At 44.2% G+C, this 144,179-nt stretch overlaps 2 protein-coding genes across 2 annotated transcripts; both read left to right on the top strand.

Annotated features, from left to right (window-relative positions):
* Positions 1-57,291: 57,291 nt before the first annotated feature.
* Positions 57,292-60,923, top strand: LOC143808297 (uncharacterized). The gene is made up of 7 exons (XM_077290807.1): positions 57,292-58,157; positions 58,229-58,315; positions 58,405-58,479; positions 58,587-58,673; positions 58,774-58,987; positions 59,081-59,240; positions 59,352-60,923. Exons 2-7 carry the CDS (start codon positions 58,271-58,273, stop codon positions 60,367-60,369), a joined length of 1,599 nt encoding a protein of 532 aa, XP_077146922.1. The 5' UTR covers positions 57,292-58,157; positions 58,229-58,270; the 3' UTR covers positions 60,370-60,923.
* A 2,610-nt stretch (positions 60,924-63,533) lies between these two features.
* Positions 63,534-119,448, top strand: DIPK2A (divergent protein kinase domain 2A). The gene is made up of 3 exons (XM_077290808.1): positions 63,534-64,333; positions 114,559-114,862; positions 118,452-119,448. The coding sequence occupies exons 1-3, from the start codon at positions 63,680-63,682 to the stop codon at positions 118,781-118,783; spliced, it is 1,290 nt and encodes a 429-aa protein (XP_077146923.1). The 5' UTR covers positions 63,534-63,679; the 3' UTR covers positions 118,784-119,448.
* The last annotated feature ends 24,731 nt before the right edge of the window (positions 119,449-144,179 follow it).

Consider the following 144,179-nt stretch of genomic DNA (forward strand, 5'->3'; position numbering starts at 1 on the left):
TTTATCTCTTTCAGAGCTGATTTTTCCGCTGTTGTTAAATTAGAAGGCATTTTTTTGTAAACTATTGCTTCTATGTCTTTTATGACTTGTTTTTCAAAAATCTCTATAGGTCCCCCTGATGTAATGGGAGGCATAAAAGTGGATGGTACATTGCCTACAAAAGGAACATCCTGATTTAGTCTATTAATTGTGGGGATATCAGAGTTAGTAAGACTAAGCAACAAATTCACATCCTCCAAAATACTATTGTCATCACTGGAATTCACCATAAAGCCCAAAGGGCCCACAGTACATCTGGTCTCACCTGGATAAGAATCCTTCGCCATGCCTGGAGAGGAAGAAAAAAACTTAAACAAATGCATTTTTCTTATGGATTTAAACAGATCTATTCTAAATTGTACCACATCAAAGTCATCTGGTAAACAGAAACTAAGTCCTTTAGATAAAACAGAAAGATGCGTCTCATTTAGTTTATGGGGGGACAGATTGACAACTGAACTTAACGATGTGCTGGCGGAAGAGTCTGTTTCCAAGAAACTTGTTTTCTCTTGCGCCAATTGTCGGAATCTGTTTCTCCTCCTCCCGCCCCTCCGTGTCTTTCTTCTAAAGGGATAATATCAGTTCCTGATGCGGCACCCTGTGCCTTGCTTGTAGACGGGCATGGATCTTCGTTCATACTGGAGTCCGAGTCCGTGGTCAAATAATCTCTTTTAAATTGTTTAGAAAATTGACGATTTTTACCTCCTCTAGGTCTGGAAAATCTACAAAAATTTTGTGTCTGTCTGGATTTATTCCAAGAAAAGACAATCCCATTATCAAAGTCCATTTTATCCCTGATGAATTTATCTCGTTTCCTCTGCTTGATTTCCGATTGAAGAATGATCAATTTGTTATCTAATTTGTTGTCCATGGTGGACCACTGCGATTCAGTTAGATGTGTTTGTATCTCTTCTTTTGTTTTTATTAAATCAGTTTTCACTTTGTCATAATTGGATACATTTTGGCGTAAGACTAATTGGAGAAGATCTTGGGAGCATTTTAATAATATGGCTTCCCATTCAGTCACGAAATGGGCGTCTTCTTTAAATTGAGACATTTCTTTATATACTCTTAGTCCCCTGGGGACTCTCCCATTTTCATTATAGGACGCTAATGATTTGTTGGTCCAAAATAAATTGATCTCTCTTTCAGCCAAGTTAAATAATTTTTGCTCCAATGATTTAGTGCTTAAAGATGTTATTTCATCTTGATTTTCCACTTCCAAAAAATAGGAATCTACATTGTCTCTGCCTGCTTGCAAGCCATGTGACAGTGGTAACGCTTGTGGATTAACGGTGGTTTTGTCTGCACACATTATCCTCGTGAGCTCCGTGTAACAACAGGAATTTAAGAAACGGTTACGCTGAGTGCAGTCTTATAACAACTCATGTAATGGACAATGGAAGGAAAAAAGTCAAACGCACAATCAGCACCGCTCACCTGTGTTCCCACCTCCACATAGCGGCTGAAATCCTGGTACCACAACCTTAGGGGTGCTCGTGAAAAAAGAAAACAGTCTTTCTGAAATGTAAAAATAGGAGAAACGAGCACTCACCATAGGTACGTGCAATGTCTTACTTTATTGTGGCTTCATTTGCAAGAACAGCAAGGCAGTACAGAGAGAACCTTCGGTTCCTTTTTAACCCCTTCCCGACATGTGACGGTATAGTACGTCACATGTCGGGACCCCCGCTTTGATGTGCGCTCCGGCGGTGAGCGCACATCAAAGTCGCGACATGTCAGCTGTTTTTTACAGCTGACATGTGCGCGCAATAGCGGCGGGTGAAATCGCGATCACCCGCCGCTATTAACTAGTTAAATGCCGCTGTCAAACTCAGACAGCGGCATTTAACTACCGCATCCGGCCGTGCGGCCGGATATGAGCGCATCGCCGACCCCCGTCACATGATCGGGGGTCGGCGATGTGTCAGGAAGGTAACCATAGAGGTCCTTGAGACCTCTATGGTTACTGATTGCCGGTGGCTGTGAGCGCCCCCCTGTGGTCGGCGCTCACAGCACACCTGCAAATCTGCTGTGTAGCAGCGATCTTATGATCACTGCTGCATAGCAGAGCCGATCGGGCTGTGCCTGCTTCTAGCCTCCCATGGAGGCTATAGAAGCATGGCAAAAGTAAAAAAAAAAAGTTTTTAAAAATGTGAAAAAAATAAAAAAAATATAAAAGTTTAAATCACCCCCCTTTCGCCCCAATCAAAATAAATCAATAAAAAAAAAACCCAACCTACACATATTTGGTATCGCCGCGTTCAGAATCGCCCGATCTATCAATTAAAAAAAAGCATTAACCTGATCGCTAAATGGCGTAATGAGAAAAAAATTCGAAACGCCAGATTTACGTTTTTTTGGTCGCCACGACATTGCATTAAAATGCAATAACGGGCGATCAAAAGAACGTATCTACACCAAAATGCTATCATTAAAAACGCCAGCTCGGCACGCAAAAAATAAGCCCTCACCTGACCCCAGATCACGAAAAATGGAGACGCTACGAGTATCGGAAAATGGCGCAATTTTGTTTTGTTTTGTTTTTTGCAAAGTTTGGAATTTTTTTTCACCACTTAGGTGAAAAATAACCTAGTCATGTTAGGTGTCTATAAACTCGTAGTGACCTGGAGAATCATAATGGCAGGTCAGTTTTAGCATTTAGTGAACCTAGCAAAATAGGCAAGCAAAAAACAAGTGTGGGATTGCACTTTTTTTGCAATTTCACTGCACTTGGAATTTTTTTCCCGTTTTCTAGTACACGACATGCTAAAACCAATGATGTCGTTCAAAAGTACAACTCGTCCCGCAAAAAATAAGCCCTCACATGGCCAAATTGACGGAAAAATAAAAAAGTTATGGCTCTGGGAAGGAGGGTAGCGAAAAACGAAAATGGAAAAACGGAAAAAGCTCCGGGGGTGAAGGGGTTAAAGACGACGATCGTTTCGCTCTACTGAGCTTCAACGGGTCTACAGATGACGCCTAGAGGGTAGGTATAAGTAGTGTTTCCGTTTTCACGGTCCACCTGCCTCTATAGTCGTCACCTGATTAAAGAAACCTGTTACTATTAAAACATACTTTAAAACCAATGAAACAAACAAAGTGGAACAAAATGGAAAAAAATACAATACATTAAGCCCCGAAAAAATACGTCTATATGACAAATACGAATATAATTACAGAAACAGTTATGGTTACAAAAACACTGACAAGTCTAAGCGATCGTTCAGTCCAAGCGGACCTGTTGCGTTTAATCTCAAAATCCACCTCTCCTCTTTCCTTAATAATAATTTGTGTAAGTTACCCCCCCGTTCTGGTAACTTAACCTGTTCCAGACCTGCAAACCGTAAACATGTAGCATCACCTTCATGCTGGGTACGTATGTGGTTTATTAGTTTAGGAACCCCCTTTCCTGTATCAATAGATTTAAAGTGTTCTCTAAATCTAATAAATAATGGACGTATAGTTTTACCTATATAAAAGAAGCCACAGGGGCATAATAAGACGTATACAACAAACTTAGTTCTGCACGATATTAAATCCTTCACTATGTGTTGAACTGGACCTATTTGGATTAATTTGCCTGTCAAATGAAAGGGGCAGAAGTTACAATGTCCACATTTCACATTGCCTTGCGGTCTACCAGTCATTAACCAATTAGTTGATTTTGGCGAACTTACACTATTGTGGACTAGTATGTCTTTTAAATTTCTACTGCGGCGGCATGCAAACAGTGGTCCCCGGCTTACCGGTCCGGCTAAACTGGAATCTTTTTCCAATATATGCCAGTTGCGTCTTATTGCTGTCCTGATGTTATGGTCCATTGGGCCAAACATGAAACTAAAGACAAATCTTTTATCAGTTGATGCATTTCCGATCGATTTGTCATTATTCACTGTGCTGGCTTTTTTTTAATGCTGTGTCCAATAATTTTGGGGGGTATCCTCTATTCCTAAATCTGGTATATAGTTCCTGTGACTGTCGGGAAAAACCTTTTACAGTACTATTTAGTCTCAAAACTCTGAGAAATTGGCTATATGGCAAAGATCTTTTTGTATAATCTGGATGGGCACTTTGGTAATGTAAAATGGAATTTGTTGCTGTAGGTTTGCGAAACACCTCAGTTTGTATTGAACCTCCCTCTATCCAAATCCTGACATCTAAAAATTCAAGCTGTAACCCCCCAAAAACCGAGGTGAATTTCATATTCATGTCATTCATAGTGTCAAGATAATTGACAAAGGACTGGAAGTCTGATCCTGTGCCATCCCACACTACAAATACACCATCAACGTATCTCAAATAAAGTTTTAAATGTTTTAAATAGGGATTACCGGTATTATAGACGAATCTTTCCTCAAAAACCGCTAGGTACAGATTGGCGAGGGTACAAGCTACGGGCGTACCCATCGCTGTACCCTCTATCTGCACAAACCAGCTGGTATCAAATTTAAAAGCATTATGTGATAGAATAAACTGTAGACCCTCACTTATAAATGTTATGGCTCTATGATCCGTAGGTGTATGTGACAATATATCACTAATTGCCTCTACTGCCTTATCCTGAGGAATGCGGGTATACAAGCTTTCCACATCAATGGATGCTAGAAAGAAATTATCCTGCCAAGTAAATCCCCTAATTATTTCCAAAAATTGTTTTGTATCATGCACATAAGAGGGTACGTCTAGTAGAAGGGGGTGCAAGAGCCAGTCCAAATAGCGCAACAATGGTTCCGTTACCGCTCCCACCCCCGACACTATTGGACGGCCCGGTGGAGCACATAGCGACTTGTGTATTTTTGGTATATGGTACCACAAAGGTTTTAGAGGAAATTCCGTAAACAACTTTTCTGCTTGACGTCTGGACATAGTGCCTTTTTCTACGTGAGATCTCAAAAAAGCCCTCAATTCAATTCATGTCCATATCTGCAGCTGAGTTCAGAACCACCCAGAGATTAAGGCTAAACACAGTGCAGAGAAGAAAAAAAAAATGACTTCAGGATTTCTCTTCTCCCTCTTCTGCTGCATTAACACTTTTTGGCCTGCTGTACTGTTATGATCCGGTGGTAGGATCTCAAAACTGACCTGATACATGTAACCAGAATGTTAGGACAAGTTCTGGGGATGTGGAAGCTATGCTGACTGCGATCCTGATCCTATCCAACACACTAAAGGCAGCCGTGGAGCGTTACCTAAAAACCTAGATGCCTCTTCACAGCCTGAGAAACTGACTGCCCCTAGAGAGAAAGCAAAGACCTCACTTGCCTCAGAGAAATAACCCCAAAGTTATAGACAGCCCCCCACAAATAATAACGGTGAGTTAAGGGGAAAATACAAACGTAGAAATGAAACAGGTTTAGCAAATGAGGCCCGCTAACACTAGATAGACAGAAAATAGATAGGAATCTGTGCGGTCAGTACAAAAACTTTCAAAAATAAACCACGCAGAGAATACAAGAACCCCCACACCGACTCACGATGTGAGGGGCGCACTCTGCACCCCAGAACTAACCAGCAAGCAAAAAATCTCATAAAAGCAAGCTGGACTGAACTCATCATATACTGAGAAATGTTTTCAAGGAAATAATGAGCAAAATGAACAAGGAAACTTAGCTTCTCCAGCAGGAGACTGGTCACAAGGAATATTCAGGAGAGCTGAGAATCAGGACTGAATACACCGACAGCAGGCAACAAATGAAGGTCCAGGTGAGTTAAATAGGCCCAGCATAGAAGGAAATGAAGCAGCTGAGCCCAGCCATATCGCTAAAGGCCACCAGAGGGAGCCCAAGAACAAACTCACACAGTACCACTCATGACTACAGGAGGGAGCCCGAGAACGGAATTCACAACAGGCTACATTATATTCTATGGGGGTTGCATTATACTATATGAGGAGGGCTACATTGTATTCTATGGAGGGGCTACTGTTGTGAAATTGGATTCTGGGCTCCCCCGGTGGCCACTTGTGGAATTGAACTTGTGTGCATCATCCCCTCTGTTCACCTGCTCCTATCAGGATGTGGGAGTCGCTATATAACCTTGCTCCTCTGTCAGTTTCTTGCCGGTCAACAATGTAATCAGAAGCCTTCTGTGCTTGTTCCTGCTACTAGACAACTCCCAGCTAAGTTGGACTTTTGTCCTGGTGTGTTTTTGCATTTTGTTCCTGTTCACAGCTGCTGTTTCGTTACTGTGTCTGGAAAGCTCTTGTGATCGGAAATTGCCACTCTGGTGTTATGAGTTAATGCTAGAGTTTTAAAGGAATTTCTGGATGGTGTTTTGATAGGGTTTTCTGCTGACCATGAAAGTGTCCTTTCTGTCTTCCTGCTATCTAGAAAGCGGACCTCGATTTTGCTAAACCTATTTTCATACTACGTTTGTCATTTCATCTAACATCACCGCCAATATATGTGGGGGCCTCTGTCTGCCTTTTGGGAAAATTTCTCTAGAGGTGAGCCAGGACTGTATTTTCCTCTGCTAGGATTAGGTAGTTCTCCGGCTGGCGCTGGGCATCTAGGGTTAAAAAACGTAGGCATGCTACCCGGCCACTTCTAGTTGTGCGGCAGGTTTAGTTCATGGTCAGTATAGTTTCCATCTTCCAAGAGCTAGTTCTCATATATGCTGGGCTATGTTCTCTCGCCATTGAGAATCATGACAGTTTTGACCGGCCCAAAAAAGGGTTAAATTTCTGGCTGAGAAAGGAGAGAAAAAAGAAGTCTGCTACAATTTTTTTTTTTTTTTTCCCTCTAGTTCTGAGTGTGCTCTTAATTGAATCACTTGCTAGTCTGCCTATACTGCAGCCTTCCTCTCTTTCTCTCCTTCTAATCCTTGAATGGCTCTGTGTTCACCTGTTTCAAATGGATCTTCAGAGTGTAGCTACAGGTTTGAATAATCTCGCCACAAAGGTACAAAATTTGCAAGATTTTGTTGTTCATGCACCTATGTCTGAGCCTAGAATTCCTTTGCCTGAATTCTTCTCGGGGAATAGATCTCACTTTCAAAATTTTAAAAATAATTGCAAATTGTTTTTGTCCCTGAAGTCTCGCTCTGCCGGAGACCCTGCACAGCAGGTCAGGATTGTAATTTCCTTGCTCCGGGGCGACCCTCAAGACTGGGCTTTTGCATTGGCACCAGGGGATCCTGCGTTGCTCAATGTGGATGCGTTTTTTCTGGCCTTGGGGTTGCTTTATGAGGAACCTCATTTAGAGCTTCAGGCGGAAAAGGCCTTGATGTCCTTGTCTCAGGGGCAAGATGAAGCTGAAATATACTGCCAAAAATTCCGCAAATGGTCTGTGCTTACTCAGTGGAATGAGTGCGCCCTGGCGGCGATTTTCAGAGAAGGTCTCTCTGATGCCATTAAGGATGTTATGGTGGGGTTCCCTGTGCCTGCGAGTCTGAATAAGTCCATGACGATGGCTATTCAGATCGATAGGCGTCTGCGGGAGCGCAAACCTGTGCACCATTTGGCGGTGTCTACTGAGAAAACGCCAGAAAATATGCAATGTGATAGAATTCTGTCCAGAAGCGAGCGGCAGAATTTTAGACGAAAAAATGGGTTGTGCTTCTATTGTGGTGATTCAACTCATGTTATATCAGCATGCTTTAAGCGTACTAATAAGCCTGACAAGTCTGTTTCAATTAGCACTTTACAGTCTAAGTTTATTCTATCTGTGACCCTGATTTGTTCTTTGTCATCTATTACCGCGGACGCCTATGTCGACTCTGGCGCTGCTTTGAGTCTTATGGATTGGTCCTTTGCCAAACGCTGTGGGTATGATTTGGAGCCACTGGAGGCTCCGATACCTCTGAAAGGGATTGACTCCACCCCATTGGCTAGTAATAAACCACAATACTGGACACAAGTGACTATGCGTGTTAATCCGGATCACCAGGAGGTTATTCGCTTTCTGGTGCTGTATAATCTACATGATGTTTTGGTGCTGGGATTGCCATGGCTGCAATCTCATAACCCAGTCCTCGACTGGAGAGCTATGTCTGTGTTAAGCTGGGGATGTAAAGGAACTCATGGGGACGTACCTTTGGTTTCCATTTCATCATCTATTCCCTCTGAGATTCCTGAATTCTTGTCTGACTTTCGTGACGTTTTTGAAGAACCCAAGGTTGGTTCACTACCTCCGCACCGGGAGTGCGATTGTGCCATAGACTTGATTCCGGGTAGTAAATACCCTAAGGGTCGTTTATTTAATCTGTCTGTGCCTGAACACGCTGCTATGCGAGAATATATAAAGGAGTCCTTGGAAAAGGGACATATTCGTCCTTCGTCATCTCCCTTAGGAGCCGGTTTTTTCTTTGTGTCTAAGAAAGACGGCTCTTTGAGGCCGTGTATTGATTATCGACTTTTGAATAAAATCACGGTTAAATATCAATATCCGTTACCACTGCTTACTGATTTGTTTGCTCGTATAAAGGGGGCCAAGTGGTTCTCTAAGATTGATCTCCGTGGGGCGTATAATTTGGTGCGAATCAAGCAGGGGGATGAGTGGAAAACCGCATTTAATACGCCCGAGGGCCATTTTGAGTATTTGGTGATGCCTTTTGGTCTTTCAAATGCCCCTTCAGTCTTCCAGTCCTTTATGCATGACATTTTCCGCGATTATTTGGATAAATTTATGATTGTGTATCTGGATGATATTCTGATTTTTTCGGATGACTGGGACTCTCATGTCCAGCAGGTCAGGAGGGTTTTTCAGGTTTTGCGGTCTAATTCCTTGTGTGTGAAGGGTTCTAAGTGTGTTTTTGGGGTTCAAAAGATTTCTTTCTTGGGATACATTTTTTCCCCCTCTTCCATCGAGATGGATCCTGTCAAGGTTCAGGCTATTGGTGATTGGACGCAACCCTCTTCTCTTAAGAGTCTTCAGAAATTTTTGGGCTTTGCTAACTTTTATCGTCGATTTATTGCTGGTTTTTCTGATGTTGTAAAACCATTGACTGATTTGACTAAGAAGGGTGCTGATGTTGCTGATTGGTCCCCTGATGCTGTGGAGGCCTTTCGGGAGCTCAAGCGCCGCTTTTCTTCCGCCCCAGTGTTGCGTCAGCCTGATGTTGCTCTTCCTTTTCAGGTTGAGGTCGACGCTTCTGAAATCGGAGCTGGGGCGGTGTTGTCGCAGAGAAGTTCCGACTGCTCCGTGATGAGACCTTGTGCTTTTTTTTCCCGTAAATTTTCGCCCGCCGAGCGGAATTATGATATTGGGAATCGGGAGCTTTTGGCCATGAAGTGGGCTTTTGAGGAGTGGCGTCACTGGCTTGAGGGGGCCAGACATCAGGTGGTGGTATTGACTGACCACAAAAATTTAATTTACCTTGAGTCTGCCAGGCGCCTGAATCCTAGACAGGTGCGCTGGTCGTTGTTTTTCTCTCGGTTTAATTTTGTGGTGTCGTACCTACCGGGTTCTAAGAATGTTAAGGCGGATGCCCTTTCTAGGAGTTTTGAGTCTGACTCCCCTGGTAATTCTGAGCCCACAGGTATCCTTAAAGATGGAGTGATATTGTCTGCCGTTTCTCCAGACCTGCGGCGGGCCTTGCAGGAGTTTCAGGCGGATAGACCTGATCGTTGCCCACCTGGTAGACTGTTTGTTCCTGATGATTGGACCAGTAGAGTCATCTCTGAGGTTCATTCTTCTGCGTTGGCAGGTCATCCTGGAATCTTTGGTACCAGGGATTTGGTGGCAAGGTCCTTCTGGTGGCCTTCCCTGTCACGAGATGTGCGAGGCTTTGTGCAGTCTTGTGACGTTTGTGCTCGGGCCAAGCCTTGTTGTTCTCGGGCTAGTGGATTGTTGTTGCCCTTGCCTATCCCGAAGAGGCCTTGGACGCACATCTCGATGGATTTTATTTCGGATCTGCCTGTTTCTCAGAAGATGTCTGTCATCTGGGTGGTGTGTGACCGTTTCTCTAAGATGGTCCATCTGGTTCCCTTGCCTAAGTTGCCTTCTTCTTCCAAGTTGGTTCCTCTGTTTTTTCAAAATGTTGTTCGTTTGCATGGTATTCCTGAGAATATCGTTTCTGACAGAGGGACCCAATTCGTGTCTAGATTTTGGCGGGCATTCTGTGCTAGGATGGGCATAGATTTGTCTTTTTCGTCTGCTTTCCATCCTCAGACTAATGGCCAGACCAAGCGGACTAATCAGACCTTGGAGACATATTTGAGGTGTTTTGTGTCTGCGGATCAGGATGATTGGGTTGCTTTTTTGCCTTTGGCGGAGTTCGCCCTCAATAATCGGGCCAGCTCTGCCACCTTGGTGTCCCCGTTTTTCTGTAATTTGGGGTTTCATCCTCGATTTTCCTCCGGTCAAGTGGAATCTTCGGATTGTCCTGGAGTGGATGCTGTGGTGGAGAGGTTGCATCAGATTTGGGGGCAGGTGGTGGACAATTTGAAGTTGTCCCAGGAGAAGACTCAGCTTTTTGCCAACCGCCGTCGTCGTGTTGGTCCTCGGCTTTGTGTTGGGGACTTGGTGTGGTTGTCTTCTCGTTTTGTCCCTATGAGGGTTTCTTCTCCTAAGTTTAAGCCTCGGTTCATCGGCCCGTACAAGATATTGGAGATTCTTAACCCTGTGTCCTTCCGTTTGGACCTCCCTGCATCCTTTTCGATTCATAATGTTTTTCATCGGTCATTGTTGCGCAGGTATGAGGTACCGGTTGTGCCTTCCGTTGAGCCTCCTGCTCCGGTGTTGGTTGAGGGTGAGTTGGAGTACGTTGTGGAAAAGATCTTAGACTCTCGTGTTTCCAGACGGAGACTCCAGTATCTGGTCAAATGGAAGGGATACGGTCAGGAGGATAATTCTTGGGTCACTGCCTCTGATGTTCATGCCTCCGATCTTGTCCGTGCCTTTCATAGGGCTCATCCTGATCGCCCTGGTGGTTCTGGTGAGGGTTCGGTGCCCCCTCCTTGAGGGGGGGGTACTGTTGTGAAATTGGATTCTGGGCTCCCCCGGTGGCCACTTGTGGAATTGAACTTGTGTGCATCATCCCCTCTGTTCACCTGCTCCTATCAGGATGTGGGAGTCGCTATATAACCTTGCTCCTCTGTCAGTTTCTTGCCGGTCAACAATGTAATCAGAAGCCTTCTGTGCTTGTTCCTGCTACTAGACAACTCCCAGCTAAGTTGGACTTTTGTCCTGGTGTGTTTTTGCATTTTGTTCCTGTTCACAGCTGCTGTTTCGTTACTGTGTCTGGAAAGCTCTTGTGATCGGAAATTGCCACTCTGGTGTTATGAGTTAATGCTAGAGTCTTAAAGGAATTTCTGGATGGTGTTTTGATAGGGTTTTCTGCTGACCATGAAAGTGTCCTTTCTGTCTTCCTGCTATCTAGAAAGCGGACCTCGATTTTGCTAAACCTATTTTCATACTACGTTTGTCATTTCATCTAACATCACCGCCAATATATGTGGGGGCCTCTGTCTGCCTTTTGGGAAAATTTCTCTAGAGGTGAGCCAGGACTGTCTTTTCCTCTGCTAGGATTAGGTAGTTCTCCGGCTGGCGCTGGGCATCTAGGGTTAAAAAACGTAGGCATGCTACCCGGCCACTTCTAGTTGTGCGGCAGGTTTAGTTCATGGTCAGTATAGTTTCCATCTTCCAAGAGCTAGTTCTCATATATGCTGGGCTATGTTCTCTCGCCATTGAGAATCATGACAGGCTACATTATATTCTATGGGGGGCTGCATTATGTTCTATGGGGAGCTGCATTTTAATCTATGAGGGGGCTACCATATATTCTATGGAGGGGCTGCATTATACTCAGGGGGCTGCATTATATTCTGTGGGGTGGCTGCATTATACTCTGTGGTGTGGCAGCATTATACTATATGTGGGCTGCATTTTACTGTATCAAGGACTATGGGGATTACATTATACTATATGAAGAACTATGGGGTGCATTATACTATAAGAAGTGAATTGTACTACATGGTTGACTATGGCGGTGCATTATACTATATGGAGCACTACGAGGAGTGTATTATACTATATGGAGGCCTGAGCAGTGTATATGGAGGACTGAGGAGTGTATTATACTATATGGAGGACTATAAGGAGTGTATTATACTATATGGAGGACTATGAGGAGTGTAAAATACTATATAGAGGACTGTGGAGTGTACTATACTATATGGAGGACTATGAAAAGTGTAAAATACTATATAGAGGACTGTGGAGTGTATTATACTATATGGAGGACTGAGCAATGTATTCTAATATATGGAGGACTATAAGGAGTGTATAATACTATATGGAAGACTGAGGAGTGTAATTTAATATATGGAGGACTATAGGAAGTGTATTATACTATATGAAGGATGATGGGGAGTGTATTATGCTATATGGAGGACTATTGGGAGTATGTTATACTATATGGAGGACAATGGGGCACATTAAATTATATGGAGGACAATGGGGTGTGCATTTTACAATATGGAGGACTGTGGTGCACATTATACTATGTGGAGGACTATGGGGTGTATTATACTAAACAAGCAAAATGCTGCATATTCATCGAGTGATTGTATTGTTTATGCCGGAACAAAAATCATTGTTCACAGCAGCACATTGCCAGTGTAAACTGTAGATGTGCTGCTGATAACATGATACTCTATGGGTACAGATTGATCTAATAGTGATTGTTCTGTTCCCATCATTTTTTCTCAGTTGGTATAAAAAGGCTGGGAAACAAGCGAATGACTTCAGTATTGTCGATCACACTCGTTTAGCGGCCTGGACTCAGCGCATGTAAATACAACAGGAATGCTTCTGTGTGATGTGCAATATGTTAGCATTTGGGGCCCCATTTTAAACTTTGCCTAGGGCCCCACTTTGCCTGGTATATATGTCCCCAATTCTGCCAGTTCTTTAAAGCATAAAAAATTACATGATTCTACTCAACATCCTTTTCTGTAGCCGGTGCAGAATTTGGCAGCTGACATCGGCGTGAAAGCGTTGGGCAGCACATGACGTCACTACCATGCGCAGCCAGTGACTTGCATGCTGACATCAGCTGCTAGCCTCTGGCTGGTGGTGTCTATTGTGGTGCAGGGACCAAGCTGGTCTCTGAGCCACCATACATTTCAGCTGAGTGCACGTCCTCGGACGCACATCCAGCTGAAATATGCACTGGTGTTGGCGGGCTCCTTCCGCATCGGCCCGGTCATGGTCATACCTTCTGCGACCATGATCATTGCGCCCCCGATGGTGTCACAAAGGGCGTCCTGTGTATAATGTCACTGGTGATCATTGTATTACCCATATACTTAGATTGCATACAGAGCTTCAGTGTATAATGTCACTGGTGAGTCAGTGTGTTATCTGTACACTGATGCTATGTACCATCTACAGAGTTTCTGTGTATAATTTCACCTGTGATCACTGTATTACCACTATACTTACAGTATATATTATATGCAAAGCTTCTGTATATAATGTCACTGGTGATCACTGTATTACCTATACACTCTAGAGCTTAAGTATATAATGTCACTGGTGATCATTATATTACCTGTACACTTAGTATGTAGTTTACCTAGAGTGCTCCTGAGTATAATGTCACTGGTGATCACTGTAATACCCCTATACTTACACTATATATTACCGTATTTTTCAGACTATAAGATGCACCAGACCATAAGACGCACCCCAAATTTTCAGAAGGAAAATATGGGAAAGAAATGTGTCAAATGAGGGTCCGTCTTACAGTCCGAATTCAGCTTACCCGGGAGGGGTTTCGGCACAGAAGAGGAGTGGTCACAGGGGTTGTTCGGTGGTCCAGGCTGGTGCGGTAGCCTCAGGGAAATCCCATCCCAGGTTGGTGTGGTGGTGCTGCTCTGTGGTGCTGCTCTGTGGTGTGATGGGGCTCCACCGGCATTTTGCGACAGGTGCTCTGTGGGGCATCGGTGCTCTGTGAGGCATCAGTGCTTTCTGGGGCTGCGGTGGCCTGTGGGGCTGAGGTGCTCTTTGGGGCGGTCATGCTCTGTGGGATGGGGCAGCGGTTGTCTGTTGGGCAGCGGGGCTCCGCCGGCATTTCATGAATGTGGGTGTGGGTGTCATGTCGGACGCTGTTCTGACCAGGTCGTTCGACAGACAGCGGTAATTCCGCTTTTGACCACTATTTGCTCATTGGCGTCGGCTAGATTTTATCTAGCTGTTTCGGGGTTAATTTACCTGATCCTCGGATTGGAAGCTGGGCCATGCCCATTGCCTTTAAATAGTTCTCCTGATCATTGGGCATCGCCGATTATAGCTTCTGTCTTGTGCGTTGTTATCTCGGTCTGGAGTGGAGAGCTGGTTGTTGGAGATTCGTTGCTGGTGGTGTATTTTCCTTAGTCTTATTTACTCTTTCCTATATTTGTATTTATTTTGCCCTGCACATTTATAGTGTATTCCTGAGTGACTGCGGCATGGTGTATATTTTCCTTTATCCTTGTCTGTACTAACTGTGGGTATTGGTGTATTACCTCTTCACTGGGTGGTGTGCTGAGGTTTCAGCCTAGGGTTGAAACAGGAGACAGGGTGTGGTTCGAGGCCTGGACATGCACACCATCAGTGTAAACTCCAGGTAGAGGGTCAGTCAGGATTTCCCTAGTCTGAGGGAAATTGCAGGGGCCCGGGTTATTAGCTCTCACACACCTAGTCCCCTGTGACATTATAATAGGCCAAACAAAAAAAAAAACAAAAAAAAGAGGGGGGGTTCTTTTTTTTCTTTTGTCATGGATCCCATGACTTCCATAACCCGCCATTTGGAGGCGCTGTCCCTACAGGTCACTGAGTTGAGGGGGGCAGTTCAGCAACAGGGACTAGCAGTATCTAATGTGCAAGCTGGAGCGACAGGAAGAGTTGCTGAGCCTAAATTCCCTTTGCCTGAAAAATTTGCTGGGGAACGCAGTAAATTTGTTTCTTTTTGTAAAGCTTGCAAACTATATTTCCGTATGTGCCCGATCTCCTCGGGTAATGAGGCTCAGTGTGTGGGCCTGGTGTTGTCATTGTTAAGCAGGGATCCCCAAGCATGGGCGTTTTCTTTACCATCTGATTCTGCTGCATTTGACTCTGTGGAGAGTTTTTTTCCCTCTCTTGAAAAAATCTACGATGAACCTGACAGAATTGCTCTAGCAGAATCTAAGATACGCACTATTCGCCAGGGGGAGCGAGTTGCAGAGGATTACTGTTCTGAATTTCGTCGCTGGGCGATCGATACACAATGGAATGATCCAGCATTGCGGAGTCAGTTTATTCATGGGGTTTCTGGAAGGGTTAAAAAAGCTCTTCTGATGTATGAGACTCCTGCTTCTCTAGATTCCGCTATGAGTCTGGTTGTCCGCATTGATCGCCGTTTGCATCAGGGGGAGCATGAGACACCGCCTATGGGAGAGGGTTTAGGTTCACGTGAGGTTGCTGCAGGTGAGCCCACGGAGCCTATGCAAATCGCAGGGATGTCACATGTGAAGCGTCGAGCCTCTGAGCTCAGCAAGCAGGGAGCCTGTTTTTACTGTGGTAAAACTGGTCATTTTATTAACATCTGTCCTCTGCTGTCTAAGAAAAACGCAACGGCGGAAAACTTCTAAGCTCAGAGGGTGTGGAGGAGACCAATCTGAGCTTATGTATATCCTCAATAGTGGTTTCTCAATACATGCTCCCTGCTAAGGTTTTTATCGCTGGCAGTGAGCTGCCAATTACTGTTTTTGTGGATAGTGGTTCAACTACAAATCTCATTGATGAGGAGTTTGCGCGCACAGCAGGTTTTAGGATTGAAAAACTGTCTCATCCTATCCGCGTGGTCACCATCAATGCTGCTCCTCTCTCTCAGGGGGAGATTACTGAATTTGTGGCTGAGGTGAAACTCCACATTGGGGTTCTACATTCCGAGCGGGTTACATGTAAGGTGCTCAGGAATCTTCCTGCTCAGGTGGTTTGGGGTTTTCCTTGGTTGTCCATGGACAACCCGGTAATCGACTGGAAAACTCAGGACATAATTCAGTGGAGCGAGTTCTGCCAGGAGAATTGCCTGGCCACATGTGTGGCTGCGGTGACTTCAAGCGTTCCGGAGTCACTTCTGGATTTTGTGGATGTGTTCTCTGAAAAGGGTTGTTCAGAGTTGCCGCCACATCGTCCCTATGACTGTTCTATCAGGTTTAAACCAGGGGCCAAGTTGCCTAAAGCAAGGATGTTTAACATCTCCCGTCCGGAGAGACAAGCCTTAAAAGATTATATTGCTGAAAGCTTGAGCAAAGGGCACATCAGGCCGTCATCCTCGCCAGTGGCAGCAGGGTTCTTCTTCGTGAAGAAGAAAGATGGCGGATTACGCCCATGTTTGGATTTCAGGGAGTTGAACCAGATTACGGTTTGTGATCCATACCCAATGCCACTGATACCGGATTTGTTCAACCAGGTGGCGGGTGCTAAGTGGTTTACCAAGCTTGACCTCAGGGGGGCGTACAACCTCATAAGAGTCCGTCAAGGTGATGAGTGGAAGACGGCTTTTAATACCCCTGAGGGTCATTTTGAAAATTTGGTGATGCCTTTTGGGTTGACAAACGCACCTGCAGTGTTCCAACATTTCATCAATGATGTGTTCTCGCATGTTTTGGGGAAATTCGTTATCGTGTACCTAGATGACATCTTCATATATACTTGCGACCGTGATGCTCATTTAAATCATGTCAGGCAGGTGTTACAGCTTCTCAGAGAGAATAAGCTGTATGCTACTGTAAACTTGAGAAATGTGTATTTTCTGTTCAAGAGTTGCCTTTCTTGGGTTATATTGTGTCTGCTTCTGGTTTTAAAATGGATGCCGCTAAGGTGCAAGCGGTGCTGCATTGGGAACGTCCTGATAACCTGAAAGCACTTCAGCGGTTCCTTGGGTTTTCTAACTACTATAGGAAATTTATCAAGGATTTTTCCATCATTGCTAAACCGCTAACTGACATGACTAAAAAGGGTACCAACTTCTCCGTTTGGCCTGAGGCTGCTGTGCGCGCATTTGAGTTTCTTAAGAACAGTTTTGTTTCAGCCCCCATTCTTGTGCAGCCAGACGTATCAAAACCCTTTGTTGTGGAAGTCGATGCGTCTGAGGTTGGTGTGGGGGCGGTACTATCTCAAGGCTCATCTTTGAGTGGTTTGCGTCCATGCGCCTATTTCTCCAAGAAACTGTCGTCCGCCGAACGTAACTAAGATATCGGCAACAGGGAGTTGTTGGCAATCAAGTTGGCCTTTGAGGAATGGCGACACTTCTTGGAGGGGTCGGTACATCAGGTTAGTGTTATTACCGATCATAAGAATCTGCTGTATTTGGAGTCAGCCAAGCGTCTGTCCCCAGGCAGGCTCGATGGGCATTGTTTTTCACGCGGTTAAATTTTGTTGTCACTTACAGTCCGGGGTCTAAAAACACTAAGGCGGATGCTCTGTCCAGGTGTTTTCCAGGGGGTGAACCTCGGGAAGATCCAGTACCCATCCTCCAAAAGAGTGTTGTGGTTTCGGCTCTCACTACCGAGGTTGAGGCTGAGATTGCCGAGGCTCAGGAGGAGGTACCATCTGAGCTTCCCATCAACAAATCTTTTGTACCGCTTCATCTCCGCTTAAAGGTTTTGGCGCAGCATCATGATGCTGTCCTGGCTGGCCACCCAGGGGTTAGAGGTACCTTGGAGTTGGTGTCACGTCGGTTTTGGTGGCCCAAGATTCGACAGGACGTGGTCTCGTACGTGTCAGCTTGTACCACGTGCGCTAGGGCTAAGATGCCCCGCTCCCGTCCTGTTGGCACACTACTTCCTCTTGAAGTACCTAGTAAGCCATGGACGGAAATCTCCATGGATTTCATCACTGATTTGCCCTCATCAGCTGGGAACACGGTCATCTTGGTGATTGTTGATCGGTTTTCTAAAATGTCGCACTTTGTGTCTTTGCCTTCGTTGCCTAACGCTAAGACTCTGGCTCAGGTATTTGTGCAGGAGGTGGTCAGACTTCATGGGGTTCCATCTGACATCATGTCTGATAGGGGGTCTCAGTTTGTGGCAAAATTTTGGAAAGCATTTTGCTCACGGCTGGGGATCAAGTTGTCTCATTCTTCGGCGTTCCATCCTCAGTCAAATGGTCAGACTGAGCGTATGAACCAAAATTTGGAACAGTACCTACGCTGCTTTGTCTCTGATAACCAGGAGGAGTGGTCTACCTTTCTTCCTTTGGCTGAGTTTGCCATCAATAATCACCGCCAGGAGTCATCTGGGGAGTCTCCATTTTTTTGTGTTTATGGGCTACATCCTCAATTTTGTACCTTGAGTCAGAGGGGCTCTTCCGGCGTTCCGGAGGAGGATCAGTTAGGAGCACAATTGTCATCAGTCTGGAGGAGAGTTAAACAGCGCCTGTTGAGTGTGGGTGCTAGGTACAAACGTGTGGCTGACAGTAGGCGTGTGCCAGGTCCGGACCTGAGTGTGGATGACTGGGTGTGGTTATCCACAAAAAACATAAGACTCAAGATACCATCCCTTAAATTGGGTCCACGGTTTATTGGTCCATTTAGGGTCACCGCTGTCATTAACCCAGTAGCGTACCGATTGGAGCTCCCTACAGTGTATAAGATACACAACGTGTTCCACAGGTCTCTTCTAAAGAAGGTGGTGGGTTCTGTGGACACGGCGCCTATGCCACCTCCAGTCTTGGTGGATGGTAATTTGGAGTTTGAAGTCTCCAAGGTGGTTGACTCTCATGTAGTGCATCGCACTTTACAGTACTTGGTACACTGGCGTGGTTATGGGCCTGAGGAGAGGTCCTGGGTACCAGCCTCGGATATTCATGCGGATCGGCTGGTCAGGTTTTTTCATCGTCGCCATCCAGACAAGCCGGGTCCTATAAGCCGTGAGGGCCCTGGGGTTCCTCGTAGAAGGCGGGGTACTGTCATGTCGGACGCTGTTCAGACCAGGTCGTTCGACAGACAGCGGTAATTCCGCTTTTGACCACTATTTGCTCATTGGCGTCGGCTAGATTTTATCTAGCTGTTCCGGGGTTAATTTACCTGATCCTCGGATTGGAAGCTGGGCCATGCCCATTGCCTTTAGATAGTTCTCCTGATCATTGGACATCGCCGATTATAGCTTCTGTCTTGTGCGTTGTTATCTCGGTCTGGAGTGGAGAGCTGGTTGTTGGAGATTCGTTGCTGGTGGTGTATTTTCCTTAGTCTTATTTACTCCTTCCTATATTTGTATTTATTTTGCCCTGCACATTTATAGTGTATTCCTGAGTGACTGCGGCGTGGTGTATATTTTCCTTTATCCTTGTCTGTACTAACTGTGGGTATTGGTGTATTACCTCTTCATTGGGTGGTGGGCGGAAGTTTCAGCCTAGGGTTGAAACAGGAGACAGGGTGAGGTTCGAGGCCTGGACATGCACACCATCAGTGTAAACTCCAGGTAGAGGGTCAGTCAGGATTTCCCTAGTCTGAGGGAAATTGCAGGGGCCCGGGTTATTAGCTCTCGCTCACCTAGTCCCCCGTGACAGTGGGTTGGACAAATGTAAAAGAGAAGGTTGGACAATAATGACATCACAAATCTTTTTTTTTTGTTCAATAATACATCTTTATTTAGCTTTCAAAAACACATACAAAAACGCACAAAAACTGCACAAAACCCGCACCAGAAAAATTAAAAATGCATCAAAACCGCAGCAAAAACGGCATAAAAAACTGCATTAAAACCGCACCAAAAACTGCATCAAAACCGCACCAAAAACTGCATCAAACCCGCACCAAAAACTGCATCAAAACTGCACCAAAATCTGCATCAAAACTTCACCAAAAACTGCATAAAAAAGCATCAAAAACCTGAATCAAAACCACGCAAAAAACCGCACCAAATACTGCAGCAAAAACTGAATCAAAACCGCGCCATTTAGCAATCATGTAAATTTTTTTGTTGTATTAAAAACAGCTGACATGTTTCGGCTTTGAAGTGGGCTCACCGCCGAAGCCCACCTCAAAGCGGGGGATACTGCCAGCTGACGTACTATTCCGTCAGCTGGCAGAAAGGGGTTAATGAACAATAGGTTTCAGTTAAAAAGAAAGAAAAAAAAATGGCGTGGGCTCCCGTGCAATTTTCTGCGCCAGAGGGGGAAAGCCGACGGCTGGGGGCCAATATTTGTAGCCTGGGAAGGGGTTAATACCCATGGCCCCTCTCTAGGCTATGAATATCAGCCCACAGCTGTCTGCGTAGCCTTTACTGGCTATTAAAAGAGGGGGACCCCCAAAAAATGATGTGGGGTCCGCTATATTTTATAGCCAGAAAGGCTACGCAGACAGCTGCGGGCTGATATTCATAGCCTAGAGAGGGGCCATGGATATTGGCCCCCCTGCTACAAATACCAGCCTGCAGCCGCCCCAGAAATGGTGCATCTGTGAGATGCGCCAATTCCGGCACTTAGCCCCTCTCTTCCCACTCCCGAGTAGCAGTGGGATATGGGGTAATAAGGGGTTAATGTCACCTTGCTATTGTAAGGTGACATTAAGCCGGGTTATTAATGGAGAGGCATCAATATGACGCCTATCCATTATTAATCCTATAGTAATGAAAGAATTAAAAAAAGACACAGCCAGAAAAAAGTATTTTAATATTTTTAATTTAACCATACTTACCATACTTCAGCGCCTTCAAAAAACATAAAATAATAAACCGTATACTCCCTGTCCGACGCAGTCCAATTAATAATGAGTGTCCCACGACGTTCTCCCCTATAGAACAGTGACATCGGGTGATGTCACTGCTCTATAGCACCTTCAGTGACACACTGACAGGAGACAATGGCACCTGCAGCGCATCACTGAGAGGTTACTATAGTTCACTAGTCTCACTTTATGACATTTGCTGCGTGGGAACTTTCTCACACAGCAATGCCAAAAGTGAGACTAGGGACTATTTTCTCACAGGGGTGTAGGAATACATTGTGGGGAATACATTGTGGAAGGATACCTTCCATCATTGTATTCCTGAAGCCACTGGAGAGCGGTCGCATCAGCTGATGTGGCTGCTCTCCATGGGAGATCGTTGTGGGACACTCGTTTTAATTGGATTTCTGCAGATCAGGGAGTATAGTGTTTTTGTTTATTATTTTAATATTTTTTACAGATGACACTGGCATCGGGGATCAAATTGACAAGTGATGGTGAGTATGTACTCTATGTTTAATGTACTGTATGTCTATATGTATGTTGTATGTATGTACTGTATGTGGCATGTTGCATGTCGTATTTGCATGTTGCATGCTGCATGTCGCATGTTGTCACATGTCGCATGTCGACGCATGCTGCATGTCGTCACATGTTGCATGGTGCATGTTGTCGCATGGTGCATGTCGTCGCATGCTGCATGGCGCATGTTACGTGTCGCATGGTGCATGTCACATGGTGCATGTCGCATGGTGCATATCACATGGTGCATGTCGCATGTCACATGGCGCATGGCGCATGGTGCATTTCGCATGGTGCATGTCACATGTCGCATGGTGCATGTGGCATGGTGCATGTGGCATAGTGCATGTCACATGTCGCATGGTGCATGTCGCATGTTCTGTATGTGTGTAATGTATGTTGTATGTATGTATGTACTGTATATGTGTGTATGTGTTTTTTTTTTTACATTCAACACATTAGCCGAATGATGGGACTAATACTGTCCCATCATTGGCTAATGTGTCACTCACTGTCACTGTAGCAGGCAGAGCTCGATGGGACTTGTAGTCCCTTCGGATGATGCCTGCACACAGACACACACACCAATGACCCCCCGCAGACCCCCCGCCCGCACACTCCAGCACTTCGGCAGATTCACCGCGCCGTCAATGCATCGGCCGCCGCCACTGCACCGGCTGCCGCCACCACCAGACCAGCCGCCGCCACCACCGCACCAGCCGCACATCTCAGCACATGAGCGCGGCCAGCCAGCAGACCCCAGCCCCGCCCGCAGATCCCAGCCCCGCCCGCAGCTCCCAGCCCCACCCGACCCCAGCACAGCCCTGCCCACCCCCAGCACAGCCCTGCAGGCAGTCCCTAGCCCCGCCCACAGCCCAGTCACTCTTGAGTGACTGTTGTCTGTGGAGGCTGGGTCACGCCTGGTGCTGACGTCACGTCAATTTCCAGAGTATGGAAATTGACATGATGTCGGCAGAAATTAGCGGCGGCTGCTGCCTGGGGGTCACGTGACCCGGACTCAGCCGCCGGTATAGCACCGCTCACAGGTGAAAACGGCAACAGAAGGTATTTATAAAATTCATTAGGGGCCCCGGGGGATACATTGGGGGGTTAACTGAAAGTAGTGGACAACCCCTTTAATTTTTACCATGCATTTCCTTGGCACCCTACTGTACACTATACACTATCTATAGAGCTCATGTGTATAACATCACTGGTGATCTTTTTATTACCTGTACAGTATATACTATGTCATTGGTGGTAATATTCGTGTTACTATTTATTTTCCTAAAGGGGGTATCTGGGACTTCATAAAAAAACAAAAAATGCACCTAAGCACTAACAAGCCGGTAATTGCAACTTACCTGCATGTTGTGAATGATGCTGTTCTTCCTGGCACAGAGTGGTCACAGACTGCTCCTGCCGGAGATTCAGAAGCCTCCGTTGACATCATGTCCACACAGCAGTTGCTTCTTTTCTGCTCCGCTCCTTTGACAGGGTGGGACTTCCAGCATCATTCTAATTGATAGCCGGATCCCCACTACCTAACTGGGGGAGCCGGCTGTCAGTCAGAATAACGTATGAAGTCCCTCACTGCCGAGTCCGCAGGTGCAGCTGAATCACCAGGAGTGGTATAGGATTGCTTTGTGCAGGGGAAGAACAGTATCGGTTACAACAGGCAGGTAAGTTGCAATTACCTGCCTGTTACGGCTTAGGTACATTTTTTGTTTTTTTTATAAAATCTTGGATACCCCTTTAATGATCAGTATCGTGGTATTATTCAGTATGCAGAGTATTGTCACGGGGGAACTGGGTAGACTAAGGTTGGTTACCCGGGCCCCTGCGATATCCCTCAGGCTAGGGAAACCCTGTCTGACCCTTTCCCAGAAGTTACACTAAAGGTGTGCATGTCTGGGCCACCAGGCCTGACCCTGACTCCTGTTTCAGCTCTAAGCTGAAACCACAACCCGCCACCCAGTGAAGAGACCACACACCAATCCCCACAGAAAGCAAAGACAGGGAAAACTGAAAAACGCACCACGCCGCTTGACATATAACAGGCATATTGGATTGGTCAATTTTATGTGCTGTTATATGTCAAGCATATGACTGAAGAGTGACTGAGTGTGTGAATTTGCCCTTGAGGAGACGTCCTTTTGGGGAGTGATAGAGATACGGTGTAAAAAGCCGGTTGAATTGGGATAGGGCCTCTGCAGTTCCCTCCGGTGACCCTTCGGGGCATCCTGGGTCAGAGGTCAAGTCTGTCTGTGTCTATCTGTCCTTGCATGCACAAGCTGCTCCTCCCCAGATGGTGCTAGTAGGTCGGGAGAGAATTTTGGTCACATTACTCTGCCTGCTGTTAGCTAGTTTTGTTCTCTGGTTAGTATATAGGGTTTCTGTGTATGCCATAATAAATCTGAAGGAGGTTCCCTTAGATATACCAGGAGGCCTGAGTAGGATTAGTGAGTGACGCTGCGGTGGTCACAAGGGCCAAATCACTAATCATTATCCCCGCAGTCCGCACGCCTATTAGCTGTGTGTCGGCATAGGTTACGAAGGAGCGGAAAAGGGGACTTGGAAGGTAGCCGCCAACACTATTACGTACAGGTTAGCACGTTGCTTCGAGTTAGAGGCCGTGAGAAGTGGGCACAATAGAGGCTACACAGTAAGATATCAGTGTCAGTCAGTGAGACCAGAGAAAGCAGAGAGAAAGAGCAGGCAGAAATGGGGAACATAGATAGTAAAGAGCATAGGGAGCGGTGCAGCGCCCATGAGATAGTGAAGAAGAGGAAATGCAAAGCTGCTGTGAAGGACTCTAGAAAGTTATTGAAAGGTTTGGGGATGAAGAATGACCCGTTAGATTCTTTCCTTTGGAACTCAGCCTTAAAAGGGAGTCTGGGATGGATTACGGGTAACAAACTGTTAACACAGGCAAGGGCTTGGACAGATGTAGCAAACGAGTTAAAGAGAGAAGGAGGTTGGGTTAAGGTAGAAACACCGCAAGGAATGAGATTCAGACAGAAAGTGAAAATGCCTCCACCATATCAACCCCATCTCATGGCTCCTGCCCTGCCAGGTCCAGAAGGGTGGGTGTGTGTGTGTGTGTGGACAGCAGAACCCCGACTGGCGTGAACAATGTTCTGCCTGCGGGAGACCAAGACCCTACGGGGCAACAGGACTTTATCCTGTCATTCACACCCAGACTAGGACACAAGACCCTGGGCACAATGTGACAATAAAATCAGAAGGAAACGTAGGCACACCAGTAGATGACGGAGACTATCAACCTCCAATTCTCCGCACCCTGGACGAAACTGGCACTGTTGCAGCAACATCCACCCCCCGCACGCACAACTGCACCCATGATGACAACTGCCTCCCATTACAAACCATGGGGCCCAAAAGACCACATGACATTGGTCAAGGATGCACCAGACCCATATGACTTACCCATGGCCTTCTACAGATGGATGGTAGGACTGAATAATACCTATACATGTACTTGGGTAGATTTAGAGTCCATCTTAAGAGGGAAAATTGGGGATGCAAGGATGGAGTCAGTTCTGGATGCAATAAATAGGGCAGGGAGAGGATATGGTTTAGAACGAGACTTGGGAGCACAGTATGTCAGAACTGTGGAATCAGGGATAGACTTCCTACAGGGTCTACATGCATGGTGCCAGGCACGGGTGGGGGAATCCACAATTTCCCTGCTAGACATAGTACAAGGTCCTAATGATACAGTAGAACACTTCTAGGGGAACTTGAAACTGAGACACGCAGATTTGGGTTATGGAGACATGGGGGAAGCAGGTAGGAGACTTTTCCATGGGGCATTCATGGCAGGGCTTAAACCACAGCTAAGGCAGAAGGTCCAGGCAGCTAAGCCCGACTGGAGAATATGCCAGATAGAGCAGTTGGTGCGGGTGGCAAAAGGGGTTGAATTAGATCAGAAGGCAAAGCCAGTACAGATACATTATGCTTCTAATGACGTTCAGGGGCACAGGACAAATTCTGCCAGAAGAGACCGGTGACAGATGAAGTGCTATAACTGTGGGGAAAAGGGGCACATCAGCCGTCAGTGCAGGGCACCCAGGAAAGAGACTCAGCCCAAGACGGACGCCCCAACCCAAAACCCACAATAGGAAACAGGCAACCCCGTAGCCATCTACCCCCTTAGGGCACGCACACATCTAAGCCTGCAAGGGGTAGTCCCAGTACATCTCCCAGATGGTAGAAAAATCCCATTCCTGGTGGATACGGGGGCAGCCAAAACAGTAATCCGCCAGGAACATGTCCAATCATCAGACATATCTGACGATACCCTCTACACTCAAGGGTTTGAGGGACTGATCCAAGAATGCAAACTGACTAAACCACTGCCCCTCCGTTTAGTTGACCACACCTGCCTCGCCAGACTACTGATCAGTGACAAGTCACCTGTTAATCTGCTAGGTTCTGACGTACTACAGGCAATACAAGCACACATCATGTACGAACCTGACGGTACTGTTAAGTTGACAGCTGGAATTCCAGAATTCGCACTGTGTAAAGTGCTGGCGTGCCTGCATGTGACAGACTCCCTCTCCCCACCTGAAGCAGATGAGTCACTAGCACAGGTCCCAGACGTGCTGTGGGCAAAGTCCAAGACTGATATCGGACATATACCTGTTCCTCCGGTAATGATTAACTTGAAGCCAGGAGCAAAGCCACCTCAAGTTAGACAGTACCCTTTAAGTGCTGCTCAGGAAGAAGCAATAGGAAAGAATATCACAGACCTAATTGCTTCTGGGGCCATAAAACCTACAAAGTCTGTAGCAAACACTCCCTTATTTCCAGTAAAGAAAAAGAGTAGGAAAGGGGAGCCGGTCACCTACAGAATGGTCCATGACTTTAGGGCCATCAATTCAGTCACTGAGTTACTCACACCAGTGGTACCAAACCCACATACCATCATGTCACAAATCCCAACAACTGCAGCTTGTTTCACCTGCATTGACCTTACAAATGCTTACTTCTCTGTGCCTTTACACCAGGACTGTCAATATCTTTTTGCTTTCACTTTCAGGGGCCAGCAGTATACTTGGATGGTGCTACCGCAGGGGGCTCACAACTCTCCAACCTTGTATACGGCTGCATTGCAACTTGTTTTGCAGGATTGGATCATTCCACATGCTGAGGTAGTCCTACTCTAGTATGTGGATGACCCGCTCCTGCCCCAAACAGAGATGTATGCTGTGAAGCTACAATCTCACTGCTTTTGCATCTTGCTTCCAAAGGGTGTAAAGCTTCGAGAGAAAAGTTACAGTTTTGTCAACTAAAGGTTGTGTTTCTGGGACATTGCATATCACAGGGAGCATGCCACCTGAGGATAGAAAAAAGGCAATCCAACTGCTAACGCCTCCCACAGGTATCCAACACCTACGCACTTTCTTGGGGTTGGCATCATATTGTAGGCCTTGGATTCGCTCTGCATCCATTCTTATGCAGCCGCTCTATGATTGTCTGCCCACACAGCCTTTTCACCTCAGTCAGGAAGCCTTAGACAATTTCTACTCACTCAAACTAGCAATTGTCTCCGCTCCAGCCCTAGGTACCCCAGACTATGCAAAACTTTTTCTTCTGTACTGCACAGAAATGCTGGGACATGCTACAGGGGTCTTAGCCCAGAAACATGGCCAACAGAACAGGCCTGTTGCATACTACTCTGCCCGGTTAGATCCTGTTGCCAGAGGAGCCCCATCATGTGTTCGAGCAGTAGCGGCCGTCTCACTTCAGCTAGACAAGGCATCAGAGATTGTGCTTGACTACCAAGTAACTGTCTACACTCCACATGATCTACACAGCATACTCAGCCAGGTCCATCCTAAGCACATTGCTGTAGCCAGACACCTCAGACTTCAATGTGCACTCTTAATGCCTCCCATTGTCACCTTAAAAAGGTGCATGACTTTGAACCCAGCTACTCTCATTCCAATTGATGTGGTGGATTCAAAGGGGGGGGGAAAGGAGGTAGGCCAAGGCAAACCACTGTTTTTGCAAAATTTGACAGAAGAGCTATTTGATGCATACCATGAACATGACTGTATAGCCCTTATGGCTCAAGAAACTGCAGGGTTTTCACATGTTTCTGATGTACCTCTCACTAATCCAGATGATGAGCTTTTTGTAGATGGTTCAAGGAGCATCGGTGAGGATGGTTGGTTCTACACTGGGTATGCAGTGGTCACACAGCATGAGGTAGTAAAAGCAGAACCACTCCCCCCTCATATGTCTGCACAGGAGGCGGAGCTGATGGCACTCATTGAAGCACTTAAAGGGGCTGAAGGTAAACGGTATACCATTTACACAGACTCCAGGTACGGTTTTGGAGTCGCACATGACTACGGCCCCATATGGAGGGCAAGAGACTTTCTTACATCAACAGGTACTCCTATTAAGCATGGGCACCTCATCAAGCAGCTAATGGATGCACTACTACTTCCAAAGGAGGTTGCCATAGTTAAGGTAAAGGCACACACCAGGCTTGTGACCAATGAAGCACGAGGCAATGACAAAGCGGACCGAGCAGCCAAGGAAGTTGCAAGGAAGCCACGGCAACATGAGACCCCTGCGGCCACTCCACTGATTATGGTAAGCACTGAGTGTAACCAGTTGGACTTGAGTATCTTACAGGCTCTGACTCGGCAAGCCACCGGGGAAGAGAAAAATGTCTGGTCGAAAGCTGGAGCTCGGGAGCACGAAGGTTTGTGGAAGGTGGGACAGCGGGTGTGTCTGCCAAGATCTCTGTATCCTGCAATGGCCCAAGCGGCCCACGGTCCAACGCACTTATCTAGGAATGCCATGTGTGCTCTGGTGGAGAAGCAATGGGTCGCACCTGGTTTCACAATGGTTGCTACTAGGTTTACACAGGCATGTTTCACATGTGCACAACACAACCCAGGCAGTGTAGTGAAAGAACCACAAAAACACACACCTAAGCCCCTCTACCCATTTCAACAACGGCAGATTGACTTCATACAGCTTCCCAAGGTAGGAACGTATGAATATTGTCTTGTGTGTGTCGACCTCTTCTCAGGGTGGCCGGAAGCTTTCCCAATGCCAAAAGCTACTGCACGAGCCACTGCAAAGAAATTGATCTCAGGTCTTCTGTAGATTCGGACTGCCTGAAACCATAGAATCTGACAGATGTACCCACTTCACTGGAGAGGTAATGCAAAATGTCATGCAAATGTTAGGGGTCACACAGGCGTTTCACACCCCTACAGACCACAAGCTAGCGGCAAGGTAGAACGGCTAAATGGTACACTTAAGCTAAAAATCCAGAAAGCAAGTGAGGAATTGGGGAAGCCATGGACAGAGTGTTAGCCTTTAGCTCTGTTCTCCATCAGGTACATGCCTAACAGAAAGACAAAGGTGTCCCCTTTTGAGGTTTTGTTTGGGTCAGCACCAAGACTAGGCCTGTACTTCCCACAGACACTGCAGCTCCAGTGTGATAGCCTCACCAGCTATGTCCAGGGCCTTCAAAAGAGGCTCTCATTCGTGCATAAACAAGTGTTTGATTCTATTCCAGACCCAGAGAGCCGAGAGGGAACCCACTCTCTACAGCCTGGAGATTGGGTGGTGGTCAAGAGACACACACGGAAGCCTCTGGAACCGAGGTTTGATGGACCCTTCCAAGTCCTTCTAACTACAGCCACATCAGTAAAGCTTGAAGGGAAGCCCACCTGGATCCATGCAAGCCACTGCAAGATCCTGGAACAGAAGAGCGATCGTCCTGCTCCTGATGATGCTGATGACCCTTCCCCAGAGAAGACAGACGGCTCAGACAAGCCAGCGCGACACTTATAATAAAGTAGCCCCGCTTAGATTTGATGTTGTGAAACATGTGGACTGGATACACTACCTTTACTATAATCAACAAAGATTTATAAAGTATACTAGGGAAGCACTGACAAACCTGGTAGATCACTCCACAGACAAATAAAGATGCCATCAGTAAAATCACACACATAAAAATTAACACAATAATGAATATATGAAATGTAATGATTGAGAATAGGATATGATCTCCCCATTATTGTTGAGCGATACCGTCCGATACTTGAAAGTATCGGTATCGGAAAGTATCGGCCGATACCGGCAAAGTATCGGATCTAATCCGATACCGATACCCGATACCCATACAAGTCAATGGGACACCAAGTATCGGACGGTATCCTGTATGGTTCCCAGGGTCTGAAGGAGAGGAAACTCTCCTTCAGGCCCTGGGATCCATATCAATGTGTAAAAGAAAGAATTAAAATAAAAAATAGGGATATACTCACCCTCCGACGCAGCCTGGACTTTACCGCCGTAACCGGGAGCCGTTGTACCTAAGAATGCGCACTTGAAGGGCCTTAGATGAGGTCACTGCGCTCTGATTGGTCCGTAGCGGTCACGTGACCGCAACGCGACCAATCACAAAGCAGTGACGTCACCTAAGGTCTTTCAAGCGCTTGAAATACCTTAGAAGACGTCCGCAGCTTCTGATTGGTCGCGTAGCGGTCGCGTGACCGCTACGCGACCAATCACAAAGCAGTGACGTCTTCTAAGGTATTTCAAGCGCTTGAAAGACCTTAGATGACGTCACTGCTTTGTGATTGGTCGCGTAGCGGTCACGCGACCGCTACGGACCAATCAGAGCGCAGTGACCTCATCTAAGGCCCTTCAAGCGCGCATTCTTAGGTACAACGGCTCCCGGTTACGGCGGTAAAGTCCAGGGGCCGCCGGAGAGGTGAGTATATCCCTATTTTTAATTTTAATTCTTTATTTTACACATTGATATTAATCCCGATACCGATTCCCGATACCACAAAAGTATCGGATCTCGGTATCGGAATTCCGATACCCGCAAGTATCGGCCGATACCCGATACTTGCGGTATCGGAATGCTCAACACTACTCCCCATCCTATGGGGATTCGGCCGAAGAATTGACAAGAAAGTCCGACACTGGCATTAGGTCAGTGACAGCACCTGTAGGTCAGGGGTAGAGTCATATCTAATCTCAAAAGGGGGGACTGATAGGGAAATCAGGGACCACCTTGATATATTCCTATAATCCTTATATATGTCTCAACATGTCTCTAGGTCTGACAGAATATGCCTGGACATGTTTAGCTTTGCTAAGAAACATTCTGCTGACTATTGATTAAAGTTGTTGACGAGAGTTAGGCCTAATCAAGATGAGGTTTAGAACCTTAGCCCCTTACATGGCTAAACCCAAGTCACCTCTTATGTAAGGATTACCTGTCCACAGTCCTGTCCTTATTAGGAATAAACCTGAGGGTCTGACTTGAAGACCACCCTAACAACAGGAATACACTATAATGTGCACAGGGCAAAACAAATACAAATAGGAAGGAGGAATATGACAAAGGATTATACACCACCAGATACGATATTCCTACAACAAGACCACTACTCTAGACCGGAATCACCAGGCATAAAGCACAAGCTATAATCGGCGACGCCCAAAGTCCAGCGCGACTATTTAAAGGCCGTGCGCGTGACCCAGCCTCCAACCTGATTACCAGCTAGATTAACCCCGAGCAAGCTGGATAAAATCTAGCCGACGCCACTGAGCGTGTAGTGGACGTAAGTGGAATTACTGCTGTCTGTCGGACGCCCTAGTGTGAACAGCGTCCGACATGACAAGTATATGTTGCTAATATGTGTTGTGTTATGTGGTGATATACTGTATGTCTCTTGTATGTGGTGTTATTGGTATAGTGTCTTTTGTTTAGTTACAGCCGGGGATTACGTTCAGACATTGTATGATGGTAATATATGATCATGGTGTGGCAGCATTATTTTGCCATTGGATACTGATATTGGTATCAGTATAGTGACAGCTACACAGTAGCAGTGCAGTGAGGATAATATACAGCTCTGGCAAAAATAAGAGACCACCACATCAAAGCCCTGTCATGGGCAGCCCAATCTCCAGACCTGAACCCCATTGAAAACCTCTGGAATGTAATCAAGAGGATGATGGATAGTCACAAGCCATCAAACAAAGAAGAACTGCTTACATTATTGCGCCAGAAGCAGTGTGAAAGACTGGTGGAAAGTATGCCAAGACACATGACAGCTGTGATTAAAAATCATGGTTATTCCACAAAATATTGATTCCTGAACTCTTCCTGAGTTAAAACATTAGTACTGTTGTTTCTAAATGATTATGAACTTTAGAGTGCCAAGGAAATGCATGGTAAAAATTAAGTAGCAAGTTTTTGAAGGTCTTACCTTATAATTTTGTTCCTTTTTGGTCATAGATATTTTATCATTTTCTTTTTTTAAGATTAGTGATCATTTACTGGTTGCTCAATGGCACATCTATTGCAGTTTTAAATGTTTGTTTAGTATTTATTGTCATGCATATCCCACGTTATGTATGGTATGTTATGCCATTTACCAATCAGATTGATTTTATATTTTGATAGATTGGGCGTTTCTGAACGCGGCGATACCAAATGTGTGTTTTTTTTTCTTTTTTAACCCTTGAAGTTTCAATGAGGCGAAAAGGGGGTGATTTGAACTTTTAGGTTTTTTATAAATACTATATCCAGTTAAAGATATGATGACAAACTGAGTGGTTCTTGTGTGTACTATATTGTGGAAAATAAGAAACATGGAATAATTCACATGCTTTGTGCAAGTGGTAAATCTAAATTTAATGTCAACATATTTTGCATGGTAAATCCTTACGCCAAAAGGAACAAATTTGAGGGGTAAGACTTACAAATTTGCAAAGAAAAATATTTAGAATTGAGAGTCCTCAGTGGTTGATACCTTTTAATGGCTAACTGAAAAGATGGTAACAAATTGCAAGCTTTCGAGTCTACACAGGTCTCTTCATCAGGCAAAGACTAAAAGGAATTCTGAAGAATCAAATATTTATGCACAACATAGCACAGAAAAAAAAAAAAAAGAAAAACCATGGATAAGACAGGTGACATGAAGCAGAATTACCATGAGTGATAAACAGTTATGTCCATAAATATTGGACCAGTGCTTAGATAAGGAATGTTTTATTGTCCTCTGATTGGGGTTGGTTCTGTTGTGATGACCCCTCATAGTCTGAGGGGCAAGTTCCTTAGTTGATGTAAAAAGACATAAATCCATGCGACACATTTATTCCTGCAGTGAGACTGTCAAAGGTCGTCATCAGTTTATATTCCCATACTCTTCTGTCTCTCTTAGATTTGAAGCTACCTTTTAACACAAGTAATTTCATGTCCATAATGTTATGATTTGGGAGACAAAAATGTATTGCCACAGGTAGATCCATTCTTTTTTCTCTTATTGTGTGGCGGTGAGAATTCATTCTTGTTCTAAGCTTTTGCCCTGTCTCCCCCACATACAGACCCCCAGTTGGACATTTAGTACAAATAATTAGGTACACCACATTAGATGTGATGCAGCTGAAAATACCTGGTATCTTGTAGTCCTGTTGTGAAATGGGGATCTTTATCTTGTCCGTGGTCATTATAAATGGACAGGTTTTACATTTTTTCTGGTTGCAAGGAAAGGTACCTGCAGCTGTTGGAGAGGACAGGGAGCTCTTGACAATGATGCTTCTTAGATTTGGGGGCTGCCTAAAACACAGTAGTGGGGGGTCTGGGAAAATGGATTGTAATCGGGCATCTTTTGTAGTAAAGGTTGTAATTTCCGTGCAGCTCCCCTTAGCACCTCCAGATTTGGATTGTAGGTAACTACTAGAGGTACCCAGTTACTTTCTTCTTTAGCTTTGTAATGTAGTAGGTAATTCCTTGATATTCTGGTGGCTCTTGTAATCTGGTTTTCAATTGTTCTTGGATGGTAGCCCTGATTCAAAAAGGTCATTCTGAGGCGACCAAGGTGTTCATCCCTGTCCATTGGGTTGGAACATATACGATTGTATCTGATGGCTTGGCTGTAGACAATGGAGTTTTTTATGTGTTTGGATGGAAACTGTCCCATTTAAAGTATGTTGGACGGTCGATTGGCTTCTGATAGAGGGATGTCTCTATTTTATTATTCTGCAGCTTAATGATGGTGTCCAAAAAGTTATTTTCAGTACAGGAGTAGTTGAGTGTCAAGTTGATGGTTGGATGACATTGATTAAACTGTTCATGGAACGTCTTTAGCTGTGGCTCAGACTCCATCCAGATAATTAAAATGTCATCAATGTAGCGGTAGTAGGCCAGAGGCCTGATGGGACATGAGGACAAAAAATCGCTTTCAAACTTGGCCATGAAAAGATTTGCATACTGTGGGGCCATTTTACTTCCCATTGCTGTGCCAGTCTCCTGTAGATAGATCTTCTTGTCAAATTGAAAGTAATTGTGGGTGAGGATGAATTTTATAAGTTTCACCACAGAATTTGCATCAGATCCTGTGTTTTCCAGGAACAACACAATCCATAACACATAAAAAACTCCATTGTTTGGTTTTAAGGACAGACTAGAGTCAAGGGTTACTCCGAGGCAGCAGATTTCAGGTACAGGGGAAAGCGTAGTTTCATTTATTGTGATAGAAAGATTATGTAGAGAAAATACATGAAAAGGAAGAAAGATATTTAGTTCAGATTTGTCCACATTGAGCTTGAGGAAGCGAGAGGAGAAGGAGGATATGGCTGATAGACACTCTGGGATTTTGGACAGCAGAGAGATGACATCTGGGCTAGAGAGGTAGATGTGTCATCAGCGTACAGATGGTACTGCAAGCAATGGGACTTTATGAATTGTCCTAAGCCAAGGGTATAGATGGACAAGAGTAGGGGTCCTAGGCCAGAGCCTTGAGAGACACCAACATAGAGAGGGCGAGATGAGGAGGTAGTGTGGGAGTGGGAGACGCTAGCTGTGCTGTTGGAAAGGTATGAGGAGATCCAGGATAGGGCGAGGTCTTTGACACAAAAAGAAGAAAGGATCTGCAGTAGGAGGCAGTGCTCAAATGTGTGGAAGGCAGAGGACAAGTCTTAAAGGGACTGATCACAGGACGCTAGGAGCTCTTTGATCACTTGACCGCTTTGGTCTGTGATTGAGTGCAGCAGTCATAATGGGAAAGTCATCAGAGTTTAGTGTAATGCTCTGCTCCAGGAGAGGTGTGAAGGTAACAACCCCTTCCTTTATAAAAAAAAAAAAGTTGTGCAGTTCACCAACCCCTTTAGTGGTAACCAACCGCACCCCAAAGAGTAAACCACACAATGTAATAGACAAGCAACACCCTCTATCATAGTTTACAACCATCCGTAAATTTACTGATAGTCCATAAAAACCTGATGCTTTTCTCTGCCGTCTGGCAGTAAAAAGCACTGTCCGTGAATTTTACCCCCACCCCTAAAGTTTGTACTGCACATATGGAAAAAAGGCTGCTATGCGCAGTACAAATAGGACCTGTCCCGGAAGAAGAGTCAAGTCACGGGAGCCTGGAGAGATTCAATGCACTACAGGTTGTCAGGGGGGAGCCCAATGCCAACCCTGTCACCGGATGCCTTGCCCCTTAAACTGCTTCAAATACTGTACTCACCTCTTCTGCCCGTTCTCCGACCCTGCTGGCAGTGCTCCGGTGTCCGCTTTCCGGTCTGCTGAGCATCTATGATTCTCTGTGATGTCTTAAGGTACCGTCACATTAAGCGATGCTGCAGCGATATCGACAACGATGCCGATCGCTTTACGGCCGGCACTGACACATTCAGTGCAGGAAGCTCTGAGCAGCAGCGCGGACGCCGGGGGACGTGACAGACATCAGAGGGTGAGTATGTATTGTTTTTTTTTTTAACTTTTACAATGGTAACCAGGGTAAATATCGGGTTACTAAGCGCGGCCCTGCGCTTAGTAACCCGATATTTACCCTGGTTACCATTGTAAAACATTGCTGGCATCGTTACTTTTGCTGTCAAACACGACGATACACGCCGATCTGACGACCAAATAAAGTTCTGGACTTTCAGCAACGACCAGCGATATCACAGAGGGATCCAGATCGCTGCTGCGTGTCAAACACAACGATATCGCTATCCAGGACGCTGCAACGTCACGGATCGTTGTCGTTCTCGTTGCAAAGTCGTTTAGTGTGAAGGTACCTTTAGTGCAGAGGTCATGCTGGAGTCACGACAGCTCGCCCTCTACACAGAGACAACACAGAGAATAAAGACACTGAGGACATCTGACCAGAGCAGTGGATACTGGAGCACTGGCATTGGGGAAGGGGCGGGAGAGGTACAGTATTTGATTTTTTTTAATGAATGGAGCCTTGTATAGGGCCCAATTATACTGTATGGAGTTATATATAGGGCCATTATACTGTATGGAGTAATATATGGGGTGTAGGGATTTCACTCCCTCAGGTGCGACGACTGACACTTAGGAGGCAGGTTCCAACAAAAGTTCAAAGGTTTATTGCTTCATAAACCAGTTTAGCATAAACAGGAAAAACAAATAGCCTTTAACTCAGGCAAAAGGGAAAAACAAGTGTCCATTCCTTCAGGCTCAGTGCTAGAGCCTTAACACACTGGAGGCTAGCCCCTCCACACATATCTCCTGTGTTAAGCATTTGCCTGTCTTATGTAGAGCTAACCACACCCAGTAACCCATCACATGATTAGCCATGTGGTTTGTTGTATATAACCATGTATATATATACATGGTTATATACAACAAAGAAATACTCCGGGCTACATTACAGCAACAAGGCACTTATGTGGCACATACCTCCCGTCGACTACACACCCTTTAGCCATGCTACATACCTCCCCCCTCTGCCTAAAGCCATGGGGCTTGGCACTTTTCCCCACTAAACAAGGGATTCTTGATAAGGCATCCGCATTACCGTGCAGCTTTCCGGCCCTATGTTCCACATGGAAACAGAAGTCCTGCAGGGCTAAGAACCAACGGGTGACCCTAGCATTTCTATCCTTTGTTTCCCTCATCCATCTTAGTGGGGCATGGTCAGATATCAATCTGAATTTACGACCCAGCAGATAGTACCGTAACGTGTCCACCGCCCACTTTATGGCCAAACACTCTTTTTCGACGACTGAGTAGTTCTTCTCAGATGAGGACAGCTTTCTACTCAGATAGAGGACAGGATGCTCCTCCCCATGTAGCTCTTGGGAAAGGACTGCTCCTACCCCAACATCTGAGGCATCTGTCTGAAGAACAAATTCTTTATTAAAGTCTGGGGCCTGTTGTGAATTTACCTTTTGGCTCCCTCTAGTGGCTACTAGTGATTTGACTCTGGGTATGTCATTCATCCCTTGTATGCTCACCTGGGTCGTTAGGTCAGGGGTGTTGCTATATAAGCTCCCTGGACCTTCAGTTCAATGCCTGGCAACGTTGATATCAGAGCTATCTGTAGTGCTCTTGTCCACTGATCCTGGTTCCTGTTTGATTAAGCTAAGTCTGCTTCCTTGCTTTTTGCTATTTGTTTTGGTTTGCATTTTTGTCCAGCTTGTATATAATCTGTTTCCTGACCTTGCTGGAAGCTCTAGGGTGGCTGGTGTTCTCCCCCCGGGCCGTTAGACGGTTCGGGGGTTCTTGAATCTCCAGCGTGGATTTTGATAGGGTTTTTGTTGACCATATAAGTTATCTTACTACATTCTGCTATTAGTAAGTGGGCCTCTCTATGCTAAAACCTAGTTCATCTCTGTGTTTGTCATTTCCTCTTACCTCACCGTTATTATTTGTGGGGGGCTACTATCCTACTTTTGGGGTCTATTCTCTGGAGGCAAGAGAGGTCTTTGTTTTCCTCTTCTAGGGGTAGCTAGTCCTCCGGCTGGCGCGAGACATCTAGCAACCAACGTAGGCATGTTCCCCGGCTACTGCTAGTGTTGGCGTTAGGAGTAGATATATGGTCAACCCAGTTACCACTGCCCTATGAGCTGGATTTTTGTACGTCGCAGACTTACTTGTTTCTCTGAGACCCTCGCCATTGGGGTCATAACAGTTTGCCAGGCCAGTATTAAATGTTAAATGCATTGCAGAAGCGGGATTATAAGAAAGAAAGTTCTGAGTTTTTTTTTTCTCTCTCTCATTTTTTTTTCTTTTCCCCTTTACCTCTGAGTGGCTTGTGTTTGCTGCAGACATGAATGTCCAGACCTTGATTACAAGTGTGGACCAGCTTGCTGCTCGTGTGCAGGGCATACAAGATTATGTTATCAGAAGTCCTATGTCAGAACCTAAGATACCGATTCCTGAACCGTTTTCCGGAGACCGATTTAAATTTAGAAATTTCAGGAATAATTGTAAATTGTTTTTGTCCCTGAAACCCTGTTCATCTGGAGACTCCGCTCAGCAAGTAAAAATTGTTATTTCTTTTTTACGGGGCGACCCTCAGGATTGGGCCTTCTCGCTGGCGCCTGGAGATCCGGCATTGGCTGACATTGATACGTTTTTTCTGGCGCTCGGTTTGCTTTATGAGGAACCCAATCTTGAGATTCAGGCAGAAAAGGCCTTGCTGGCTATGTCTCAGGGCCAGGACGAGGCTGAAGTGTATTGCCAAAAATTTCGGAAATGGTCCGTGCTGACCCAGTGGAACGAGTGTGCATTGGCTGCTAATTTTAGAAATGGCCTTTCTGAAGCCATTAAGAATGTGATGGTGGGTTTTCCCATTCCCACAGGTCTGAATGATTCTATGGCCCTGGCTATTCAAATCGACCGGCGGTTGCGGGAGCGCAAAACCGCTAATTCCCTCATGGTGTTGTCTGAACAGACACCTGATTTAATGCAATGTGATAGAATCCTGACTAGAAATGAGCGGAAAATTCATAGACGCCAGAATGGCTTGTGTTACTACTGTGGTGATTCTACACATGTTATCTCAGCATGCTCTAAACGTCTTACTAAGGTTGTTAGTCCGGTCGCCATTGGTAATTTGCAACCTAAATTTATTCTATCTGTAACTTTGATTTGCTCACTGTCATCGTATCCTGTCATGGCGTTTGTGGACTCGGGTGCTGCCCTGAGCCTTATGGATCTGTCATTTGCCAAGCGCTGCGGATTTGTTCTTGAGCCATTGGAAAATCCTATCCCTCTTAGGGGTATTGATTCTACGCCATTGGCAAAAAATAAACCGCAGTTTTGGACACAGGTTACCATGTGCATGACTCCCGAACATCGGGAGGTAATACGTTTTCTTGTTCTGCATAAAATGCATGATTTGGTTGTTTTGGGTTTGCCATGGTTACAGACCCATAATCCAGTCTTGGACTGGAAGGCTATGTCAGTGTCAAGTTGGGGCTGCCATGGAATTCATGGAGATTCCCTGCCCTTGTCTATTGCTTCTTCTACGCCTTCGGAAGTTCCGGCGTATTTGTCTGATTATCAGGATGTCTTCAGCGAGTCTAAGTCCAGTGCACTGCCTCCTCATAGGGAATGTGACTGTGCAATAGATTTGATTCCTGGCAGTAAGTTTCCTAAGGGGAGACTGTTTAATCTGTCGGTACCTGAACATACCGCGATGCGTTCATATATCAAGGAGTCTCTTGAGAAGGGGCATATCCGTCCTTCTTCTTCCCCTCTTGGTGCGGGATTCTTTTTTGTGGCCAAAAAGGACCGATCTTTGAGGCCTTGTATTGACTATCGGCTTTTAAATAAGATCACTGTCAAATTTCAGTATCCTTTGCCGCTGTTGTCAGATTTGTTTGCCCGGATTAAAGGTGCCAAGTGGTTCACCAAGATAGACCTTCGTGGTGCGTACAACCTTGTGCGCATTAGGCAGGGCGATGAATGGAAAACCGCATTCAATACGCCCGAAGGTCATTTTGAGTACTTGGTGATGCCATTCGGTCTCTCTAATGCACCTTCAGTTTTTCAGTCCTTCATGCATGACATTTTCCGGAAGTATCTGGATAAATTTTTGATTGTTTATCTGGATGATATTCTGTTTTTTTCTGATGATTGGGACTCGCATGTGGAGCAGGTCAGGATGGTTTTTGAGATTCTGCGTGAAAATTCTTTGTTTGTGAAAGGCTCAAAGTGTCTCTTTGGTGTACAGAAGGTTCCCTTTTTGGGGTTCATTTTTTCCCCTTCTGCTGTGGAGATGGATCCAGTCAAGGTCCGAGCTATTCATGATTGGACTCAACCCTCGTCAGTTAAGAGTCTTTAGAAGTTCTTGGGTTTTGCTAACTTCTACCGTCGTTTTATCGCAAATTTCTCTAGCGTTGTTAAACCGCTGACGGATATGACCAAGAAAGGCTCTGATGTAGCTAACTGGGCTCCTGCTGCCGTGGAGGCTTTCCAGGAGTTAAAACGCCGGTTTACTTCGGCGCCTGTTTTGTGCCAGCCTGACATCTCACTTCCCTTTCAGGTTGAGGTGGATGCTTCGGAGATTGGGGCAGGGGCCGTTTTGTCGCAGAGAGGCCCTGGTTGCTCTACTATGAGACCTTGTGCCTTTTTCTCTAGGAAGTTTTCGCCGGCAGAGCGAAATTATGATGTGGGCAATCGGGAGTTGTTGGCCATGAAGTGGGCATTTGAGGAGTGGCGTCATTGGCTCGAGGGTGCTAAGCATCGTGTGGTGGTCTTGACTGATCACAAAAATCTGATGTATCTCGAGTCTGCTAAACGCCTGAATCCTAGACAGGCCCGCTGGTCATTGTTTTTCTCCCGTTTTGACTTTGTGGTCTCGTATTTACCAGGTTCTAAGAATGTGAAGGCCGATGCTCTGTCTAGGAGCTTTGTGCCTGATGCTCCTGGAGTCGCTGAACCTGTGGGTATTCTTAAGGAAGGAGTTATCGTGTCTTCTATTTCTCCAGATCTGCGACGTGTGTTGCAGAGATTTCAGGCTGGTAGGCCTGACTCTTGTCCACCTGACAGATTGTTTGTGCCTGCTAGATGGACCAGCAGAGTCATTTCCGAGGTTCATTCCTCGGTGTTGGCAGGGCACCCGGGAATTTTTGGCACCAGAGATCTGGTGGCCAGGTCCTTTTGGTGGCCTTCCTTGTCAAGAGATGTGCGGTCATTTGTACAGTCCTGTGGTACTTGTGCTCGAGCTAAGCCTTGCTACTCTCGTGCCAGCGGGTTGCTCTTGCCCTTGCCTGTCCCGAAGAGACCTTGGACACACATCTCTATGGATTTCATTTCTGATCTTCCGGTGTCTCAGGGCATGTCTGTCATCTGGGTGATATGTGATCGTTTCTCCAAGATGGTCCATTTGGTTCCTTTGCCTAAGCTGCCCTCCTCTTCTGATCTGGTTCCTGTGTTCTTCCAGAACGTGGTTCGTTTGCACGGCATTCCTGAGAATATTGTGTCGGACAGAGGATCCCAGTTTGTTTCCAGGTTCTGGCGATCCTTTTGTGGTAGGATGGGCATTGAGTTGTCGTTTTCATCCGCTTTCCATCCCCAGACTAACGGACAAACGGAGCGAACTAATCAGACTCTGGAGGCTTATTTGAGGTGTTTTGTCTCTTCTGATCAGGATGATTGGGTGACCTTCTTGCCGTTGGCTGAATTTGCCCTTAATAATCGGGCTAGTTCCGCCACCTTGGTTTTGCCATTTTTCTGCAACTCTGGTTTCCATCCTCGTTTTTCCTCGGGACATGTGGAGCCTTCTGACTGTCCTGGGGTGGATTCCGTGGTGGATAGGTTGCAGCGGATCTGGGGGCATGTGGTGGACAACTTGAAGTTGTCACAGGAGAAGGCTCAGCGTTTTGCCAACCGCCGCCGCGGTGTGGGTCCCCGACTTCGCGTTGGGGATTTGGTATGGCTGTCTTCTCGATTTGTTCCTATGAAGGTCTCCTCTCCCAAATTTAAGCCTCGCTTCATTGGTCCTTACAAGATATTGGAAATCCTTAATCCTGTGTCCTTTCGCTTGGATCTTCCGGTGTCGTTTGCCATCCACAACGTATTTCATAGGTCCTTGTTGCGGCGGTACGTTGTGCCTGTGGTTCCTTCTGCTGAGCCTCCTGCTCCGGTGTTGGTTGAGGGCGAGTTGGAGTACGTGGTGGAGAAGATCTTAGATTCTCGTCTCTCCAGGCGGAGGCTTCAGTACCTGGTCAAGTGGAAGGGCTATGGTCAGGAGGATAATTCCTGGGTGGTCGCCTCTGATGTGCATGCGGCCGATTTAGTTCGTGCCTTTCACGCCGCTCATCCTGATCGCCCTGGTGGTCTTGGTGAGGGTTCGGTGACCCCTCACTAAGGGGGGGGGTACTGTTGTGAATTTACCTTTTGGCTCCCTCTAGTGGCTACTAGTGATTTGACTCTGGGTATGTCATTCATCCCTTGTATGCTCACCTGGGTCGTTAGGTCAGGGGTGTTGCTATATAAGCTCCCTGGACCTTCAGTTCAATGCCTGGCAACGTTGATATCAGAGCTATCTGTAGTGCTCTTGTCCACTGATCCTGGTTCCTGTTTGATTAAGCTAAGTCTGCTTCCTTGCTTTTTGCTATTTGTTTTGGTTTGCATTTTTGTCCAGCTTGTATATAATCTGTTTCCTGACCTTGCTGGAAGCTCTAGGGTGGCTGGTGTTCTCCCCCCGAGCCGTTAGACGGTTCGGGGGTTCTTGAATCTCCAGCGTGGATTTTGATAGGGTTTTTGTTGACCATATAAGTTATCTTACTACATTCTGCTATTAGTAAGTGGGCCTCTCTATGCTAAAACCTAGTTCATCTCTGTGTTTGTCATTTCCTCTTACCTCACCGTTATTATTTGTGGGGGGCTACTATCCTACTTTTGGGGTCTATTCTCTGGAGGCAAGAGAGGTCTTTGTTTTCCTCTTCTAGGGGTAGTTAGTCCTCCGGCTGGCGCGAGACATCTAGCGACCAACGTAGGCATGTTCCCCGGCTACTGCTAGTGTTGGCGTTAGGAGTAGATATATGGTCAACCCAGTTACCACTGCCCTATGAGCTGGATTTTTGTACATCGCAGACTTACTTGTTTCTCTGAGACCCTCGCCATTGGGGTCATAACAGGGGCCATCAGAACGGGCTGCTTACATAGAGCCCCTTTCAACTCTTGGAAGGCTGACTCTGTCTCTTCGGACCATTTAACCATCACTGATTTTGTCCCCTTTAGCAGATCCGTCAGAGGCGCAGCCACTGTGGCGAAGTTCGGGATGAACCTCCTGTAATATCCCACGATTCCCAGAAAGGCTTTAACTTGCTTTTTGGAGAGTGGTTTCGGCCATGTTTGGATTGCCTCCACTTTCCTGATTTGGGGCTTTATTTCTCCACGACCCACTATATAGCCTAGGTATTTAGCTTCTTCCTTACCCAAGGCACACTTCTTCGGGTTTATTGTAAACCCCGCCTCTCTTAGAGCATCAAACACCGCTTGGACTTTCTCCAGATGACTCTCCCAGTCCGGGCTAAAGATGACGATATCATCTAGGTACGCAGCAGCGTAGGCCTTATGGGGTGCAAGGACTCTATCCATAGCCCTCTGGAAGGTCGCCGGAGCTCCCTGTAGGCCAAACGGCATCCGGACATACTGGAAGCATCCATCAGGTGTCGAAAAGGCCGTCTTCTCCTTGGCTTCCTGTGCCATGGGGATCTGCCAATACCCCTTTGTCAAATCCAAGGTGGATATATATCTGGCGTGCCCAAGCCTTTCGATGAGCTCATCAACGCGGGGCATGGGATAAGCGTCAAACTTGGAGACCTCATTCAACTTCCGATAGTCGTTGCAAAACCTCCATTCTCCATCAGGTTTTGGGACCAGGACAATTGGGCTCGACCAACCGCTCTTGGATTCCTCAATGACTCCAAGCTTCAACATACGCTCCACTTCCTTGGAGATAACTTCTCGACGAGCCTCAGGAATACGATAGGGCTTCACGTTCACCCGCACATGTGGCTCTGTTAGGACCTCGTGCTCTATGACCCTCGTGTGTCCTGGCAACTCTGAAAACAGGTCCCTGTTTTTCTGGAGTAACTCCCGGCACTGCTGTTTCTGGGACTTCGATAGCATCTCCGCTATAGTAACCGCTCCAACCTCACCTTCTGGGTTGCTTAACAATGATGGAGATACTGTCGGCTCTCTATCTTGCCACGGCTTGATGAGATTGACATGGTATACTTGGAATGGTTTCCGTCTTCCTGGTTGGTGAATTTTATAATTTACTTCACCAAGTTTCTCGACAACCTCATATGGCCCTTGCCATTTGGCCAAGAACTTGCTCTCCACCGTCGGAACTAACACAAGAACTCGGTCTCCCGGATTGAACTGCCTCACTCTTGCAGACCGGTTGTAGACTCTGGCCTGAGCTTCTTGTGCCTGGAGGAGGTGTTCTTTCACAATAGGTATCACCTTTGCAATCCTCTGCTGCATCAGGGCCAAATGCTCAATGACGCTTCTGTGGGGCGTGACTTCGGCTTCCCAGGTTTCCTTGGCTATATCCAGGAGTCCTCGCGGATGTCGGCCATATAGAAGCTCAAACGGTGAGAATCCTGTGGAGGCCTGTGGAACTTCACGAATGGAAAACATCAGGTAGGGTAAGAGACAATCCCAGTCTCTACCATCTTTCTCTATAGCTTTTCTCAGCATGCTCTTCAGTGTCTTGTTAAATCTCTCAACAAGGCCATCTGACTGGGGATGGTACACCGAGGTCCTCAACTGGGAGATTTTCAGGGCTTTGCACAACTCCCTCATCACTTTGCTCATGAAAGGTGTCCCCTGGTCAGTCAGGATCTCTTTCGGCAGACCTGTCCGGGAAAAGACATGGACCAACTCGCGGGCTATACTCTTCGAGGAAGAATTTCTCAGAGGAATTGCCTCAGGATAGCGTGTGGCATAGTCCAGGATGACTACTATATACTGATGGCCCCGGGCTGATTTAACTAAGGGACTGACCAAGTCCATGGCAATTCTCTCGAACGGCACCTCAATAATGGGCAGGGGCACAAGGGGGTTCCGGAAATGAGGAGTGGGAGCAGTTAGCTGACATGTAGGGCAGGACCTGCAGTAGTTCACTATTTCCCGGTGACACCCAGGCCAATAGAACCTCTGCACAACCCGTTCCTGCGTTTTTTCCACCCCTAGGTGTCCACCCAAGATGTGTGAATGGGCCATGTCCAACACCTTCCGTCTATATGGACCCGGCACTAGCAACTGCTCTACCAACTCCTCCCTTATTTTCGTGACCCGGTACAACAACTCCCCACTCATCAGAAAATGGGGAAATCTTGTGTCTGCCCCCGGCTCCTGTACCACCCCGTCAATAACTGTGACATTATTAAAGGCTTCCCTCAGAGTGGGGTCCCTATGTTGGGCAGTCCCAAAATTTTCACCGGTTACCTCTAACTCCATAGTGTCAGATGCAGGGGATACTTCCTCCTCATCCCCAACCAGCACACAAAAAGGAAACCTGTCTGTCTCTGGGTGTGGTGACACCCTTCCAGGGTTCACTGGTTCCCTACTTTTGCTAGGGAGCTCAGAACCTTTTCCCCACAAATCCCAAAACAGACAGAAATCCCGGCCAATAATTATAGGGTGCAACAAGTCCTGCACGACGCCGACTATGTGGGACTCAGTGCCACATGCCGTTTCAATGTCCACCCTGGCCAAAGGGTAGTCCTTGGCATCACCATGTATGCACCGCACGCCAACCTTATTTCCTGGGAGCAGGTGGAGAGGGAAAGTGGCCCTCACCAGGATCACTAAGCACTAAGCGCCGTTGCTGCTCGACCGTTCACCCTTACGGGACACGCTTGAGGTCCCTCGTTGGGCGGAGAGTTCACACTGCAGGCTGGATACGCATAGTATGAACAACGGCGTCCCATGCTGCAGTCCATCTGCTCAGTGGTCTGAGAACAACGGGCAGCTATATGTCCTGGCCCATGGCACCTCCCCTCCAGCAAATAATATCACCCGTAGGGACCTTGGGCACCACCTCTCCCACCCTTTGTGACCTTGGACGCGCCACCCCTTTTTGGGACTCAGCAGCTTTCAAGGACCCCCAGTACGGCACGGGCTGCCTCCCAAAGGAGCCTTCCATCCCTTGGTATCTCTCGACCAGTCCGATCAGTTCGTTGGCATTCTGAGGATCACCCTGGGCAACCCAAGTCTGTATGGACCTTGGGAGGGAATGCACAAACCGATCCATCATCACTCGTTCCACCATCTGTGCCGGTGTACATGACTCTGGCTGCAGCCATTTCTGGACCAGGTGCAACAGATCAAACATTTGAGAGCGAGGCGATTTGTCCTGGTGATAGGCCCAGCTGTGAACTCGCTGTGCCCTGTCAGTGTCACCCCCAAATGTGCGAGAATCTCGACTTTCAATTTGTGATACTCTTTGGCATCCTGCAAGGTCAAATCATAGTACGCCTTCTGGGGTTCTCCCATCAGGTACGGCGCCAGTACCTCTGCCCACTGCTATGGCGGGAGTTTTTCCCTCTCAGCGACCCTCTCAAACACCATCAGGAAGGCCTTAACATCCCCGAGGGTCATTTTCTGCAATGCGCTTCTTACCGTCTTCCGGACATGGGTGTCATCAGCCAGACCTGGGGTTGGGGCACTCGTCTTGCCCTGGATGGCGGTTGCCAGAAGCTGCATCTGCTGCCATTGCTCCTGCTGGTTTTGTTGCATCTGCTGCCGTTGCTCCTGCTGGTTTTGTTGCATCTGCTGCCGTTGCTCCTGCTGGCTCTGTTGTATCTGCTGCACCAACAACCTGTTGGTCTCTTGCTGCTGTGACTGCAACAGCCTGTTAGCCTCTTGCTGCTGTGACTGCAACTGGACCAAGTGTTTCAGCAGTTCCTCCATTTTCCCCGGCTGGCTTACAACAGACTTGACCCAGGACATTCAATAACAGACTTTTCGTCTCCGCTGGGAACGCTGCCCGCACGTCTACCACCAATTGTAGGGATTTCACTCACTCAGGTGCGACGACTGACACTTAGGAGGCAGGTTCCAACAAAAGTTCAAAGGTTTATTGCTTCATAAACCAGTTTAGCATAAACAGGAAAAACAAATAGCCTTTAACTCAGGCAAAAGGGAAAAACAAGTGTCCATTCCTTCAGGCTCAGTGCTAGAGCCTTAACACACTGGAGGCTAGCCCCTCCACACATATCTCCTGTGTTAAGCATTTGCCTGTCTTATGTAGAGCTAACCACACCCAGTAACCCATCACATGATTAGCCATGTGGTCTGACATCACCACAGGTCCTGGAACACACATATATACATGGTTATATACAACAAAGAAATACTCCGGGCTACATTACAGCAACAAGGCACTTATGTGGCACATACCTCCCGTCGACTACACACCCTTTAGCCATGCTACAGGGGTCATTATACTGTATGGAGCATTATATGAGGCTCATTATACTGCATGGAACATTATATGGGGCTCATTATACTGTAGGGAGCATTATATGGGACCCATTATACTGTATGGAGTAATATATGGGGCCATTATATACTGTATGGAGTAATAAATGGGGCCCATTGTACTGTATGGAGTAATATATGGGGCTCATTATTCTGTATGGAACATTATATGGGGCTCATTATACTGTATGGAGCATTATATGGGGCCCATTATACTGTATACTGTATTATAATATATGGGGCCATTATATACTGTATGGAGTAATATATGGGGAGCATTATACTGTATGGAACATTATATGGGGCTCATTATACTGCATGAAACATTATATGGGGCTCATTATACTGTATGGAGCATTATATGAGGCTCATTATACTGCATGGGACATTACATGGGGCTCATTATACTGCATGGAACATTATATGGGGCTCATTATACTGTATGGAACATTATATGGGGCTCATTATTCTGCATGAACCATTATATGGGGCTCATTATACTGTATGGAGCATTATATAGGGCTCATTATACTGTATGGAACATTATATGGGGCTAATTATACTGTATGGAACACTATATAGGGCTCATTATACTGCATGGAACATTACATGGGGCTCATAATACTGTATGGAACATTATATGGGGCTCATTATACTGCATGGAACATTATATGGGGCTCATTATACTATATGGAGCATTATATAGGACTCATTATACTGTATGGAACATTATATGGGGCTCATTATTTTGTATGGAGCATTATATGGGGCCCATTATACTGTATGGAGCAATAAATGGGGCTCATTATATTGTATGGAGCATTATATGAGGCTCATTATACTGTATGGAACATTATACGGGGCTCATTATACTGTATGGAACATTATATGGGGCTCATTATACTGTATGGAACATTATACGGGGCTCATTATACTGTATGGAACATATGGGGCTCATTATACAGTATGGAGGACTATGTAGTGTGTCTTTTATGTTGTTCTTTGTGTTATATATGTTGTCTTTTATTGATAGACTCTTTTATAGCATTTTAAACATTTGATCTGCTTTTCACATAATCTATAGCTCACGGAGAGAACGTTCCCACTGTCCGGAGCTGCTGGGGGTTTGATGCTGTGTACTTGTGCAAGCGTCCAGCTGAGACAGCAGAGTGATGTCCTCTCTGCACGTATAGTTGCCTGCGGCTCACACGGACATGCGTCTTTCAAGGCTGCAGTATGCCAATTCCTCTTAGGCACTATAGAAAGGGTAATGGTGTGCACTCTGGTCAAAGGATGTGGAGGTGCTGGTAAATCAGACCGTGTGGTCAAGTCAATAGTAGAAGAAAAAGTACAGCACACTCGAAGTTGATATGATGCAAAAAGGTATAAGCCAAATTTATTAACACAAACAGGATGTCAACAATTGCCACTGTGTTAGTTCGTAGAGAGAAAACCCGACGTTTCGACCCTCCCGGGTCTTATTCATGGGGTTACTAGGAAACAGACAGTATAAGCAGCTGTTTGTGACATGATATATAACGAAAACAAACAAGAACAAAGAAAAAAACAAAGATAAGATACCAAAGCATAATAAAAACATACTATGTACAATATATACAGAGCAACCAGAGATAATGATGGGGGTAGAATCGTCCTCCAAATATGCTGGGATATGTGCCCCTTAGTTACCCTATTACAATATATTCCATTGGGACTGACTCCTAATCTTCATGACCAAACGTGTCTTATAAACACAAACCCCCCCCCTCTTTTTCACATTGGAACAATGCTGTCTTATTGCCTATGCACTGCATAAATGTTGACTCTTTATTGTAATGACAGGTTATACCTTAACCCCTTCACCCCCAAGGGTGGTTTGCACGTTAATGACCGGGCCAATTTTTACAATTCTGACCACTGTCCCTTTATGAGGCTATAACTCTGGAACGCTTTGACGGATCTTGGCGATTCTGACATTGTTTTCTCGTGACATATTGTACTTCATGTTAGTGGTAAAATTTATTCGATATAACTTGCGTTTATTTGTGAAAAAAATGGAAATTTGGCGAAAATTATGAAAATTTTGCAATTTTCCAACTTTGAATTTTTATGCCCTTAAATCACAGACATATGTCACGCAAAATACTTAATAAGTAACATTTCCCACATGTCTACTTTACATCAGTACAATTTTGGAACCAAAATTTTTTTTTGTGACGGAGTTATAAGGGTTAAAAGTTGACCAGCAATTTCTCATTTTTACAACACCATTTTTTTTTAGGGACCACATCTCATTTGAAGTCATTTTGAGGGGTCTATATGATAGAAAATACTCAAGTGTGACACCATTCTAAAAACTGCACCCCTCAAGGTGCTCAAAACCACATTCAAGAAGTTTATTAACCCTTCAGGTGTTTCACAGGAATTTTTGGAATGTTTAAATAAAAATGAACATTTAACTTTTTTTCACACAAAATTTATTTCAGCTCCAATTTGTTTTATTTTACCAAGGGTAACAGGAGAAAATGGACCCCCAAAGTTGTTGTATAATTTGTCCTGAGTACGCTGATACCCCATATGTGGGGGTAAACCATTGTTTGGGCGCATGGCAGAGCTTGGAAGGGAAGGAGCGCCATTTGACTTATCAATGCAAAATTGACTGGAATTGAGATGGGACGCCATGTTGCGTTTGGAGAGCCCCTGATGTGCCTAAACATTGAAACTCCCTACAAGTGACACCATTTTGGAAAGTAGACCCCCTAAGGAACTTATCTAGATGTGTGGTGAGCACTTTGACCCACCAAGTGCTTCACAGAAGTTTATAATGCAGAGCCGTAAAAATAAAAAATCATATTTTTTCACAAAAATGATCTTTTCGCCCCCAATTTTTTATTTTCCCAAGGGTAAGAGAAGAAATTGGACCCCCAAAAATGTTGTGCAATTTGTCCTGAGTACGCTGATACCCCATATGTGGGTGTAAACCATTGTTTGGGCGCATGGCAGAGCTTGGAAGGGAAGGAGCGCCATTTGACTTTTCAATGCAAAATTGACTGGAATTGAGATGGGACGCCATGTTGCGTTTGGAGAGCCCCTGATGTGCCTAAACATTGAAACTCCCTACAAGTGACACCATTTTGGAAAGTAGACCCCCTAAGGAACTTATCTAGATGTGTGGTGAGCACTTTGACCCACCAAGTGCTTCACAGAAGTTTATAATGCAGAGCCGTAAAAATAAAAAATCATATTTTTTCACAAAAATGATCTTTTCGCCCCCAATTTTTTATTTTCCCAAGGGTAAGAGAAGAAATTGGACCGCAAAAAATGTTGTGCAATTTGTCCTGAGTACGCTGATACCCCATATGTGGATGTAAACCATTGTTTGGGCGCATGGCAGAGCTTGGAAGGGAAGGAGCGCCATTTGACTTTTCAATGCAAAATTGACTGGAATTGAGATGGGACGCCATGTTGCGTTTGGAGAGCCCCTGATGTGCCTAAACATTGAAACTCCCTACAAGTGACACCATTTTGGAAAGTAGACCCCCTAAGGAACTTATCTAGATGTGTGGTGAGCACTTTGACCCACCAAGTGCTTCACAGAAGTTTATAATGCAGAGCCGTAAAAATAAAAAATCATATTTTTTCACACAAATGATCTTTTCGCCCCCAATTTTTTATTTTCCCAAGGGTAAGAGAAGAAATTGGACCCCAAAAAATGTTGTGCAATTTGTCCTGAGTACGCTGATACCCCATATGTGGGTGTAAACCATTGTTTGGGCGCATGGCAGAGCTTGGAAGGGAAGGAGCGCCATTTGACTTTTCAATGCAAAATTGACTGGAATTGAGATGGGACGCCATGTTGCGTTTGGAGAGCCCCTGATGTGCCTAAACATTGAAACTCCCTACAAGTGACACCATTTTGGAAAGTAGACCCCCTAAGGAACTTATCTAGATGTGTTTTGAGAGCTTTGAACCCCCAAGTGTTTCACTACAGATTATAACGCAGAGCCGTGAAAATAATTTTTTTTTTTTTTTCTCAAAAATGATTTTTTAGCCCCCAGCTTTGTATTTTTACAAGGGTAACAGAATAAATTGGACCCCAAAATTTGTTTTCCAATTTGTCCTGAGTACGCTGATACCCCATATGTGGGGGGGAACCACTGTTTGGGCGCATGACAGAGCTCGGAAGGGAAGGAGCGCCATTTGGAATGCAGACTTAAATGGATTGGTCAGCAGCCGTCACGTTGCATTTGCAGAGCCCCTGATGTACCCAAACAGTACAAACCCCCCACAAGTGACCCCATATTGGAAACTAGACCTCCCAAGGAACTTATCTAGATGTGTTTTGAGAACTTTGAACCCCCAAGTGTTTCACTAAAGTTTATAGCGCAAATCCGTGAAAATAAAAATTCTTTTTTTTTTTCACAAAAATGATTTTTTAGCCCCCAGTTTTGTATTTTCACAAGGGTAACAGGATAAATTGGACCCCAAAAGTTGTTGTCCAATTTGTCCTGAGTACGCTGATACCCCATATGTGGGGGGGAACCACTGTTTGGGTGCATGACAGAGCTCGGAAGGGAAGGAGCACCATTTGGAATGCAGCCTTAAATGGATTGGTCTGCAGGGGTCACGTTGCATTTGCAGAGCCCCTGATGTACCCAAACAGTACAAACCCCCCACAAGTGACCCCATATTGGAAACTAGACCTCCCAAGGAACTTATCTAGATGTGTTGTGAGAACTTTGAACCCCCAAGTGTTTCACTACAGTTTATAACGCAGAGCCGTGAAAATAAAACATCTTTTTTTTCCCACAAAAATGATTTTTAGCCCCCCAAATTTTTATTTTCCTAAGGATAACAAGAGAGCTTGGACCCCAGAAGTTGTTGTTCAATTTGTCCCGAGTACGCTGATAACACATATGTTGGGGTAAACCCCTTTTTGGGCGCACGGGAGAGCTCGGAAGGGAAGGAGCACTGTTTTACTTTTTCAACGCAGAATTGGCTGGAATTGAGATTGGACGCCATGTCGCGCTTGGAGAGCCCCTGATGTGCCTGGACAGTGGAAACTCCCCAATTCTACCTGAAACCCTAACCCAAACACACCCCTAACCCTAATCCCAACGGTAACCCTAACCACACCCCTAGCCCTGACACACCCATAATTCTAATCCCAACCCTAATCCAAACGTAAATGTAATCCAAACCCTAACCCTAACTTTAGCCCCAACCTTAACTTTAGCCCCAACCCTAACTTTAGCCCCAACCCTAACTTTACCTCCAACCCTAGCCCTAACCCTAACCCTACCCCTAAACGTGACTGAAATACGTGGCACTGAAATACGTGGCACTTAAATACGTGGCACTTAAATACGTGGCACTTAAATACGTGGCACTGAAATATGTGATACGTGGCACTTAAATACGTGGCACTGAAACACGTGGCACTGAAACACGTGGCACTGAAACACGTGGCACTGAAATACGTGATACGTGGCACTGAAATACGTGGCACTGAAATACGTGGCACTGAAATACGTGGCACTGAAATACGTGGCACTGAAATACGTGGCACTGAAATACGTGGCACTTAAATACGTGGCACTTAAATACGTGGCACTTAAATACGTGGCACTGAAATATGTGATACGTGGCACTTAAATACGTGGCACTGAAACACGTGGCACTGAAACACGTGGCACTGAAACACGTGGCACTGAAATACGTGATACGTGGCACTGAAATACGTGGCACTGAAATACGTGGCACTGAAATACGTGGCACTGAAATACGTGGCACTGAAATATGTGATACGTGGCACTTAAATACGTGGCACTGAAATACGTGGCACTGAAATACGTGGCACTGAAATATGTGATACGTGGCACTTAAATACGTGGCACTGAAACACGTGGCACTGAAATACGTGATACATGGCACTGAAATACGTGGCACTGAAATACGTGGCACTGAAATACGTGGCACTGAAATACGTGGCACTGAAACACGTGCAACTGAAATACGTGGTACTAAAATATGTGGCACTGAAATACGTGATACGTGGCACTGAAATACGTGGCACTGAAACACGTGGCACTGAAATATGTGATACGTTGCCCTGAAATACATGGCACTGAAATACGTGGCACTGAAATACGTGGCACTGAAATACGTGGCACTGAAATACGTGGCACTGAAATACGTGGCACTGAAATACGTGGCACTATGACTGTCAGAAAATGTTCATTAAACGGTTAGGGGTGAGGTTAGGGGTAGAGTTAGGGTTAGGGTTTGGATCCCTTTATCACAATGATGGTGGTGGGTGGCTTTTCAGTGTGTTTTCTGTTTTTTTTTTCGATAAAAATGCATGCGTTTTTAACGCAAACAAACGCATGTGCTTAAAAACGCAAGAAAATACTGCAGGTTGTATTTCTGAAAATTAACGCATGCAGAAAAAAAACGCATGCGTTTGAAAACGCGACCAAACGTGTACAAAAAAAACGCATGCGTTTTCAATGTTAAATATAGGGAAAAAACGCATGCGTTTTTTTGTGCAAAAAACGCTGCAGACAAAAACGCAAGTGTGAAACCAGCGACGCTTTTTATAGCAAAAAAGTTTTTGCGTCTCCACATTTTGAGAGCTATAATTTTTCCACATTTTGCTCCACAGAGTCATGTGAGGTCTTGTTTTTTGCGGGACGAGTTGACGTTTTTATTGGTAACATTTTCGGAGACGTGACCGTTTTTGATCGCTTTTTATTCCGATTTTTGTGAGGCAGAATGACCAAAAACCAGCAATTCCTGAATTTCTTTTGGGAGAGGCGTTTATACCGTTCTGCGTTTGGTAAAATTGATAAAGCAGTTTTATTCTTCGGGTCAGTACGATTACAGCGATATCTCATTTATATCATTTTTTTATGTTTTGGCGCTTTTATACGATAAAAACTATTTTATAGAAAAAATAATTATTTTGGTATCGCTTTATTCTCAGGACTATAACTTTTTTATTTTTTTGCTGATGATGCTGTGTGGCGGCTTGTTTTTTGCAGGACAAGATGACGTTTTCAGTGGTACCATGGTTATTTATATATGTCTTTTTGATCGCGTGTTATTCCACTTTTTGTTCGGCGGTATGGTAATAAAGCGTTGTTTTTTGCCTCGTTTTTTTTTTTTTTTTCTTACGGTGTTTACTGAAGGGGTTAACTAGTGGGGCAGTTTTATAGGTGGGGTCGTTACGGACGCGGCGATACTAAACATGTGTACTTTTATTGTTTTTTTTTTTTATTTAGATAAAGAAATGTATTTATGGGAATAATATATATTTTTTTTTTTTCATTATTTTGGAATATTTTTTTTTATTTTTTTTTACACATTTGGAAATTTTTTTTTTTACTTTTTTACTTTGCCCCAGGGGGGGACAATACAGATCGGTGATCTGTCAGTTTGCATAGCACTCTGACAGATCACCGATCTGCGAGAGGTGCAGGCTGCTTCACAGTGCCTGCTCTGAGCAGGCGTCTGTGAAGCCACCTCCCTCCCTGCAGGACCCGGATCCGCGGCCATCTTGGATCCGTGCTGCGGGGGGCTCAGGGAAGCCCGCAGGGAGCCCCCTCCCTGCGCGATGCTTCCCTGCACCGCCGGCACATCGCGATCATGTTTGATCGCGGTGTGCCGGGGGTTAATGTGCCGGGAGCGGTCCGTGACCGCTCCTGGCACATAGTGCCGGATGTCAGCTGCGATATGCAGCCGACACCCGGCCGCGATCGGCCGCGCTCCCCCCGTGAGCGCGGCCGATCGGCTATGACGTACTATCCCGTCGGCGGTCATGGGGGCCCACCCCACCTCGACGGGATAGTACGTCGGATGTCAGGAAGGGGTTAAAGGACCTGTGTCTTGGCTGCCAACACTGCCACCCCTATGTATGTGTAACAAAAGAGTGCAGGTAAACGTTACTATCTTTCCCCTAAGCAGGTAATTGCAGATATTACCTCTGTACCATAGACTGATCTTTCGCTGCTCCCCAGAGTACCCCCATCATTATCTCTGGTTGCTCTGTATATATTGTACATAGTATGTTTTTATTATGCTTTGGTATCTTATCTTTGTTTTTTTTCTTTGTTCTTGTTTGTTTTCGTTATATATCATGTCACAAACAGCTGCTTATACTGTCTGTTTGTTTCCTAGTAACCCCATGAATAAGACCCGGGAGGGTCGAAACGTCGGGTTTTCTCTCTACGAACTAACACAGTGGCAATTGTTGACATCCTGTTTGTGTTAATAAATTTGGCTAATTCCTCTTAGGCTACTTTCACACTTCCGTCTTTATTAAGACGTTGCAATGTGTCGTTCTGTGCAAAAAACGCATCCTGCAAAGTTGCCGGCAGGATGCATTTTTTGCGCATACATTTGTATTACCGACGCATCACGACGTATGGACACACGTTCCATACGTCGTGCACTGGATGCGTCGGTAATTGGCGGACCATCATCACAAAAAAGTTCAATGTAACGTTTTTTGTGTGACGCGTCCGCCATTTATGACCGCGCATGCGCGGCCCAAACTCCGCCCCCTCCTCCCCGGAACTCATACTGGGCAGCAGATGCGTCTGAAAACTGCAACCGCTGCCCACATTCTGCACTATTTGCACAACGTTCGTCGGGCCGACGGAAATGTGAAAGAGGCCTTATGGAGACGCGACTCTCCACAACTAAAATGACATCAATACAATGTACCGGACGCGGTGACTCCGCACGGTTCAGTGAACACATGGGGAATCACCTGCTGCGCTCTATAGCGGACGTGCGCTGCTACTTCCGGATCGTGGGCACGGCCACAGGTCAGGTGGGAGTCTCCTCCTTGGAGATTCCTTTCTTTGTGGGAGGGCACTTCTATGCTGGTCTTCAGGGGGCGTGGTCTTCAGGGGGCGAGGTCTATAGGGGGCGTGTCACATGGCCATAAACATTTTAGACTGTGAATTTGAGTCCAGAAATTCTTTTTCAGTAGGTTGGCACCCTGCCCCCTATTATTAGGCTACTTTCACACTAGCGTTAACTGCATTACGTTTCAAAACGTCTTTTTTCAGAAAAAACGCATCCAGCAAAACTTTTTGCTGGATGCGTTTTTTTCCCATAGACTTGTATTGGCGACGTATGGCGACGGATTGGCATACGTCGTGTACGTTTTACGACGGATGCGTCGAAATTTGGCGACACGTCGTCTCAAAAAAACGTAGATTGTAACGTTTTTTGTCTCCGCCTAAAAAACGTGTCGCGACGCATCCTGCGGCATACGTCGTTGGCTGCAATGGAAGCCTATGAGCGACGGATGCGTCGGGACACGTCGTACGACGCAATGCAGCGCTGCAATACGTTTTTTTTACACTGAGCATGCTCAGAAGAAGTATTTTGTTGCCAATTGGTCAGACACCCCCAAATCTATATAAACCTGGCCTGGGCCTTGAACCCCACATATGCCAGCAAGACACAGAGAAGCAAAGAAGCCTGCCAGCAAGAGCCAGCCTGCCACAAGACCCCAGCCAAGCACAAGACCCCAGCCAGCCTGTCACAAGACTGCAGCCAGCCTGCCACAAGACTCCAGCCATCCTGCCACAAGACTCCAGCCATCCTGCCACAAGACTCCAGACATCCTGCTACAAGACTCCAGCCACCATAGCCAGTGTGAGTATTGCAATTTTAGTGTGCATCTGTGTGCCTGTGCATTTCTGTGTGTATGAGGTACTACTGACTACAGCAAGAGCTTAAAACCTGAAGAGAACCTGAGGCCTGCCATCGTCCTGCACCAGCCAGTGCCATGCTAGAGTCCAGATCCACCATGATGCCAGCCACTGTGAAGACCTGCTGCTTCAGCCAAAGGATTGTCAGCCTTTTGTATGTGTGTGTGTGTATGCGTCTTCTGATTGGTTTCACCTTTCTGCCTTTGTTGTACATATGTGTATTTGCATAAAGCTATGTGCGTGCATGTGTATGTGTGCATTTTTGGACGGCTGTGTGCTTTTGTACCATGTGCCTGCACCATATTATGCCTTTGCCAATTTTATGCCTGTTCATGTGGGAGGGTATGTGTCCATGTGCAGGATTGCATCAGGATGTGGTCAGGATTTTCCATCAGTATTTGTACGCCAAAACCAGGAGTGGGTGATAAAAGCAAAAGTGTGCCTGTTTTCGTATTATACTTTACCTAATTTTTACACTCCTGGTTTTGGCTTACAAATACTGATGGGAAATCCTGCCCAAATTCTGATGCGATCCTGAATGTGGACACATACCATGCATGTTTTTTGGGTACGTCTTGTTGATGGCATGTGCATTTGTCCATGCTGTATAATTGGTTATTTGCCTTTTTCTGATGTATTGACTGTATAGTGGTCTGTGCAGCATGTGGTTTAAATTTTTTTTTTTTTTTTTTTTTTTTTTTTTAAATCTGATGTGTTTTTTAAAAAAGTCTAGCGGTGTGCAGCTTGTGGTTTGAATGTGTGAGTGTGGGGTTTTTCTATTTAATAAAAGTGTTGAATTTTTTTTTATTACAGTTATAACCATTTGCAGTTGAAGTACTTGTATTTAAAATAAAGAGCATGTCAGCTCCTTGTGATTTTTAAAAAAAAAAGTGCAAAAAAAAAATTATAATAAAATGTTTATTAAAAAAATGTCCGTAGTATTATTTCATAAAGGTAAATTTAAAACTGGTGTATGTACCAATGGTTACACATGCAATACAGGGTTGGTTGAGGGCTCATTTTTTTTAATAAAGGTTAACCTGTAAAGTATTTTTTTTTTTTTTTTGGGGGGGGGAGAGGTTATTTATTTTAAATAAAATGTGTCAAATATATTTTTTCATGGTGTTAACATTAAAAAATTTTGTTTTTTGGGACATGGAAATGAATGGTATAACGTGCAACTTTTTGGGGGGGTTTTGGTGTTCACCTGTATGAACATTTCTGACATCATTTTAGTAGGGTGTTTATCATTGAACATTACCTAGTTCAGGGGGTGGTCTAACTATAGATCCATTATACATATAACAGATAAACCAGGACCGCAGCCGCTGCCCACCAGGACACAGCCGCTGCCCACCAGGACCACAGCTAAAGAGCTAGAAGTAAGTTTTGAAGACCCCAATCTGCTACTTCAATGTGTCGAGCAGATTGCAAGTGTGTCTTTAACTTACAGAACCACCAGGACACAGCCGCTGCCCACCAGGACACAGCCGCTGCCCACCAGGACACAGCCACTGCCCACCAGGACACAGCCGCTGCCCACCAGGACCACAGCTAAAGAGCTAGAAGTAAGTTTTGAAGACCCCAATCTGCTACTTCAATGTGTCGAGCAGATTGCAAGTGTGTCTTTAACTTACAGAACCACCAGGACACAGCCGCTGCCCACCAGGACACAGCCGCTGCCCACCAGGACACAGCCACTGCCCACCAGGACACAGCCGCTGCCCACCAGGACCACAGCTAAAGAGCTAGAAGTAAGTTTTGAAGACCCCAATCTGCTACTTCAATGTGTCGAGCAGATTGCAAGTGTGTCTTTAACTTACAGAACCACCAGGACACAGCCGCTGCCCACCAGGACACAGCCGCTGCCCACCAGGACACAGCCACTGCCCACCAGGACACAGCCGCTGCCCACCAGGACCACAGCTAAAGAGCTAGAAGTAAGTTTTGAAGACCCCAATCTGCTACTTCAATGTGTCGAGCAGATTGCAAGTGTGTCTTTAACTTACAGAACCACCAGGACACAGCCGCTGCCCACCAGGACCACAAAACGATGTCCTCTTCTGACAGCCCTCCTCCACAGCAACAGCGTGTATCGGTAAGTTAACACAAATTTTTTTTTTTTTTTTAAATTTCTTTAAATTAAATTTTTATGGATAACTACATGCATACATTATGTTTCAACAGGAAGCTGAATCAGATGAGGAGCTGTCAGAAGGGGGCGAGACGGGTGGAGAGATGCAAGTGGAGGAGGAACCAAGTGTAAGTAGTGGTGAAACAGTTGCTTCGCACATCACACTGCACCATACACAAAACAGATTACTAAACACCTGCCTACCTTAACTGAGAATTTGTTTCCTTCATTTCAGGCTGCTGCTGCTGCTCCTGCTGCTGCCGCTGAAGGCTCTCCCAGACAGTCCCAGAGTCGGCGGACTCGTCGCCACGGTCGGCCATCAGTGAGTTTTTTTTTGGGGGGGGAGGGGGATTCTATTGGTACTTTAGTATTTCAGTGTACTAATTTGTTTGTTTTCCTTTTTTTTTTTTTTTTTGACACAGGCTTCACAGCGTGCTCCCGCAGAAGAGGAGGATGATGATGATGACATTGACATCGATTGTCTCATCGAGGAGGTTCGCGAGCGGGAGCCGCTGTGGAACATGGCTGACCGCAGGCATGCTGATACCGGTGTCACCCGTCGGCTCTGGGACGAAGTGTGTCGCAACCTGTTTCCAAGGCGGGAGAGCCTTCATCCTCAGCAGCAGAGCAAACTAGGTAAGTATTCACTTTCCAGTGATGTTTTGAGCTGACTGTAATGTATTGCATTTACCAATTTTTGGTTTTTTCTTTTGATTCTTGTCTTCACAGTTGGAAAGATTAGGAAGCGGTGGCGGTCACTGAGGGATCGCTTTAAGAGGGAATTCAATGATGAGATGAAGGCCCCGAGTGGCTCTGCAGGAAGGAAGAGGAGCAAATATAAATATGGCCAGGCCCTCTCCTTCCTGAGGCGAACAATGCTAAGCAGAGTGTAAGTATTCTACAGCCCACTAATAACCATGTTAACCTGTCTACTTAGTTTGCTTTCAGTCAGGGCTTTTTCATTCCAATGTATTAATTTCATTTGTTTTTTCTTTCACAGCACCTTCTCCAGCCACCGGGCGCCTGCATCTTCCTCTGCGCCCTCTGGAGCGATCCCTCCTGAGTCCGCCACTGAGGGCCACGTCGGTAGGCCCCACACCTCTGTCCCCTCCTCTGACCCCTCTGTCCTCTCCTCTGACCCCTCTGTCCCCTCCACTTCATCCGCCCCAAGCAGTGGAGCATTATTGCAGGCTTCATTGCTCGCATCTGATGCTGAACAGTTAGCGTTCCCTTTACCCCACCCCTCTGATCCTGCCACCTCGACACCACCATTAGGTTCGTGGCGGCAGCGCCAGAGGGGTCAGGAAAGGAGCTATGCTCCTGAGTTCTTACACCTGAATGCATCCTTCCAAGGCTCTTTCAAAATTTTGGGAGAGCAAGTGACTGCTGGTTTCAACATGGTGCAATCACGCATCAGTGAAACAAGCCAGGAAACCAGCAGTCGCTTGGATAGGCTGCATTCAGCTGTAAGTCCCGATCCGGCCAACCTTTTTTTCCAATCCATGCTCATGAGCATGGAGAAGCTTTCTTTTGAGCAACAGATGCGGGTAATGAATACCTGCCATAATGCTGCACTGCAGGCCATTAATGAATCGACCCACACACCTCACCGCACCTCCACTCCAATTCCACACCAGGCCCCATTTCCACACCATACCCCCCATTACCAAACCCAGCCCCAATACCCACACCAGCAGCATTACCAAACCCAGCTCCAATCCCCACACCAGCACCATTACCAAACCCCACGCCACTCCCACTACCCTACCCAGTCACAATACCCGACCCAGTCCCCACAACAATCCCGGCCCCTAGACCAAATTACTTCCCCAATGTTTTCCTTACTGAACTTTTCTCTTCCACCTACCCCAACACCACCCCCCTCTGGTCAGCCTCTTGGTTTAACCCCCACTTCCACTGCACCCCAAACAAGTAGGGTTTCCCCACCTATCGACGTGGTCCAACCTTCCGGCACATCCTCCTCTCATATCTCCACCCAACACTTTGAAAATTTGTAAAGTGTGTAAATAAGATTCTAAAAAATGTTCTAATTTTTCTATAAAAATGTTGGAAAATATATATATATTTTTTTTGCAAAACAAAAAAAAAAAAAAAAAAAAAGAGTTAAAATAAAATTCGGATTACAATTCTACTCTTTGTGTGTGTGTGGATTTATTAAGGTAATATAATAAAAAAAGGTTTAATAAAAACAAACACCAGACATGTAAAGGGTATAACATAATGGTTTTACTAGCAAGAAAACCACGCTTTTGGGCCTTTTTTTTTGGGGGGGGGGCAGAAACACTTTTTTTACATAACCAAAACACATGGGAAACAGGTTACACATGGGAAACAGGTTACACAATCATGTCTTGCCACGGGATCCGCCCGACAGGTGAGACAAAATAATCGGCAAACTGGTCCCTCATCCTTGTAACTGAACTTGTAGAGCGAACCGAGCTGCTGCGGTAGTCCCACAAGGTGGTCTCCAACTCTTCATCATCCAAAGAAACGGGCTCCTTTGACAGGACAAAGTTGTGGAGCACCACACAGGCTTTAACTACCTCGTCTATAGTTGTTGTTTTCAGCTTGATAGCCGTCAGCAGAACTCGCCACTTCGCCGTCAATATGCCAAAGGAACACTCCACTACTCTTCGTGCTCTAGTAAGCCGGTAATTAAAGACCCGCTTGGTATGGTTTAAGTTCCGGCTACTGTACGGTTTCAGTAGGTGCAGCGACAGTTGAAAGGCTTCATCACCTACAAAGACATATTCCAGGGCTGGGTCATTTGTTCCTGGCAGTGGTCTGGCTGGCGGTAAATCGTAGCTCTCTCCATAAAGGCAACGACCCATCGGAGAGTTTTTAAACACTTGCGAATCGTTGGACCGTCCATACGCTCCAATGTCCACGGCAAGGAACCTGCAGTTGGCGTCTGCAATAGCCATAAGGACGATGGAGAAATACTTCTTATAATTATAATACTCCGATCCTGTTCCTGCCGGTTTCGCAATCCTTATGTGTTTCCCGTCAACTGCACCCACACAATTAGGGAAATTGCAAATTTGCTGAAACTCTTCAGCACTTCGCAACCAGATTTCCGTGGATGGTTGGGGGATATACTCTGGTTGCAAAGTGGTCCAAACAGCCCGACATGTGTCCTTCACTATTCCAGAGATAGTTGAAATGCCCAGCCTGAACTGATAATGGAGCGAAGTCATAGATTCACCCGTAGCTAGGAAACTTTATAAAAAAAAAAAAAAAAAAAATGTTAAAAATTGTTTGTCTGTGCAATTTTTTATAATATGGCACTGTTAATTTTTTTTAAAATGACAGGAGACCCAATAAAACCAGCATGAATCCGGTGTAAAAAAACAGTGGAATGTCCGCCAAGAAAACCCAAATTACATGCTGCAGAAAATAGTGCGCAATATGTCAGCGCAGTATTGTCTGCAGCATGTAATATAACATTCAAAATGACCAATGACAGGAAAAAAGCAGTTGCATGTCATCAAACCCAAAAAACCCCCCCCAAAAAAACTGCAGAAAATGCAACGCAATATTTCAGCGCAGTATTTTCTGCAGTCTGTTATCTAACATTCAATATGAGCAATGACATTTAAATAAAGCAGTTGAATGTCCGCCAAGAAAACACAAACTACATGCTGCAGAAAATAGTGCGCAATATGTCAGCGCAGTATTGTCTGCAGCATGTAATATAACATTCAAAATGACCAATGACAGGAAAAAAGCAGTTGCATGTCATCAAACCCAAAAAAACCAAAAAAAAAAAAAACTGCAGAAAATGCAACGCAATATTTCAGCACAGTATTTTCTGCAGTCTGTTAACATTCAATATCAGCAATGACATTTAAATAAAGCAGTTGAATGTCCGCCAAGAAAACCAAAACTACATGCTGCAGAAAATAGTGCGCAATATGCCAGCGCAGTATTTTCTGCAGCATGTAATATAACATTCAATATCAGCAATGAAATAAAAAAAAGAGGCTTACCGCAGGGTCACCATCAGCCGCTCCGCCGGTGTGATGGCAAGCCTCATCCTTGTATCCTGTCTTCGGATGACATCCTCCAGTTTTGCAAGCAAAAAATCAAAATGTTCAATCCTCATCCGCACGTAGTTGTGGAATTTGTGTGGATTGTGCCGCAACTCCAGGTACAGAGTGGACTGGACACCCCGGGTCATCCGTAGTTGATTAATAGGATGAATCCACATTCGTCTTCGTCTCCGTTGCTGCAGAAGCATCCTACGCCTTTCCGCTGCCGCCTCCTTCTCCCGCACTATGATATCCAGGCGATTTGTCTCAAAGATAACGTCGGTAACCAAACTAGCAATCCTCCCAAGAACACCTTCCATCGCTGCCACAAAACTAAAACCCACAAAGATGGGCTGTAAATACAGTACTATATAGTTTTTCAAATTTTCCAGTAGCCAATCAAATTTTGGGAGCCTCCCCTTTTAAAAACGGATCCGTCGGAAAAACGGATACAACGGATGGTAAAACGGATACAACGTATGCAACGCATCCAGTATTTTCGACGGAAACGTTTAGCGGATTTGCGACGGATCCGTCGAAATGCTGGATGCGTGGCATACGTTTGTCACCGTTTTTCAATTTTTTGACGCATCCGTTTTTTCGGCAAAAAAACGGATTTGCGACGTAATGCAGTAAACGCTAGTGTGAAACTAGCCTTAGACAGAAGAGAAGCCCCTCCCCCTACACGTTATCTCCAGCACGTCTGTAATGTGCTGCTCACACCACAGGTACCAGCATGCTGCCTGACAAGTAGGGACACCGCCGCAGCAATCGGATAGGCTGCAGGAGCACGCCCGTGCTGTCCCCGCCTCCCGTCCCGTGCTGTCCCCGCCTCCCGTCCCGTGCCGTCCCCGCCTCCCGCGCGCGCCCCCTATTGTTTACTATTCCGGCAGAAGGAAGTTACGCTCAAATTGTAAACTTTGCCCACCCCAAGATGGCGGCGGAGAGCGTCACGTCACGTCACGTCGTTCCACACATTCACCGCCCTCATGTCACATGACCAAACAAAAAGTCTCCCCCTCCCTCAGTTACGAGCTAGGCCACTCCCCCCGTCGCTTCTGTTGGCTCCGGAGCTTCCGAGCCGCCTCTGTCAGTAAGTTGAGAGCTGCCTGTTAGTGGGGACCGAGGCTTCAAGGGGGACTCCACCGACCCGAGCATCCACACTAGCGGCCTCGGCTACGAGCTGGCCCCACCGGTGCTCAGTCAGCGGCCGCGGGAGGGCGAAGCCGCCGCTCCCCTCCTTCCCCGGGAGGGAGGCTGAAGTGAGCGCGGGACCATGTTGCGCCTTGTTTCGCTGAAGTTCGGCCGCCTGTACCGCTACGTGAAGCTGCTGTTCGCGGCCAGCCTGCTGGTGGTCATGCTGCTCAACACGCACTCGCTCCTCGCCTCCTTCCAGCGCAACGAGCTGACCGAGCGCCGCTTCCTGAGCCTGAACAAGTGCCCGGCGTGCTTCGGGACCAGCTGGTGCCGCAAGTTCATGAACGGGCAGCTGAGCTTCGAGGGCTGGGGCAGGGTGCGCCTGCTCGACTTCTTCAACGTCAAGAACGTGCACTTCGCGCAGTACGGGGAGCCCCGGGAGGGCAGCCGCCGCGTCGTGCTCAAGCGCCTGGGCTCCAACCAAGAGCTGGCCGAGCTGGACCAGAAGATCTGCAAGCGGGCGACCGGGCGGCCCCGCTGCGACCTCCTGCAGGCCATGTACAAGACCGACTTCGCCCGGCTCAACGGCGACGTGCGGCTGCTCACCCCGGACGTGGTGGAGGGCTGGTCCGACCTGGTGCACTGCCCCTCGCAGCGGCTGCTGGACAGGCTGGTCCGCCGCTATGCCGAGACCAAGGACTCCGGCAGCTTCCTGCTCAAGAACCTCAAGGACACGGAGCGCATGCAGCTGCTGCTCACCCTGGCCTTCAACCCGGAGCCGCTGGTGCTGCAGGTAAGAGCCGCCGGGACTGAACCCCCCCCGGTGCTCCGCCGGTACTGAACCCCCCTGCCCCCCCCCCCCTGTGCTCCGCCGGTACTGAACCCCCCCCCCCGGTGCTCCGCCGGTACTGAACCCCCCCCCCCCCGGTGCTCCGCCGGTACTGAACCCCCCCCCTGTGCTCCGCCGGTACTGCCCCACCGGTACTGCCCCCTCATCGCTCCAGTCAGCAGGGCGAAACTTCAAGCCCCAGCGTGTCTTCTGGGGGGGCACCACAAGCCCCAGCGTGTCTTCTGGGGGGGCACCACAAGCCCCAGCGTGTCTTCTGGGGGGGCACCACAAGCCCCAGCGTGGCTACCCGTGATATAACTAAAGGTCCCAGCATGTGTCCTGTCAACTTGACTGTTAAAAAAAACCCCCAAAACTTCTAGCCCCGTATTATGCACGGATGAATGAACTACAAGTCCCAGCATATTTGGAGGACGATTCTAGCCCCAGTGTGTGCCCACAGGTCCTCGCTTGTGCCCGCCATACTGTATTCTGCCTACTTTAAGGTAAAACCTCTAACCCCAGCTGGTCTCAGAACTACAAGTTCCAGCATGTGTTGCTGACATAAGTGCAGGTCCCCGCACGCCTCCCATTCATACTACATTCCATAGTCTCCTGTCTACTAGTGAAACGTGCAGCCGCTGTGTGCTTTTATCATGGAACGAATAGTCCAGCTGGTGCAGAGGAACTACACCTCCCAGAATGCAGCTTCTGATACTGTACCCAGTCTACACAGATACTATAGAACTACAAGTCTCAGGATTGACCTGTCTCCTCAGCTGCTGTAAATCTGATAGTCCCTGAGACATTACATGACCGATATGTAATCATCGTGTAGTCAGTTACGGGGGTACTACATGTCCCAGCATGCAATGTAACGTGTTGTCAGGCTGCTCACAATGTGGCTGGTGTTGTGATGTGACATCCCATGACCTGCAACATTCTGGCTGTGGAACCAGAAGTCCCAGCTCTGAGTCCTGTGTCATGGTTGTCCATGTGGGCCGGCCCCAGCTGTGATGGTGATCTGTGACTAGACTGTCCCTGGCAGAGGGCACTGCATGCATTGGTAGTGTGGCACTGGGTCTGTGGGCAGAGGGAAGCCGCCGGTGATGTCAGTGGGTCCGGCCGCTTACTGCTCACCTGTGCACGGCGCTGTCACTCAGTGGCTGAATCCCATGGCAGCCTCACTATGTGGACTAGTGCCTGGCGCTGATTGTTGGCATGTACTGATCACACTGGCCGCCTCTTCCATCTATGTGACAGCCAGAATAATGGGTCCTATTGCTCTATTCTGGAAACTGACGGCAACAGATAGCGGCTCGGTCTTATCTGCCACAGCACCAGTGTGAACAGAAGCTTGTGTGTCCAGTCTGACCAGAACTGTACTTCATGTTATGTGTGGGGGTTGCTTCCTCCTCAGTATAAAGCTCCAGTGTTTTTGTGCTTAATCCCCATTTACACAGTTACTAATATCTTCTTGCCAGCTGTTTGTCATGCACAGACATTGGCTCCTGCCAGTCTATGGCCGGTGAGTATGCAAGCTTTCCTGAAGACACTGCATAACCAATTTTGGTGAATGTGTGGTTATGGTACCGCCGCGAGATGTGAGGTACCCTATCAAACGATGCCAGACCGATTGTTCGGTTATACCTCTACCCCTTCCCCATGTGCTTGCTTGCTGCTCCTTTGCTCTGTAAAAGTTACCATAATTCTTGTTTTATGATTGTAATATCTTGCGATATATATATATATATATATATATATATATATATATATATATATATATATATATATATATACATACATACATATACACTCCTACCAGACCCCTCTGTTATGTGTTGTGTCGGAATGTAGAATTCTCATACAGCTCTTCCTTCTGGGCAGTTCTGTGGGGCAGTAGTCAGGAGCCCCATACACATACAGATGGTCCGCTAGACTTGCATGTTCAGGTGGCTTAGTTCTCTGATTTCTCCAGTGACCTTTATAGACTGAGCTACAGCCACCTCTGAGACCAACAGCGATAATGTCTGTGCTCGGGAAATTACCATAAACATTTATGAAAAGTTATCACGTTGAGTATTTGATTTAGGTGCAGTTTTCCCATTACATTATGTATGGTATGTAGCGTAGCCCAGGGATGTGCAGACCGTGTCATTCCTCACTACAGTCCTTGTCCCCATGGGGCATGCATTCTAACCTCCAAATCTGTCAGTCCCCCCATACATCCTGGGGGGAGGGGATACAAGCTCCATGGAGATTTCACCCTTTAGATGGATCTAAATCCAGGTTACCTACCAGTATCTTCCAAGTTGACTCCTGACCCTTCAAGGATAATGGGGGTGAATCTACTTGCAGATCTTCTGGTATATTGTTAAAATTTTGCCACTGATTCTTTAAGGCTAAGTTCACACTGGGCGTTTCTTCTGCATTTTTTTTTCTTTTTATGGTAATTTTCAACTGCATTTGACAAGTACCAGCTATGTCTGAGATTTCAGAAATCTCATGCACACAGCTTGTATTTTGTCCTCAGTATTTTGTCGATAGCCTGTTTTTGTTTTTTTTGGACATAGAGCATGTCATTTCTTTCAGCGCTTTTTTTAAGTGTTTCACCCACTGAATGGGAAAAAAAAACATAGCCTGTTTTTGCTGCAGCTTCTTTCCTGCCAAGCACTCAGGTTTTGCTGCAGAAAAAAAAAGTGCAGCAAAAATGCCTAGTGTGAAATTGGCCTATATCTGATTTTTATTTTTTCCCAGCCTGAACATGTGGAAATGCACTGAGTGGTTGGAAGAGGATTATCTGTGCGCTGATAACGTGTTCTCTACTACATGCCTTTTTATAAGATCCTTGCCTTCGGGAGTAGTCAGTGCGACTCCACTGGTGCTCGTCACTTTTCGCGTACCTCTGGCAGTAGTCGGCACCATGTGTTCTTGGGTGTGTGGGTTTTCCTTAGTGTCAGTAAATGGCTGTGTTGTGGGCTGATGATCCGAGTCTTCCTGTGTGTCTGACCCCAAGGGTTTTCATGGTCTCCAGTGTCCTGGCACGGGTGATGTGATGACAGGATTACTGTCATGTCCCACTGCCTGTGACCGAGGGATCTTGTTTCACTTGGCTGTGTCCATTACTCTGCACCACTGTAACTACAGCAGAACAGCGCAGACAGGGATCAATACCTGAGTAACAATTACACTGGGAGCCATATTTACTGCTGCTGAGTGGACTGTGGCGCCTTGCCTCCTGTGAGTGCCGGTGATCAGGGCTGCACATGCCACTACCAGACTGTATTTCTGGCTGCCACCTGGAGCTGTTGGGCTACGTTCCCACAATTAATTATGGCAGTTTTTGGTGTGGGATTTTTTTTTTTTTTAACTCTCATTTTTTTTTTTTTTAAAGTGACCTAGATCACTCAATGGCTGCAGAAAATCTGTGTGACCCTAGCCTTGGGGCTACTTTCTTTCAGCATTGTTCTCCTGTTCCTCCCCAGTGATACAAAATGTAAATATTTGTTCTCCTCTGGCACACAATCTAGTAAATGTTACAGCATCTGCTCCTCTGCACTCTTATTGATGAATCGTTTTTGCAGTAAATGCCCTGTGACTGGCTCAGTGTGCCATGTTCTACCTTGTGACGCTCAGTGAATAAGTAAACCTTACTAGGAAACACCGGTGCTGTAGATGGCAGTGCTGGGTTGCTCTTATATTTCACTGGTTTGCAGAATCCTATTTTAGCTGTGCAGCGTGTAGGATTGCCAGTGATCAGTGAGCGTCGGGTGGTCACTTCCAGCTCCTCTTTGGGATGCCCGCTGTGTGCCCACTGATGTGCATCGGGGGTACTGTTTCCTGCCGCGCACACTCCGCATTAATAGTAATGCTTAGCGAATAATGTTGTAGTCTTTTTAATTCATGTCAGTGACAAAATTGCTATCTACGCGCTAGTCATTGGTTATTGCAGATGTGAGTTTCTTGAGTATATGCTGGGGGTGAAGATTGGATTTGGACACGTTTTAGATCTGAGGTGTTATAAAAAGTGTTTAGTTCTGCAATGTCATATTTTCGTTAATGAAACAAGTGTAGACTGTATTTAGACAATAACCTATAGAAATGTGACTGTAAACTACATACTGTGTGTATATTGCCGTATGTATCACTTCTTGCACATCGAGGACCTGTCAGATGATGTGAGGATGGAAAGCTAAGAGATACATAAAGATGCTAATGTGAGAAGACGGTTTCCTAGCTTTTTCTTTTTCTCATGCAGTAAAACTGGCTTTGAGTTGATTGACGGTTCAGATTCCCTAAATCTGCAGCTTTTCTGAATTCCCTGCAGGCACTGTCCTAGACAACAATCAGCAACCAGCGCAGGAGGTGTGGAGCACAGTCCTCTCTCCTACTGATCCCTCTCCATCTGTGTGGATGGCTGGTTAGAGCTTTTAGCTTGATGGATGCACCATAGGATGAGATCCATAGTTTCATATCATCTGCTGTTATTTTGTGTTGATCCATGACTTGCTGCAAAGTATTTTGGTAAATTACAAGTTCTGTGTGTATTATGTGCTTCTGTCCAGACAGCCTTCTGGTGGGAATCTAGCAGTCCTCCCCAAAGGATCTGACTAATAAACTATTCTTAGAGTAATAAATGCAGCAGAAGTCTGTCTGGTGCGAGGTGTACAGTACAAATATAAGTATTGTTCTTCTCTCCAGACAGACGTCTGCTGTACTTAATACTCCTAGAGCAGTTTATAAGTCTGACTATGGGGAAACTGCTGAGACCCCACCAATTGGTAGAATGAAGCACTCAATTCCCAATTCCAAAATAAATATATATATATATATATATATATATATATATATATATATATATATATATATATATATATATATATATATATATATATATATATATATATATATATATATATATATATATATATATATATATATATATATTTTTTATTAGCATGAGTTAGTTTTTTTTGTTTTCCCCTCAAATTATTTTGCAGCTTTCTGACTGAATCTGCTTGACAGAAGTGACATGCACTTTTTTTTTTCTCCCATCGGTTGTTTTTCTAAAAGCGAAGCAGAGAGAAAATGCTCAAAAGAATGAACATATGTCAAGTAAAGTAGTTTTACAATAGAAAAGCATATCAAGTGTTTCAGGCAAGTTTTGAATCACAATTTCTCCCAAAAAACTGTGTGCACGTAGCCTCAGCTTTAACTAGGGATTATCAGCACATAATGACCCATCCAAGCACAGCATCTTCTAGGGAACATAGGGTAACTGTAATAAAAATGATACCTTTTAGGCTAATTTGCTCTAATTTTGATGTTATAGATTTTCTGCAGCATATCTGCACCTTATTTTGTGAACTTTTTACAAGAGTTTTTAGTTTTTGTTTTTTTTTCCTCATTTTTGATGTCCTTTTTTTACATACCGTAACTGCTTTCTATTGAAAACTTCCTGTAGCTTAACTTTAATAAAAGTTCACTGATATAGACGTGTGTGGATTAAATGCATTTTTAGTGTTTCCTCTGAAAACACACAAGTGTTTTTTTACCTGTTGATTTTCCTCATCTCATTCATATCTATGGGGGAAATTTGCCAATAAAATGAATAATTGCCAGAAGAGGAATTGACATGTTGCGGATTAAAAAAATAAAATAAAATATTTGCTGTAGGCCAGGGCTGTGGAGTCGGAGTTAGTTTTGGTTGGAGTCGGTAGAAATGTACCGACTCCAGCTTTAAAAAAAAAAATGTATTAATATTTCATAATTGAACTTTCATATGAATTTTATAAATGTTACTCAAATATATATGTTCTATCAAACTATGAGCAACAGTGATAAGCAGTTCTGCTGGAGATAGACATTTCTTACTTCTTGTGTGTCACTGTTCTCCACTGCCCTTATCTAATCTTATTCTTGGTTAACCTCATGCTGCCCCAACCCTCCTACTTACAATGTATGAAACTGAAAGTGAAAATGTGTTGCAAATTCTTAGTAGTAAAGCTCCTCCTCTAGACTAGATGTTTACTAGGTGTGCGTCTTCCAAGCATCTCACAGCTGCTACTCAGAAGAGGAAGACTGTAAAAGTACCGTCACATTAAGCGACGCTGCAGCGATATAGACAACGATGCCGATCGCTGCAGCGTCGCTGTTTCATCGTTGTGTGGTCGCTGGAGAGCTGTCACACAGACAGCTCTCCAGCAACCAACGATGCCGAAGTCCCCGGGTAACCAGGGTAAACATCGGTTTACTAAGTCCATGGCCGCGCTTAGTAACCCGATGTTTACCCTGGTTACCAGTGTAAATGTAAAAAAAACCAAACACTACATACTTAAATTCCGGTGTCTGTCGCATTCCCCGGCGTCCGCTTCCCTGCACTGTGTAAGCGCCGGCCCTAAAGCAGAGCAGTGACGTCACCGCTGTGCTCTGCTTTACGGCCAGCCGGCGCTGACACAGTGCAGGGAAGCGGACGCCGGGGGACCCGACAGACACCGGAATGTAAGTATGTAGTTTGTTTTTTTTTACATTTACAATGGTAACCAGGGTAAATATCGGGTTACTAAGCGCGGCCCTGCGCTTAGTAACCCGATGTTTACTCTGGTTACCAGTGAAGACATCGCTGAATCCGCGTCACACACGCCAACTCAGCGATGTCAGCGGGTGATCCAGCGACGAAATAAGGTGCTGGCCTTCTAGCTCCGACCAACGATGTCACAGCAGGATCCTGATCGCTGCTGCGTGTCAAACACAACGATATCGCCATCCAGGACGCTGCAACGTCACGGATCGATATAGTTATTGTTGTTCAGTGTGAAGGTACCCAAGAAGTATTATCCTTTCAACAAACTTTGCATGAGTTAACTGAGTACATGAGGAATAACAGTATTACTGACCACTATATCAGTTGTACGACCTGGCAATAATTTTGTACAATTGTTTTTAGGAAAAACAATTGTCATTTGGATTGTGAATGCAGAATTAAAAACCTGAGAATGTCAAAGCAGCGTCACATTAAATCAGCTGTATTTGAACATTTCACCATCACTCAAGATAGAAAACATTATCTCTGTCAGTGTATGACAAATGATCCAGACTAAAACAAATGCTGTGAAGCCAAGAACAGTGCATATTCAGGCAAAGATAAAAATGCTCCTACCAGAGCTTCTAATCTAAAGAGACATTCAGGGTATGTGCACACGTCCGGATTTCTTGCAGAAACTTCCTGAAGAAAACCGGAAATTTTCTGCAAGAAATCCGCATTTTTTTTTATTTGCGTTTTATTTCCGGTTTTTTTCGCGTTTTTTTTAGCATTCTGCAAGCGTAATTGGCTTGCAGAATGCTAAAGTTTTCCAAGCGATCTGTAGCATCGCTTGGAAAACTGACTGACAAGTTGGTCACACTTGTCAAACATACTGTTTGACAAGTGTGACCAACTTGTTACTATAGATGCTGCTTATGCAGCATCTATAGTAAAAGAATGTTTAAAAATAATAAAAAAATGGTTATACTCACCCAGACGATCTCCTCAGCGGCGTCTGTTCCTATAGATGCCGGTGTGGTTCAGGACGTCGCGGCTTGTGATTGGTCGCGTGAGTCACATGAGCAGTCACGCGACCAATCACAAGACAGTGACGTCATCACAGGTCCTGAACCACACCATCTATAGGTACCGAAGAGAGAGCATGCACCGCAGAGGCGGGAACACTTCGTGGGCCATCAGAGGGTGAGTATATGACTATTTTTTATTTTAATTCTTTTTTTTTGACCAATTATATGATGCTTAGTCCGTGGAGGAGAGTCTCCTCTCCTCCACCCTGGGTACCAACCGCACATAATCTGCTTACTTCCCGCATGGTGTGCACAGCCCCGTGCGGGAAGTAAGCAGATCAATGCACTCCTAGGTGTGCGGAATCCCCCGCAATCCGCATTTTTAATGAACATGTTGCTTTTTTTTCCGCGATGCGATTTTTTTTTCGCGGAAAAAATCGCAACATTTGCACAAAAAATGCGGAATACCCTGTAAATAATAGGAGGCATATGTAAGCGGTTTTTTCGCGTTTTTATCACGTTTTTATAGCGAAAAAAACGCAAAAAATCCTGAACGTGTGCACATGGCCTTACAGCGCTTTCATCCAGAAGTACTGAAAGCAGTGGATGAGAGAGACTGCATCCAAACCAGTGCCCAGCTCTTCCAGCCAAACAAAGGAGCAGAGAACTTTGCAGCCATCAGTTGCAAGATATTTTTTCAGTGACAAAGTTACTGTGACAATGACAGTAGATACATTTAAAAAACAGATCCTAGAGCTTGTTGTAAAGGATAGTGTGCCTATTTCATTATTTTCACGACCAGCTTTTATGTTTCTGGATGGGGAAATGACCCGCAAGCTTGGTGTTTCTCTGGAGAGAGAGAGTATTAGAAAATTAGTAATCGAAGAAGCTTTTAAACAAAAGAAAGAACTTAAAAAAAACTCTCAAGGGACGCTTTCTGTTTCTTAAAATGGATGCCTGCGCTCATCAGAGTGAACTATTTTGCCCTCAATGTCCGATTTGTTTGTGACAAAAATGAAATAGTTACCAAGACATTGGCAGTAAAAGACACCAAAGCTCATCACACCAGTGAGTTTCTCCAGGTCTTGGTGGAAAAGGTTCTGAAAGACTATGAACTTAAAAAAGAGCAAGTTCTTTCTGTCGTAACTGACTGCTTCAAATATGATAAGTACTATTAAGCTAATGAATGAGAGTAATGATGGTGACCAGCAGCTAGAAGAACATTCTGGGTCCACAGACACAAATGTTTGGAATAGAGGAACACAGTTTCGTAACTGAGGAGCAAACTGAAGTTGCTTCAGATGAACAGCAACATGATAGTTTAGATGATCTTGATGAAACTGTGTCAATACATTCTTTCATTCATCACATGCGCTGTGTTGTGCATACGCTACAGCTGGCTATAAGAGACAGTCTGCAAGAAGGACATTCTGCTGCACTGATTGGCTAGGTGAGAAAATTGGCTACTGTTGCCAGAACTCCTAAAGTTGACTCAATTTTGAAGAGACGTGCTGGAAAAGGGGCAATTATTGATCAAGCCACACGATGGGGCAGTACTTACTTAATGATTCAGCGCTTGTTGAACTGAAAACCTTTCTTGTAGACATGGCTAACCCTCAACTGACGCTAAATGAAAGTCAGTGGAATCAGGAAACTGAGCTGGAAAAATTGCTAGAGCACCTATTTACAGTGACTAAAAAATTACAAGCAGAGGACTTAACTCCAGGTATTTTCTTAAAGGAGTGGAAGAACCTGATGTTTCGCCTGTCCCAAAGAGGAGGGTTAATTGCAAGTGGCATTGCTACATCAATGAAAGGGAGAGAGGAGCTACTATTACAAAATAACATTCTTTTGGCAGCTGTTTATGTAGACCCAATGCATCGGATTCTTCTAGATGATCAACAGCTAACTAAAGGAAAAGAAGCTCTGTTTGAAATAGCAGTAAGGATGAAAGGGTTGCAGAACAGTCAGGAGGAACAAGAAGAATTTGGTCGTCCTGCCACATCTTCACCCTCAAGTGATGAAGAATTTAATTAAAAAAAATATTTGGATCACAAGGACCGTGCAAAGCGTTCCCGCATGGAAGAAGAGTCATCCGCATCAAAGAACACAGCCAGTACATTTCAGCAGAATTTTTCATGTGCACTAAAAGAAATTGAGAAATGTGACCGTTCATCAAAAATAACAGTGCAACAAGCGATTCCTCTGTACCCTGACAGTCAGAGATGTTGCCCGAGTGGTTACTGCTTTGCCACCAACCCAAGTTAGTGTAGAGAGGTTGTTCTCTGCTCTCAAAATAATTAGATCAGATTTGAGGGCATCCATGAAGGAGGATCTGACAGAGGTAATACTTTTTCTGAGGACAAATTTATAGATTTCTTCTTAACTGCATAACAGTGTTTATTGCATATTTACTTACAAGACTTTATAAAAGTTATTTGCTATATTCTAATTGTCTACTATATAATTGTCTAAGGGTCACTTCCGTCCGTCTGTCCTTCCTTCTGTCTGTCTTTCTGTCACGGATATTCATTGGTCGCGGCCTCTGTCTGTCATGGAACCCAAGTCGCTGATTGGTCGTGGCTGTTTTGCCACGACCAATCAGCGACGGGCTCAGTCCGGCGGAAAAATGGCCGCTCCTTCCTCCCCGCAGTCAGTGCCTGCTCCGTACTCCCCACCAGTCTGCCCTCACAAAGGGTTAATGGCAGCCGTAATGGACCGCGTTATGCCGCGGTGTAATGCACTCCGTTACCGCTGCTATTAACCCTGTGTGACCAACTTTTTACTATTCATGCTGCCTATGCAGCATGAATAGTAAAACGATCTAATGTTAAAAATAATAAAAAATAGTTATATACTCACCGTCCGTTGGCCTCCGGATCGACAACAGGCCTTTCCCGCTCGCGACGCTCCGGTGACCGCTCCATGCTGCGATCTCTTGAGATGATGACGTAGCGGTCTCGCGAGACCGCAATGCACACTTGAGACCGGAGCGCACGAGCAGCGTCGGTAACCACTTCGCTTGGATCCGGGGGCTCCGGAAGGTGAGTATATAACTATTTTTTATTTTATTTCTTTTTTTAAACAGGGATATGACGCCCACATTGCTATATACTACATGGGCTGGGCAATATACTACATGGGCTGCGCAATGTACTACGTGGGCTGTGCTATACACTACGCATACATATTCTAGAATACCCGATGCGTTAGAATCGGGCCACCATCTAGTATTCTAATAAATATAGTTTTTGCTCTAAGTGGTCTGATTACTTATATGATGGTGAGAAACTGAATAAGCACGATGTTAATATTTTACAACAGTAAATTTATTGTTACGAATTGGCCATTTATGTCGGAGTCGCAACTGTGGCTTACCGACTCCACAGCCCTGCTGTAGGCAACTCCTGACTGTGAACATATTTTAAAGGTAAACGCTAAAGGGTAATTCCCACTGTCACTTTCCATTTAAATATATTGGGATAACCTTAAAATGGACCTCGAAGCTTCTACCAATAGCATTGTTAAAAAAAGGACCGCACACAGGTTGCCCTCATATTACAATGTGTGTGTGTGTGTGTGTGTGATATCAGTGTTTGTTTTTCTTTTTAATTTTTTTTTTCTTTATAGGACATGTGGTCCAAGTGCACACGTGGTGCGTGTGAATAAAATATGCACACATCCAACAGATTTGTCAGAAAACCTTTAGTTTCCTTTCAGAATTAATGTTTTCTATTGGTACCATACTACATTGAATGCAAACAGGATTTGTTATTTTGAACTCCCAAAAATGTAATTTTCTTAAACAATTATTTCAAGACCATGTTGGGAAATGAAATTCTTAAAAGCAAAGGTAAAGTTTAGACTACAGAATTCTAATGTAATGAATATGTTTAGACTTGCTTGTGGTTAAATTCAGGTGTACAACTGACTATAAAAGGGTTTTGCTTACCAAATGAAACGCTGTCCCATTTCATGCTGTCATCAATGGCACCATATGGAAGAGAAATGTCACAAGGCCTGAGGGGGGAAAAGTTTTTGCACAAAAGGTGAAGGCAACAAGATGCTTGGCATATCTTTACCTATCAGTCACAATACTGTAACCAAAGTGATACAAAAACTTAACAAATATGTAACTGCAACTGCAGTTAGCTAATGAAGTGGAAATCCAAACCAACATGTGTACATGACATAATGTGGCGTACACTGTAGAACAATGGTATGTGTGGGTGCCCACCTAAAATTTGCCAGGGTCCATGCTAAAGAAAAAAGAAATAAAAACTGTCTCTGGAGTGATGGATTTAGAACTGTTATGGTGTCACAAAGGTTAGGAGTACAAGGAAAAATGCATGGTGCCTACATTTAAACATGGTGGTGGCTATGTCCTTATGTGGGGCTGCATGAGTTCTGCTGGTGTAGAGAAGCTACACTTCTGTGTATCTATAATTCAGCCAAGATTGTACCACTCTATATTAAAAGAGAAATGCTACCATCACACCGTGCCCTTGCTAGATGTGCACTTTTCCAGCATGACAAAGATCCAAGACACACATCTAAGGCCATTGTTGCATTTCTGAAGAATATGTGAGTGATTCAGTGGCCAAGTGTCTACTGATCGGAACTCAATCGAACACCTATGTGGAATTCTGAAGAGACAAGCTGTCATCGCTCAGCATCCACCTTCCAGGCTGGAATGAGTTACACGGAGGGCCTGCAGGTGTAGGGTCATGGCATTACTCGGGCTGCTGTTTAGCTTTACCTTAGAAGTTGATCTATATCATAATTGTATAGTATTAGTGCGGCGGCTGCACTGTACAGATTCTATCAGTGTACAGGATCGGAGGAGCTTAGAGGAAAGTGATCAGAACTATCTAGCGAGTCTATTCGGTGTGGGATTACTGTACATACTGAGGCGATTTTAGAGCTTATCTTGTCAGCTATTTGTAGTACAGATTATTGTAAACTAGCAGTGCTTACCAAATTGCACCAATCATTGATGTTTGTAATTTGATTTAATCTCTCCTGGTATTTCTGGGTTCCCTGAGATTACAGTATATACCGTAGTTAATTTTTATATATTTTTTTTGTCACTCCTCTTATGAAATACTCAGTTCATCTAGGTTTCTCACCTTTTCTCAAATGAAATGTTTTATATTTTCTCAATTTGAAATCGCTGTCTACATTTTGATTTTTAAAGAAATCAGCCTAAGGCCGGCGTCACACTGGCGAGTTTTACGGACGTAAGAGCGCAGAAACTACGTCCGTAAAACTCGCATAACGTACGGCACAATTATTCTCAATGGGGCTGCTCCTATTAGCCGTATATTACGGTTCAGTATTATACGGCTTTCTACGGCCGTACTAAATCGCAGCATGCTGCGTTTGTCAGCGTACTGCGCAAAAAAATCGCCAATGAAAGTCTATGGGGGCGAGAAAAATACGGATTCCACACGGACCAGCAGTGTGACTTGCGAGAAATACGCAGCGCTGTTAGTGAAAAGTCGGTAATTCAATTGCCGGCTTTTCATTTCTCCTGCACAAACCCGACAGGATATGAGACATGGTTTACATACAGTAAACCATCTCATATCCCCCTTTTTTTTGCATATTCCACACTACTAATGTTAGTAGTGTGTATGTGCAAAATTTCAGCGCTGTAGCTGCTAAAATAAAGGGTTAGGCTACGTTCACACGATCCGTTTTTTGCTGCGGATCCGTAGCGGAATTGCAGCTACGGATCCGCAGCCGTTTTCCATGCAGGGTACAGTACAATGTTACCCTATGGAAAACAAAACCCGCTGTGCCGACGATCCTTTTTTTCGCTGGAAAATCCGCGCGGATTTGCCAACGGAAAAAAGAAGTACCATGTCAATTCTTTCAGCGGATTCCGCTGCGGGTTTCCAACAGCACCAATAGGAAACTGCAGTTGGAAACCCGCAGTGGAATCCGCAGAAGAAAAAGGACAAAAATCCGCCGAGAGAAGCACCGCCGTTTTCCACTGCGGATTTCCCCGAAAAAGGACCGGAAAAATCCGCAGTGAAAAACGGATCGTGTGAACGTAGCCTTTAATGGCGGAAAAAATTGGCGTGGGCTCCCGCGCAATTTTCTCCGCCAGAGCGGTAAAGCCAGTGACTGAGGGCAGATATGAATAGCCAGGAGAGGGTCCATGGTTATTGGCCCCCCCGTGGCTAAAAACATCTGCCCCCAGCCACCCCAGAAAAGGCACATCTGGAAGATGCGCCAATTCTGGCACTTGGCCACTCTCTTCCCACTCCCTGTAGCGGTGGGCTATGGGGTAATGAAGGGTTAATGCCACCTTGCTATTGGAAGGTGACATTAAGCCAGATTAATAATGGAGAGGCGTCAATTATGTCACCTATCCATTATTAATCCAATTGTTGGAAAGGGTTAAAAAACACACACACACATGATTAAAAAGGATTTTAATGAAATAAACACAGCGGTTGTTGTAGTAATAATTTATTGTTCTCTCAAATCCATTTGCAGTCCCTCGCTTGGCAACATAATAAACGCACAAGATACATACCTTCTCTGATGAACTGTCAGGTCCAACGATGTAATCCATCTGAAGGGGTTAACTAATATTACAAGCAGGAGCCCTGCTATAATGCAGCTGTGCTCCGTGCTTGTAATTCCCCTGCGAATGAATGAAATATGAGGATGTCCTCATATGACCTGGAGCGTGGGAAAAAGTTCCCAGGCTGCAGTTCATGAGAACATCCACCAGAGGGCGCCTCACCGCGAATGAATGAAATGTAGGTCAATGACCTACATTTCATTCATTCGCAGGGGAATTACAAGCACGGAGCACAGCTGCATTATAGCAGGGCTCCTGCTTGTAATATTAGTTAACCCCTTCAGATGGATTACATCGTTGGACCTGACAGTACATCAGAAGGTATGTATCTTGTGCGTTTATTATGTTGCCAAGCGAGGGACTGCAAATGGATTTGAGAGAACAATAAATTATTACAACAACCGCTGTGTTTATTTCATTAAAATCCTTTTTAATCCTGTGTGTGTTTTTTAACCCTTTCCAACAATTGGATTAATAATGGATAGGTGTCATAATTGACGCCTCTCCATTATTAATCTGGCTTAATGTCACCTTCCAATAGCAAGGTGGCATTAACCCTTCATTACCCCATATCCCACCGCTACAGGGAGTGGGAAGAGAGTGGCCAAGTGCCAGAATAGGCGCATCTTCCAGATGTGCCTTTTCTGGGGTGGCTGGGGGCAGATGTTTTTAGCCACGGGGGGGCCAATAACCATGGACCCTCTCCTGGCTATTAATATCTGCCCACAGTCACTGGCTTTACCGCTCTGGCGGAGAAAATTGCGCGGGAGCCCACGCCAATTTTTTCCGCCATTTAACCCTTTATTTTAGCAGCTACAGCGCTGAAATTTTGCACATACACACTACTAACATTAGTAGTGTGGAATATGCAAAAAAAGAGGGGATATGAGATGGTTTACTGTATGTAAACCATGTCTCATATCCTGTCGGGTTTGTGCAGGAGAAATGAAAAGCCGGCAATTGAATTACCGGCTGTTCACAGATATCGCGCTGAATGAAATCTAAATACAGAATATATATATATGTGTCTCAATGACATATATATATATATATATATATATATATATATATATATATATATATATATATATATATATATATATATATATATATATATATATATATATATATATATATATATATATATATATATATATATATATATATATATATATATGTATATATGTGTATATATATACTGTATATATGTTTTCCCGAACATTTGAGCACACAAATCCATTAGATGTCGGTTTTGCAAGCCTGCGCGAAAATCTCGCAGTACGGATGCCATACGGATTACATACGGAGGATGCCATGCGCAAAATACGCTGACACACCCTGACTACGGATCACTATTTTGGGAACATTTCACCGTATTTCGGCCGTATTACGGCCGTAAAATACGGACCGTATTGTCTTACGCCGAGTGTGACGCCGGCCTAAAGATCATGCGTACGGTCCACAAGAGCAGTTGGCCCTGAACTAGCTTTGGTATTACATAGGGTTTGTCCTGTTAGATCAGCCCTGCCTTGGTGTCATGCTGAGGCAGACCTCTTGTAAGGAGACTACTCTTAGGTGTTCTCTCCAAAAAGCAATGCTTTCTGGGGGGTAAAGTGACAAGATGCTTAAAGGGAATCTGTCAGCAGGTTTTTGCTACCTGATCTGAGAGCAGGATGAAGCTGAGTTCAACAATGTATCACTTAGATTATTGGATGCAGCCGTTCTGACACAATTGGCTTTAAGATTTGGAAATGCAGCAGAGCTGAGGAAGTTAACCCCGCCCACACCAGACTGTGTATACAATGTCCTTATACAGTGAGGGGCGTGTCGGAGGCTAACTTGCCCAGTTAAAGCAATCATTGTAAGCAAACAAAACGTGGGGAAAACCTGCTGACATATTCCCTTTAATAAATCTGAATGCAATGGGAAAAACCTTTTCTAATCCTTACTTTTTAAGTGGAGGTGCAGTAAATATCTGTGTGTACAACTTGTGTTATGCCTTTTGCTGTAAGTTCCTTAAAGTGTTACTTTAAATTTAGAAAGAATGCCAAGGAATCTAAAATAAGAAAATGTACTCTCCCAGTAGGTCATATGTTGTTAGCTGGCTTCGGTGGTGCTGTCCATCACACTCCCCAGGACTGCTGCAGTCTAGTGTCCTATCCCGCTGAGGCCAGTGATTGTTTGCAGCATAAACCCCGTGTGACCTCTGCAGTCACTGTTGGCAGAAGGCCGGCAGGGAGGATGGTGCGTACCCTGCTGGAATGGTGGGGATGGCAGGAGTGTGTGTACATATATACAGTTGTGGGACTTGTGAATTTTCATTACAAGGTGCATTTCTGACTATAGCTGCCTCATAGTTACCATGCTGAACATTTAGGATCTATAGTGCCTGGTAATTTTATGCTGCACATTTTTTTTTTTTTTTGTGTGTGTGTATAAATGAGATTTAGTAAATGCCTAACAGATTTTTCTCGAATCTGCTTGTATTCAGAATGTGGTAACTATCCTTTAGCAGAATTCACACTCAACAGACTTGTTGCAGAATTTTTTTACTCTGTCACAATGGGGCTTGCAAACAGCCAATGTTCTTCCCTCCTAGTGCTGTCATATATGTTTGGTGTCTGTGGTGTTTTTTTTTGTGTTTTTTTTTTTTTTTCCGTTCGCCACTCCTCTCCTAACATTGTTGGGAATCTTTTTAGGTTTTCCACTAACATAAATATAAGATAAAATTATTGTCTTGTGTATAAAAGCTTTTTGAATATCCGCAATCTGCATAACTTACCAGAGTTTATTGCCTATAATTGCTCGCACTTGACAATTCTGCAGCATCAGGAAATGATTGATTCAGCTTTTATGGCTAATGTAGAAATCTTTGACATCTGCCGTCTGAGATCTTCTTCCCGTTTGGAGAAGAGATTATCCTCTGAATATTTGACAGACTGGAATAATTAAAGCATGGTGTCCTGCCTTTGGTTTACCAGCTAACATCAGTAATACACGGTACAGCTGTCACTTAATCCATAACTTATTTCTGGAACCCCATATAGAATGATGGCCTCCGTGTCACAACTGTAGATGTAATTGATATACCTTGTATTTTTACTCATTACATTGGTTAGCTTGTTTTGTCTCCTAACTGGGGTTTCCCAGCTAAACAGCAGATTTTACAATGTGGAGTAAAATACCGTAAGTGCAGCGTGATTAGAGGTAGACCACTCGGCTAATTAATCTTTTCGTGTAGTAGAAAGTTATCCAAATTTCATATTTGTGCATTGATGCCTCAGTTTTCAATATCTCTGCAATGTCGTTCATGACCTGCACCATATTTATTAGGGATTTTAGACACTTTAAGCACCTTGTCCATCAAGATGCATGGCATTGATTAAAGGGCTGTGGGTTTTTTTGTTTTTTTTTGAAGGGGCATAGCCGACGTAGGATTCGGTGCTCCAAAACTTTAGTACCAATTTCTGGCACAAAGCCAACTAGTAGGTGGTGTAAACTGAGGCTATGTGCCCATGTTGCAGATTATTCCGCGCAGTTTTTCCAAAATCTGCTGGTAAAACGTACTGCGTTTAACGTGTGGATTTACCGCGGAATTCCTGCTGATTTCACCTGCGGTTTTACACCTGCGGATTCCTATTGAGGAACAGGTGTAAAACGCGGCGGAATCCGCACGAAGAATTGACATGCTGCGGAAAATACAACGCATCATTTCCACGCTGTATTTTCCGCACCATGGGCACTGTGGATTTGGTTTTCCATAGGTTTACATGGTACTGTAAACCGCATGGAAGACAGCTGCGAATCCTCAGCCAAATCCGCAACCTGTGCACATAGCCTTAGACTACACTGTCTAAAAATGTGTCCATGTGATCAACCTGCATGGACTACCTTTGATAAATCTGTAGTATTTTAAGGCTGTCCAGTCCAAGTTTTCCCTTAAGCATTGGACACTTATGCTTACGAAAATGGAAGGCAAAATGTATCCTAATCATGGGATGTATGTAGAATTGCACATCATTTTGCCAGACAGATCTCATAATGATCATGATCACACTTCTTTTAGGAGAAAGCGCTTTTCATGAATAGACTTGACTGGGGGTATAATCAGAATTTGCTTTTCTTATGCCAGTCTTGAATCAAAAATCTGTTAAAGTACAATATACCAAACTTAGTGCGTGCCCTGTAATTTGTGACAGAACTTTGGGCTCTCTAGAAAATAAAAGGTACGCCCCTCTTACTAAGCCCACCCATATTTAAAAAAACAAACAAACCCGCAAAAGACCAAATCTTGCATCTTTAACTTCGAGTCCAGGGAATTTGAGTAGAAGGAATGTCCCTGTTTTGGCCATGCTGTCTGTCTTATTATTATGACAGACCTGCCTAAGGGCAAGTTCACACTACTGTACTTCTGGTTCAAGTGTTAGGCCCCTTTCACACATCAGTTTTTTGCTGGATCCGTTTTTTTCTCATAGACTAGTATTAGCGAAGGATGGCCTCACGTTTCATCCTTCGTTCGCCGGATCCGTCGAAAATTTTCTCCGGCGGCCGGTGACAAGACGTAGTAATGTTTTTTCACAAAAACGAACAGCACTCGTCTGGACCAATGTTATGCAATTGGACTTTTCAGTTGTTAGTTTTTTGTTATTTTTTTCTGTGAAAGAAACTCCTCAGCATGCACTATTCTCTAACTGTATTTTGTATGACTCGCATGTTCAAGTCAGGTGTGCCAAAAAAAAAACCAAAATCTGTTCTCACTTGGAATCTCTGCACTGCATCTGATTTTTACAAATACATTGCCATTAACAAACTGTATTTGGTCTTGGTACATTTTATTAACTATCAATTTCTAAAAACAGATACCATAAGGCTGTAGAGCAAAAACATGGGTATGACGATGGAAATAGTTTTCATCTAGAAAAAAAAAAAGGTAAGAGCAGCCAAAGGGCTCACATACAAGACTGATTTTTCTTGCACGAGTTCGCCTGACAACTCTTTCCACGTGGACCTATGTCGATTGCCCATGTGCATTAGGCCATTAACGCATCGCTCTGTGTCCGGTCCATTGTGCTGATTTTACACTTTTGAAGTTTTGTAGCGCTCTTCCATAAATTAGAGGGTTTGTCCATTACTAGGAGAACCCCTTCTGGATCTAAATGCTTGTTCCCTATAAAGTAAAAAACAAAAGCCTATACTCTCCTCCTGTGACGGTGCCGTTCCCACGGTGTTGGCACTCTTTCCCCATCTCTCCCGTACAAGTGAGCTGCATTATTTCTTATGCCTTATAGTGGCTATATGGGGTTCCATGACCAGACAATTCTACCCGAGTGACCGAGTGGACAGTTCAGGAGATGCGTCCTTGAAGTAAAAGGCCTGCATTATCTATGATGGATTAATTGGTTCTGTTTCATTATCCTGGCAATGAAGGAGATGCAGATTGCATTTCCTTTACTGGCTCTTCTGAAAGCTTTTGTTTAGCAGAAGCTCTATCTAAACACAGCTGTCAAATGTATTTTTCTTCTGTGTTAAGTAAACTAAGGTTCTGGGTCCCTCATGTCGCAGGTAAAAATACAAATCTAGATGTGATGAAATACTGCAGTGGCGATGCCGCTTTACTGCATAATCTTCAAGAAATTATATATTTCTCTTATTGCTTTTAATAATCAGAGGTAAATAAATGGCATAACTCAAGTCTGTGATGGTCTCATAAAAGATGAAAACTTACTACACGGGTTCCTTCATACTTTAGGCCATCTCGCATACATCTTCATTGGTCGTCCCCTCCACATTGACAGGTGGTACACCAATATGTACAACCCCTGGCAAAAATTATGGAATCACCGGCCTTGGAGGATGTTCATTCAGTTGTTTAATTTTGTAGAAAAAAAGCAGATCACAGACCTGGCACAAAACTAAAGTCTTTTCAAATGGCAACTTTCTGGATTTACGAAACACTAAAAGAAATCAAGAACAAAAAAATGTGGTAGTCAGTAATAGTTACTTTTTTTTAACCAAGCATAGGGTAAAAATTATGGAGTCACTCAATTATGAGGGAAAAAATAATGGAATCATGAAAAACAAACGAAAAAACATTCCAACACATCACTAGTATTTTGTTCCACCACCTCTGGCTCCTATAACAGCTTGCAGTCTCTGAGGCATGCACTTAATGAGTGTCACACAGTACTCTTCATCAATCTGGCTCCAACTTTCTCTGATTGCTGTTGCCAGATCAGCTTTGCAGGTTGGAGCCTTGTCATGGACCATTTTCTTCAACTTTCACCAAAGATTGTCAATTGGATTGAGATCCGGACTATTTGCAGGCCATGACATTGACCTTATGTGTCTTTTTTCAAGGAATGTTTGCACAGTTTTTGCTCTATGGCCGGATGCATTATCATCATGAAAAATGATTTCATCATCCCCAAACATCCTTTCAATTGATGGGATAAGAAAAGTGTTCAAAATATCAACATAAACTTGTGCATGTACTGAAGATATAATGACAGCCATCTCCCCAGTGCCTTTACATGACATGCAGCCCCATATCATCAATGACTGTGGAAATTTGCATGTTCTCTTCAGGCAGTCATCTTTATAAATCTATTTGGAACGGCACCAAACAAAAGTTCCAGCATCATCACCTTGCCCAATGCAGATTCGTGATTCATCACTGAATATGACTTTCATCCAGTCATCCACAGTCCATGATTGCTTTTCCTTAGCCCATTGTAACCTTGTTTTTTTCTGTTTAGGTGCTAATGATGGCTTTTGTTTAGCTTTTCTGTATGTAAATCCCATTTCCTTTAGGCGGTTTCTTACAGTTCGGTCACAGACGTTGACTCCATTTGTCACCCATTCGTTCCTCATTTGTTTTGTTGTGCATTTCTTGTTTTGGAGACATATTGCTTTAAGTTTCCGGTCTTGACACTTTGATGTCTTCCTTGGTCTACCAGTATGTTTGCCTTTAACAACCTTCCCATGTTGTTTGCATTTGGTCCAGATTTTAGACACAGCTGACTGTGAACAACCAACATCTTTTGCAACATTGCGTGATGATTTACCCTCTTTTAAGAGTTTGATAATCTTCTCCTTTGTTTCAATTGATATCTCTCGTGTTGGAGCCATGATTCATGTCAGTCCACTTGGTGCTACAGCTCTCCAAGGTGCGATCACTCCTTTATAGATTCAGAATAACGAGCAGATCTAATTTGATGCAGGTGTTATTTTTGGGTATTTACAGGGTGATTCCATAATTTTTTTCCTCAGAACTGAGTGACTCCATAATGTTTTTTCCCAATGCCTGGTTAAAAAAGTAACCATTACTGACTACCACAATTTTTGTAATTGATTTTTTTAGTGTTTAAAGCCAGAAAGTTGTCATTTGAAATGACTTTAGTTTTGTGCCATGTCTGTGATCTGCTTTTTTTTTCTACGAAATTAAACAACTGAATGAACATCAGATGCGTCATACAGATGCGTGTGTAATCAGGCCGGTATCTGCCCCATAATTGAAGGGTCCTCTGTGGCGCTATTTGCACCACTGGATTTCAGTGATATTTTATGCTCTCATCCTTATTTCAGCATTGCTGTCTCTACAAGGTAACCATGGTGAACATGTTCCCGCTGTGGTAATAACGTGCGGACCACACCTCGTATCAAAGCCATTTGGACAAACCTGTTTCTATCCTGATGGTGACTTCTCTAGGTCTACCTACCTCAGAGCGGAGTTCTTGGTCTTACCTGGGCTGCGGGTGGTAGGTACTCCATCTGTCTCTGGAGGCGGTGGTAATTTTCAGAATGTGTGAATGGGGCTTTTGCATATTTAGTGTATTTCAATATCCCATGTAATCTGCACATTTGGGAGGTCTGGCATCTGAGAAATGACAATATGTAGCCGTTTAATCTTTGCTCGGGTTTGTCTAGCACTGTGCACATTACAGAAGGCAGCTTTTTAGTAGAGCTTTGAGGTGTGAGACTGCTTGGGAGAAAACTGTCATCATGTCTGAGAACAAACACCTAATAATTTAAGTGAAGTGTCTGTGCTGTGAATAGAGAGGCTTTGAGGAGAGAGCAGCCCAGACAGGTTTATTGGGTCACATCTGCTTGTTGACAGAGTAGTCTGCAATGTCTCTTGGCTACCATATATCACATTCTGCTGGCCTGATTTGCATTAAGAAAATGTCCGGCGTTTAACCCCTACCCACATCAAAATAACGTGTATATGTGGTAATCGGAGAACAAACTTTACAATTTTTTTTTCTTTCCTTTCCTGCATTTTTCCATCAGAATATGATGTATTTGAGGTTAATAGTGATGTTTTTAAACAGATGTTCAAAAAGAGCGGCTCGTGTGCTATATGCCTTTATTAAAGGGATGTTATGATAACAAAAATCACAATTGTTGAAATTCATTTGTCGTAAGTATTTTAAAATTGGCACATTGTTTTTAAAGACTTGTCATTCCTGTTTTTTTTTTTTTGTTTTTTTTTTGTTTTTTTTTTTAAGGAACAGGTTCAGCCAGGCTCTTCATCAGCAGAGGCAGTGTTACAACCACAGGTATCACCGCTATACACAGCTGATAAGAGTCCACCATTCACAATAGGCAAAGTCACACCAGGCCCTGCTCCCCCTCTTTACAATGGCCATTTCTCATTAGAGACTTGAATACAAAAGAGGCTTGGGATCTGACCACTGTGGTTAACCCCTTTAACCCCAAGGGTGGTTTGCACGTTAATGACCGGGCCAATTTTTACAATTCTGACCACTGTCCCTTTATGAGGTTCTAACTCTGGAAAGCTTCAACGGATCCCGGTGATTCTGACACTTTTCTCGTGACATATTGTACTTCATTATAGTGGTAACATTTCTTTGATATTACTTTTGAAAATTTCGCAATTTTCCAACTTTGAATTTTTATACAATTAAATCACAGAGATGTCACACAAAATACTTAATAAGTAACATTTCCCACATGTCTACTTTACCACTGCACAATTTTGGAACCCCAATTTTTTTTTTTGTTAGGGAGTTACAAGGGTTAAAAGTTGACCAGCAATTAATAATTTTTACAACACCATTTTTTTTTAGGGACCACATCTCATTTGAAGTCATTTTGAGGGGTCTATATGATGGAAAACACCCAAGTGTGACACCATTCTAAAAACTGCACCCCTCAAGGTGCTCAAAACCACATTCAAGAAGTTTATTAACCCTTCAGGTGTTTCACAAAATTTTTTGGAATGTTTAAATAAAAATGAACATTTAACTTTTTTACACACAAAATTTACTTCAGCTCCAATTTGTTCTATTTTACAAAGGGTAACAGGAGAAAATGGACCCCAAAAGTTGTTGTACAATTTGTCCTGAGTATGCCGATACCCCATATGTGGGGGTAAACCACTGTTTGGGCGCATGGCAGAGCTCGGAAGCGAAGGAGCGCCATTTGACTTTTCAATGCAAAATTGACTGGAATTGAGATGGGACGCCATGTTGCGTTTGGAGAGCCACTGATGTGCCTAAACATTGAAACCCCCCACAAGTGACACCATTTTGGAAAGTAGACCCCCTAAGGAACTTATCTAGATGTGTGGTGAGCACTTTGACCCATTAAGTGATTCACAGTTTATAATGCAGAGCCGTAAAAATAAAAAAATCATATTTTTTCACAAAAATGATCTTTTCGCCCCCAATTTTTTATTTTCCCAAGGGTAAGAGAAGAAATTGGACTCCAAAAGTTGTTGTACAATTTGTCCTGAGTACGCTGATACCCCATATGTGGGGGTAAACCACTGTTTGAGCGCAAGGGAGAGCTCGGAAGGGAAGGAGCGCCGTTTGACTTTTCCATGCAAAATTGACTGGAATTGAGATGGGACGCCATGTTGCGTTTGGAGAGCCACTGATGTGCCTAAACATTAAAACCCCCCACAAGTGACACCATTTTGGAAAGTAGACCCCCTAAGGAACTCATCTAGATGTGTTGAGAGCTTTGAACCCCCAAGTGTTTCATTACACAGTTTATAACGCAGAGCCGTGAAAATAAAAATTCTTTTTTTTTCCACACACAAAATAATTTTTAGCTCCCAGTTTTGTATTTTTCCAAGGCAAACAGTGTAAATTGAACCCCAAAAGTTGTCCAATTTGTCCTGAGTACGCTGATACCCAATATGTGGGGGGGAACCACCGTTTGGGCGCATGGCAGAGCTCGGAAGGGAAGGAGCGCCATTTGGAATGCAGACTTAGATGGAATGGTCTGCAGGCGTCACATTGCATTTGCAGAGCCACTTATGTACCTAAACCGTAGAAACCCCCCCACAAGTGACCCCATATTGGAAACTAGACCCCCCCAAGGAACTTATCTAGATGTGTTGTGAGAACTTTGAACCCCCAAGTGTTTCACTACAGTTTATAACGCAGAGCCGTGAAAATAAAAAATATTTTTTTTAACACAAAAATTATTTTTTAGCCCTCAGTTTTGTATTTTCCCAAGAGTAACAGGAGAAATTGGACCCCAAAAGTTGTTGTACGCTGATACCCCATATGTTGGGGTAAGCCCCTGTTTGTGCGCACGGGAGAGCTCTGAAGGGAAGGAGCACTGTTTTACTTTTTCAACGCAGAATTGGCTGGAATTGAGATCGGATTCAATGTCGCATTTGGAGAGCCCCTAATGTGCCTAAACAGTGGAAACCCCCCAATTATAACTGAAACCATAATCCAAACACACCCCTAACCCTAATCTCAACTGTAACCCTAACCACACCCCTAACCCTGACACACCCCTAACCCTAATCCCAACCCTATTCCCAACTATAAATGTAATCCAAACCCTAACTTTAGCCCCTAGTCCTAGCCCTAGCCCTAGCCCTAGTCCTAGCCCTAGTCCTAGCCCTAATGGGAAAATGGAAATAAATACATTTTTTTTTAATTTTTTAATTTTTCGTAACTAAGGGGGTGATGAAGGGGGGGGTTGATTTACTATTTATAGCGGGTTTTCTAGTGGATTTTTATGATTGGCAGCCGTCACACACTAAAAGACACTTTTTATTGCAAAAAAATGTTTTTTGCGTTACCACTTTTTGAGTGCTATAATTTTTCCATATTTTGGTCCACAGAGTCATGTGAGGTCTTGTTTTTTTGCGGGACGAGTTGACGTTTTTCTAGGTAACATTTTCGGGCACATTACATTTTTTTTGATCGCTTTTTATTCTGATTTTTGTGAGGCAGAATGACCAAAAACCAGCTATTCATGAATTTCTTTTGGGGGGGGGGTGCTTATACCGTTCCACGTTTGGTAAAATGGATAAAGCAGTTTTATTCTTCGGGTCAGTACAATTACAGCGATACCTCATTTATCATTTTTTTTTTGTGTTTTGCCGCTTTTATACGATAACTATTTTATAGAAAAAATAATTATTTTTGCATCGCTTTATTCTGAGGACTATAACTTTATTTTTTCGCTGATGATGCTGTATGGCGGCTCATTTTTTGCGGGACAAGATGACTCTTTCAGCGGTACCATGGTTGTTTATTTCCGTCTTTTTGATCGCATGTTGTTCCACTTTTTGTTCGGCGGTATGATAATAAAGCGTTTTCTTGCCTCTTTTTTTTTTTTTTTTTTACGGTCATCACTGAAGGGGTTAACTAGTGGGACAGTTTTAATAGGTCGGGTCATTACGGACGCGGCGATACTAAATGTGTACTTGTTTTTTTATTTTTATTTAGCTAAAGGAATGTATTTATTGGAACAATTGTTTTTTTATTTATTTAGGAATTTATTTATTCTTTTACATTTTTACTTTGCCCCAGGGGGGACATCACAGTAAAGTGACAGATTGCCGATCTGACACTTTGCTGTGCACTGTCAGATCGGTGATCACACAGCACAGCAGGGAGGCTTCCCGGCGCCTGCTCTGAGCAGGCGCTGTGAAGCCACCTCCCTGCAGGACCTGGTTGCAGCCCCGCGGCCATTTTGGATCCGGGGACTGCAGGGAGGAGACGCTCGGTACAAGGTGAGCACATTGCCTTGTACCGATCGTCTCAGGGAAGCACGCAGGGAGCCCCCTCCCTGCGCGATGCTTCCCTATTCCGCCGGCACACTGCGATCATGTTTGATCGCAGTGTGCCGGGGGTTAATGTGCCGGGGGCGGTCCGTGACTGCTCCTGGCACATAGTGCCGGATGTTAGCTGCTATAGTCAGCTGACACCCGGCCGGGATCGGCCGATCGCACTGGACGTACTATTCCGTCCTTGGGAATTAGGGCCCACCCCACATGGACGGAATAGTACGTCCGATGACAGAAAGGGGTTAATGTACATGTGTTATTTCTTAAAACACAAAGTACGAGTCTATAAGCTCCAGCAACCTGTGTGAAAAATGCAAGATTATATCTCTATCAATCTATACAGTTATATGAAAAAGTTTGGGCACCCCTATTAATCTTAAGCTTAATGTTTTATAAAAATTGTTTTTTTTTGCAACAGCTATTTCAGCTTCATATATCTAATATCTGTTGGACACAGTAATGTTTCTGCCTTGAAATGAGGTTTACTGTACTAACAGAAAATGTGCAATCTGCATTCAAACAAAATTTGACAGGTGCATAAGTATGGGCACCCTTATCATTTTCTTGTTTTAAATAATCCTACCTACTTTTTACTGACTTACTAAAGCACTTTTTTTGGTTTTGTAACCTCATTGAGCTTTGAACTTCATAGCCAGGTGTATGCAATCATGAGAAAAGCTACTTAAAGTGGCCACTTGCAAGTTGTTCTCCTGTTTGAATCTCCTCTGAAGAGTGGTATCATGGGCTCCTCAAATCAACTGTCAAATGATCTGAAAACAAAGATTATTCAACATAGTTGTTCAGGGGAAGGATACAAAAGGCTGTCTCAGAGATTTAACCTGTCAATTTCCACTGTGAGGAACATACTAAGGAAATGGAAGAACACAGGTACAGTTCTTGTTAAGGCCAGAAGTGGCAGGCCAAGAAAAACATCAGAAAGGCAGAGAAGAAGAATGGTGAGACCAGTCAAGGACAATCCTCAGACCACCTCCAGAGAGCTGCAGCATCAACTTGCTGCAGATGGTGTCACTGTGTATCGGTCAACTATACAACGCACTTTGCACAAGGAGAAGCTGTATGGGAGAGTGATGCGAAAGAAGCTGTTTTTGCAAGCACGCCACAGAGTCGGCTGAGGTATGCAAAAGCACATTTGGAGAAGCCAATTTATTTTTGGAAGAAGGTCCTGTGGACTGATGAAACCAAGATTGAGTTGTTTGGTCATACAAAAAGGCGTTATGCATGGCGGCAAAAAAACACAGCTTTCCAAGAAAAACACTTGCTACCACAGTAAAATTTGGTGGAGGTTCCATCATGCTTTGGGGCTGTGTGGCCAATGCCGGCACCGGGAATCTTGTTAAAGTTGAGGGACGCATGGATTCCTCTCAGTATCAGCACATTCTTGACAATAATGTTCATGAATCAGTGACAAAGTTGAAGTTACGCAGGGGATGGATCTTTCAGCAAGACAATGATCCAAAACACCGCTCCAAATCTACTCAGGCATTCATGCAGAGGAACAATTACACTGTTCTGGAATGGCCATCCCAGTCCCCGGACCTGAATATCATTGAACATCTGTGGGATCATTTGAAGAGTCCATGCTCGGCGACCATCAAACTTAACTGAACTGGAATTGTTTTGTAAAGAGGAATGGTCAAAAATACCTTCATCCAGGATCCAGGAACTCATTAAAAGCTAAAGCGACTAGAGGCTGTTATTTTTGCAAAAGGAGGATCTACTAAATATTATCTCTTTTCTGGTGAGGTGCCCATACTTATGCACCTGTCAAATTTTGTTTGAATGCAGATTGCACATTTTCTGTTAGTACAATAAACCTCATTTCAAGGCAGAAACATTACTGTGTCCAACAGTTATTAGATATATGAAACTGAAATAGCTGTTGCAAAAAAAACAAACAATTTTTACAAAACATTAAGCTTAAGATTAATAGGGGTGCCCAAACTCTTTCATATAGCTGTGTGTGTGTATGTATATATATATCTTTTTTTTTTTTTTTTAAATACATGCAGCACAACCATCATATAAACAATGGGTTATGCCAAATCCGTGCTACAGAGTGACATACAATACTGGCCTGTTTAGACAAGCCGACCACTATTCTATGCACAGTCATTGTTATTCCCTTTGGAAATGGGTATTGTCGAATAGCACTTGCAAATAAAAGTTTACAATTTACAGCTTATTTAAAATCTCCAGCCATACTTAAGGTATTAAAGGGAATCTGTCACCTCATTTTTCGCATATATGCTGTGTCCACCGGCATCAGGGGCTTATCTATAGCATTCTGTAATGCTGTAGATAAGCCCCCCCCCCCGATGTAACCTGAAAGATAAGAAAACAAGTTTGATCACAGGGGCGGTGCGGTTCGGATCCGATGGGCGTCGCAGGTCCGGAACCAGCGCTTCCCATCTTCATACGATGTCGTCGTCCTCCTTCATGTCGCGGCTCCTTTGCAGGCGTAATGATTTGCCCTGTTGAGGGCAGAGCACAGTACTGCAGTGCACAGGCATCGGGAAAGGTCAGAGAGGCCCAGCACCTGTGCACTGCAGTACTGTGCTCTGCCCTCAACAGGGCAGACAAAGTACGCCTGTGCAGGAGCCGCAGCGTGAAGACAAGAGGAAGTCATCATAAGAAGATGGGAGGCGCCGGACCGTGATGCCCATCGGACCAGACCGCCCCTGGGTGAGTGTAATCTAACCTGTTTTTCTTATCTTTCAGGTTACATCGGGGGGGGGGCTTATCTACAGCATTACAGAATGCTGTAGATAAGTCCCTAATGGCGGTGGCTGAAGCTTATATACGAAAAAGTAGGTGACAGGTGCCCTTTAACAATTTTTGTTTTTCAGTTCTTTTCCTTGATGACAGACCTCCGCTGCTTGACAGCAAAACATGCACTAGCACTTTCTATTCAAGTTATATCCCTGTTTTAAAGCTCAGCTGGAGCGTGCGGTTACCTTTTAATTCCGGCCAGCGCAGTGTTTACAAGTCAGACAGCAGCAGTGGTCGGTCTCCTAGGCAATGAGCTGTAAACAAGCGTTCGTATCTCAAGAACAGCTGAAAATTTTAATCGGCAGTAAACTGCAAATTTTTTTCATACTGTAAAAATGTATAATACTGTCAGGTAGTGCTTGTTAAGTACAATATATAAGATTAGTATTAAAGGATTATTCCTTTGTTCTTTGCCCATACAATATCAGACTAACGACTGAACATCACAGGGTGATATGCCAATTGATTTTTTTTTTTTTTTTAAAGCAAGCTTAAAAATCATCGCATCAGATGATATTTATTTACTGTACTTTTTTTTTTTTTTTTTTTAAACTTGTATCCTTTTGAGCTGAGAGTTCAATAAAACAAATCAAATACAGAAAGGTACCTTATGGATTCTTTGTAGTATTAAAACCTTACCATGTGTCAGTGATGTCAATGTGAATAAGGGCCGGGCAGGACCAGTTAATGAATGTAGATATCCAGTAATGGGAAGCTGTATATATGTTATGTCAAGCTTATAGCAAGGGAGGCTAAGTGCAGAAACCTGACACTTACGGTAACTTAAAAAAAAAAAAAAAAAAAGGAACTGAAGTATAAGTTGCTGTACATGCAAAATAGGAGCATGTTGACACTGGCCATTAAATAGAAAAAACTAAGACCGCAACGAAATAAACATTCCGACTCCTCAATTTCTCTGTTTCCGACTCCTTCATACAAGTCTCATGTTTAAGTGATACATTTACTGTAGTAAAATGGTAACATCAGGCTTTTAATCACCATAATACAGTAATCAAACTGTTTAGATAGAACATAAAATATATTTATTGGAATATAACTGTAGAACACAACTTAAATAATTTGTAAATATGAAATGCACTATGCAGTAAGTAGGGGTGGGGAAGTCTTCAACAAAAACTTACTGAATAACATTTGTGAAGTCTAAATTTGTTCTGAGAAATAGTATCGCCTCAATCGGCTCCTCCTTCACAGATGACCTCAAATCTGATCTAATTATTTTAAAGCTAGAGAACAACCTCTCTACAATAACTTGGATTTGTGGCAAAGTAATAACTACGTGGGCAACATCTCTAACAATTTCAGGGTATAAATGAATTTCCTTGTGCGCTCAGTCAGTTTTGATGAACGGCTGAACTCTTCTACTTTGACCATATTTCAGCAAAATTTTTCACTTTGTCTCAATCTGTTTCCTATGGGAGTAGAATCTTTTTCCCTGCAGTAACGCATTGCCTGCCCCATGTCTCCAAAACACTTTTCAAAATTAAACTCGTCATCTGATGAGGCTGCAGATATGGTAGCAGCAGCAGTGTGGCAAGACCCAAGACTCATCCTAACTGCTACTTCAACAGCTTACTAAAAGGAAAAGAAGCTCTGACTGATAATCCAGCAATATACGATGACTCGGGTCCACATAAACAGCTGCCTGAAGAATTTTATTTTCTAATAGTGGTGTGTCTCTCCGTTTCATTGAAGCTGCAAGGCTAAATGCGAATAAACCTCTTTGGGACAAGCAAAGCAGCAAGTTCTTCTACCCCTTTATGAAAATGCTAGGAGTTAAATCCTTAGCTTCTATTTTTATTTTTTTTTGTCACTGTAAATGGTTGATGAAGCAATTCCTTCAGTTCAGCCACCTGTGCCCATTGACCTTCTTCATTTAGTGTCACCTGAGGGTTGGCCATGTCTTCAAGAAAGAATTTCAGCTCAAGCAATTGCTCAGTCATTAAATAGGTGCTGCCCCACTGAGTGGCTTGATCCTCAATTGCTCTTTTTCCAGCATGTCTCTTCAAGATGGAATCAATTTTAGGGGTATTGGCAGCAATAACCAATTTCCTCACTTTGACAATCAGAGTTCCAGCATTTCCCTCTCAGAGACTCTATTATTGCCAGCTGCAGTGTGTGCCCAACACCGTGCATGTGATGAATATGAGAAAGCTTTGAAACAGGTTCAACAAGATGATCTAATTGTAAAGTATCATTTCGCTGTTCTTCTGTAGTAATATGTTTGTTCCTCATTTGCAGGACCATCTCAAACATGCTGAATCTTAAGTTTTCTTCTAGCTGGTGTTAACCTTCATTACATAGTTACATAGTTATTAAGGTTGAAGGAAGACTGTAAGTCCATCTAGTTCAACCCATAACCTAACCTAACATGCTCTAACATGTTGATCCAGAGGAAGGCAAAAAAAAACCATGTGGCAAAGAGTAACTCCACCATGGGGAAAAAAATTACTTCCCGACTCCACATACGGCAATCAGACTAGTTCCCTGGATCAACGCCTTATCAAGGAATCTAGTGTATATACCCTGTAACATTATACTTTTCCAGAAAGGCATCCAGTCCCCTCTTAAATTTAATTAATGAATCACTCATTACAACATCATACGGCAGAGAGTTCCATAGTCTCACTGCTCTTACAGTAAAGAATCCGCGTCTGTTATTATGCTTAAACCTTTTTTCCTCCAGACGTAGAGGATGCCCCCTTGTCCCTGTCTCAGGTCTATGATTAAAAAGATCATCAGAAAGGTCTTTGTACTGTCCCCTCATATATTTATACATTAAAATAAGATCACCCCTTAGTCTTCGTTTTTCCAAACTAAATAGCCCCAAGTGTAATAACCTATCTTGGTATTGCAGACCCCCCAGTCCTCTAATAACCTTGGTCGCTCTTCTCTGCACCCGCTCCAGTTCAGCTACGTCTTTCTTATACACCGGAGACCAGAACTGTGCACAGTATTCTAAGTGTGGTCGAACTAGTGACTTGTATAGAGGTAAAATTATGTTCTCCTCATGAGCATCTATGCCTCTTTTAATACATCCCATTATTTTATTTGCCTTTGTAGCAGCTGTCTGACACTGGCGACTGAATATGAGTTTGTCATCCACCCATATACCCAGGTCTTTTTCATTGACGGTTTTGCCCAGAGTTTTAGAATTAAGCACATAGTTATACATCTTATTACTTCTACCCAAGTGCATGACCTTACATTTATCCCCATTAAAGCTCATTTGCCATTTATCAGCCCAAGCTTCTAGTTTACATAAATCATCCTGTAATATAAAATTGTCCTCCCCTGTATTGATTACCCTGCAGAGTTTAGTGTCATCTGCAAATATTGAAATACTCTGAATGCCCTCATGTCTCATTCATTAGTTTTATTGTACTTCTGTTTGAAGAATTGTCAGTTTCAATGGCAAGAAATTGTTATTTGAGCTCATAACCTTGCAGAAGTTTTTCCATTAAGGCATGGAGAAACTGGCTGGTATGATGAGCTTTAGAATCTTTTACTGCCAGTGTTTTGGTAACTATTTTCTTACCGCAAACAAATTGAACGTTGATGGCAAAATAGTTCACTCTGTAATCTGTGCAGGCATCCATTTTAAGAAATCTAAAATGTCTCTTGAGTCTTGTTCGTTTTTGTATTTTTTTTCTTTCTTTAGATCCTCCTTTTGATAAAGGCTTCTTCAGTCACTACTTTTGTACTACTTTCCCTTTTCAGAGAAATGCCAAGTTTTAGGGCCATTTCTCCATTAAGAGCTGAAAAAGCTGGTCGTGCAAGTAATAATGGTGCACAGTCTTTCACAACAAGCTCTGAGCTTTTAAACATATCTGCTGTCATTGTAACTTTGTCACCTGCAAAATATCTTGTAACTGATTTTTGAGATGCTCTTTCCTCCATTGCATGATGGGAAGTGCTGGACACTGGTTTTTGGGTGTCATTGTGATCTTTCTCAGTCACAGCTTTTGAAACCTTCTGGGTGTAAACGTTGTAAATGTGGTGGTTGTTTTTTTTTTTTATTTGGAGCTATGAGCATTTTTATCACTGCCAATATGCACTGATTTTAACCCCTTCATGACCCAGCCTATTTTGGCCTTAATGACCTTGCCGTTTTTTGAAATTCTGACCAGTGTCCCTTTATGAGGTAATAACTCAGGAACGCTTCAACGGATCCTAGCGATTCTGAGATTGTTTTTTCGTGACATATTGGGCTTCATGATACTGGTAAATTTAGGTCGATAATTTCTGAGTTTATTTGTGAAAAAAACGGAAATTTGGCGAAAATTTTGAAAATTTCGCAATTTTCACATTTTTACTTTTTATTCTGTTAAACCAGAGAGGTATGTGACACAAAACAGTTAATAAATAACATTTCTCACATGTCTACTTTACATCAGCACAATTTTGGAAACACATTTTTTTTTTGCTAGGAAGTTATAAGGGTTAAAATTTGACCAGTGATTTCTCATTTTTACAACAAAATTTACAAAACCATTTTTTTTAGGGACCACCTCACATTTGAAGTCAGTTTGAGGGTTCTATATGGCTGAAAATACCCCAAAGTGACACCATTCTAAAAACTGCACCCCTCAAGGTGCTCAAAACCACATTCAAGAAGTTTATTAACCCTTCAGGTGTTTCACAGCAGCAGAAGCAACATGGAAGGAAAAAATGAACATTTAACTTTTTAGTCACAAAAATGATATTTTAGCAACAATTTTTTTATTTTCCCAAGGGTAAAAGGAAAAACTGGACCACGAACGATGTTGTCCAATTTGTCCTGAGTACGCTGATACCTCATATGTGGGGGTAAACCACTGTTTGGGCATACGGCAGGGCTTGGAAGGAAAGGAGCGCCATTTGACTTTTTGAATGAAAAATTGGCTCCAATCTTTAGCGGACACCATGTCGCGTTTGGAGAGCCCCCGTGTGCCTAAACATTGGAGCTCCCCCACAAGTGACCCCATTTTGGAAACTAGACCCCCCCAAGGAACTTATCTAGAAGCATAGTGAGCACTTTAAACCCCCAGGTGCTTCACAAATTGATCCGTAAAAATGAAACAGTACTTTTTTTTCACAAAAAAATTATTTTAGCCTCAATTTTTTCATTTTCACATGGGCAACAGGATAAAATAGATCCTAAAATTTGTTGGACAATTTCTCCTGAGTACACTGATACCTCACATGTGGGGGTAAACCACTGTTTGGGCACATGGTAAGGCTCGGAAGGGAAGGAGCGCCATTTGACTTTTTGAATGAAAAATGATCTCCATCGCTAGCAGAGACCATGTCACGTTTGGAGAGCCCCCGTGTGCCTAAACATTGGAGCGCTCCCACAAGTGACCCCATTTTGGAAAGTAGACCCCCCAAGGAACTTATCTAGAAGCATAGTGAGCACTTTAAACTCTCAGGTGCTTCAAAAATTGATCCGTAAAAATGAAAAAGTACTTTTTTTTCACACAATTTCTTTTAGCCTCAATTTTTTCATTTTCACATGGGCAACAGGATAAAATGGATCCTAAAATTTGTTGGGCAATTTCTGCTGAGTATGTTGATACCTCATATGTGGGGGTAAACCACTGTTTGGGTGCACGGCAAGGCTCGGAAGGGGAGGCGTGCCATTTGACTTTTTGAATGGAAAATTAGCTCCAATCGTTAGCGAACACCATGTCGCGTTTGGAGAGCCCCTGTGTGCCTAAACATTGGAGCTCCCCTACACGTGACCCCATTTTGGAAACTAGACCCCCCAAGGAACTTATCTAGATGTGTGATGAGCACATTCAACCCCCAAGTGCTTCACAGAAGTTTACAACGCAGAGCCGTGAAAATAAAAAATCATTTTTCTTTCCTCAAAAAAGATGTTTTAGCAAGCAATTTTTTATTTTCACAAGGGTAACAGGAGAAATTGGGCCCCAATGTTTGTTGCCCAGTTTGTTGTGAGTACGCTGGTACCCCAAATGTGGGGGTAAACCACTGTTTGGGCACACGTCGGGGCTTGGAAGGGAGGGAGCACCATTTGACTTTTTGAATGCAAGATTGGCTGGAATCAATGGTGGGGCCATGTTGCGTTTGGAGACCCCTGATGTGCCTAAACAGTGGAAACCCCTCATTTCTAACTTCAACACTAACCCCAACACACCCCTAACCCTAATCCCAACTGTAGCCATAACCCTAATCCCAACCCTAACCCCAACACACCCCTAACCACAACCCTAACCCCAACACACCCGTAACCCTAATTCCAACCCTAGCCCTAATTCCAACCCTAACCCTAAGGGTATGTGCCCACGTAGCGGATTCGTGTGAGATTTTTCCGCACGACTTTTGAAAAATCTGCAAGTAAAAGGCACTGCGTTTTACCTGCGGATTTACAGCAGATTTCCAGTGTTTTTTTGTGCGGATTTCACCTGCGGATTCCTATTGAGGAACAGGTGTAAAACGCTGCGGAATCCGCACAAAGAATTGACATGCTGTGGAAAATACAACGCAGCGTTTCTGCACGGAATTTTCCACATTATGGGCACAGCGGATTTGGTTTTCCATAGGTGTACACGGTACTGTAAACCTGATGGAAAACTGCTACGAATTCGCAGCGGCCGATCCGCTGCGGATCCGCGGCCGATCCGCTGCGGATCCGCGGCCGATCCGCTGCGGATCCGCGGCCGATCCGCGGCCGATCCGCTGCCGATCCGCTGCCAAATCCGCACATGCCATAACCCTAACCCTACCCGTAACCCTAACCCTAGTTCTAACCCTAACCCTAGTTCTAACCCTAACCCTAGTTCTAACCCTAACCCTAGTTCTAACCCTAACCCTAGTGGAAAAAAAATATATATATATTTTCTTTATTTTATTATTGTCCCTATCTATGGGGGTGATAAAGGGGGGGGTTTATTTATTATTTTTTTTATTTTGATCGCTGTGGTAGAACCTACCACAGCGATCAAAATGTACCTGTAAGGAATCTGAGCATGCGCCCGCCATTTTGGAAGATGGCGGCGCCCAGCGAGGAGACGGCCGGACACCGGGAGGATCGGTAAGTATGAAGGGGTGGGGGGGGGGGGGTGGATCTGAGCACAGGGGGGGTGATCGGAGGACGGGGGGAGCGGACAGCAGGACGGGGGAGCGGGCAGGAGCACGGGGCAGCGGAGCACAGGACGGAGGGGACCGGACCACGCACCGGAGCACTGGGGGGGCGATCGGTGGGGTGGGGGGTGGTCACTTCAGGTTTTCCAGCCATGGCCGATGATATTGCAGCATCGGCCATGGCTGGATTGTAATATTTCACCAGTTTTTTAGGTGAAATATTACAAATCGCTCTGATTGGCAGTTTCACTTTCAACAGCCAATCAGAGCGATCGTAGCCACGGGGGGGTGAAGCCACCCCCCCTGGGCTGAAGCACCACTCCCCCTGTCTCTTCAGATCGGGTAAAATGGGAGTTAACCCCTTCACCCGATCTGCAGGGACGCGATCCCTCCATGACGCATACGCTGCGTCATAGGTCGGGAAGGCACAGACTTTCATGACGCAGCGTATGCGTCAAAGGTCGGGAAGGGGTTAAGCTTGCAGCATTTGTTTTCATCTGTGATACACTGACACACACACAATATTTTTTATCTTGTGAATGTGAAATACAGCTGACTTAATAGGAATCTTCTTAGGTGTTTTGTAATCATGTAAATTCGCTCTAAAAATTGGCCTATAAAAAATAAGGTATATTATAGTTCCTGCAGGAATAGGGAATCATGTATAATTTTAGAAATAAAAGAACTATGCATAAATCAATGGTACAGATGACAAAGTTTGTAAAATGTTCTCACCCGTCTCTCAGAGCTTGGGTGGAATTAGTAAACTCGATTATTCCATATGAAAGAACATTGTACCAAAACAGAGGGTGCCCAGGTAAATTTGAGAAGATTTGGGGTAGATGGAATTGTTCACATCATACTCTATAGATCACACTAATTTACAATTTAACACTTATGTAAGCGGTTGAATTTATGGCTTCGGGGGCATCGCTTAAAGGGCGATTTATGTAGAATTTTCTTTGGCGACTTACTATTGGTAGTTAAAGTAGTTAATGTTTTATAATAGGTAGTTTATAAGTACTAATGACTTGACGTGCAGAGTTTGCTATTCTTGCATTACTTGGACGTGATGTTGCACTGTAATTATTTGTATTTCCTGTTGTAACTGATAGTAACAAATGCAAATGTGTGTATCGTTTGATTTATTCTGCATTAACTCCTTCCCGACCTTTGACGCAGCGTATGCGACATGAAAACCTGTGCCAATCCGACCTGTGACGCAGCATATGCGTCATGGTCGGATCGCGCTCCTGCAGGCCGGGTGAAAGGGTTAACTGTAATTTCACCCGACCTGCAGGGACAGGAGGAGTGGTACTTGAGCCCAGGGGGGGTGGCTTCGCCCCCCCGTGGCTACGATCGCGCTGATTGGCTGTTGAAAGTGACGTTTCACTTTCAATCAGAGCGATAGTAATATTTCACCAATGAAAATTGGTGAAATATTACAATCCAGCCATGGCTGATGCTGCAATAGCATCAGCCATGGCTGGAGATCGCGATCTGCCCCCCTCCACCGCCACCGATCTTGTTCCCACGGTCCTTCGTCCTGTAATTGTTGTCCTCCGCTCCCCTCCGTCCTCCTGTCCGCTCCCCCCGCAGTCCGATCCCTCCCCCCGCTGTCCGATACCCCCCTCATACTTACCGACCTCCGGTGTCCCTCCCGGTGTCCGTCCGTGTGCTCCATGAGCGCCGCCATCTTCCAAAGCCGGCAGATTCGTTACAGGTACATTTTGATCGCTGTGATAGGTTCTATCACAGCGATCAAAATAAAAAAATAATAAATACCCCCCCCCCCTTTATCACCCCCATAGGTAGGGGCAATAATAAAATAAAGAAAATATTTTTTTTTTATTTATTTTTTTTTTACGTTAGGGTTAGGGCTAGGGTTAGGGCTAGAACTAGGGTTAGGGTTAGAATTAGGGTATGTGCACACGGTGCGGATTTGGCTGCGGATCCGCAGCGGATTGGCTGCTGCGGATTCGTAGCAGTTTCCCATCAGGTTTACAGTACCATGTAAACCTATGGCAAACCAAATCCGCTGTGCCCATGGTGCGAAAAATACAGCGCAGAAACGTTGTGCTGTATTTTCCGCAGCATGTCAATTCTTTGTGCGGATTCCGCAGTATTTTACACCTGTTCCTCAATAGGAATCCGCATGTGAAATCCGCACAAAAAACACTGGAAATCCGCAGGTAAAACGCAGTGCCTTTTTCCTGCGGATTTTTCAAAAATGGTGGGGAAAAATCTCACACGAATCCGCAACGTGGGCACATAGCCTTAGGGTTAGGGTTGGAATTAGGGCTAGGGTTGGAAATAGGGTTAAGATTAGGCTGTGGTTAGGGTTGTGGTTAGGGTTATGGTTAGGGTCAGGGGTGTGTTGGGGATAGAGTTGGGTTAGGGTTGGGATTAGGGTTAGGGGTGTGTTGGGGTTAGGGTTGTGATTAGGCTTATGGCTAGAGTTGGAGTTAGGGTTAGTGTTTTCGTTAGAACTGAGGGGTTTTCACTGTTTAGGCACATCAGGGGTCTCCAAACGTAACATGGCGCCACCATTGATTCCAGTCAATCTTGTATTCAAAAAGTCAAATGGTGCTCCCTCCCTTCCGAGCACCGACGTGCGCCCAAAATAGTGGTTTACCCCCACATATGGGGTAACAGCATGCTCAGGACAAACTGGGCAATAATTATTGGGGTCCAATTTCTCCTGCTACCCTTGTGAAAATAAAAAATTGCTTGCTAAAACATAATTTTTGAGGAAAGAAAAATGATTTTTTATTTTCACAGCTCTGCATTGTAAACTTCTGTGAAGCACTTGGGAGTTCAAAGTGCTCACCACATATCTAGATAAGTTCCTTGGGGGGTCTAGTTTCCACAATGGGGTCACTTGTGGGGGGTTTCTACTGTTTAAGCACATCAGGGGCTCTGCAAACGCAACGTGACGCCTGCAGACCATTCCATCAAGTCTGCATTTCAAAAACCACTACTTCCCTTCCGAGCCCCGACGTGTGCCCAAACAGTTGTTTACCCCCACTTATGGGGTATCTGTGCACTCAGGACAAACTGGGCAACAACTGTTGGGGTCCAATTTCTCCTGTTACCCTTGTGAAAATAAAAAATTGCTTGCTAAAACATCATTTTTGAGGAAAGAATAATGATTTTTTATTTTCACAGCTCTGCATTGTAAACTTCTGTGAAGCACTTGGGGGTTTAAAGTGGTCACCGCACATCTATATTAGTTCCATGGGAGGTCTAGTTTCCAAAATGGGGTCACAAGTGGGGAAGCTCCAATGTTTAGGCACACAGGGGCTCTCCAAACGCGACATGGTGTCCGCTAACGATTGGAGCTAATTTTTCATTCAAAAAGTCAAATGGCGCTCCTTCCCTTCCGAGCCCTGCCGTGTGCCCAAACAGTGGTTTACCCCCACATGTGAGCTATCAGTGTACTCAGGAGAAATTGCCCAACACATTTTAGGATCTATTTCATCCTGTTGCCCATGTGAAAATGAAAAAATTGAGGTTAAAAGAAATTTTTTGTGAAAAAAAAGTATTTTCTATTTAAGGATCAATTTGTGAAGCACCTGGGGGTTCAAAGTGCTCACTATGCATCTAGGTAAGCTCCTTGGGGGGTCTAGTTTCCAAAATGGGGTCACTTGTGGGGGAGCTCCAATGTTTAGGCACACAGGGGCTCTCCAAACGCAACATGGTGTCCGCTAAAGATTGGAGCCAATTTTTCATTGAAAAAGTCAAATGGCGCTCTTTCCCTTCCGAGCCCTGTCGTGCGCCCAAACAGTGGTTCCCCCCCACATATGGGGTATCAGCGTACTCAGGACAAATTGTACAATAACTTTTGGGGTCCAGTTTCTCTTTTTACCCTTGAGAAAATAAAAAAATTGTTGCTAAAACATCATTTTTGTGACTAAAAAGTTAAATGTTCATTTTTTCCTTCCATGTTGCTTCTGCTGTTGTGAAACACCTGAAGGGTTAATAAACTTCTTGAATGTGGTTTTGAGCACCTTGAGGGGTGCAGTTTTTAGAATGGTGTCACTTTTGGGTATTTTCAGCCAAATAGACCCCTCAAACTGACTTCAAATGTGAGGTGGTCCCTAAAAAATGGTTTTGTAAATTCTGTTGTAAAAATGAGAAATCGCTGGTCAAATTTTAACCCTTATAACTTGCTAGCAAGAAAAAATTTTGTTTCCAAAATTGTGCTGATGTAAAGCAGACATGTGGGAAATGTTATTTATTAACTATTTTGTGTCACATAACTCTCTCATTTAACAGAATAAAAATTCAAAATTTGAAAATTGCGAAATTTTCTAAATTTTAGCCAAATTTCCATTTTTTTCACAAATAAACGCGAAAATTATCGACCTAAATTTACCACTAACGTGAAGCCCAATATGTCACGAAAAAACAATCTCAGAACCGCTAGGATCCGTTGAAGCGTTCCTGAGTTATTACCTCATAAAGGGACACTGGTCAGAATTTCAAAAAACGGCCAGGTCATTAAGGTCAAAATAGGCTGGGCCATGAAGGGGTTAATAAACGAATAAAAAAAAAAAAAGTTTGTAACATGTTATTAGCTTTACTCTGAACTGTCAATCCTCAGGGTACAGCTCAGAAAATGTTTCACATCATGATGCTTCAGTCTATGAAGAGGGTGGGAGCAAGTTTGTGCTGAATCATACCCTAGAAAGAAACTGAAACTGCTTGCAGAGCTATTAACATTAAGAGAATCAGATCAACTAACCTCTCCAAACATTATTTCAGATGAAAAGCAAACTAAAACATGAAGCATACAGAGAAAACATGCACTAGATTATTGATTTATGCACAGTTTATTGAAAGTTTAGCTATGCTTTAAGTACTTGCCTTAATCCTGTTTTCCTGTTGACGCTAGCAGTTCTTGAGATGAGTGCAGGGTTGCAGGCATTCCTTATCTGTGCCCTTTTTGGTCTGATCTGTAGAGGAGGAGCTTTACTACTGATCATATACATAAAGTGCAGCAAAGATTCATATCCACTAAAACCTGAGATTCTTAGATCGGGAATAGAACAGACATTTATAGGACATTTCATAACTTTCCCCAATTCTTTAAAAAAAAAAATAATAAAAAAAAATATTCAACACGTACTGCATTTAAATACTGTACCCAATTTATTATATCTTTTAGGAGTCTGAGTTAGTCTATTTTATATAGACTCCGACTCCACAGCCCTGCTTTATACAGCAGTCATTAAGGGGCCTTATTCCTGGGGGACATCTGTACATGACAGCCCTATATTGTTTTGTTTGGTTACCGATCAGGGCTGATTAACCCCTTTAAATGCTGTCAATTGTGACCGTGGTATTTAAGTGGTTAGAAGGGGGTTAAGAGACTTTCTTTGGCAGGATCGCATCACCTTACCACCCCTCACCCCCACTCCACCACTGATCCTTTCCTTGGTACCCTGAGGGCATCTGATGACCTTAGGGTACAGTGGCCTGCGAGACTCAGCCCTAAGCAGGATCTTACAGGCCGAGTAAGACCGAAGTGTATGAAACCAGCGATCAAACCCAGAAGTGTATATGTCCCAGAGTGGGATTAAGTGAAAAAAATAAAATATGTAAAAAAAAAAAAAAAAAAAAAAGCACACAAATTACAAAAACCCGTTTTGCAACGAAGCAGCTTTTGCGTTAAAACTAAAATAAACTAAAAAAAATACACAATGGTATCACCACGTTTGGACCGAATCAATCTATATAACTTGAGTGTTATTTAATCCTTATAGCGAAAGCCATAAAAAATAACAAACTCCAAAAATATCGCCCTGTCCTCATACTGACACACAAAATTGAATAAAAAGCGAACAGCAAGTCATGTGAAAAAATAACAGGTGTAAATGGAAACGTCAAATTGTCCTGCAAACAACAAGCCCCAATATGGCTCATTTGGCAAACAAAAAATAGTTGCAGCTGTCAAAATAAATCAAACAAATTAATTTTTGTAAAATATTGTTTTTAGTCTGTAAAAGAAGCAAAGCATAAACTATATAAATCTAATCGCTGTAATTGTACGGACCTTAACAACAAATGTTTCATGCAATGTTGTGGCAACCCCAAAAATCGGAATTCTAGTGGTTTTTAATTTATTTATTTTTTTCCGTTACTCTTTTTTTTTTTTTCCCCAGATTAAATCTTTTTATATTTTGATCAGGCATTTCTGAACGCAGCGATGCCCATGTGTATTTTTGATGTGTTCTTGTGAAATGCTCATCTTCTGTGAACACTGGCCACAGAGCGGTGCTCATAGCAGATCTGCAATAACAAGCACGGGGGTCTCCTGCAGACCCTTGGTTGTCATGCCAACCCATCGCACCCTGCGATCATGTGATAGGGCAGGATTAGTGAGGCGCTTGCCGCGCGGCTATGTTAAATGCCGCTGTCAATTTGTCGTGATTCCACCCGTGGCTATCAGGGGCACGTCTCAGCTGATCAAAGGATAGAAAAATTGAAAGGTTGAAAATTGCTAACTTTTTCTAATTTTAGCCAAAATTCTGATATTTTTCACAACAAAAACATATCAATCTAAATTTACCACTAATATAAAGTACAATGTGTTACGGAAAATCACTCTCCGAATCACTGGGATACGTTAAAGCGTTCGAGTTATTACCATGTGAAGTGACACTGGTCAGATTTCTAAATTTTGGCCTGGTCATGAAGGTTAAAATTGGCTGTCACTAAGGGGTTAATGCTCTTCCTCTGTTAAACCTCAAAAGTTTAAATAAACTGACAACTGGGTGTTACTTGTTGGGGGGGGCAGTCCTGAGGCTTGCTTTGTGGAGAATGGGCTGTGCGGCTTGTAGCTTTTTGTTGGTGTGACATCCTTGAAATGGAGTGATGTGACATGCTTGTCTCTCCAGCCATGTTGTCACTACATAGGCTAGAGCTCTCCAGACCCTGAAGCCATAGTGTCCATGCAGCCTTCCAGTCTGGGCTAGATGATGTACCCAGCCATGCCCTACCTGCACTCGAGCCGTGCTTCCAATTTATTGCCAAATCATACCGTCAGTTTGTGCTTGTGGAATTGCTGCTTTTGATGGATTAGTCGGCGTGCAGATTACGTTTGCCTGTTGGCGTTGCTGGCTGCTGTTCTCCATTCCCTGCAGTTAGCAGCTGCTGAGCACTTTCCATCTCTACATTGAAGCAATCCAGCTAAAAGTGTACTTGTTGGTTGGGAAAGCTATCCTGCCTCTTGGCAGTGTCCTGGCTGCACTCTGTTATCTAATTAATGACCTGCTCTGTAAACTTTCAGCCATTTAATACTTCATGCCCCAGAATTTGTCTGTTTACGTGATACTGTTTAGTATTCTGCAATCTGCACTAATTAGGTTTCCAAAATTGATGACGAGGCCGTTTTTTGTCACTGAAGTACTCTAATAACAGTAGAATCAACTATGACAGAACATGTAGGAGCCATCATTATATATTGTGGATGTCCTGTAATGTTACCAGTCACAAACCTCTGGAAAGTCTAAGACTTTGTTTACATTACTTTTCTCACTTCACTTTGTTTAAGGCAATGTGCACACGTTCTAGATTTTTTGTGTATTTTTTCGGTGGTTTTCCGCTGCAAAAACGCTTACATTAAGCATCCCATCATTTTTCATGCATTTCACAATTTTTGTGCGTCTTTTTTTTTTTTTCCAGGGGAAAAATGCAGCATGTTCATTAACCCCTTAATCCCATATGACGTACTATCCCGTCAAGGTGACCTGGGACTTAATTCCCAGTGACGGGATAGTACGTCATATGCGATCGGCTGCGCTCACGGGGGGAGCGCGGCCGATCGCGGCCGGGTGTCCGCTGACTATCGCAGCTGACATCCGGCACTATGTGCCAGGAGCGGTCACGGACTGCCCCGGTACATTAACCCCTGGCTCCCTGCGTGCTTCCCTGAGACGATCGGTACAAGACGATATACTCCCCTTGTACCGAGCGTCTCCTCCCTGCAGTCCCCGGATCCAAAATAGCTGCGGGGCTGCATCCGGGTACTGCAGGGAGTACTTCCGGGTCCACAACAGGCGCTGGTAAGCCTGCAGCCCTGTCAGTCAGATACGGTTGGGATTAGGGTTAGGGGTGTGTCAGGGTTAGGGGTGTGGTTAGGGTTACCGTTGGGATTAGGGTTAGGGGTGTGTTTGGATTAGGGTTTCAGGTAGAATTGGGGAGTTTCCACTGTTCAGGCACATCAGGGGCTCTCCAAACGCGACATGGCGTCCGATCTCAATTCCAGCCAATTCTGTGTTGAAAAAGTAAAACCGTGCTCCTTCCCTTGCGAGCTCTGCCATGCGCTCAAACAGGGGTTTACCCCAACATATGGGGTATCAGCGTACTCGGGACAAATTGGACAACAACTTTTGGGGTCCAAGTTCTCTTGTTATCCTTGGGAAAATTAAAAATTTGGGGGGCTAAAAATCATTTTTGTGGGGAAAAAAAAAGATTTTTTATTTTCACAGCTCTGCGTTATAAACAGTAGTGAAACACTTGGGGGTTCAAAGCTCTCAAAACACATCTACAGAAGTTCCTTAGGGGGTCTACTTTCCAAAGTGGTGTCACTTGTGGGGGGTTTTAATGTTTAGGCACATCAGGGGCTCTCCAAACGCGACATGGTGTCCCATCTCAATTCCAGTCAATTTTGCATTGAAAAGTCAAATGGCGCTCCTTCCCTTCCGAGCTCTGCCATGCGCCCAAACAGTCGTTTACCCCCACATATGGGGTATCAGCGTACTCAGGACAAATTGCACAACAACTTTTGGGGTCCATTTTCTCCTGTTACACTTGGTAAAATAAGACTTGGAGCTGAAATAAATTTTGTGAAAAAAAGTTAAATGTTCATTTTTATTTAAACATTCCAAAAATTCCTGTGAAACACCTGAAGGGTTAATAAACTTCTTGAACGTGGTTTTGAGCACTCTGAGGGGTGCAGTTTTTAGAATGGTGTCACTTTTGGGTATTTTCTATCATATAGACCCCTCAAAATGACTTTCAAATGAGATGTGGTCCCTAAAAAAACAAACAAATGGTGTTGTAAAAATGAGAAATTGCTGGTCAACTTTTAACCCTTATAACTCCCTAACAAAAACAAAATTTGGTTTCAAAATTGTGCTGATGTAAAGTAGACATGTGGGAAATGTTACTTATTAAGTATTTTGCGTGACATATCTCTGATTTAGGGGCATAAAAATTCAAAGTTGGAAAATTGCGAAATTTTAAAAATTTTCGCCAAATTTCCATTTTTTTTCACAAATAAACGCAAGTTATATCAAATAAATTTTACAACTATCATGAAGTACAATATGTCACGAGAAAACAGTGTCAGAATCGCCAAGATCCGTTGAAGCGTTCCAGAGTTATAACCTCATAAAGGGACAGTGGTCAGAATTGTAAAAATTGGCCCGGTCATTAACGTGCAAACCACCCTCGGGGCTTAAGGGGTTAATTTTGCATGTTTTTCGTGGATTTTATCTTATTGCATTGGGAAGCTCTGGGGGAAAAACGCAGAAAATCTTTCCTGTGAAAGTAGTCTAGATTTGCTTAGGGAAATTCTGCACACTTTCCTGAGCGTGGGCACATAGCCTTATGGGTGTAGTGGGCAAATCTCATACTTTAAAGAGAACGTGACCGCTAATACATGGCATCCAATCCGCAGGCACCATGTATCGGGCACTGACTGTATGATCTCGGCCAGGTATGTCTGATTCTGAAACCCTACAGCATTTCAGAGAAAAACCTATTCTAATAGCCGTCCGGGACCAGACCACACAAGTGACTAGTCGGACAGGTGGGTACCCGGCCTGCTGCTTTGTAGTGATGGGCTTTGCCTACGCGCTTGTATAGGGAGAGATCTATCAGTCACTGCGGACGGGGAGAAGCCGCAGGGACCAACCCTGCCTGACTTGTCTACAGCACGGCTCTGTCACCTGTGGCTATTTAAATGTTTCTCTATGAAGCGCTGCAACGGTTCAGGCACAGACCTGGTTGAGATCATACGGCCGGTATCACTGCAGTGATATGATCACTGCAGTGTATAGAAAACAGATGAAAAACTCTTAACCTTGCTCATCATGCATGTGCCTCCTTTTTTCTATTGTATGGCCACCACACCCCCATGCAATTGATTAATAACATTTACGTTCTTTTGCACTATTGTACTTTGACTTTTTATCTTTTTTTTTTTTTTTTCCTTTGCTGGTTCTCTTGATCTTACCGATTGGTCCCCTTGCATCACGGTCGGTATTTATATGCACACCGTCATCTACATAGCCTTGACAAATGCTATTCATCTACCTACGTGCTATGTGCCTTTGAACCTTCTGATCTCTGTACATGACAGATGTATGCTCACTTCTCAGTGCAGGGGTGGAGGGTCACTTTTAGGGTTGGTCATTTCAAAGCCGCAGCCTTTACAGCACATAATCGACAAGTCATTAAAGGGAATCTGTCACTCCAACACCCCCCCCCCCCCGGGCTTTTTTAACTAAAAGAGCCACTTGTGCAGCACTAATGCTGCATTCTGTCAAGGTGGCTCTTTTATTTGGGGTCCCTTCCAACGCTGAAATATTAGTTTTTATAATTTGCCCCCTCATACCTGTAGTTTGTCTGGAGGGGGGCATGTCTTTTTCCCCTGGACAGAAACGCCTCTCAGCCCCTCCGTGCGCCGCTGCAGTCATTAATGTCCCCGACTCCTGCTCTGGAAGCTTTTTTTTGGGGGGGGCATGCGCAGTTTGCGCTGCCCTTTGTTTGGGCTTGCCCTTTGTTTGGGCTTGCCCTATGTTTGGGCTTGCCCTATGTTTGGGCTTGCCCTATGTTTGGGCTTGCCCTTTGTTTGGGCTTGCCCTTTGTTTGGGCTTGCCCTTTGCTTGGGCTTGCCCTTTGTTTGCGTCCGGGGGGAAAAGACATGCCCCCTGGACAGACTACAGGTATGAGGGGCAAATTATAAAAAAACAAATATTTCAGCATTGGAAGGGACCCCAAATAAAAGAGCCACCTTGACAGAATGCAGCATTAGTGCTGCACAAGATGGCTCTTTTAGTTAAAAACGCCGGTGGGGTGACTGGTTCCCTTTAAAAAAAAAAAAAAAAAAAAAAGTCCATCTAAATGAGTATGACTGGCTTTAATGCTGGGGAAGATAGAGATAGAGATATATAGCAGCGTCCTGCTGAGATCTTCAGATTATTGTAGTTTGTGACCTTCTTAATGTGTTTAAAATTGTGTTAATAGTTTTCCTGTTTCTCATCCTGCACCACAATTAATCGTATTGGCATAATACTTGTATTAATAAGTGGATCAATGCATCTTTTTATGTTACATTAAGACATGGAGACTGTTGTGATAGAGGCTGAATTATAAATCACTCTTTGAAAAAATTCAGGTCTTTGAAGTTTTATTGCAGCTTTTTTCCCCTCCTTCCATCAATATTAGAGACGTGTGGGCATATAGGATTGTGCAGTGAGGAGCGAGATAAAGATGAAAAGTCAGTGTAGACTGCTTGGCTGCGTGTTTTAACAAGTCTGCCTTCGAACTGGAGCACCAGTAAAAAAAAACCTCTGAAACGGCGAAGTGTGCAGATGAAATATTAATACATTGTCTGGAGACGGGCACTTGAAAGGGAACTGCTTACGAAAGTTGTCTTTTATGGGATTGTGACGTCCTTTGTATCTCTTGAGTACTGCATGAAAACTCATGTGACTAATGCCGCACTTGTAAATACAGCCTTCCTAAACTGAACATGGCTGCTTTTTTGTTCTTGAAGTCCTAATTCGGAGCTAGTTTTCTGCATGGGTTTTGCTTATATTGAGCAGTCAATAGATTCCCAATTCTAAAAGGGCGGCAGATGTCCATACATTTTCGGAATGGGCATTTGTTTTACTGCGACTTCTTGATCAGTGGGGATAAGGGAGAGGAACGTTTATCTAGCTTTGATGCTGCTTTCCCTTGTCCTTTGTGCTTTTATTGCTTCCTTTGCTCTTTTCAGTTGCTTTCTGCCTTGATTGCTACTTTTGTTCCTGCTCCCCCATTTATATGGCCTCTTACCTTGTCTGTAGAGCGCAGCACCCTCCTCCCTCCAGTATTGCGGGTGACACATCTGCATGAGTGCAATTTATATGAATTGTAATCAATGATATATTGACATACCGTACTTGTGATTTTGATTGCAGAGAAAACATTTACTTAAAGGGGGGTCTCCGATGAAAACAAGTTCACTGGAAAACTTATTGGTCATTGGGTGTCTGACTGCTGGGACCCCGTCGATCAGCAGAACAGGGAACTTGTATCTCCATTTTAAAGGAGCAGCAGTGCACAAGCTCAACTACTGCTTTATTCGTCCTCTACTTGGCTTCCGGAAAAAGTTGAGCACAGCGCTGATCAACCCCATAGGGAATGATGATTAGAGCGACAAGCCGAGCATGTGCACTGGTGCTCCATTCTCATGGGAGTAAAAGTGCCAAATTCTAGCTAATCTGTAGGGACCCCCACTGAGCAGTAAGTGGTCACCTATCCATAAAATACTTGTTTCACTGAACTACACCTTTTTCAGGAATGCTGCACTAGATGTTTTTATGCCATACTCATCAGAATATTACTTTACAGATAACCAGATAACCTTTTTTTAAAGATTTATTGAACTATACAGGATGAGAGTGAACCGCTAGATCTGAGGAAGGTCTGACCACCCCACTGATTGCCAGATTAGAGGAACGTCCTTCCACCTTTTTCACCGTAAGAGCAGCTGAGCATTGTGTTCTTATTCTGCAGGGGTCTGAGGAGATTGTCCTCGCACTGTATTGGTGAGGTGCTGACTCCCACAGATTTTCATGCTTGCTGTGTAATTACTTCCTACCACAACTCGCCTTTTGAGGGTAGATTTTCTTAGACTGGTGATGCAGTTTTTCAAACTCAAGCCCACTATGGATTCAAAAGGCTTGGAATTACAAGGTTAAGGGCCCTCTCCCACCACCATTTATATCACATTAATTTTTTATTTTTTCCCCACAAACAGAATCGGACAGTGAAAAAAAAAAAAAAAAAAAAATCAAAGCATTCTGCGATTTCACTCGAATATCAGATGGCACTCGCCCATTCAAGTGTTTTGGTGCATGGAAATTAGCGGACTGTACTCGATGACATCTGTCTGCAGTCCAGATTCCCCAGACACATGATGGAGAAATGTTGTTCTCCATCTGCTCCTCACATTGTGATCTGATTCCCTCACCTGATCAGAGTCTGATCGGAGTGTCATTGGCATAATCAATTAATTTCTCTCAGATGTGAGAATCTACGGGCATGTGACCCTAGGCCTATAATTCTCTATGGTTGGATCCTTGACTTTGGCTCCTAGGAGCTGCAGCAGTATGTTTTCAATGAACACTGGTCAATGCCAACCAAACTCCAATATTTAGCTCCGCTCCATTTTTTTTTTTCTTACAGAATTACATTTATCTCTGGCATAAATCAGACTATACACATTAGCTGATCCTGCCAATGTCAAACCTAAAGTTCTGCCAAATATGTCTGTCAGCACCTTATTCCTGCCTGCCCATTCTGATCATGTGTATGCTTTACTGAGGGTTTGGGTAGAAGCAGTTGCAGAAGCAGGCCAAGAGGGGCAGAAGGGGTGTTGGAACAAGTTACATTATGTAAAGATTGTATTTCTTTTTTCTGAGATCCTTTCAGACATTTTCACAAAATCCACAGAGAATGCTAACTGATGATTGCTCAAATCACTTAAGTGGCTTATAGGATGAACTGACTGTAAATTGGGGACTCTTCTGTATTATTCAGAAGGAGAAAATCTGACTACCTTTTAATCCATAACAATCCATGGTTTGCCTGCAGCTCTAACACAACCCCTTGCCGGTCAGAGCTGACGCACAGTGCTGGGTGCATGATTCCCTCCAGACCGGTGTGGTTATGATGCAGTCCAAACTGTGAATACATTGCCAACAGGATAGTGTAACTATGGTTGTATGGTGATATAATACTCTATTATTACTTGTCTTTCCCCTGCTAGTTGTATGTCTTGACTCATTTGATGTCATTTTTCCCCAGAGTTTTCCATCAGATGAAGGCTGGCCTTTTGCTAAATACCTGGGAGCCTGTGGCAGAATGGTGGCGGTCAACTATGTGGGAGAAGAACTCTGGAGTTTCTATAATGCTCCGTGGGAGAAGCGAGTGGACCTTGCATGGCAGCTAATGGAGATTGCTGAACAGCTCACGAACAATGACTTTGAATTTGCACTTTACCTCCTGGATGTCAGCTTTGACAACTTTGCCGTTGGCCCTCGAGATGGAAAAGTAATCATTGTTGATGCGGAAAACGTATTGGTAGCAGATAAAAAGTTAATAAAACAAAGTAAGTTTTACTATAATCACTTGTGATGACTCTTGGAGACGTCTTCAAAAATGGTTATCAAAATATGGCATAAAGGGGCTTTTGATTAAAGGTGGGGATCAGATTCCTAGAAGCTTATCGTTCTGCTGATAGACTGGGACTGCTCTAGTGTTCTCTTGTTTTCTTAAGGACACGTTCAGTATTTGGTCAGTATTTGTTCCACTCCTGATTTTGGCTTACAATCAGACGAAAAGTATACTAGAAACACTTAACCACTTCTGTATTTATCACCCACTCCTGGTTTTGGCTTACAAATACTGAGGTAAAATACTGACCAAAACCTGAATGTGTGAACGTGGCCTGAGCCAGCTCCCTGCATTTAGTAATGGCTGTGTCTGATATTGCAACTCCAGTACCAGGCATAGCCACTTGCAAAAGTATGGAGCTATGCGTGGTGTACAGCCAGGGATCACATTTAGTGCTCCTCATACAGCGCCTCTGCTGAGTTGCTGCTTTCTGAGTTTTACAGCAGCTCTCCGCTGCATCATTAGAAGTTACTAGAGGCTTGAGTGTTAAGCTAAGTGCACACGTTGCGGAATTGCCGCAGAAATTTCCGCGGCAATTCCGCAACTCCTGCCGCGGGTATATCGCATGCGGAATTGGCATGATTATTCCCGCTAAACACTAGCGGTTTGCAAGCGTAATTAGCTTGCAGAATGCTAGCGTTTTCCAAGCGATCTGTAGCATTGCTTGGAAAACTGATTGAAAGGTTGGTCACACTTGTCAAACAGTGTTTGACAAGTGTGACCAACTTTTTACTGTTGATGCTGCTATGCAGCATTAATAGTAAAAAGATCTAATGTTAAAAATAATTAAAAAAAATGGTTATTCTCACCTTCCGACGGACCCCGATCTCCTTAGCGGTGCACACGGCGGCTGGGATGCTGTGTGTGAAGGACCTGGGATGACACCACGGTCTCGTGACCGCGACGTCATCCCAGGTCCTTTGCACACAGCATCCTGGAAACGGAAGGCGCTGCGTGCCCCGCTGAGAGGCGGGAGGACACCGTGGGCCATCGGAAGGTGAGTAGATCACTAATTTTTTTTTTTTTTTTTAAATTATATGGTGCCCAGTCCGTGGAGGAGAGTCCCCTCTCCTACACCCTGGGTACCATCCGCACATGATCCGCATACTTCCCGCATGGTGGGCATAGCCACATGCGGGAAGTAAGCGGATCAATGCATTCCTAGGTGTGCAGAATCCCCTCGATTCCGCAAATTAATGAACATGCTGCGCTTTTTTCCGGAATGCGTTTCCGCTCAGGAAAAAAACGCAGCATGTGCACAAAAAATGCGGATTGCATTCTTTTAATAGGATGCTTAATGTGAGCGTTTTTTCGCTGTTATCGCGTTTTTATAGCGAAAAAACATGAAAAATCCAGAACGTGTGCACACAGCCTTAGTGGCCTCATGGTTTTGCAAAAACTGCACAGCGTTTGTCAGGGTGCAAGCCACAAGTAATTTCTAATCATGCAGCAGACAAATGTTGTGAGAATCAGGAGGCAGCATCTCTGCAGATGCATCTGACACATTGTACAAGCAGACTGGTCCGATCGGGTCTGCATTTATGTACTCGCTGAGTACACTACATGCTCAATATCAACATCACCTAGTTCTCAAGGCTGAAACGTGGCATTTGTAATGGTGTTGTCATCAATGAATGAGATGATTCTTATGTGATGTGCACATGCTGTGCCATATTCTATGTCTGACCGTCTGCAGCTTTGTTGTAGCATCTGTGCCTTCACATGTAAGGACTTTATCAGGATGTGATGTCCCAGATGTGGACTTCTACAGCTCCTTCCTTAGGTGCTGATTCACAATGTAGATTTATATCCCGTCCTTATAGTAAATGTGACTCTGTAAGTTGTAGTTGTTACGGTCGGGCAGACCATCTCCATTTCAGTATGTGATGCGGTTCATTTCTGATCCTTTATGATGCCACTAACTCTGTATCCTCTTCTGGTTGAGCAGAGGTGAATAATAAACGATCATTACGTGGTTATTTTCGGACATGTGGCAATGGAGTCCTGGCATGTATAAATGGGCACAAACCCAAACTGCTGCCGCTCTGTCGGGAGAGCCGGCCAGACAATAACTTGTCAGTTTGCTTCAGACTCGTGCCCATATTTATCTTGTTCTGGAAGTTCAGCACCTGTTCCTCTGTACGACAGACATGATTGATGGATGAAGTCTCTCCAATGAATCTTAGATTTTCTCCCTCACATTGTAAAGATGATCTAGTGCCTACTTTACCATGTTTTGTAATGTCGGCTGCAGCTTTTGTTTTGCTCTTAGTGTTTAGATATCTCTGAAAACTGAGTGAACAGGAGCCATATATTTGCTGCTGATATTGGAACAGAGTCTGGGGAATATTCCAAAATGCTCTACTTTAATTTAATTTCTGATCTAGTTAATCAGTGTAACATGCGCTGGTTTTATATTAGGTGTAATTAAATTTTCTGAGACGTATAGCTTAAATGCAATAATGCCTTTTACACAGTGTCAGACCCCTGGTTAGAATTTCCAATTATCTCCAGTCTCTTAAAGGCAGTCTTACATGAAAATAGATAAAAAAACTGTCTTTTTATGCTGGCGATTAGGATTATATGGTGACACGAATATCATCCTGAGACACTGTAAGCGGTTACATCCATTATTGCAAAGGTGTCACATTGTGACAATGGACGGTCGCAAATGTTTCCAGCCCTGTTGGATTTTCCACCACTGGTTGGAAATCAAACTCAAAACACCAGAGCTCTGAAATGGTCGCATTAATGGTTTGTCGCTCGACTCTCCAGGGAGTTGCCATCATGCGACCGCTTGCCGTGTAGCTCTAGCCTAAAAGTTACATGGAATTTGTTGTTTGATATAGGTGATGAATGACCAAAACCCCCAGAATCGCTAGAACATGGGTCCCGATCTCCTGTTCTTACTGCTTTTGGGATTGAATTTAGTGCATGTACTGTACAACCATGCCACTTGATTAAGTGAAAAGAAAAATTCCAGCTTCATAAAAACTCCAACATTTTATTTAAATTATTTTTAATTTTTTAAATGATTCCATATCATGATAGAACAGGCAACACGTGTCGAACGCAAGGTGCGTTTTGTCAGAGCTTTGGCAGAACTTAGCTTGCATTTGAAATGCTTACGTGAAATCTTTTTAATTATATTTTTTTCTAATAAAATTTAGCATTTTTAAAGAAGCTGGAATTTTTCTGTTCATCTACTTCCACATTCGGTCCCATGGAATCTGGGCTTCTACACGCCTAGATCTTTGGTGAGTTGTTTTTTTTTTTTCCCCCTCTACTTGCGCACTTGATTCGGTCTCTGAATCGGTGAGGGAGAACAGACGATCAGAAAACGTATTAGTGATCAGTGGGGGTCTCTGCGATGACCATTTATTGGTTTTGTGAAATGCATCTTCTATAAGAAATGTGCACATCTCCTGGATGGGATTTACAGTAAAGCCGCATTACCTCCTTATTTGTGCCTGTTTTTCATGAAAAATGTTACACTAAATCTTCAAATCTCTCTGCATTTTCAGATAAACCCGAGAACTGGGACGTGTGGTATGAAAGCAAATTTGATGACTGTGACAAAGAAGCATGCCTTTCTTTCTCAAAAGAAATTCTCTGCTCTCGTACTACTGTGGACCATAACTATTACGCCATTTGCCAGAACCTACTATCTAGACATGCTACGTGGCGTGGGACTTCTGGTGGCCTTCTTCACGACCCTCCAGCAGAAGTTTCCAAAGATGGCCTTCTTGGGACAATGTTGGACGAATGTGCAAACCCAAAGAAAAGATATGGCAGATTTAAGGCTGCCAAGGAATTACGAGAATACCTTGCACAGCTTAGTAATAATGTTAGGTAGCCCATACTATTTTTTTTTTCCTCTTTAGTCAATAAGATTTAATTAGTTGGAGCACGTACAGGTCCTATTGGCTCTAGTATATTCAGAGGGTCTCCCTTCTTAATAGAGGCTTTATGAATGCCATGGAACTGACCTAAAGTGGCAGTGCGGTATACAATCCCTTGCAATCATGCCAGTACATGTTCTCGTCTAATTAAAACTTCTGGAACTACTATTGATTTCCCTCTCTGATTACTGAGAGGAAGATCCGATGTTCATCTCCAGGTCGCTGGGGATAATAGACTTTGGTAGCTTAATTGATTATTCATGTGTCAAAAAGTAGTTGACATGACATATTACATTGGTATCACAATTTTTGTGAAGCTGATGCCTTTACTTGGAAAGTTCAAGTTAAGACCGCTGGCCTGTTTTAAAGGCTTTTTCTTACGTCATTTCATATTTGTATGTTGAAAACACCAGTTTCTGACTCTTGAGCTATTTTTTGGGATTTTGTCTTTTGTTGCATCCCGTTTCCAGATGAAAATGTTCAGAGTACTGTAAAAAAAATATTTTTAAAGGGCAGGACTCCCCTATTTTCTGTCTTTCATTTTTATTATTTTGTAATGGCTTTGATTTTTGCTGTAAATGTTACAGTTCTACATTAAAATTTAGTCATTCTTGGGTAACTCTTAAGATGTTTGTTTGACTTGACCGCTTCCCACTGGGATTAATGTTTCGTTTTTTTCTCCTAGTTTTACAGGGCACTGTTCCTGGCTGTGAGTGTCATGTAAAATCGTATTTAAATCAGTTGGTCATTTTATATTATGAAATGTGTTAAAGCACTTGGTAATGAAGTATCACTGGTTCTCCTCCTGCACTTGGCGGTACTGCCGTCAGCCTAGACTGCACAGCTCTTATCCACAGAATCCTTGCAGATGATGAATGTGATGACAAAACTTGTCCATCAGCCTTCTCCAACTGTAAAACGCTGCACATGGGATTATGATTTTGTAGCCTTAGTAAGGCTGCGTGAACGATTGCAGTAGGAGACCCATATTGGCAAGTGCCACAAAATACGGAGCCCAATATATTTGCTAAAATAAAGTGACCAAAATCTTTTTAAGGAGTAGTCCACATTTGGCACACAAGTGTGCAGTCACTTAGACTGCAGACTTGTAAGTCTTCACATGGTGCACAGCGTACAATGTCAAGATTCCCTGGTGTTGGCGGCATTACCTGGCTGTCATGTGGCTGCAAATATGTGACATTCATAGTTCTGGCCACATTCAGACTAGACTTGCAATGCCTTGCTAAATTCTCTTGTATTGAGCAAGGCCGCAAGTGTCTAGTTGGAATCTAACTGGGTGTATGCATATCACATATTATCGGTCACACGACCATCTGCCACCTGCAGTGGAGAGACCTCACAGTGAACATTGCGCGTGATGTTAAGGTTCCCAAGTCTGTCAACATTATGACTGCAGACTTTCATGCCAAACCTGGACAACACCTTTAAAGATCATTACGCTTCCCATAATGTGATTTATTTTTTTTTAACTCCTTTTTTTCTGTGTCCGTAAGTACCGTAATTGGTAAAAAAAAACAAAAAAAAAACATTACATTGTAAGTAAATTTGCATTAAAGTGCTAAATTAGAATAACCTGAGCTGTTCAACATAACGAAAGTCCGCTGTGTGCTTGTGCTGTATGCTGCTCCTCACATCCGTGCTTGTATTTCACAGTTTCCAAACATGCAGTCATGATGGGTAGATGTAACATGGCAAGACACTACGTAATGGTAAATGAGAACAAGACCCTCAGGAGAAATTCTTACAAGCCGTGACTTTGTTGTTTCCTGTGCACGCAGAACAATCAGGTGTATAAAGGTGGGCACAATTTGCATGAGGAGCTTCAGACACCATTTCTATGTCTGCAATAGGATTTTTTTAGTTATCCTTTGAAAGAAAGGCAAGACGTTTTATCATTTTAACATATGGGTGTACACTCCCTTGCAGAAGTTATTTCGCTTATCCATGTTATGTAAATAGAAGCTTATAACCTGACGTTAAATAAACTATTGGTTGTATAAAATTATTCTTTTGAAAGCTGAAACCCTCCGAAATGTGGTTTAGGTTAAGAAAATAAATTGGCATCAATGCAAAAATATTGATCAGTTAATGGACACAGAATGGTCAGATTTTTGGCACGACAAAAGTTTTGTAGCCCACAGAATGTAATGTGATAGTCAAATAAATAATTAACTTAAAATATAAATATATGTTGCATAACATTGGTGAATGAAGTTGTGGTGCTATTAGTCATATTTAATATTATGTGTGACTTTCATGAGCTTGAAAGACTGCATCCATGCTGTTCAACAATGATTCATACAATTTATTAATGAAGTAGTCAGGAAAGAAATGCAGTTTTACATGCCTCCCAGAGTTCATCTAGATTCTTTGGTTTTGTCTTCCAATCTTCCTCTTTCATTCTACCCCAAACATGCTCAATGATGATGTCTGGTGACTGGGCTGGCCAGTCCTTGAGCACCTTGATCTTTTTTGCCTGGAAAAGTTCCCACGCTCGAGTTCATATGAGGACATCCAGCAGAGGGCGCCTCACCGCAACTCAAGGTAACTACAGGTCACCCTGCTTTCAATTCATTCCCCGGGTTTTTACAGGCAGGGGCGGCTGCATGAACAGGCTTCTGCTTGTAAAATTAGTTAACCCTTTCAGATGGATTTACAACGTGGGACAGAACGACGGAAGGTATGGAATATTTTTTTTTTTTTTTTTTAAACTTTGTTTCAGGTGACAAGGGTCTTCAGGTGGATTAAGAGTCTAATAAAATATTACAACAACATGTTTCTTTATTTCATTAAAATACTTTGTAATAATGTGTGTGTGTTTTCTTAACCATTTCATACTATTGGATTAATAATGGATAGGTGTCATAATTGACGCCTCTCCATTATTAATCTGGCTTAATGTCACCTTACAATAGCAAGGTGACCTTAACCCTTCATTACCCCATATCCCACCGCTACACGGGAGTGGGAAGAGAGTGGCCAAGTGCCAGAATAGGCGCATCTTCCAGATGTGCCTTTTCTGGGGTGGCTGGGGGCAGGGGGGGCCAATAACCATGGACCCTCTCTAGGCTATTAATATCTGCCCTCAGTCACTGGCTTTACCACTCTGGCGGAGAAAATTGCGCGGGAGCCCACGCCAATTTTTTCCGCCACTTAACCCTTTATTTTACCAGCTACAGCGCCCAAATTTTGCACATACACACTACTAACAGTAGTGTGGAATATGCAAAAAAAGGGGATATGAGATGGTTTACTGTATGTAAACCATGTCTCACAACCTGTCGGGTTGGGTGAAGGAGAAATGAAAAGCCGGCAATTGAATTACCGGCTTTTCACATATCTCGTGCTGAAGTAAATATAAATACAGAGTATATATGTGTGTGTGTGTGTGTGTATGTATATATATTCTAATGAACATTTGAGCACATAAATCCATTATATGTCGGTTTCGCAAGCCTGCGAGAAAATATCGCAGTACGGATGCCATACGGATTACATACAGAGGATGACATGTGCAAAATACGCTGACACCCTGCCTACGGAGGACACATGGATCACTATTTTTGGAACATTTCTGCGTATTACGGCCGTTAAATACAGACCGTATTTTCATACGCTGAGTGTGACGCCGGCCTAAGTCTACTGAAGATTCATCAGAGAAATACATCTTCTGCCATTTTCCAGCGTCCATCTGTTTAGCAGACTGTGGGACTTAGCAAATGCCACACGGTTTTATATTTGCCTTTTGTTTAGTGCTGGCTTCTAGGCACTGATTCGACCATAGAGGCCATTTCGAGACAGAGTCCTACAAACTGTTCTAGTTGACACAGGGACTTGAGGTGACCAGGCCTTTTGGAGCTCTGCTGCAGTGGAAGAGGGGCTTGCTTTGGATTTTCTAACCAACAAACGTCCCTCCTGAGCAGTTGTCCTGCGGGGTCTGCCGGACCTGGGCATGTCAAACACATCTCCAGTCTCTTCAAATCTTTTTTTTTTTTTTTAATGAACTTGACGCTGAGACACATTAAAGGTGCCAGCCACCTCTGCAGTGGATCTGGTCTAAAGCCTCTTGATAATCCAGGCTTTGGTCGCTGGGTGGATTTTTGGCATGTTGTCGGAGCTCAAGTTGCAGTTTAAGTGAAGGTCTGGGGTGCTGGGTTTCATTTTATACACACACTAATTAACCGATCATTTACTGAGCACAGGTGAGGATGTAAACTAGGATTGGGTGCATTATAAGGACCAGGCAACAAAACTTTTGTCTGTCTTGCCAAAATCTGACCATTCTGTGTCCATTAACTGATCGATATTTCTGCATTGATGCCAATTTTATTTTCTTAACGGGTCATTCCATATCAAGTGATCCAAATATGAATATTTTTTTTACCTTGCATCTTTAGATTTTTTTTATTTTTTGTTTTTATGAAGTACAACTTTAGTTAATTACAAATTAAAAGTTTAGAATTTTTTTTCTTCATCAGTTAATTTTTTACAGATTTTTAAAGTTTTGAAAAAGCATGGATTTTGGCCTGGTATGGCTTTACATTTTTTATCATATCTCGGGCTAGAATTAAGATAGAGGTGGGAGAGGCATCATTTTTCTCAGAACGGTACCGGCTTTCATTTGATATGTCACAAGACTATGTTTCTTTACATTTTGTTTTGGAGAAATCAAATTAAATATTTTGATGCGCAATTCTGAAAAAAACGTATGTTTTAAAATTGTGAAAACATGCATGTGTGTTACTTGTGTCCTTGTTTATATTTGTACAGGGATTCAACTTGGGATCTTGGGTATTTTTTTTTAAGCCTTGAATCATCTGATTTTATGTTTGTGTGAGTTTCTTCCTTTTTTCTTTTCAAATTACAACTTACTGCATTCAACATTTATATGTAACAATAAAGAAACGCAAAAAACAAATACCAAACTGCCAGAATAAATTCATCTTAATCATCATAAAAACTTGCTCAGCATTTTCAACCTGAATTCATTGAACAAGCCAAAAGAAAAAACGTGATCATATCCTCAAGTGTGGTTTTCTAAATACAGTCTGATCCTAATTATATGTTAAAAACAAGATTAAAAGAACCAATATTTCTACCACCTATTTATACATGAAACAATTTTTTTCTACTATATCACTAAACATGTCATTTCTGAAGTGTTTAAGAAGAATAGTCCAGTAGTTAAATCCTCGTACAATAAAATATGAACTAATCAAACAATTAATAGTAGGTTTTTACACTGGCCTGTTATCATCAATGTGTCCCTTCTAGAGGATGAAATGTCATCTTGCCCATAAGCGCTCACTAGCAATGGCCGTTTGCTTCTGTGTCAGAGTATGTGCGGCTGTCATGGTGCTCTGCTCCACCTGAGTTATATCTGATTTTTGTTCACTTTTACAATGTCTGATTTTCTTGGATACACAAAGGATGGCGTTGGACCAGAAGGTGCAGAAAAGTCACTTCTACGTCTTCATTTTCACAATCTTTGGAGAGTCCAGTAGCCGTCAGCGCTAATCATATTCACAGGTCACATAACCAGTTGTGTCATCCATTGCCGATCTTGTGCTGCCTTCTACCACGTCATGGACGTCACTGTCTTTATTTCCACTTCATGGGATGACAGTCCGGTATTGCCGAGTCCCTGTGATGGGTTCTGCTTCCTGTAACCGATGTTATAACAAACTCTCCTCCTCTTCGTAGTCCTGGTTTGTACAATACATGAACTGGATGTTAAGAGTATTTTTCTCCCTCCATTTGAGGAGTTGCCTGGGTGATAAAATTTTGGTGTGAATATGGCCTCTGGAGGCCCGAGCTGCCGGCCTGTCATCTGCTCTGCAGTCACCGTCTACCCCTGGTCATCCTCAGCCCTAACAAAGCTTCCTCCTCTGTCCTCTCCTGCTTCTAATACTCTGTAACATAATAAATAATACCGTAATATCTAGCAATCATGGATTATTTGGTAAATATAGACCTCACACTGTTAGGCTATGTGCACACTCTGCGGCGTGCTCTGCGGGTTCTCCCGCAGCGGAATTGATAAATCTGCAGGGCAAACCCGCTGCGGTTATCCCTGCAGATTTATCGCGGTTTGTTTTGCGATTTCCGCTGCGGGATTACTCTTATACTATTGATGCTGCATATGCAGCAATATGCAGCATCAATAGTAATGGTAAAAATAATAAAAATTGGTTATACTCACCCTCTGATGTCCGGATCTCCTCGGCGCTGCACGCGGCGCTCCGGTTCCAAAGATGCTGTGCCGAGAAGGACCTTCGTGACGTCACGGTCATGTGACCGCGGCGTCATCACGGTCATTTGACCGCGACGTCACCGCAGGTCCTGCTCGCACAGCAACCAGACCGGACGGCCGCGTGCAGCGCTGAGAGGTGAGTATAGCATCATTTTTTATTTTAATTCTTTTTTTTTACACTATGCTTCCCAGGGCCTGGAGGAGAGTCTCCTCTCCTCCACCCCGGGTAGCAACCGCACATTATCCGCTTACTTCCCGCATCGTGGGCACAGCCCCATGCGGGAAGTTAGCGGTTCAATGCATTCCTATGTGTGCAGAATCGCAGCGATTCTGCACAAAGAAGTGACATGCTGCGGGTTGTAAACTGCTGCGTTTCTGCGCGGTTTTTCCCGCAGCATGTGCACTGCGGTTTGCGGTTTCCATAGGGTTTACATGTTAATGTAAACGCTATGGAAACTGCTGCGGACCCGCAGCATCAAAATCGCCGCGGATCCGCGGTAAAAACCGCGAAGTGTGAACATGGCCTTAGACCACAAGCTGAGCAGATCTGAAATCAAGATTTTTGAACTGACACTGTAATAGTTTTATTTTTTAAAATATGATCCCATCATGATCCCATCTTGTATTTTGGTACAGATGTGGCTAGGAGCATAGCAGGCACATGTGCAGTTTTTGAAATTTTTAAATTAAACGTTTTTTTCGGAAATGCGTTTTAAAGTTTTGTGCTTGCGTTCGCATAGGTAAAATATTATCAAAGATACTCTTGTGACATATCTGGTGAAAGCCTGTACAGTTCTGTGTAGAATGGTGTTTATTTTGTTTCTCTATCTCTTTTCTAGCCTGAGTTATGGGGAGAAATGTAAAGGCAGGCAACACCGAAATTCGCACTTTTTCCGAACTTTGAAAATCAATAAAAAATACAAAAAAAATCTAGAATTTTTTTTTTTCTACACATTTTGCATTCTCTGACACACTATTACCAAATAACAAAATCTCAAAAGAATTAAAAATATAGTGGTAAAAATCATTGGTTCACTTGACATGGAATGACCCTAACCTAAACCACATTTCGGAGGGTTTCAGCTTTCAAAAGAATAATTAATACAACCAATGGATGATTTTAAAGGGAACCTGTCACCCCGTTTTTTTCGATATGAGATAAAAATATGGTTCAATAGGGCCTGAGCTCTGCTTTACATTAGTACCTTTCATATCCCCGATTCCCCACCATTGCAGAGAAAATACCTTAGTAATATCTCCGTTTTCGACTGTCAATTACCCAGCTCCAATGGGCGGGGCCTAATCGCCGATTCTCCCCACCTCCGGCTTTGCTCGACGAATCTTCTTTCCGGCGTTGGTGTTGTTTTCTGCGCCTGCGCATTCAAGTGGTGTCTCGCACGTGCACGGTGTGCCCAACAGTGGGCAAAGCATTCAACTCATTATTGCGCATGCGCCGGCATTTTCCTTGACGTTCTGTGCCCCGGAAGTCTTTCTATGCTGCCAGGGCACAGAGCACAGGGTCAAAAGCCACAGTTGGTCAAAGCATACTGCGCAGGCGCTAGAGGCTAATGCAATGCGCAACTGCAAAAAATGACCGATCTGTGCTATTCACAGATCTAGTTACGTCTGACACGCCGAGAAGCGGGGGTAGAGACAGCGATTAGGCCCCGCCCACCGGACCAGGGTAATTGACAGACGAAAACGGAGAGATTAGTAAGGTATTTTCTCTGCAAAGGTGGGGGGGATATGAAAGGTATTGATGTAAAGCAGAGCTCAGGCCCTATTGAACCATATTTGTATCTCATATCGAAAAAACGGGGTGACAGGTTCCCTTTAACATCAGCTTATAAGCTTTTGTTTACATAACATGGATAAGCGACAACTTCTGTCAGGGAGTGTATTCATATGAACACAATCTGAGTGTAACATTTTAATTGTACACACAACTATAATGGGCAGGTTTTGCTGGTAGGTGCAGACTGGTGCCAGCCATTACTACCTGAACATCAACTGCTCAGATATTGTTCTGACCAAATGGAAAAACTCTGTCACATTACCGCAGTCCTCGTAGTGACGTCTCTTGGCCGTGCAGCCTGGTGATGTCTGCTGGGGATAAAGGAACTAGAGTTAATAAGTCTAGTCGGAAGCTCAGCAATCAGGAAGGTTTGGGTGGAGGGGTGTTTCTCTTAGGCCACAGTCACACGTTCAGTATTTGGTCAGTATTTCTCATCAGTATTTGTAAGCCAAAACCAGGTGAGGAACAATCGGAGGAAAAGTATAATAGAATTATATCAAGATTTAAAAATTGGTGGCGCAAATTGTCACCGTTATTATCAATGCCTGCTGCAATACCAACAAACCTCCACCTAGGTTTGTGAAGACAGAACAAACAATAAATATATATACACACACAAGGTGTGTGTAGGTATGCGCTGGTATAAATAACGGAAATACTGATAAAAACTATAATGATAAAAAAGGAAACGTTTTAAAACACCTTAAAATAACGCAGATCCCAGAGGGAAGATCTGACGCCCAGATAAATGTTAGTGAGAGCCTGATGTGCTCAATTAAATATGTAGATAGAGCACTCAATGCTTTCTAATAGAGTTTCTTCCTACCTCCGTTGCAGGCTGGCAGTCTTAGGGCTTAATTCCGTTTCCAACAGGGTTTTCGACACAAAGATGTAAGATATAGGTGGGTGGCTGCCCCGGCCGGCGGCAAGCCACCATCAAAGATCCTCCAGGCGGGAACGGGATCCTGCAGAGCCGCCGCTGTGTGCCGTCGCGGCTGTGAATACGAGCGGTGCGCAGGACCTTAGTGACGCGATCGCCACGTGACCGTGCCCCCCGGGGTGATGAGTACGGAGTGCAGCTTGACCAAACAACCGACGCGTTTCGGAGACGCCTGTCTCCTTCCTCAGGGTTGGTCTGTGCCTCGTACTCATTGGACTAATATAGCTGCTTAATGAGGACTATCTAATTGATTAGAATCCGAACAGTTCAACGTTCACATTTAATCCTCTCGGTGCCAAAGTATCCAAAATAAAGATCCATTTGGTCTCTGCCCTTGACATTGCTTTTATAAAATCGCCACCTCTCCAATGGCGTTGTACCACCGCAATACCTGTTATTTTCATCCCTTGCAGTGTCCCACCATGATATTCCACAAAGTGTTGGGAGAGTGGATGACCCCTGAATTTCTTTTCAATATTCCGGATGTGTTCATTCATTCTTGTTTTTAGGGGTCTTTTTGTTCTTCCTACGTAAAATTTTCCACATGGGCATTCAATGGTGTAAATAACCCCTGATGTACAACATGTAATACAGTCCTTGATTTGAATACTCCCATCTCCTTTCTTTATACTTGAGCATTTCTGTGTTGTTGTCAATTTACATGCATTACATTTACGGCATGGAAAAAAGCCCTTTAATTTAGTAAGTGTAAATGAAGGCTGAATCAAAGGGATTTTTATCTCTTGGACTGTAGGGGCAATCATGTTTCCCAAACTTTGGCCCTTCCTAAATACAAAATTTGGTCGATTCTTAATACTTTCTCCCAGCACTTTGTCATTCTTTAGAATGTGCCAGTGTCTATTGACTATTTTACGGAGTAAATGTGAATTTGAATTGTATTTAGTAATGATAGGGATGGGTTCCAGGGATGTTTTCTTTTTTGGGGCTGGATCAATAAGTTCCTGTCTAGGTTTACTCATAACCATTGTTTTTGATTTTTCTAACAATGTTACATCATACCCTTTTTCAAGGAATTTTTTAGTTAGCGTTTTTGATTCTGCCTCAAAGTCCTGGTGTCTGGAACAATTTCGATGAATCCTAGTAAACTGGCTGCCTGGAATGTTAAGCAGCCAGCCAGGTAAATGGCAGCTATCGAGAGGAATATAGCTATTCGTGTCCGTCGGTTTAATGAATGTGCAGGTTTGGATTTTTAAATTTTCAATAAAAATTGAAAATTTAAAAATCCAAACCTGCACATTCATTAAACCGACGGACACGAATAGCTATATTCCTCTCGATAGCTGCCATTTACCTGGCTGGCTGCTTAACATTCCAGGCAGCCAGTTTACTAGGATTCACCGAAATTGTTCCAGACACCAGGACTTTGAGGCAGAATCAAAAACGCTAACTAAAAAATTCCTTGAAAAAGGGTATGATGTAACATTGTTAGAAAAATCAAAAACAATGGTTATGAGTAAACCTAGACAGGAACTTATTGATCCAGCCCCAAAAAAGAAAACATCCCTGGAACCCATCCCTATCATTACTAAATACAATTCAAATTCACATTTACTCCGTAAAATAGTCAATAGACACTGGCACATTCTAAAGAATGACAAAGTGCTGGGAGAAAGTATTAAGAATCGACCAAATTTTGTATTTAGGAAGGGCCAAAGTTTGGGAAACATGATTGCCCCTACAGTCCAAGAGAAAAAAATCCCTTTGATTCAGCCTTCATTTACACTTACCAAATTAAAGGGCTTTTTTCCATGCCGTAAATGTAATGCATGTAAATTGACAACAACACAGAAATGCTCAAGTATAAAGAAAGGAGATGGGAGTATTCAAATCAAGGACTGTATTACATGTTGTACATCAGGGGTTATTTACACCATTGAATGCCCATGTGGAAAATTTTACGTAGGAAGAACAAAAAGACCCCTAAAAACAAGAATGAATGAACACATCCGTAATATTGAAAAGAAATTCAGGGGTCATCCACTCTCCCAACACTTTGTGGAATATCATGGTGGGACACTGCAAGGGATGAAAATAACAGGTATTGCGGTGGTACAACGCCATTGGAGAGGTGGCGATTTTATAAAAGCAATGTCAAGGGCAGAGACCAAATGGATCTTTATTTTGGATACTTTGGCACCGAGAGGATTAAATGTGAACGTTGAACTGTTCGGATTCTAATCAATTAGATAGTCCTCATTAAGCAGCTATATTAGTCCAATGAGTACGAGGCACAGACCAACCCTGAGGAAGGAGACAGGCGTCTCCGAAACGCGTCGGTTGTTTGGTCAAGCTGCACTCCGTACTCATCACCCCGGGGGGCACGGTCACGTGGCGATCGCGTCACTAAGGTCCTGCGCACCGCTCGTATTCACAGCCGCGACGGCACACAGCGGCGGCTCTGCAGGATCCCGTTCCCGCCTGGAGGATCTTTGATGGTGGCTTGCCGCCGGCCGGGGCAGCCACCCACCTATATCTTACATCTTTGTGTCGAAAACCCTGTTGGAAACGGAATTAAGCCCTAAGACTGCCAGCCTGCAACGGAGGTAGGAAGAAACTCTATTAGAAAGCATTGAGTGCTCTATCTACATATTTAATTGAGCACATCAGGCTCTCACTAACATTTATCTGGGCGTCAGATCTTCCCTCTGGGATCTGCGTTATTTTAAGGTGTTTTAAAACGTTTCCTTTTTTATCATTATAGTTTTTATCAGTATTTCCGTTATTTATACCAGCGCATACCTACACACACCTTGTGTGTGTATATATATTTATTGTTTGAAAAGTATAATAGAAACACGTCACCACTTCTGTATTTATCACCCACTCCTGGTTTTGGCTTACAAATACCGAACCTGTGACTGCAGCCTTAGAGCTTGGTTGCTTTTTACCTTGGCTCTATGAGGGCAGAGCTGTCATCTTGACAAAAGTTTATCAACAGTGGCCTACAGGGGTGTGTGGTGGTCTGGGACGCACCCGCTGCCTCATCATTGGTTCAGGTTATTGCTGGCCCTTCTTTATAGCTCTGCCTAATCCAATAAAGTGGTGTTTCTACACAACTGCCGGTCACAGACTTACCACTTCCTGTGTCGCAAACACGGATTGATTACAAAGTAGAAACTACCAAACCAGCTGTGAGAAAAAGAATAGAGGTTGTTCGGTCCGAGTCGATAAGTCTGCAGCTACTCTGTGTGACTTCAGACTTACGAATCCCCCCAACACACAATGGGCGCAGCCTTGCTTCATACACTTGTATAGAGCGAGGACGCTCCCCGACTAGTGACTCAGCCGTCCAGTAGGCATGGCCTACTAGAGGGTGCGGCCTCGCTTCATACAAGTGTATGGAGCGAGGCTGCGCCCATAGGATGGGCTCTGACTGGGAATATGTATAAAGCATACGTATCCTACGGTCCTGGCTCAGAAATCGGCAAATTCCTACAGTGCATGTGCGCTCGGGAGATTCATAAGTTGCATCACACAGAGTGAAGGCAGGCTTATCGATTTGGACCGGACAATGTCTTTAATAACAGGTAATTGCCACGCATATAATCGTGAGGGTAGGTTATGAGTTTCATCCAGAAAAATAAGACTTTTCTTTTTATCTTGTCATCAGTGTGCAGTCCGTATGCAATGTTTTTTTTTAAATTCAGCTATTAATAATTTACAAGACCATTTACAGTTACATTGCAATTCTGTAGCACAGGAATCTGTAAAAATCGGGTGCTTTATGTGGTTACGTATCGCATTCAATTTTTCTTTTTTTTGTTCCCACACCCATATTTGGTCACTGAAAAAAGTCATTTGCACTGCCCCTTGGAAAAAACAAAACAAACAATGTTATTCAAAGGACAGCCCTAGGCCCGAAAATGTTTGTGTGAACGAGCCATGGCAATGAGCCCTCAGGCTATATCGCACATCCATGTGCTGTTTGTTCCTCACACAGACCTATAGTGTCACCGGTCCATGCACACACGTGTGAGAGCGTGTCCTGTGCTCGCAGTTATAGTCTGAGGGGCCGCATAAAACGGATGAAATGTGGAAGACGCTTTGTACTTTAGTTTTCCAACCGTTTTTCCACTAATCTGAGTCATTGGATAAACGGTCCACGGCCTTCAGTAAAAGCAGATGAGAAAAACTTTTTAAAAGAGGCAAAGCATGACAGAAAAATCTGTATATTTTACACACACAGATTTTAGCCCGTAGTGGGCGTTTAAGTATCTTTTGCACCTGCCTGTGCCGTCTGTATGGATACTGAATAATCGGAAATACAATAGTTCACTCGCAATCCAGTTGTATATTGTTACCAGCACGTTCCCAGCTTTCATGCAATGTGCTGCTGACCACAATGAGTTTTAGGCTTTCATACATGACTAATCAGGACAGTGATCTGGAATGTTTTGTAATTATCGGTCCACATAAAAGAACTTTTTATAATGAGAGCCAAGTGTCATGTCGACAATGAGATCTATATGGGACTGCAATGACGATCTGCGTGGTCCGTCGTATTAGTGGTCCCCGTGCAGCTCATCTGTAATTTCTCAGGCTGTATTCACATCATGTCTTGCCCTCATGTCAGTGGTTCTGTCGGGGCTTCCATCTGATGTAAATGTAAAACTGAATTTAGGATTAAATTGATAACTGGCTGCAAATATCTCGTGTGTACGGCGTTTGTCCGCCCCTACTCTAGACTGTCAGCACTGATAAGACAACATCTCCGCCTGCAGGGAGTGCTTCTCCACTTTTAGGGTATGTGCACACGTTACGGATTTTGCTGCGGATTCGCAGCAGTTTTCCCTGAGTTTACAGTACCATGTAAACCTATGGAAAACAAAATCCGCAGTGCACATGCTGTGGAAAAAACCGCGCGGAAACGTAGCTTTGTTTATTCCACAGCATGTCAATTCTTTGTGCGGATTCCGCAGCGGTTTACACCTGCTCCATAATAGGAATCCGCACAAAATCTGCAAAAAAACCCCCAAAAAACGGTAATTCCGCAGGAAATCCGCAGTGCGGTTTGCCTGCGGATTTACCAAAATCAGTGCGGAAATATCCGCGCACCTTTCCGCAACGTGCACATACCCTTAGGGGCACTGTAGTCACTGATGGTTGCACTTTTATTTATTATAGTCTGTACGATCCTAAAAATGGCTATTAGTGATGAGCGAACGTGCTCGGATAAGGTGTTATCAGATCATGCTCAGGTGCTGACTGGGTGTCTTCGGTGTGCTCTAATATGCTCGAGTCCACGCGGCTGTATGTCCCGCAGGCGCAGCTCTTCGACAGCTACAACACATGCGGGGATTGACTATGCCTGAATGAGTTGCGGCTGTTGAACGTCCACGAGACATGCAGCTGCAGGGACTTGTACATATTTTTTGAGCATGCCGAAGACACTTGGTAAGCACCCGAGCATGCTCGGCCTAACGCCTCGTTCGCTTATCACCAGTGCCAATCTCATGCACACAGCAGGCCAGTTTTGGACAAGAAAGTGCTCAGTCCTCCTAAATCAGCTTAAACTGAATGCTTTAGCCCACAATACAGAGAATGCCCAGGTCTCTGCTCCTTCTGGAGCAAACACTGTGGTTTGCTACCACATCTCCATATTAGAGTAATACGTGAAAATGCCAGATGGTGAAATGGGATCCCGGCACGTTTGCTTCTGTGTATTGGGAGTGAGCCTTATTTCCTGCATTTCAGGCTGAACTCATGTATGCAATGTGTTTTCCTGAGATTGCGGCATAGGATCTCTTCCCTAGGAACAACTCTGATATAATACTGTAATAAGGCCTATATACATGTCTGTGAATGACTTGACTTAGGCCGGGGTCACACTTGCATGTGCAATGCAAGAAACTCGCACGAGTCTCTCGCATCAATACCCGGCGCTCGGGACTGGACTGTGCGGTTACATGTATTTCTATGCAGCTGAACACTCCGGTCCCGAGTACCTGCGGCAGTGCCGGGTAGGGTTGAGCGAAACGGGTCGTTCATTTTCATAAGTCGCCGACTTTTGGCAAAGTCGGCGTCTCATGAAACCCGATCCGATCCCAGTGTGGGTCGGCCACGTGGAACGCGAACTTGGCGCCAAAGTCGCGTTTCGAATGACGCCTTCCCCACCATTTTTTTGAGCCAATTAATTGTGGGCAGCGTGATGACATAGGTTCCGGCTCCTGCGGCATCATAGTGCTATGTTACGTTTTCGGACGTAGTAATTTCCGGAGTCAAAAAATAACATATGCCTTGCACGGAGGAGAGAGAGAGAGAGAGAGAGAGAGAATAAAAAAAATAATTTCATTGACATACATTGGGTTTCGTGTTCCGGGTCCGGAACCCGACTTTACAGTAGAATCGGCCGATTCCATACGATCCGACATCCGAGAAGGTCGGGTTTCACAAAACCCACCTCGATCCTAAAAAAGCTAAGGTCGCTCAACCCTAGTGCCGGGTATTGTTGCGAGAAACTTGTGTGAGTTTCTCACATTGCACTCGCAAGTGTGACCCCGGCCTAACACTCGGACTACATAGTGGAGACTGACCTGCAGTGCAATTTTGAAATCCACAACACTGCAGCATTTTTGCCCCAATAGAAATGGACAAGTATCTGCAGCATCAAAAAGGCACCAAATACTCATCAGGGGAACCTGGTCTCAGAGTTTACAAGAAGCGCTAGTTTAGACCAGGATAATTGGCGATTAGTAATTTTCCTCAGTTAATTTGCGAAATGTTCTCCGTCTAACATCACATTCAATGTTAATGAAATCTCCCACTGGGTATTGCAGTTTATTAATGCCGTTGTTGGCTGTAATGAGAAGCCATACCAAGGAAATGTATAACCATTGGGCTACTGAGTTACATGGATGGAAGCTTGTATCTGTGTAGTGCTCCTTTAAGGCGGCCGCGGCACACGAATGCTTTTAGCTTTATGCAGTACATGTTCCATCATTACTTGCAGTATTTACTCATTACCTTTTAATGCCGCATTGAAGACTTAAAATGCTGCATGTTTATTTCCCGTGTTTTAATGTGTGTTTTCTTCTGTTCCAGACAATTGAGTCCTACATAAATTGAAGAAAATGTCATAAAATGAAAGTATACGCTGTATCTCTTCATGTCACAGAAAAGCGCCTATCCTTATTTCAAGGATTTAATTTCCGTTAAAAAAATATTTTTAACAGCGCCTTACACATTGCAGAGTCTAGCCCAACGTGTGATCAGTGATTTTAAATAATTAGCTCCTGCTCATAATTGTCAACATTTGCCCAATACCTCTACCAGTTTTTTTCAGTGTCTGAGTCCAACCATCTGCTCTTTCATTTCGTACATGCTAAAGGGGTTATATTGTAAGAAAATTACTATTTTAAGTCTGAAAAGAAAAACAATGATTTTTGTATATTTTTAACAGATTATTCCTGTAAATCTAAAAAAAAAGAAAATCCTGAAATATTGCCAGTAAGCCATACATAGGTCACTTGTCAGCTGTGCTGTTTTGACTAGGACAGAATGTGCAGAGTCATCTCATCACTAGAGGTAAAGGATAAAATAACAGTTGTGTTTAGTGATTAATCTAATGTGGACCCCCAGTTCAGCAGATCAGCCTCTGAATATACGTCCCTCATTTTAGTTCTGTACTCCTTGGGTAGTTTATACTCATCATCATGATTACCCAAACTGAGATCTTATCCCACCAGAAAGTAACAAGGGGAAACCTTTCTAATCCTATCCCTCAGTAATGCTTGAAGCGTATCCCTGAGATCTGATTTTTTTTTTTTTTACAGTCGGCCTACAAATGAGTTAACCATTTACTGAGAATCCGAATATCATACTGCTATAACCTTATAGCGTTTGTGGCTATTAATTTTCGGGGCAGCGCAGCTGCATTCCTTCCTATCGCCCCATCCCCTGGAATTTTCAGAGGGTGAATGTGCAGAGCTCTTTACCAGGCAATATGAGCTTCTGGGAAACCTTGTTTTATCACAGCGGCTGATTGAAAATTAAATGTGCTCCTTTTCTGATGAACAGGTTTGAACATTTTGTGTGATTGCTAAACCACAGAAGAGAAAACACTGCCAACTCTGATTACTAGTCGGAGCAGAATTGTAACTGCTCGCCGTTCAGCTAAATGTGATGTGGATGCCATGGACGACGTTCTGATATTCTAATACAAACTATTCTGCAAGCAATTTGGGGCAGTAATATATACTAATGGAAAGGAGTGTGAGCGAAAAGCAAGAATTTTCCTTCATACTTTTTTTTTTTTTTTATTATTTACTTTTTTTAATTTGCATCTGATATGCTGTTTATTTTTTAGCTTAATTCTAGTAGTTGCTATAATATATATAATTTTTTTTTTTCTCGGTCTCCCATGACAGCACTACGGAGAGAGGGGATCCGCCCTTCAGGGACAGGAAACCTACAGATAAAAGGGCGGTACCTCTCCCTCGCATCAGTTGGTTTCCTGTCCCTGACAGGGAACCTCTCTATCGGACGGTACCTGACATGAAGACCGATGGACCGGGCGGTCGAGTTCCGGCAGCGAGGAGGCTCCTGCCGCGGCTTGTCCGGCTCCCGAAGCCGCCACCGCTGGGACCGAGGGGTCCTTCAGGGTGAGCGAGGGGAGAACGCCGCCAGACTCCATAGGAAAAAGGGGCGCTGATCACCCGGAGCTCCTGCGCCGACCGCTGCACGCTCCGGGTGTACAAAGATGGCCGCCGCACCGGAAATGCGGCAAGGACTTCCGGGTCATCGCGCGCGCATGCGCAGTAAAATCTTCTCCCTGGGAGCAGGAACCGGAAGTGCGGCAGACGCCGGGGGATTGGCGCCGGTTACAAAAAGGGAGATTATGCACACATGGGTGTCGCACTTTCTCCCTGTAACCATGGAGGACAGCGACACGCAGGAGCTGCAGCCTGGACAGCAGCGCCACGCAAAGAGCACCAGGAGTGGATCTAGCAGCCGTTCCACACGGCGCAGCAGATCCGCTGCGAAAACTGATACTCCGTCTCAAGGACCTTCCTTACCAGGCCCGAGTCCCCCTCCAGAACCAGTACCTGCCTTCACATCCAGGTGGTGAGTGATCTTCGTGAATGTACATATTTATAATGGAGCTCCCTCTTCTCCCTTACTAGGGTAAGAAGAGCACGGAGAAAAAGAAAAATAGGGTCTGCCCCACCTGTAACAAAGCTTTACCAGTAACCTGGGAGAAAAAGCTTTGCAAGTCATGCATCCAACGCTTACTATGTGAGGAGACCCCCGACTTCGCTTCTGAACTTAAAAATGTGATCAGATCTGAGGTTCAGAATGCCCTTCTATCCTCCAAAAAAGAGGTGAAGAAGGTGAAGGAATCAGTACATTCCCACTCGGGCCGATCGTCGTCCGAAAATGCTGACTCGGACGATTCAAAATCCCTCCTTTCCTCGTCCGAGGAAGAGTCGGGCCGACATTGCTTCCCACTAGAGGAAGTAGATTCCTTAGTGAGAGCAGTTAGGGCTACTATGGGGGTGGAGGAACCCAAACCCGACAAAACGGCCCAAGATGTGATGTTTGGAGGTCTGGGACAAAAAAAAGAGAAGAACTTTTCCCCTAAATCCTAATGTCCAGACATTAATTAAAAAAGAATGGGAGAAACCGGATAGAAGAAATTCCTCGGTACCCTCCCTTAAAAGAAAATATCCCTTCGAGGATGAGGCTTCCTCTTTCTGGGATAAGGCACCAAAACTAGATGTTGCAGTAGCCAAAGCCTCGAAAAAATTCGCGCTGCCATTCGAGGACATGGGTACCCTCAAAGACCCGTTAGATAAAAAAGCGGATACTTTCCTCAAGGGAGCATGGGAATCAGCTGGGGGTAGCCTGAGACCTGCAGTTGCAGCTACTTGCACCTCCAGATCCCTTATGGTGTGGATCGACCAACTGGAAAGTCAGATCAAAGACGGGTTACCCAGAAAACAATTGCTGGATTCGTTCCCTGCAATGAGAGCAGCAGCAGCGTTCCTGGCAGACTCCTCGGCGGACTCTGTACGCCTAACATCTAAGGCCGCTGCTCTTTCCAACGCTGCCAGAAGAACCTTGTGGCTAAAGAGCTGGCCTGGAGATCTACAGACAAAATTAAAGTTATGTTCTATCCCATGTGAGGGCTATTTTTTATTCGGAGAAACCCTGGATGACATCCTCCAAAAGGCGGGGGATAAGAAGAAGGGGTTTCCAAATCTGGGTCCGACTCCATTTAAACAGTCTTTTCGGAGCCGCAGATTTTTTCGTCGTAGACCCCCCAGAGAGCAGAATAAGTGGGAAGAAGGAAGGAGAAGGGATAGGGGTTACCTCTTTGGCAACACCTCCCGTGACAAAAAGTTCTCCAAATGACATTTATCCTCCGGTGGGAGGAAGACTAACATCGTTCCTTCCCGCCTGGGAAAAAATTTCCAACAACATCTGGATCCTAAATCTCATACGGTATGGCCTAAAAATAGATTTTGTGTCTTTCCCTCCCCGGAACTATGTGATAACAAAAACAAGATCTTCGGCTGCAGAACAGACTGCATTAGAGGAGGAAATCATGACCCTACTACAAAAATCGGTGATTCAGGAAATATCTCCTCAGGAGGTAGGGGAAGGTTTTTTCTCCCCTCTATTTTTAGTACCAAAGCCCGACGGGTCCTTTCGGACAATCATAAATCTAAAAAACCTAAACAGATACGTCGTAAATTACAAATTCAAAATGGAGACGATAAGGTCCACTATAAAGATTCTCTTCCCGAACTGCTACATGGTCGTAATAGATCTAACCGACGCATACTATCATGTGCCCATCCACAATCAATCCCAAAAATTCCTCAGGATGGCAGTCTCCATAAAGGGCCAAATAAGGTTTTTTCAATACAAAGCTCTTCCATTCGGGATTTCAATAGCCCCACGTATATTTACGAAAATAATAGCGGAAATGATGGCCCACGTGAGGGAACAAGATATACTAATAGTCCCTTACCTGGACGACTTTCTTATCGCAAGCAACTCAGCACAAAGTTGCAGAGAAAAGAGAGACCAAGTGATGACCATCCTGACGGACTTGGGATGGCTTATAAACATAAAAAAATCGAAATTGGAACCCTGTCAAGTACAAGAGTTCCTAGGACTGACATTGGACTCTCGGGTCCAAGAATGCCGGCTTCCGGGTCCCAAAAAAGACAGCATATTGTCCATGATAGCGCGAACGTTACACAATCCCTCAATGACTCTAAGGAGGGCAATGTCGCTTCTGGGCTCCCTGTCCTCATGCCTACCAGCGATACCCTTTGCGCAATTTCATACAAGAGAGCTTCAGTGGCACATCCTGGAATGGCAATTGTTACTAAAAAACAAATTGGAAAGCCGGCTCACCCTAGATTCGTCAGTTATTCATTCCCTTCTCTGGTGGGGAAAAGACCAAAACCTGTCAAAGGGAGTCCCTTGGGTACCAAACATCTCTCGGATAATAACAACCGATGCGAGCCCCAAAGGGTGGGGGGCCCACCTGGGGGACAAAATAGCCCAGGGAAATTGGTCAGATCAAATACTATTAGCATCCTCAAACCAAAAAGAACTTTGGGCGGTATATCATGCTCTTCTTTTTTTCCTAGCCGATATTCAGGGACACCATGTCCGAGTTCTTTCGGACAACAAAGTGACTGTAGCCTATATAAACCACCAGGGGGGAACAAGGTCTCGTTCACTGATGAGTTCTTCAGCCAAAATTATCAAACTGGCGGAAGAAAACTTACTATCCCTCTCGGCACTACACATCCAGGGTTCAAACAACGAAAGGGCAGATTACCTGAGCCGGACTCAGTTAACCCCTTCCCGACCTTTGACGCATACGCTGCGTCATGAAAGTCTGTGCCTTCCCGACCTATGACGCAGCGTATGCGTCATGGAGGGATCGCGTCCCTGCAGATCGGGTGAAGGGGTTAACTCCCATTTTACCCGATCTGCAGAGACAGGGGGAGTGGTGCTTCAGCCCAGGGGGGGTGGCTTCACCCCCCCGTGGCTACGATCGCTCTGATTGGCTGTTGAAAGTGAAACTGCCAATCAGAGCGATTTGTAATATTTCACCTAAAAAACAGGTGAAATATTACAATCCAGCCATGGCCGATGCTGCAATATCATCGGCCATGGCTGGAAAACCTGAAGTGACCACCCCCCACCCCACCGATCGCCCCCCCAGTGCTCCGGTGCGTGGTCCGGTCCCCTCCGTCCTGTGCTCCGCTGCCCCGTGCTCCTGCCCGCTCCCCCGTCCTGCTGTCCGCTCCCCCCGTCCTCCGATCACCCCCCCTGTGCTCAGATCCACCCCCCCACCACCCCTTCATACTTACCGATCCTCCCGGTGTCCGGCCGTCTCCTCGCTGGGCGCCGCCATCTTCCAAAATGGCGGGCGCATGCTCAGTACGCCCGCCGGCCGGCAGATTCCTTACAGGTACATTTTGATCGCTGTGGTAGGTTCTACCACAGCGATCAAAATAAAAAAAATAATAAATAAACCCCCCCCTTTATCACCCCCATAGATAGGGACAATAATAAAATAAAGAAAATATATATATATATTTTTTTTCCACTAGGGTTAGGGTTAGAACTAGGGTTAGGGTTAGAACTAGGGTTAGGGTTAGAACTAGGGTTAGGGTTACGGGTAGGGTTAGGGTTATGGCATGTGCGGATTTGGCAGCGGATCCGCAGCGGATCGGCCGCGGATCCGCAGCGGATCGGCCGCGGATCCGCAGCGGATCGGCCGCGGATCCGCAGCGGATCGGCCGCGGATCCGCAGCGGATTGGCCGCTGCGAATTCGTAGCAGTTTTCCATCAGGTTTACAGTACCGTGTACACCTATGGAAAACCAAATCCGCTGTGCCCATAATGCGGAAAATTCCGTGCAGAAACGCTGCGTTGTATTTTCCACAGCATGTCAATTCTTTGTGCGGATTCCGCAGCGTTTTACACCTGTTCCTCAATAGGAATCCGCAGGTGAAATCCGCACAAAAAAACACTGGAAATCTGCTGTAAATCCGCAGGTAAAACGCAGTGCCTTTTACTTGCAGATTTTTCAAAAGTCGTGCGGAAAAATCTCACACGAATCCGCTACGTGGGCACATACCCTTAGGGTTAGGGTTGGAATTAGGGCTAGGGTTGGAATTAGGGTTACGGGTGTGTTGGGGTTAGGGTTGTGGTTAGGGGTGTGTTGGGGTTAGGGTTGGGATTAGGGTTATGGCTACAGTTGGGATTAGGGTTAGGGGTGTGTTGGGGTTAGTGTTGAAGTTAGAAATGAGGGGTTTCCACTGTTTAGGCACATCAGGGGTCTCCAAACGCAACATGGCGCCACCATTGATTCCAGCCAATCTTGCATTCAAAAAGTCAAATGGTGCTCCCTCCCTTCCAAGCCCCGACGTGTGCCCAAACAGTGGTTTACCCCCACATTTGGGGTACCAGCGTACTCAGGACAAACTGGGCAACAACTGTTGGGGTCCAATTTCTCCTGTTACCCTTGCAAAAATAAAAAATTACTTGCTAAGACATAATTTTTGAGGAAAGAAGAATGATTTTTTATTTTCACGGCTCTGCGTTGTAAACTTCTGTGAAGCACTTGGGGGTTGAACGTGCTCATCACACATCTAGATAAGTTCCTTGGGGGGTCTAGTTTCCAAAATGGGGTCACTTGTGGGGTGTTTCTACTGTTTAGGCACATCAGGGGCTCTGCAAATGCAACGTGACGCCCGCAGACCATTCCATCAAAGTCTGCATTTCAAATGTCACTACTTCCCTTCCGAGCCCTGACGTGCGCCCAAACAGTGGTTTACCCCCACATATGGGGTATCACTGTACTCACAACAAACTGGGCAACAAACATTGGGGCCCAATTTCTCCTGTTACCCTTGTGAAAATAAAAAATTGCTTGCTAAAACATCTTTTTTGAGGAAAGAAAAATGATTTTTTATTTTCACGGCTCTGCGTTGTAAACTTCTGTGAAGCACTTGGGGGTTGAATGTGCTCATCACACATCTAGATAAGTTCCTTGGGGGGTCTAGTTTCCAAAATGGGGTCACTTGTGGGGTGTTTCTACTGTTTAGGCACATCAGGGGCTCTGCAAATGCAACGTGACGCCCGCAGAGCATTCCATCAAAGTCTGCATTCCAAAACGTCACTACTTCCCTTCCGAGCCCCGGCATGTGCCCAAACAGTGGTTTACCCCCACATATGGGGTATCAGCGTACTCAGGAGAAACTGGACAAGAACTTTTGGGGTCCAATTTCTCCTGTTACCCTTGCAAAAATAAAAAATTCTGGGCTAAAAAAATATTTTTGAGGAAAGGAAACACATTTATTATTTTCACGGCTCTGCGTTATAAACTTCTGCGAAGCACTTGGGGGTTCAAAGTGCTCACCACACATCTAGATTAGTTCCTTGGGAGGTCTAGTTTCCAAAATGGGGTCACTTGTTAGGGAGCTCCAATGTTTAGGCACACAGGGGCTCTCCAAACGTGACATGGTGTCCGCTAATGATTGGAGCTAATTTTCCATTCAAAAAGCCAAATGGCGTGCCTTCCCTTCCGAGCCCTGCCGTGTGCCCAAACAGTGGTTTACCCCCACATATGGGGTATCATCGTACTCAGGACAAACTGGACAACAACATTTGGGGTCCAATTTCTCCTATTACCCTTGGAAAATTAAAAAATCCTGGGCTAAAAATCATTTTTGAGGAAAGAAAAATTATTTTTTATTTTCACGGCTCTGCGTTATAAACTTCTGTGAAGCATCTGGGGGTTATAAGTGCTCACTATGCATCTAGATAAGTTCCTTGGGGGGTCTAGTTTCCAAAATGGGGTCACGTGTAGGGGAGCTCCAATGTTTAGGCACACAGGGGCTCTCCAAACGCGACATGGTGTTCGCTAACGATTGGAGCTAATTTTCCATTCAAAAAGTCAAATGGCACGCCTCCCCTTCCGAGCCTTGCCGTGCACCCAAACAGTGGTTTACCCCCACATATGAGGTATCGGCATACTCAGCAGAAATTGCCCAACAAATTTTAGGATCCATTTTATCCTGTTGCCCATGTGAAAATGAAAAAATTGAGGCTAAAAGAAATTTTGTGTGAAAAAAAAGTACTTTTTCATTTTTACGGATCAATTTGTGAAGCACCTGAGAGTTTAAAGTGCACAATTTTGGAAACAAATTTTTTTTTTGCTAGGAAGTTATAAGGGTTAAAATTTGACCATGCTGCTGTGAAACACCTGAAGGGTTAATAAACTTCTTGAATGTGGTTTTGAGCACCTTGAGGGGTGCAGTTTTTAGAATGGTGTCACTTTGGGGTATTTTCAGCCATATAGAACCCTCAAACTGACTTCAAATGTGAGGTGGTCCCTAAAAAAAATGGTTTTGTAAATTTTGTTGTAAAAATGAGAAATCACTGGTCAAATTTTAACCCTTATAACTTCCTAGCAAAAAAAAAATTTGTTTCCAAAATTGTGCTGATGTAAAGTAGACATGTGAGAAATGTTATTTATTAACTGTTTTGTGTCACATACCTCTCTGGTTTAACAGAATAAAAATTAAAAATGTGAAAATTGCGAAATTTTCAAAATTTTCGCCAAATTTCCGTTTTTTTCACAAATAAACTCAGAAATTATCGACCTAAATTTACCACTATCATGAAGCCCAATATGTCACGAAAAAACAATCTCAGAATCGCTAGGATCCGTTGAAGCGTTCCTGAGTTATTACCTCATAAAGGGACACTGGTCAGAATTGCAAAAAACGGCAAGGTCATTAAGGCCAAAATAGGCTGGGTCATGAAGGGGTTAAAACAAGGCGAGTGGTCCCTAAACCAATCCATCTACAATCAGATCACAAAAATGTGGGGGACACCAACAATAGACCTGTTCGCCAATTGCAAAAACAAAAAAGTAGGCAAATTTTGTTCTCTAAGCCCAGAAGGGAATCCCCAGGCTCTGGATGCTTTTCTGATTCCATGGACACACAAACTGACATACGCCTTTCCGCCAACCATTCTGATTCCAGCAGTCATTCGGAAAGTCAGAGAGGACAAAACAAAAATGATCCTGATTGCCCCATTCTGGCCAAAAAGAGCATGGTTTTCCTGGCTAAGGATACTATCGATATCAGACCCGTGGGTTCTACCGGATATGCCAGACCTTCTACATCAAGGTCCAATCTTCCACCCACAGGAGTCGAACCTCCATTTGACAGCCTGGTTTTTGAACGGGGACTATTAAGACAAAGAGGTTTCTCAGATAACTTAGTGGCTACACTCTTAAAAAGTAGAAAGCCCATCACCACTAAAATTTACGGG

The sequence above is a fragment of the Ranitomeya variabilis genome, chromosome 2, assembly GCF_051348905.1.
Source record: "Ranitomeya variabilis isolate aRanVar5 chromosome 2, aRanVar5.hap1, whole genome shotgun sequence".
Taxonomy (NCBI): Eukaryota; Metazoa; Chordata; class Amphibia; order Anura; family Dendrobatidae; genus Ranitomeya; species Ranitomeya variabilis.

What these genes read in the sequence shown, in the direction of transcription:
- LOC143808297 (XM_077290807.1), top strand. Translation starts at nt 58,271, where the DNA reads ATGTCCTCTTCTGACAGCCCTCCTCCACAGCAACAGCGTGTATCG. An exon ending in AAGTGGAGGAGGAACCAAGT is followed by an intron (nt 58,480 to 58,586) that starts GTAAGTAGTGGT and finishes CCTTCATTTCAG; the next exon opens with GCTGCTGCTGCTGCTCCTGC. An exon ending in TCAGCAGCAGAGCAAACTAG is followed by an intron (nt 58,988 to 59,080) that starts GTAAGTATTCAC and finishes TTGTCTTCACAG; the next exon opens with TTGGAAAGATTAGGAAGCGG.
- DIPK2A (XM_077290808.1), top strand. Translation starts at nt 63,680, where the DNA reads ATGTTGCGCCTTGTTTCGCTGAAGTTCGGCCGCCTGTACCGCTACGTG. An exon ending in CGGAGCCGCTGGTGCTGCAG is followed by an intron (nt 64,334 to 114,558) that starts GTAAGAGCCGCC and finishes ATTTTTCCCCAG; the next exon opens with AGTTTTCCATCAGATGAAGG. An exon ending in TAAAAAGTTAATAAAACAAA is followed by an intron (nt 114,863 to 118,451) that starts GTAAGTTTTACT and finishes CTGCATTTTCAG; the next exon opens with ATAAACCCGAGAACTGGGAC.